Source organism: Rhipicephalus microplus, chromosome 9, assembly GCF_043290135.1.
Source record: "Rhipicephalus microplus isolate Deutch F79 chromosome 9, USDA_Rmic, whole genome shotgun sequence".
NCBI classification, from domain to species: domain Eukaryota; kingdom Metazoa; phylum Arthropoda; class Arachnida; order Ixodida; family Ixodidae; genus Rhipicephalus; species Rhipicephalus microplus.
In genome coordinates this window covers 48,221,428-48,345,964 of record NC_134708.1, presented here as the reverse complement: position 1 = coordinate 48,345,964, position 124,537 = coordinate 48,221,428, and the positions used below count along the sequence as shown (strand labels likewise).

The 124,537-nt window shown below is 46.3% G+C and overlaps 4 protein-coding genes across 10 annotated transcripts; 3 read left to right on the top strand and 1 right to left on the bottom strand.

The window, feature by feature from the left end:
- Positions 1 to 37,022: 37,022 nt before the first annotated feature.
- LOC119163770 (uncharacterized) lies at positions 37,023 to 80,394 on the bottom strand. Of its 4 annotated transcripts, XM_075873596.1 has the most exons (10): positions 80,182 to 80,394; positions 79,166 to 79,278; positions 71,680 to 71,963; positions 68,300 to 68,459; positions 66,919 to 67,052; positions 60,460 to 60,786; positions 50,080 to 50,346; positions 43,966 to 44,093; positions 40,223 to 40,290; positions 37,137 to 37,306 (listed from the first exon to the last, which is right to left on the bottom strand). In XM_075873596.1, the coding sequence occupies exons 1-9, from the start codon at positions 80,241 to 80,243 to the stop codon at positions 40,257 to 40,259; spliced, it is 1,509 nt and encodes a 502-aa protein (XP_075729711.1). In that variant the 5' UTR covers positions 80,244 to 80,394; the 3' UTR covers positions 37,137 to 37,306; positions 40,223 to 40,256. The 4 variants fall into 4 exon arrangements, 3 of the variants coding, with proteins under 3 accessions (XP_075729711.1, XP_075729712.1, XP_075729713.1); XR_012886116.1 differs by lacking the exon at positions 43,966 to 44,093 and having other exon boundaries at positions 37,023 to 37,306; positions 80,182 to 80,393; XM_075873597.1 differs by lacking the exon at positions 79,166 to 79,278 and having other exon boundaries at positions 80,182 to 80,351.
- Positions 80,106 to 104,056, top strand: LOC142771741 (uncharacterized). 4 transcript variants are annotated; one of them, XM_075873601.1, is made up of 4 exons: positions 80,106 to 80,257; positions 83,682 to 83,835; positions 100,539 to 100,771; positions 103,493 to 104,056. In XM_075873601.1, the coding sequence occupies exons 3-4, from the start codon at positions 100,580 to 100,582 to the stop codon at positions 103,730 to 103,732; spliced, it is 432 nt and encodes a 143-aa protein (XP_075729716.1). In that variant the 5' UTR covers positions 80,106 to 80,257; positions 83,682 to 83,835; positions 100,539 to 100,579; the 3' UTR covers positions 103,733 to 104,056. The 4 variants fall into 4 exon arrangements, with proteins under 4 accessions (XP_075729716.1, XP_075729715.1, XP_075729714.1 ...); XM_075873600.1 differs by lacking the exon at positions 80,106 to 80,257 and adding an exon at positions 80,419 to 81,369; XM_075873599.1 differs by lacking the exons at positions 80,106 to 80,257; positions 83,682 to 83,835 and having other exon boundaries at positions 92,793 to 100,771.
- Positions 104,057 to 106,952: 2,896 nt separating this feature from the next.
- APP-BP1 (Nedd8-activating enzyme E1 regulatory subunit APP-BP1) lies at positions 106,953 to 108,892 on the top strand. The gene has a single exon (XM_037415838.2). It carries the CDS (start codon positions 107,165 to 107,167, stop codon positions 108,773 to 108,775), a length of 1,611 nt encoding a protein of 536 aa, XP_037271735.2. The 5' UTR covers positions 106,953 to 107,164; the 3' UTR covers positions 108,776 to 108,892.
- Positions 108,893 to 116,720: 7,828 nt separating this feature from the next.
- On the top strand, positions 116,721 to 118,173 carry LOC142771333 (uncharacterized). The gene is made up of 2 exons (XM_075872809.1): positions 116,721 to 116,817; positions 117,096 to 118,173. Exons 1-2 carry the CDS (start codon positions 116,775 to 116,777, stop codon positions 117,653 to 117,655), a joined length of 603 nt encoding a protein of 200 aa, XP_075728924.1. The 5' UTR covers positions 116,721 to 116,774; the 3' UTR covers positions 117,656 to 118,173.
- The last annotated feature ends 6,364 nt before the right edge of the window (positions 118,174 to 124,537 follow it).

Sequence of the window (124,537 nt, the reverse complement as noted above, 5' to 3'; positions counted from 1 at the left end):
TACCTTAGTCACTAGACCACCGCGGCGGGGCTTAACGAAATTGTTCACTACCTATCTTTGCGCCTACATAGCAGTGTGAGGAGTAAATCTGAAAGCTCAAAATATGTGAAGCGCTATGCTTGTGTTTCGCAGTGTTGTTTATAAAGGTATTTTATACGTTATGCCGTGCAGGAAAATTATTATGCTATTTTGACAGTTATTCTAGCTTATCATATCTGTAACTGAAGTAGGTGAAATAATTTAGGAGAATTGCACCTCTATGTTATGCTCGTGTGCGTAAGTCGTGCCGTATTCGTGCAGTTTGTTCGATTTCATTGATTTGTCGTACTTTGTTCTTACTGCTCGAAGGAACAAATCGGTATATTAACAACGTCAATTTTCCGTACAGGCTCACTTTGAAGAATGCTGCTTTGAGCAAAAGCGGGCAGATGGATGGAAGAAGCTGAAGCCAAATGCTGTACCAACGCTTTTCCCATTCAAAGGTAGGCACTTTCCACCGTGTGCAGTGTCTTATTCAGTATGAGGGCTCACCTTCGTTACCAAAGTAATGGCAGGCGCTATCTATCTATATATATATATATATATATATATATATATATATATATATATATATATATATATATATATATATATATATATATAAAGCTAACATTTCCATGGCATTGCTACTGAGACCAGAGCCGTACGAAATACTAATAGTTATGCCACCTCCATGATATTGTGATATATTTTACCATTGTCTTCTGTCCGTTCAAATCTCTGTTTTCCCTTTATTATTATTACTATGATTATTATTATTATTGTTGTTGTTGTTGTTATTTCCTTTTTATTTTTATCTAGAATTTTTTTAACAATCACTGTTTCTACGCGTCCTCCCACATACTTGCGTCACTTTTTCCGCAAATGGTCTTTTCCCAGAAAACTTCCAACACCCCACCTTTCATCCTTACGCACTTATATTTCTACGTACACGTGCGAGATGCACATGTGAACCACGTGCCACCTACAGACCAGCCACGGGCAAGGAACTTTCAGACTATTTACGGCGTTAAGCTTTCTCAGAAACGCACCTATAACGACCTACTCAGGCTGAAAAGCATGGCTGCTGTCATTTTCTCCCCCTGCATTTTTTACCATATTCTTCGCATTCTCTCTCTTCTTCATTTTGAATCCCTAAAACCTAGCGTTTTTACTGAACCTAGTGCTTGATGTCACAATTGGTTTGTACATTTTTCTGCATCCAGTTGCTCCGAGGAAGCGAAAGCCACCGAGGGAAAGAGCACTGCCTGTGCCTAGGTTAAACCACAAAGAGGTGAGCGACCCTGCCGATGTACCTCACGCCGCATCAGACGTAGTGGAAATGCTCGCTGAGTCATCTGAAGCGGTATCACAAGAAACGTCAACGGACAACATGGAAGTGAACAGCCCAGGTGTCGAAACTTTGAACATCAGAATGGCAAACTCGACTGATGAAACTCCCACAGTTAGTGAGACACAAAGAGACTATGCTCAGCTGAAAAGCAGTTGGCAGACATAGAAAGAAAATATGCCACGCTTCGAGAACATCACAACATCACTACAAACACAATTCAAAACCTCAGAAAGCAAGTCCATAAGCTTGAAAGTAAGGCTGAGAGTTTCGAAAGAAATATATGCTTCTTGAATGCAGATCAGGTTTGTGCTCTTTCTAAAAACAGTACCCAGGGTCACACTTGGTCTGTGGAAACAGTTAAACAAGGTTTGCAAATTAAATTCACTTGCAGAACTACCGGGTACGACCCCCTGAGGAAGTTGGGTTACCCCCTCCCAACTAGCAGAACGTTGGCGCGGAGGATCCAGGGATTAAAATTCCTTCCAGGAATTCTTCAAGAAGCTTTTGATGTTATGAAGTGAAAGGCCGAAACTATTGAAAACGTGGAGAAATACTGCGTGCTGTTTCTTTGCGAAGTGAAAATAGCTACAGCCTTTGAATTGGACCGAGCTCAAGACATGCTCCTTGGAGGTATCACACTTTCTTCAAAGCCAGAGGAACCCGCTAATCACACTTTGGTGTTCATGTTGGGCGGAATTAATCAGCGGTGGAAGCAGGTGATCGGATATGAATTTACTGGACGATACATGGATGGTGCCTGGCTCAAAGACTATGTGCTCGACATCGTCCAGCGTTGTAGCCAGATTTGTAGCCAGCAGTCACATGTGACATGGGCTCAGCAAATCGAGCAATGTGGCGAGATTTTGGGTTTTCAAGCCACAGAAATTCCACTAACGTCTGCTCAGTACAGCATCCATGTTTGGGAGGCAAAGATCTTTTTTTTTTACTGCTGACGCAGCCCATGTGTTAAAGAACCTGAGAGGGCAACTTTTAAGCTCCAAAGTCTTCACACTGAGTGATGTCACCGTGCGCGACAACAACCTCCCGTCACAATACGTGAAACTAGAGCACGTCCAGGTGGTAGTGGACTACGACGCAGAGAGAGAGCTTAAGGTCGCACCTGCCCTGTCCGAGGTTCATGAGAGCTGTGGTCACTTTACAAAAATGAAAGTTGGAGTAGCTCTCCAATTTTTCAGAGAAGCCGCACCAGCTGTTAGATTTTTGGTAAAGGAAGGGCTGCTTGACCCAGCTGCCGAAACGACAGCTGGGTCAAGCAGCCCTTTCATGGTTCATGGACTTGGTGTCGAAGTGTTACGCTTTCATGTTATCACGCCATCCCACTTTAGCTCTAAGCCAACGAAATATGGACAAGTATTCTGCTGCTCTGAACACCCTGTGCCTTGCAGCAGAGACAATCAAAGGAATGATGATGGGCGCCACAGCTCAGTGGAAACCATTCCAAGCCGGGCTTCTCATTTCCACGACAGTTGTTCTTCGCCTTCAAGAAGTCTTTCTGGGCAATGAAAGCTACGGGTTTTTCCTAACGAGCAGGTTACTTCAAGACTGCCTCGAAAATCTGTTTTCTGTTGTGCACCTAATGAAGCCAGTGCCAACAGCATATTGCCACCTGATATGCTTAGGTGAGATCCGGGTGTGGAAGAAGGCAAAGACGATCTGTCTGAGCTGCTGCATGGCTAGTCGATTCAACGAACCCCAATAAACCAAGTTTGTCTTAAGAAACGTGACAAGACTGGTGGAGTTGCTGGGTACAACGTCTCACGATCCACTCGATGCCCAAGACCCCGTCCAGCAGCCGGAACACAAGCCCTGCACCGGTGGACACTCCTGTTCACAGAGTAAGCCACCGCCAACGAGGCCTACCACCTGAGACACCAACCACTGACGCAGCGACTATGACTTCGACACAAGATCCCGCGCAAGCTCCGATACCTTCCACGCCGATGTACTGCACCGTCCAGAACCCGCTCATGCCTAGCCCCTTTCATGGAGAGCAGCATGAAGATGTTGACGACTGGCTGAGTGAGTTCGAACGTGTCGCAGCGATCAATTACTGGGATGATGCCGCGAAGCTCCGGAACGTGTACACTTGCCTGAAGGACGGTGCCAAGACGTGGTTTTTGAACAGGGATGATGTTCTGACATCTTGGCGCGAGTTCCAGCGTCGCCTTCTGGAGACCTACAGGAGTCCCGACCGCCGTGAACGAGCGGAGCGTGCACTACAATCACGCATCCAGATGCCAAACGAGACCGTCTCGATGTATGTTGAGGACATCACACGGCTTTTCAAGCGAGCGGATCCTGCTATGGCAGAAGAAAAAAAGTTGCGGCACCTCATGCGTGGTGTGAAGGAACAACTTTTTGCTGGTTTGGTGCGTAGTCCCCCTAAGAGTGTTGCTGAGTTCCTTACTGAAGCGGCAACAATGGAGCAAGTACTGCACCAACGGTCTGCCCTGTTTGACCGTCAAGTGAATGCTGCCTCAACCCCCGAAATTTTCGCCACCCCTGGGAGCAAGAGCCCCGATTGGATTCACGAGATCATCCGATCTGTCGTCCGGGAAGAAATGGAAAAGATGTACGGGACAAGACCAATCGATGTTGGTTCTATCACCAGTGTCATCCGTGACGAGGTCCAACAGGTGTTGCACGGCCATCGTTTTCCACTGATGTCAGTTGATCCGGAAACGGCTCCTGTGTCTACTGACAGTCGCCGTCGTACGTACGCGGAAGCCTTGCGATCTGCCACGCCTCGTTCTGGTCAAGGAGTCCCGACCCAGCCAGTGCCGCACGTCCCGATCCAGACAGTGCCGCACGTCCCGATCCAGACAGTGCCGCACGTTCCGCTTCAGAGAGTTCCATACATCCCGATTCAGACAATGATGCCGTCAGTCGCGATTCAGTCGGCGCATGCTGGTTTGGACATCGATGGTCGCCGTGCACCGACGCGCAAGTCTGATCTCTGGCGTACGCCGGACAGACGACCCCTCTGCTATCATTGCGGTGAGGCTGGTCACATTTACCGCGAATGCCCATACCGTCAACTTGGCCTGCGTGGATTTTCCGTCAATTCACCTCGTCCCCAAATTGGTCAAAGGCCGAGGGACATCGAAGAGTATCTCGCGCAACAGCGTGCACCCTTTACACGACGTCAATCACGGTCACCATCTCCAAGGAGACCCGCAGCCACTGGGTCACGTTTCCATGTGACGGCACGGGAATGCTCTCCAAGCCCCCGTCGGGAAAACTGAAGGCAGCGGCCTTCGGGGGCAAGGTCGCTGGGACTCAAAGTGCGGAAGACCTCCCATCGACGCTTACACGCAACACGGAAGACATTCAACCGGAGAATAATCGCAGTACCGAAGAAACGCCGAAATCCACATCTGAACCCAGTGACCGCGTGTCTCTTGACATACCTGTGCTGATTGACGGTTTTCAGGTCAATGCATTGATAGACACTGGTGCAGACTATTCGATTATCAGCGGGAGGCTAGCAAAAGATCTCAGGAAAGTGATTACGCCGTGGAATGAAACGCGAATTCGAACTGCTGGAGGACACGTTGTAACACCACTGGGTCGCTGTACGGCAAGAGTTAAAATTCGTGCGTCAACGTTTGTGCTCAGCTGCCTCGTTCTGCGCGACTGTTCACGTCAGCTGATTATCGGCATGGACTTCCTTCGGGAATACGGTGCTATCATAAATCTCCGTGAACGCATCGTGACCTTCTCGACTCAAGGCGCAACAGATCGAGACGCTGATAACTGCCCTAGACCTGCGCTGCGTGTTGCTGACGACAGTGTGACGCTGCCGCCCCCAGCGACTGTTCCCATCGAAGTCATTTGTGAAGACCTCCGGGACGGTGACGTGGTGGCTGAAAGCAACCAATCACTTCTGCTACTCCAAGGTGTATGTGCTGCCCGAAGTGTTGTGCGTGTCCGTAACGGACAGTCACAAATACTAGTTACGAACTTCAACTACGAGCACCGGCATCTTTTCCGCGGAATTACCGTAGCCTATGGAGACCCTGTTGCCGACGTCACGGAGTGCTTCGCGTCCGAGGAAACGCATGAGGATGAAGAATTCCTAGACCACATCGACATTAATTCGACGCTGTCAGACAAGAGAAAGGCTGCACTTCATGACCTTTTAAAGGAGTTTCGGTCTTGCTTCGCCTCTTCTTCCAAAGTCCATCAAACACACCTCGCCAAGCATCGAATTATTTACCGACGATGACGTCCGCCCCATCCGGCAGCAGCCTTATCGCGTTTCTTCCAAAGAACGTGCGGCTATTCAGACACAAGTGAAAGATATGCTCGATGACGGGATTATTCAACCATCCAGCAGCCCTTGGTCCTCGCCAGTCGTTCTAGTGAAGAAAAAAGACGGAACGCTACGATTTTGTATTGACTACAGGAAACCTAATAGCGTCACGAAAAAAGACGAAAAAAGTCGTCGACCCGCTTCCGCGGGTCGACGACTCTCTCGACAGATTACGACGCGCGAAGTATTTTCCGTCCATCGATCTAAAGAGTGGCTATTGGCAAATTGAAGTGGATGAACGAGACCGAGAAAAAACTGCGTTTGTGACTCCAGGCGGACTTTACGAATTCCGTGTTCTTCCCTTCGGCCTCTGTTCTGCCCCAGCCACTTTTCAGAGGATGATGGACACTGTTCTCGCTGGCTTGAAGTGGCAAAGCTGCCTTGTCTACCTCGACGATGTGGTCATCTTTTCCGAGAGCTTCGAAGAACATCTGAAGCGTCTGAGAAAGGTTCTGGACGCCATTCGCACAGCTAAACTCACGCTGAAACCCCAAAAATGCCATTTCGGCTACGAAGAGCTGAAATTTTGGGGGCATATCATTAGTGCGGATGGAGTGCGACCTGATCCAGACAAAACTGCTGCTGTCGCCGCCTTCCCTGTTCCATCAGATAAAAGAGCAGTACGCCGTTTCCTCGGCTTGTGCGCGTATTATCGCCGATTTATCGCCAACTTCTCGAAGATAGCTGAACCTCTTACGCGACTCACTCGAGATGACGTGCCTTTTACTTGGAGCGCAGAACAAGATGCAGCGTTCACAGAGCTACGGCGGAGAATGCAAACAGCCCCTGTTCTTGCCCATTTTGACGAGGACGCTGCTACAGAAATTCATACAGATGCCAGCAACGTCGGACTTGACGCTGTCCTTGTACAACGACATGGTGGCGTTGAACATGTAATAGCTTACGCCAGTCGTACTCTTTCTCGAGCCGAGACCAACTATTCTACATCGGAAAAAGAATGCCTCGCAGTCGTGTGGGCGACGACCAAGTTTCGGCCTTACCTCTACGGTCGTCCCTTCAAAGTGGTGACTGACCACCACTCGCTCTGCTGGCTGGCAAATCTCAGAGATCCATCCGGCCGTCTCGCTCGGTGGAGTTTTCGTCTGCAGGAGTTCGATATTACGATTGTGTACAGGTCAGGGCGCAAACATGAAGATGCCGACGCGCTTTCTCGAGCGCCTGTGGGGCACGCTGTCAGGGGCTCCGAGGATGAAGATGCCTTTCCCGGAGCAGTCAGCGATTCCGAATTTATGTCAAAACAGCGTGCAGACGACGAATTACGCCCAGCTATTGATTCCCTAGAAGGCCGGAACTCTCAGGTCCCTCGACACATTGCTCGCGAACTGTCCTCTTTTTGTCTAAGAAAAGGCATTCTTTACAAGAAAAACGCCCGTGGTAGCGACAAAGCCTTCCTACTCGTTGTTCCTACCGAAATGCGGGACGAGATCCTCCTTGCGTGCCACGACGAGCCCACGTCAGGACATTTGAGCTATTCGCGAACTCTCGCCAGAGTACGCCAACAGTATTACTGGCCGCGACTATCAACAAGTGTACATCGATACGTGAAAGGCTGCCCTGAGTGCCAGCGTCGCAAGACTGCGCCTGTGAGACCCGCGGGCCTGCTCCAGCCGATCGCACCACCACAGACACCGTTTGATCTCGTGGGAATGGACCTTCTTGGACCCTTCCCTTTGTCGTCCTCTGGGAACAAATGGATTATAGTTGCGACAGATTATCTCACTCGGTATGCTGAAACAAAAGCGTTACCCCGTGGCACATCCTCTGAAGTCGCGTAGTTCTTCGTGCACCAAATCGTCCTACGGCATGGTACCCCGTCATGCGTGATTACGGACAGAGGGACGTCATTTACAGCACGAATGATGGAGGACATTTTTAAATTGAGCTGCACAACTCATCGAAAAACGACGGCTTATCACCCGCAATCCAATGGACTGACAGAGAGGCTTAACAAGACCATAGCGGACATGCTGTCAATGTACGTTGACGTACAACACAAAACCTGGGATGAAATTCTTCCATACATCACATTTTCATACAATACGGCAACGCAAGAAACAACGCGATTTCCGCCTTTCCGACTCGTTTACGGACGCAACGTGTGAACCATGCTCGATGCTATGCTTCCGTGTGACCAAAGCAATGAAATCGCTCCAGACGCTGAGGAATACACTAAATACGCCGAAGAAGCTCGTCAGCTAGCTCGCATAAACACCAATCACCAACATGATGAAGACGCACGACGTTACAACCTCCGCCATCTAAACGTCACCTACCACCCTGGGGACCGAGTGTGGGTGTGGACCCCTGTCCGGCGACCAGGCTTATCCGAAAAACTCCTAAGCCGTTATTTTGGACCGTACAAGGTTCTTATACGTGTCACCGATCTTAACTACGAGGTATTTCCGGATGGAGCAGCGTCTTCTCGTCGACAGCTTCGGCCCGAAACCGTGCATGTCGTTAGGCTGAAGCCCTACTTCACACAGTAGCCCTTGTGGTTTACGTGTTACGACATGCCGTGACATTGTGCTGCTGCTGCTGCTGTTCGTGTTCTCCTGTGTTTTTATGCCTTTTGTTTTTGCGCTTAGCGCAAGCATTGGCGAAATTTCCTCATTTGCGCTGCGAGTACTGGCACTCTCCCTCTTTTGGTTCTCTGTATCTGCGTGTGTATGCCTTCATTTTTTTTTCGTTACGAGCATCTAGTCGATGCTTTCAAAGGGGGACTAATGCCACCTGATATGCTTGGGTGAGATCCGGGTGTGGAAGAAGACAAAGACGATCTGTCTGAGCTGCTGCCTGGCTAGTCGATTCAACGAACCCAATAAACCAAGTTTGTCTTAAGAAACGTGACAATATGATTTGAAATGTGCTCTCAGGCTTGTGAGCGTGAGCCAGTTTCTACATACACCGCGGACAACAAGCTATGAGCTTGATGATCGAGACTACCTCGTCGAACTTCTTTCTCAAGCGAAGAAGCAACCCTCAGAAAATTTTACTGAAGAATTAGACGACTCCGAGATTTGGTTCATTCAGGAGCTGACGGCAATGGAATGCTGCATTTTGTACTATCTTGGAGGCTACATTCTGAAAAGCGTTTTAAAGTCCGTATCCTGTTCCCAGTGCAAGGATGCCCTCCTTGGTGCAGCCAGCAATGAATGTGCTTCTTTCACACTTCTCAAGGAATATGCGAGTGATGGACGAAACTTGATTTATCCGAGCAGGGAAGTGATCCGCACTCAGAAGAACTATGAGGAACTCTTCATGGGCGTTATTGCGTGGTGTACAAACAATGTGCACACGATGAAGTCGCCGCTACGCTCTCTGACAGAATACCTTGCGAAGGTAGACCGGCCATGCCTGAGTACTCGCACAGAACATAAGGAAGAAATAGGCAAGATGCTGGTAGGCACCTACACAAGACTGAGGCTACGCATATATTTTCGTCAGAAACCATCCTCCCATGCCGGAGGTCACGGAAGCAAAACTTGTGCTGGTGTTAGTCTACCTTAACAGGAAGGCCTTTTTGTATGCTATATGCGCATACACACGAGAAAAAAAAACTCGATGGAATTAAGCACACAGTCCATAATCGTCTTGTCCATAATATATTTTGCGTAACGGTATTAAATGATTGTACTCCATCGCGTGTCTTTGTTTTGTTTACCTAGTGCATGACACAGTTTGCCACCATGTAATCGTGTAGGCGGCGCGTAATAGTGACAATGGTAGTAAGTATGCCGGGCATTCGTACTTATATACACAGCAGCTATCTACTTTAGCAAATTTCTGTTACTTTCCGCTATGTTTATATGTGAGCGCGACGACAGAAAGCTCGCGGCGACGGTGCAACTACGAAGACGAGCAGTTGCCCGCCGTTGTCAACTCTTATTATAAAAGAAAGAATACTAATCTCTATACCTTCGCTAATCCTCTCGAACTAGCGGACGCGTCACTGAATGTTTACTCTCGCTTATCATCTACTCCGGCAAAGGAATGAATATCGAAGCTAAAGTAAAATGCAAGCACCTACTGCAAGCAGGAGCCACCGCTAGCGAGGCGCTCCCCACGACCGGCGGATGCAAGAAAATGGCGGTTGCGCTAGCATACGACGCGGTTGTCCTCACCCTAGGAGGGCGCTCGCATCGAGGCACCCTACTCCATGTCATACTGCAGCGCCACCACACTGCGCCAATGCGAGCGCCGCTACACCTTGTTTAGCTTTCAGCCCTACCACTTTCCTTGACGCTGCGCCACGCTCCATGTTGGGCTGCAGAGATAAGAATCTTTCTACGATACGGACATGGATCGCCCGGGCTAAGAAACCATCGGCAGCGTCTTGTGAAATTACTAGGTAAAACCCTTATCGAAGTTTATTTGTGATGTTATGTCCACTTTCTTTTTTTAAGTATCGAAGCTCCTTATGGTCTAGGGCAATCCCACATCCATCAGGCGGTGTAGCCAGTCCAGCACAGACAGACAGACAGACAGACAGACAGACAGACAGACAGACAGACAGACAGACAGACAGACAGACAGACAGACAGACAGACAGACAGATGGACGGACGAATGGACGGCAGCTTCGGTCCACTCATCATCATTTACTCCGTGAATATGCCGCGATTTTCTCTTCCTTTTCTATATTCAAGATTGCCGATTGCTCAGACTGGTCTCACCTTGGGTGTCGCAATGATCGCCATGGCGGTGCACAGTCGTCGCTGCAACCCCGGAGAAAGGTTTGAAGCGAGCACCGTGCGGTACTCATTGAGCCCGACGTCGTTCAGGAGTCCAAACGTTACGACACGCGTCTTCGCGAACGGGATACCTTTGATCTGGCGTAAAAAAAAAAACAAAAAAATTTGCAAAGAAAGAAGCTTCACTCATAACAGGAAAACTGGTACTTCGAAACGTCCAAACATTGCGCACCGACAAGCCTTCCAGAAGTATAGGTCTACGTATACTGCTGAATTTTGAGTACTGTTCTCTCTTCCGACACTTCCTCCCTCTCTCGAGTTCTCCTAACTCCGCAACTGACGCCTCTGCTAGTAGAGAGCTGTTGCTCCACTGCCACGAATGTCACATGGCCATACTCTAGAACAAAAGAGTAGCTCTCCTTCCAGTGAGAAAACCTTACGGAACTGGGGCGTGACCGCCAATCCTGGCAATATTTAGTGGTACAAGCTCACATATGACGCTATTGTTTCTTTTCCAAGTACTTCGGGTTAAGTAAATTTGTTTGTTTTTTTAATATTCGAAAGAGTGCTCCAAAACAAACTGGAATGGCATCAAAGGTTCTCATAAACACTTTAAGTTATTCAGGGACATATAATATAATGGAGCAAAACCTTAGTTAAAGATCCATTAAATATAAGAATAATTCCACATCAAGAGTATTTATTTGATTGACTTCACAAGAATAGTACACCATTTTATCCTGAGCATACGGCAAAGATGACTGCGGCAGCTGGCGGAGCAGATCTCAACCACGTCCTTTCTCCTACGTTGCCTCCGGGATCAGCTTCGGCGTCACGACGAAATAAGATGTTAAGCTAAAGATACTTCAGGGCGCATGAGCTCCGACATGCGAGTGCCGCTACTCGTGTGCATGTGACAGTATGTGTAACACACAAACTCGTATCAACATTGTTTTTGTGTTTACAAATGTGAGGCGTTATAGCGAACCACGATACAGGTGGTATGATCTAATTTCGCGAGGGGAAGAGGAGATTGCAGCGACGCTGAGATAGAGACAACTTACAATGGCGAAATACATGAGGTGCTCTTCGACGGTCAGGTCGTCGATGAGAATGTTGTACTGGGCGCAGTATCCGAGGCTGTCGCGCGCGTCTCTGGTGCACGTCTTGATGTCGTAGCCGCCCACGAGCACGACCCCCGACGAGCAGTCCAGAAAACCTGCCCCACGGTAGAACAGGTCACGCGATGTGCGTTTTAAGAAAGATCCCATGCTATGTTTCCCATTCTCAAAATATTCAGTATTACTCGCGCACGCTTCTACTTCGTTTGAACATAAGTGACAAAGTGCCAAGCAACAAATTCAGTATCAACATAGCGTAGTACAACATGCTCTGCCAAGAATAATCAGGTAAAACTAATTGACGTTGACTATAATGCATGGATTTCGCATGTGCTCTCGCATAACATCTGCACCCACAACCTTTGCGAAAAAAAATTGTGAAGGATAACTCCAGCGTTTTTACTCGAAGCTCACTATCTTGCTTAAGTGTGAAACGCAGGCGTGATGCGACAACTAGAAACAAAATTTGCGTTCTTTGCTTTCTTCAGCTTCTAAATATCGCAATTTACTGAGCAGTTTATATGCGACAAAGTATTAACTGCTTACATTTGTACCACCCTTTAACAAGCATATACATTAGTATAGTAATATTGAAGCTCTCAGGAGGCTTTGAAAGCTCAGTCTTTAGGTGTATAAAAAAATGCCACGCCCATAGATGAAGTAAAAACTACCTATTCTCTGTTCAGAAAACAATTTACTGAGAATTTTCGGAACATCAAGCGTAATGAACACCACAGCACGCCACATACACGGGCAAGAATAGTGCACATAATTTAGCGCTGCTTATCACTTTTGTCGTAGCTGTACAATTTTACCAAAAGACTCATGATGACAGCAAACTTTGTGCTTTTACAAGATAACGTTGGTGCCTGTAAACGGCAACGTTACCAGCAAGGTAATATCCTTGACGTTAAGCTACACATGCCAAGGTATCTCTAGGTATCTGTAGGCAGGTTTTCCCTAGCACAAGCCAAGTGCCACAAAAATTTGACAAGCATCTACCACTGCCCCGCTAAAAATTGTCCGTGTGCATAAACTAACGTTTCACAGAAATTGAGCACATTTATACTTCTCAGCACTGGCTGACTAATGTGTGGCAAAACGAAAGATGTGGCGCAAAATAGTGTGACGAGGCGCAATAGACAAGCACGTGGACAATCACAGATAAATACACTTCATCGATCTAAGAAATGATGATGATGATGATAATGATGATGATGATGATGATGATGATGATGATGATCTAAATGAATGGCTCACACCCACTCTGGGGGATTGGCCAAGAAACGATTATTTAGATAGCGGATGGCATATTACTTTTATATCCAATAAATTTTAAAAATTTACAAGAATTCGAATTTTACTAATTTAGACGTTTGCAGTCAAAACCTCCTTGATTCGACTAAGAATCTTTGTTTTACGGCAGTACAGATATCCCGGTGACAATGAGCTAATGTGGAGGCTCCCAAGCAGAAAATATTAGAAATAATGAGATCCAATCTAATCCAATTAAAAGCAGCTTTAGGAATATTTCTCCTCGGTGACTGGAAGCGAGTACACGATAAAAATTATGTTCGATTGTTTCGTCCTTGTTACAGAATGAGCAAGAAAGGGGAAGGAGCCACACCAGCTCTACGCATATAGTAATGTAGTTTTGGCACTCTACAGTGTAATTTCGCAAAAATAACTTCTTCGCGTGTTGACCAGAACTTCCTACGTCAAGGGAACAAAAGGCGTCGATATTCGTTGTGAGTGATTAATGTTTTTACCAGAGTCTTCAATTATGGCACGCCTTCAAAATCTGTCCCGTACGTATTATGAGTGCCAATGTGGGAACCCAGATCAATTGGATTAAAGATATAAGAGTTGAGACCAGAAAATGAAACGTGCATGATACATACGAGTCACTATTGGAGGCGAGTGCCTAACACAAAGGTAACGAATCGGTAACTATGGCCACATTTGAGGCTGACGGGCTCGGTTTCTTAATTCCATATTCACCGCCATAAGTTCTTCCCAAATTACTAACAAGAAATAGGGTAGTCTTAGTGAAAAGGACCAGTTGAAGGTTTCAGAAAAAATGCCAATGTCAGACTTCTCTTCACATTGCGAGGCATCTGTACCTATGATATTTATTATATTTATGTCTTATAAATGCTGTTGCAGAAGGCCATTTATTAGATCTGTCGACAAATGTTTTGCATGATTTTGATATATCGTCAAAAATGATTTCGAGATTGTGCCTCGCATTGATAATAGAAGCGATTTCACACAGTTTAACATCTAATGGACCAACGAGTGACTGTACGTATCCCTCTGGTAGAATCTTGAACCGAGGCCAATAACATGAAAAAAATAATGACACTGGCTGGTGCATAAAAACAATATTTAGTTTTATAGGGCACTCCCAAAGCTTCAAAAATGTTTGTACCGTTAATATTCTAAATCGGCACAAAAGAGAGGCCAAACTTCCCTCTAAGCACAGGACATTATTGGCGACGAATTTTGGTAATCCAAGACATAACCTTAGAGCCTCTCTTTCCAGGATTACCAACCAGTACACGTAGTTTATAAGCTGGAGCACCCGAATATGAAACACAGCCAAATTTTAAAAAGGGGTGTAGGTACATTTTGTATATCGTAGTTAGTGAACCTCTCCGCATCCCCGATCTACTGTTGCATAGCCTTCGTAGGATTCCTAGCACCCGTACTCCTTTCTTGGCTATGTATCCAATGCTACGTCGTCTTCGTCCTTGTCCTCTGTCCTCGCCATCGGCACATACGCGCGAAGACACGCATGCTGCTCAATTCGAGAACATTAAAGGGAGCATTCGCGCGAAATTTAAAGGGAATTTCGGAACCCTTTTCTCGAGAATCCCTGCGCATTTCGTCAAAACTTGGTTGTCACCTCTGTGCCTTGGGCTACAGTTCTCCGCTTATCGTCTACCAGAGTGCATGCCATTGCCACGAGTTGTAAAGGACGTTGCTTTTCGATTGCGACTTTCACAAGTAATCACCTCTTGTTCGAAGGAGCCATGTAAGAGCTCTGTCACACGGAAGTACATTGTTCACCCGGGGTTGATAATACTATACGCTCTGCTCGAATACATGAAGTTAACAAAGAATTTGTATATTGCCACGCGAGCCCCTTTCTGTGTTTTACGTCACCAGCCTGTTTCAAGGGTAATAAATGCCTTACGCAAACCACGCCGGAATGTCTGAGAGCATTCCAGATAGCTTTAGCAGAACGTGTTATGCTTGAGCTCACAAACGCGAACAGACTAGTTCATTGTCAAACGAACGCGGCCACCAGTGATAATGCTCGAATGCATGCCGCATGTATAAATGCTGTGCATTGCCGCATGTCAGTTGATCGAAAGCCGACGGCGTTATCAGTGCTAGTGCGCACTGCTGTAATCCGACGTCACGTACACAGGCCACAAGTAAGGCCCAAATAAATAATTTCATCTGGGACATACAGACTGCCGCCATCGTCAACGTCACGACCACGTGACAATGTGGTCAATTTCCTCTTGAACACTATCCAGAGATCGATAAGAGATTGCCATCCCCAAATACAACAGCAGCTGATGCAGTGCGAAATTTCATGACAACCGCATGTACGCACGTTCAAGCAACTGGGACCGCTCGGTGTACCATGACTTGAAAATGCCTCACCTGTAATCATGCTGAGGAGCGTCGTTTTCCCGGCGCCGTTGTGGCCGAGAAGCACGGTGATCTGGTTCTCGAAAACGCGAAAGTTGACATCCTGGACGGCCACCACGCCGTCGTAGTCCTGCGGCCCCCACACAGAAGCAACGAGCAAAGGGCATATATCGTGAGGCTAACGAACTCAATGAGAAATGCAGACTTTTTCTATTCGAGTGTATAAGCTGTAGCCTAGGTGCGGCGACGACACGCCGATACAATACTTTGAGCATCGGTGTGTTTATCATACTGAAGAGTAATAGGTAGCTCACATAGGAGAGCGAGCAGAGGGAGAAGGTACGGCACTCGCTCTTCATCCCTTACCATCTAAAAACGAGGGGGCAATTCAGTTGACGCCCCCCGAATCGCGGTTTAATGGCTACTTAACACACCAGTACTCGCAGGGAGCAGGGAACCAATCGCAGGACATTGCGAACGGCAATACGACATTCTTTTTGTTTCATTCCTTGCGGTAGTGGCTTTATTTCGGACTCGACAACAATCAAAGAAGGGCGGGGAAGGTGCCGTAATAAAAGATGCTCACCGCCACAAAAACAAATGGAAAACACTGCTCACAATCTCTTGAGGAGTGTCAACTCCTCAGCACAATTTGTGAATAAAGTTCGATGGCTAACTGACTGACTGCCCACACTTACAATAGCTTGCCTTGCGATTTATTTTTCCACCATGCACAGAACAGCCCTGCAAGTCTGCGGGCTTTTTGACAGCGAAAATCCGCACTTCTAGTGATTTGTACCCGGGTGTAGTGCTGCTTGTTGCCGTTTTAAAGGGCCAGTAAACGACCACGCGACCCAAAATGAGCAATTAAGCGTAACTGCAAACTCGTACTATTGCGAATGTACTTCCCGAGGTTTTGCAACACTGCTTCTGAGATCGGTGCACATTTGAGCGAGCGACTGCTGTCGTCATGGCATGACGCCATGATGATGTCACAATTACTTCACAGATTTCAGCAACTTGTTACATAATAATTAGGTCAACCGGTGTCGTGGCATGATTTTTTGTGCATCTCGTCGTGCCGACGCTGATGCCACCTATAAGCGTGCGCAGGATTCCCCCTTCAGGAGGGCGAAGCTCTTTGCAGTACCACCCCTCTCTCCCAACTGAGTCAATGTATAGAGCAGACTTTGCGCCCCCCTGCCCCCCCCCCCCTTGCACAAGCCTATGATGCCACCAATGGTCAGTTGTCGTGTTTGATGAAGCGCCTAATGCTTTCGCCTTGAAGGGACAATAAAGCTAAGAATAATTTGGTTTAGATCGGTGAATCTTAATCTCAAAACTTATGTAGTTAGTTTCACGATCGTAGCTATAAAATAACAGGTTCAATTTAAGGTCGAAGTCTCAGTTGTAAATTTCGCGTCGGAATTCCCCGCGCGTGATTTCACAGATTTCATAGTGCAATTTTTTAGTATTTTGGCTAGATTTGCGCAACGAGCTGTCCTGAAACTGAGAAGTGAATGGATGCGAGCTTGTTAGTACGGTTCCTTATGGAGAAACAAAGGGCTAATTCAAACACGCAAAAAAAAAATCCCCACACACGGACGGCTCGGCCAGTGTCCGCCCTCACGGGACGTTTCTTATTCCATGTTTAAATTAGCGCCGATTTTTTTTTTTTTTTTTTTGCGGACGGCTTCCGAAACTTGGTATGTTGAGGTTACGGCCCGCTCAAATAACAGCGTACATCATTGTACCTCATATTAGAAACGGTGTAAGTTCTACTGACACTATCGAACTTGTGGCGTCACGGCGTTTGATGTGGGAACTTTAGTGACGTTACCAACAGCATTTCTCCTCGCACGTTTCCTCGCTAGGCAACCATCTTCTCACAGAGAGCCTGGAGATTTTGGTACTGTGAAAGAGTAATTTACGAACAAGAGAAAAAAATCCGTTTTTAGTGGTCCTTTTAATAGATTGATTGGTGGAGTTAGTTGACGAGGCGAAGTCGTGTACTGATGAAGAATGACCACGCGGCCAAGCACAGCAGAGCCCGCTCTCACTCAATCGCAACACCGGTCACTCTCCTCCTCTCCTTCCGCAGGCGAATACGCGTTGGTGCATCTGCACCCCTACAGTACACATTCTGCGGAGAAGAGTTCGTACCTTGCTCAGATTGAGAACCTCGATGGCCGGTGCGTGCTCCCTGGGCTCGTCCTCAAAGTTTTGCATTTCTCTGGCTGTCTTTGGTGGGGCCTCAACGAACGAGACGCTCGGAATCCAGTACTTCATCTGCATACAGTGAAAACACAACACACGACCGAGCATAAGTGACTAACTCGTTTTGTTTCATTGGCAAAGTGATACCGCTGTTTTTAGGTTTTGTTGTACTAGAAATTGTTTGGTCACAATAAATAGGTACTTTGGGTTGAAATCATTACAATAGAAAAAAATAGATTAGCCCTACACTAGAAACCTTTTTGCTATACTTGCCATTTCCCCGCCACGGTTGTCTAGTGGCTAAGGTACTCGGCTGCTGACCCGCAGGTCACGGGTTCGATTCCCGGCTGCGGCGACAGCATTTCCGATGGAGGCGGAAATGTTGTAGGCCCGTGTACTCAGATTTGGGTGCAGGTTAAAGAACCTCAGGTGGTCGAAATTTCTGCAGCCCTGTACTACGGCGTCTCTCATAATCATGTGGTGGTTTTGGGACGTTATACCCCACATATCAATCAATCAATTATACTTGCCATTCTTTCTTTTTATGTTATTCTACATTGATCCTACTTTTGTGTAGCAACTTTCTTTATGATGTCATCCTAAATTGTTCTTACGGAGTATAGATGCCCCTTGCCAAATGCTTTGCGATACCTGCAATGTATTTGTAAATAAATAAATTAACTCCGTGTGCACTGTCCTTGGGGATTGCGCCATCCCAACCGAATCGTGCCACTGAGGGCGCCAGCGGAAAAGTATGCAGCACTCAATGATATAAACACGACAGTTTTAGGTAATTATAAGTAGTACACGCAACTTACTTTTGTTTCGACCGCCTTCAGTTAGTATCTGTCATATCAGCGTGTTTTTTTTTTACTCGAATACTTACGTCATAACCGAGGTTAAATTTTGCAGCGAGATTCATAGCGACATAACCTGGTAAACTCGAGCAGTTGCATATTTCAGTAAAAAATATTCGCATGTCATACCGAGGTAACAGCTAAAAAAAATTTTTGCATGTGATAACAAAAGATCTGACGGCCTAGTTTAATCCGTGAGCACTATACATTATAGAGAAAAGAGCGGGGTTAGTGTCCCAAGTCCAAACAGCACCCCTATTGATGTATCCTCGTCAGTACATTCAAGCAAACTTAACAAAAATTCTTTGCTTACTTCGTTCACTTATATTAATATACCGGCTTCAGGACTCATCCATGGTACGTGGTTAGAATATCGGCATCTAATTTTGGCAACAAAGCTCCCGGAAATAAGGACCGACTCAAAAAGTTCTGCCAATCAGCTGCCTTCTGGTGTGATGAGAATATTTTTTCACAAGCCACCTAGCTCAGGAGCCCTTTCCTTTTTGAAACAAGGGGGGGGGGGGGGGCAGGCGAAGCGGTGCGAGTGTGTGCCTCACGTACTTTTTTCTTTTCTCTTCCTTTCCTTCCTTTTTTTCTTTTTTTTCACTTCTCTTTTTCTCCTTTTTTTCTTCTTCTTTTTTTCTTTATTTCACATCGCACTATCTTCAAACATTTTCCTTTCTTCATGCGAGGAATTGGACTTTCATTCAAGCACTTAGCCCCGCAACGCTTCATTTCTTACAGGCAGCAATGGCAGTAAAGTCTTCGTATCCAGACAACCATGACACGTGGCAACGCGAATTGACAAGTAACCCAGATAAAAAAATAAGACTGTCCTATATCAGAAACGGCCGATCACCGACGAGCCCACAGTGCCGAGAGCATCTGCTATTGAAAAAAGGTGCATGCAAACACGCACGTCACCATCGCACCTTGGACATCCTCATTTCTATCGCCCGCGCCGAGTTTTTCACGTACAGCGCCGCCTCTGAAATCTACAGCCAGCTTTCCTTCTAGTAAGGCGCGATATACGTGGATTTTCATGGATGTGTGAACTCGTTCACGGCATAATTTTTTATTAACAGGGCCTCATTAAGTGTGAGACCACACGGGACGGCTCTATGCCCTCCCAAAACAGAGTAACTAGTACTCAAATCGTTACCCACTTTTTCTAAACACACAATCATTGCACTGCGGTATCTGTCAAATGGGGCTACCGGTAAGGCTATTAGAGGACCTAGTACTCTAAATTGTTACTCACTTCTTCTAAACACACTTGCGGGACATTGTGGTGTCGCTATAACGTGTCAGGCCCATCGGACGGCTTTCAGCTTCCCCATATACAGTAGAGTACCACGTACTCTAAGTCGGTAACCATTTATTTTTCTAAACAAGTCCCTCACTTTGAATGGGAACAAGTACGGCTTGGTGATCCCCGGGCCGACAGGCAACACGTTGTCCAGGTACCACACCAGGAATACTATGGTGAAGTCGCAGAGGAAGCCCACGAAGAGGATCTCGGCCAACGTTATGTTGTCGGGAGTGGCAGCGCGGTCGTAGAAGTTGCGCCAGTTCGCACCGTCGGGAACTGCGCCGTGAGAGAAGGCCGCGAACGCGTAAGAAGTGTGTTTGCTTTCAAAGCAGGTGAAACGCCTATACAAAGCATCCCAACACCCCACCATGTGTTACAGCGATTAAACAGCGAGCACTGTTTTGCAGGAAGATTGCGAAATGTCCCTGCGGAAGGCCAATACAAGGAGCTGTAAACCATTGGTGGGGTGTTGACCTCCAAAACGAATGATACAACCTGCATCAACTGACATGACATATGTTTCATTGGGCACAAAGTACATCGTTGGTTTGACATATCAAATGCATATATATACATTATGCTCAGAATGATCTATACGTTTAGAACATATGCTTTCTCTATACATATACATTGGAAAAGTTGTACATAGATCCATTTAAATAAAGTTGTACAGGAATTGTTCATTTCAAGATAGTTGTATGCAGGTTGTTCATTAAAGAATACAAGTTGCTGGAATAAGACAGTTCTGGGTTAATACTGTTATCAACACCAAGAAAAGCAATAAAAACGCAGCTATGTATACCAGCATAGGGAAACACAAACGTCTATGGATCAATCATGATTAAATTAGAAAGAAGAAATGCTTGACGATGGCGTTTTCTAACCTTTTGTCTTGCAAACCATCCATGTATATAGAGACAATTTGGAGCAGCAGTTTTTCCTCTTTTTTATTGCCTTTAATATATTCATTCCAAAAAATTAAGAGTATATTTACTGCTGGTTGCTCCCAGAGAGTGCCAGAACCGCCTTACTCTTTTCAACGTTGCCACTAATCAAGCGCCGTGACATCAAGCTCGAAATGCTTGCAAGGATGTCGCACTGTTTGTTTCGGGCAATTGCGCCCTGCCTTGCATCTGCGCGCACAGCTTTCCTCCAGATGCCATGCAAGCATGTCACGCAATTGCAAGCCATGCAAGCCTAACGCGCCGACACGCTGCAAACGGGTACGTGTTATCAGGCCTTAAGTTCTAAATGCGAAAAGATGAACAGGCACATTGAACCTGCCATGCGTACGAGTGACACGTCTGAATTCAAAGATGCATGGCGCATGACCAATTGCAATCCATAGTCCTGTCCATCATCGTTGTGCTGTTCATCATCATCATCAGCCTGATTACACCCACTGCAGAACACAGGCCTGTACATGTTTCTACAGTTACCCATACTGTTTTCGCTGCGGCTGCGTCATTCCCGCAAACATCTTAGTAACACCTGTCCACCTAGTTTTCTGTCTCTCCCTCGCGCGTTTGCCTTCTCCTGGAATTCAGTTACCCTTATTGACCACTGGTTTTCTGGCCTCCCACGTACCCTACCTATGTCTATTTCTTCTTTATTTCTGATATGATGTTCTTAAGACCCGTTCGTTGCTGGATCCACCCTCATGCCGTTCATGCCAATTTTGACGCAAACATTTTGACAGATATCTCTCGGGCTGGGTCGAAGAATTCGAGAAAATAAAACGGTCCCAGCCAATCTTCACGTCAATGAACAACAAAGCATGCTTCCTCAAGTGAACGCTGAGGAAGTGTGCGTTAGGCGTGCGTTCCAAATGTAACTGTACTCGAACAGCTCGTACCGAACTTCTCGAACCGTTCCAGGACTCTGAAACTCCAGTGGAGGCTCATGCCGGGAAAGATGCAAGTCCACAGCTTGTGATCACGCTGTATGTAGTAGTAGCCCTCGCCGTCGGCTTGCTCCAGCGTCAGGAAGGGCATCACGCAGCTGAAGGTCCAATAGATCATGGCACCCGCCACGGCGTACTGGGCTGCAACGCACGGATCGAGCATTGTGGGAGATCGAAAACAAATAAAAACGTGGTTGATGGCTTTTTCTAGGAATTGGTAGAACACGAAAGTAAAGCGCATTTTCACAGAGATAGTTGAGCGTTTATTGTGCTTTGCTTCCCCACAATGGCGAAGAAATGAATGCTAGAGCAACAAATTACGAAGTCATGCTAACAATTACAAAAAGCTCGAAACTTGCAGCGTGCATCTCAAACAAAAAACACGAAACGAGCATACACAGGCCATGCGAGGGCTAACAACTCTCACAGCTCGACACTTAAAGCGCGCTATTTAAACAGACAGAAAGACGCGCGAACCGAACGCAAAACAATGAACAGGACAAGTACGAAAAACTTTTACAATTTTTACTTCGTGTGCTCGCAGCGTGCTCCTTTCCCAAACGCGGCCGTGGCAGCGAGCGAAGTGAACTTCATGCTCTCCCGAATCACGAGACTGATAAGCACGCGCCGGAGAGACTATACGCTCCGTGGAGGCAGCGCTCATTGAAACTCAAGAGGCTAGAAGCGACGACCGCCCAACGCAAGACCTTCTAGCGCCATCTCGTTACTGATGACAAAAACACGCTGAAGAGACGCAGCTCTGAGAATCGCCAAGCAGCAAATGATGTATATAAATGGCACGTCGTTAGGATGTTCAACAACGTATGCTTCGTGGCCTAGTTATTTGAGCCACGCGCTGCGGAATGAGAGGTCGCTGATTCGACGTCCCGCGGCATTGCCTCATCTACTCTTTTTCTTTGCAATCTATTAGTATATTTTACAACATCATACCTGCATCGGAAGTACGTCAATGGAGGCGTGGTGGATACTTGAATAAAACACGTTCGTGTTGAAAACACAGTCTGTGCCGACTACGATGCGCAACGTAAATAAGAGACACACAAAACGGCTAATAGGACAACGCGGCTTCATATCGTAATGCGCAATGCTACCTCCTAACAGCTTCCATCCTACATGCCGGGAATAGATGGTTTTGAGATTAAAAGCGTTCTGTCCTAACAAAACTGCCGGTCACCTCATTTACCAGCTCCCAAAGTCAAAACTGAAAGGACGTTTTTACATTTCTTCAAGAGTAAGTAAAGTCTCCTATTAGTTTTTCAGATAAAAAGAACGTGCGTAATGTTTAGGGGAATCTTTTACAACTTTTATGACGCTCAAAAGATCAGATATTTGAATATGGTTCGCCAAATAAGGGAATGAAAGTGTAGAAAATGAGTGGGCTATTTTCTAACGCTCTTTTTACCCACCGATGCTAATGAGGCATAGCGGTGTAAAAAAGCGGATGCCATCAAGGGCCTGTGTTTGCAAACAGTGAAAGGGTCCATCGTACCCTCAAGCAGCGAGTTACACTTGAGTGATACAGGAAACAGTGTTTGCCAAGTGTTCATATATAGGCAACAATGAAGTATGGTTGCGTCAAAAGATAATTAACCTTGATAACCTCAACGAAAGATCATATTGCAGTATCAGAAATGACTTATCAACGACAAGCCTTCGTTATCTTTCTCAAACCCATGAATTATTATTGGAAAATGGCACACACACGCACGAAACCGGCAATCCTTCGGGGGCAAATCTCATTTATAGAAACTAGTCGCCTAGCTCACCTGCGGCCATGCCCGCACCGTCTGCCAACTCACCAGAACGCCCGATTAGATCCTGCCGAAGATCATCCTACTAAATTTGGTCCTGCCGTTAATATCCTGCTGCGATTAGATCCTGCCGAGAAAAGGTAGTTTCGTTTCCAGTCGAAGGCAAGTAGCACGGCTGTGCCCGATAATAAAGAGCAGGCGGTCCGCGTTTCTTCGGGCAGAACTTACCTCTTTCTTAGGTCGTAATTATAACCGTGCGCAGGCTTACCCATCATAGGGGGGGGGGGGCATATTTATCGCAGCGCCTCTTTCCCTCCATAAAGTCAATGTATGCCGCAGACTTTGACCCCCTTTTAAGTGACTAGAGCAGCGGCCGCTAGCCTATAGCCGCAACTGACAATGACCACGCGAAGATTATGGAGCGCCACATCTAGACGACACAGCGGAGTCCCACTCCCGGGAACTCACCGCTGCCAAAGAACATGGAGAGGAATATGGCGTGCATCTGGCAGTTGCTGCAGAAGCCCAGCAGGATGGTGAACAGCAGCATCGGATCGCTGAACTGGATGAAGGCGCGGCCCTCGTTGTTCCGCTTGACGCTTACGAAGAGCATCATCAGGGTGACGGTGATGAGGTGCATGAAGAATCCGCTCAGGTAGTGGCTCAGCCAGTACACCCAGTCACTCAGCCCCATCAGGCGATGCATCTCCTTCATACCTGCGAGGAGTGGCGTTGGCGCGGACGAGCAAAGCTACAAAGCCTCGTAGTCAAGAGTCCGACGGAATCCCGTCTGGTCGGGTACAAACATAGTACAATAAAACAAAAACACCGAACAAGGTAAAATTCACAACAATTAAAAAAAGACGTTTCGGCTTTCTACATGAGAAGCATGTTCACAACAAGGCTTCCAAATCATTAAGAATGTTACACAAGTAAACATATTAGAGTAATAATTTTTGCGTAGACATCACTGCCGCCAAAAGAATAAACACTAGCACTTGTCAAATGGGTGAAGCAGTGCTACAGTTGACCTGCTGAGGGGTGGGGGCAGCGACTAGTTAAAAATGAAAGGGGCTCGGGCCCCTGTGCCACTCCCCTCCCCGACTTTAATCCCGGGCCCCTCACTCACGTACCACTCGCCTTCTCGTCGACGAGGAGGGCGACGAACAGGGAGAAGGGAACCAGCATGCCGATGCAGAAGCGGGTGAGCACCAGGGCATAGTTTTTGTTGTCATTGTACTCGTAGTACGCCGGGTAGGGAAACCGCTGCAGCTTCACATCGTCCAGCTGGTACTCGTAGCCGAAGCGCTCCGCCTGGAGCAGAAGGTGATGATGCTGCAACGCCCCCAGCACCGGCAGCAGTACGTTAATCTCGGGGAACCGCTCTTCGGCCACAGGTCCTTCCGGCTGGGACACGAGTCGCTGAGGGTACAGCACCTGCGTACCGCGAGACGGGGCGGACGCGATGGGTCGCACATTGCGGCATTACACTGAGAGATGGGGACCCACCATTTCACAGCGAAAGCCAAGGGCGTCGGCAGGGTGGCGCATTAGCGACACAGCTTCCCTCAAGCCTCGACAGCGCTTGCCCTCACCCAAACTACACAAGCGCTCTCCCCCTCCGCCTCACCTGTGTCTGTAAACACTATCGCCACAATAAGAAATAATATCCAGTATGAAGTGGTGTTTCAGAATAAATGCCTTTTGAAAGAGGAAAAGCAAGAAATAAGCGCAGTTCCGTTACTGCCTCTCTCTCAATGGAGGGCACTTCCACAGTTCTGCGCAGGGGAGGGGTGGTAAGGAAGGATTGAAAAGAATAGAAAGAAATTAAAGTTATAGAGATAGAGAGAGGAGCACCCAAGTCTTCTGCATGGTTGTCAAGTATTCCACCACAAAGTCACACCGGAGCTCAAAACCCTTTCACAAAACGACCTTATACAAGCGTCATATCAGGCAAGGAATAGCACTACCGCGTGTAATAGAAGCATACGCGAGTAATAGAGGAACAATCCTGATAGAGGAATAGAATAGCAACTTGGCGTCACACAAAACGAATTTTGTAACGAAATGGTGGTTTAAAGCGTGCCACCCATCACAAAGGGCTAAGCCACCTCATCATACCAACCAGCCCAAGCAGATACGCTGTTTCGGTACATCACATACGACTTTATTTCAGCAGTGACTGTCCTGTTTCAAAAGGAGAGTAATCTTGAGAGTCCATCTTTCACGTGCATGGTACCGGAAGCGACATTGTGATCACATATAAAAACTCGAAAGAAAGGTAAAAAAGAAAAACGCCAGGCCTGTGAGCAAAGCACAGAACAGTCACAGCAAAGATGCAAGTGCGCCATTTCCAAAGCCCATTGCAAACTCTCTTGGGTCTACTAAATTCTAATACGTTTGCAAGCTACCCACTACTCTAATAATTGATTTTGTGGCTGATTACGAAGAGGCATGGCTGAACCATTTCTAATAGTGTGTGACGTCTGCTTACATAGTAAACATTTTGTGACGCATGGGTGTAATTCTACTCTTCTACCGCACTTTGCTGCGTATGTTAACGCGGTTCCATCTCGACATAGCACTCGACTTTTCGTCCCGTTGTCCCTTTGTCATCGTTCTGAGCTTGCGCTATATCGCGAGCTTAGAACGATGACTCGATTGTCATGTCCTACCAACTAGCCCAAACCACCAACACTTCTAAATTACGTTTATTCCTGTTTTTTTTTTTTTTCATTTCGTGCGGTAGCAGGTATACGGACATTGGTGGTGGCAGACAACTGCGGCACTCTTGTGGCAATCTCATAGCACCTTTCGCTCTAAAATAAACATCCATAATGCGCGTTTGGGTGAGTTGTTTCACGATTTACGATTCGAATGATGATTAATGGGGTTTAACGTCCCAAAACAACTATATTTGCGAGTATGAGAGGCGCCGTAGTGGAGGGCTCCGAAAATTTTGACCACCTATTTTCTTTTTTATTTCTTTTTTTACGTGCACCTAAGTGCAAACACACGGCCCTCAAGCACTTTCTCCTACATCAGAAATGCACACAGGATTCAATCCCGTGACCTGCACACGGGTCAGCAGCCGAGTTCCTTAACCATTAAACTACCATGTCGGGTGATTTGCGAGTTGAAAACAGCTCTATGGGGCGAACCGGAAGTAAAGGCACGGACAGCGGCACCGCGTGGTATTTCTTCCTTAACTGTAAGCTTGATCACGTCTTATAGCTAGATAGAAGAAAAGTTTTCTGCCCATAAGCGCATATCTCGTTCTAGTGGCGCTACAATGAAAACCGCGTCGACAGGTCAGCAGTGACCATGCACACCTGCAAGTCATAAGGAAGCCGACCCGCGAACAGGGTCACGTGCAGGGTAACGGGAGGCTTCGCCGTGTCGTTGATGCCGACGTGGTTGACGTAAAGCAGCTTCAAGCTGGTAGCCGGCGGCGGTTTCTTGGCGTCGATGCGGACATGCTCGAGTAGCTGCTTCTCGGTGGGCACTGCGATGACGTTGTGCACGCCAAGCTCCGCAAAGGCGGAGCGAGTCAGTCTGGACAAGTAGGGGCTACTGGGCGTGAAGTACACCTGCGAAAGAACCAACAATGGCTGAACGCTTGGTTCCTGAGGAGAGGAAAAAGAAGCTAACTTATGTCTGCCTGATCTGGAGACCCGGCTAAGCTCCTTGTATGATATGGGACAAGGGGATAAAATGATAATGATTGATATGTTGAATTTAACGTCCCGAAACCACTATATGATTATGAGAGACGCCGTAGTGGAGGGCTCCGGATATTTCGACCGCCTGGGGTTATTTAACGTGCCCCAAATCAGCGGATAAAAAAAGAATAGTAGAAAGATAGCACAGAGAGAGCACTTGCCACACAGGAGCGACAGAAAGAGAAGATATAAGAAAGATAGGGGATATGGTCGAAGGAGTCCGAGGACGGTGGGGCACCGATCGGCAAGAGCTACACGGCGTCAGGAGACCGCGGACGATGAGCCGACCAGGAGTCGGGGCTCACGGACGACACGACCATTCATCACGGAATCCGTCAAGCGAGTTCCATCAAGAATGATCCGTGACAGGAACACCGTGAGAGGAAGTTATGTTTATCGTAATTAGCAACAACATTATACTCATAATCCTGACTACGTCCACAGCCGGGCAAAGGCCTTTGTTAATATTTCTCCAACGAACCCGGTCCTGTGCTTGCTATGGCCACGTAATTCCCGCAAGTCTCTTAAAGGGGTCCTGCAACGCTTTCCCAAGTAGTTGTCCTACATGGCTCCTCTGAAAGAGCTTAATTGACAGGAATTTGTGACATCCTTTAAGCACTTTCTTTCTCCGTACCAGAGGGCACGTTGAACACTGGAGATGGGAATGGCAAGGGGTGCAATAACATGCCACCTTTTTTTTGTCTGGGCACATCATAATCTTGCACACTTTCTTTTGGGTGCAGCGTAATCACGAGTGCGTGCGTGTGAAAGAGGCGCCATACTGCGGCGGCCACGGCAAATATGCAGCTCAAGATGCTCAAATTAGCGAATGACTTGCGGTATATGGCGCAGTGATTCGGGTATACGGCATCATTTGTCCACAGAGGAAGGAATCGATTTCAAGCTTAATTTGAGAATCGTAAATTCTGGAACACGTGCTGAGCGATATTGTGTGGCTCGCGTGTTCTCCGGGGCCTCAAATAACGATCGGCAGCGTTTTCTGATCATGCTGAAAAATGATGCAGGGCCCCTTTAATTTTCTATGACGACACAACTTTCTGCCTCCTTATCGCGTGTCTGTCTTCTCTCGCAATCCAGTGTGTTTACTTTTAATTACGAGATATCATGCCTCCTAGCTACGCGCCTAGTCCATGTACATTTCTTTTCCTTGACTTCTGCGAAAATGCCCTTCAAACACGTCTCCTCCCTGACCCGCTGTTCTATGATATCGGTTTTCTTTCATTGGGTTCATTTGATTTCACACCAGAAGGAAAGCTATGGCAAAGTGACCGACGGGGTCACGGAGGAATCGATGAATCCTGTAATAATTAGGCGCGCATGCGTAGTCATTACGTCATACTGCAAATTTTTTTAGCGCGTTAACATGGGAAAAAAGGACAGAGCAACAGAAAGAGTACTGACTAATGTTGAATTCCAATGGCAGATCCAGATCATTTTTTTATGCTCTAAGCGGAGCAATCGCCTTCCAATGGCAGATTAGGAGCGTGAATTGTGTGTTCCAATGGCAGATTGCGAGCAATAGTAGATCACGAATTGCTCCGTGGAGCAAAAATTCTTGCTCCACCGAAATCGGCGGATTTTACCGGAAGTTCAAGTTACGTATTCTTTGCGCCCACCTTTCATCCAATCACCGTTGGACGTCTGGAAAACGCTTTGCGCTCCCTCGCACCCCCTCGTCCTCCCTCGCTGGATTTTTTCTCACCAAGAGCTCCCATCGAGACGCGAGCGTTCATTGATTGATATGTGGGGTTTACCGTCCCAAAACCACCATATGATTATGAGAGACGCCGTGGTGGAGGGCTCCGGAAATTTCGACCACCTGGGGTTCTTTAACGTGCACCCAAATCTGAGCACACCGGCCTCCTTCATTTCCGCCTCCATCGGAAATGCAGCCGCCGCAGCCGGGATACGAACCCGCGACCTGCGGGTCAGTAGCCGAGTTTCTGAGCCACTAGACCACCGCGGCGGTGCACGCACGCGTTCCAATCGCAGATCTGGCGAGAGCAATCCCGCTCGGATCTGCAAGCTCCATTCGCAATCTGGCCCAGCGCTCGCGATCTGCCATTGGAATTTAACATAACAATCTTTCGCAGAGTGGCAAAATATGTGTGTCGAAAAGGGCGATGAAAAACAGGAAGATAAAAGGCGCCTAATCAATGTATTAGTGTCAAAGCACGTGTGACGGGTCCTCGATGGCCATATATATTCTGCCATTCTGCGAATTAATGTAACTCGGAAATCAGCGCTCTTTCTGTCTACTCTGTCCTATTTTCTTATGTTCACGCGCCGAGAAAAAACTAACTTGCCCGTAAGACGACACACCAACTACGCAAGCTTGTACTCTTGTATCCTCATTACGTATTTCGGCGTGTTTATAAGTCCGCAGCAATTAAGTTGATGTGAGACGTAGTATTTTGAAGCTAGGACGAACTTTAGGTGACTAATAATTCCCGTGGTCGCAAGAAGAAGCATCCAATGGGATCTGCTATCACTCTTAATCCTGTCCTGGTTAAGCACGGGTGCTATCAAGAAAACAAGTAAATAATGTCCGGTTTCCTGGCTGTATCCAGCTCTTTAGGCGGTACCTTATTAAGAGTAGACGTGGGGAAAGCTATCCGCCACTTGAGAATATGTTTTTTACTATAAAAAAATTGCTATTTCCGCCCTTGCTCACGTTGCGTAAGAATCACGTATACCAGAGACCAACAACCTGCGGCCCGCATGCGGCCATCAGGGCTGTTTTATGCAGCCCCCGAAACAATACGGCACCCCCCCCCCCTCCCGCCCTCCTTATTCTGGCACTCTCTGAAGGCCCGCATGCCAGAATTGGCCTAAATGGGGTTTTCGCTGGCAACCGACGTTTGAAAATTGCAAACATTCTGGCAACTGTGCACGAAAAAAGACATCTTTATTGTAGTTTTGTACATTATTGCCAATCGGCCATATTTTTTTGTCATTGTCTGCAAAGCTTTTTTTCCCCTTACCCCATTTGTCGTGCGGCGTCCGCTGTGTCGCCCTCATGAAAATATGGTTCTCAGGCTCAGAAGTTCACTTATCCATAGTGTATACCAACGCCCATACATTGGACTTGGTTACGAATCACGCATAGTGCGTGCATTCAGTTTTATTCAGTTTTGTAACAATATAGAGATGTCAATATTAATACGAAATATTTAACGCTCCAAGCCAGGATGGGATGCTTATTGCATATTGCAATTTTTCTTCCTTGCTGTCGATGCTAAAGTCGAATTTTTCTTCGTGGTTCACCTTGCATGTATATACTTACTATTATTTTTATCTTCATGGTTTTTACGTACTCCTGTATTTATTTTGCTCTTCGACTATGTTTCCGGACCTCCCCTCTACAACATACAAATGTGCTTGAGGGTTTCAACAAATAAATAAATATAATGTCGAGCCCTTCGCCTTTAGAAAAAATACGAGCAAATGAGCTAAGTAGCCGTGAGCGTGCCTAACGTCATGCTTTTCTAGCTTTTCTCTTTCTGTTGCATTAGGTAATGGTAAGCGGTCAGTCTTATTATGCACTTTCGAAATAGGGTCCCCAATAGTTTGGCGCGCCAAAGCCCTTTGCGTGCGCTCGCTTTGGGTCTAGCAGGCGCTAAAAGTTTTCCAATGGGGTCTGCGGCGCTCTATCTTTGCAAGATCGCTCAGTCGGTCTTGGGCCAGAGCCGTCACTTTAGTGGCTGCAGCCTTCATTCACGTTTGTCTAGCTTTCTGGGGCACATATATAGGCTTTGAGGCTCCCGCTGCATTTGAGGAATAGCGTCTCCAACGTGAAAATCCAAACCTTGTTTGGGTCTGGCGCGAAAGCAATGGCCTCGACGCAATTTGGGGGGGGGGGGGGGGGGCAAAACGAGTGCGGCCCCTATACTCGAAAACTCCCTATTATGGGTAGTGGCCAGAACGCTATTTGCATACTGTATCGGCATGCCGTCTTTCGCGCACTTTTCAGCTTTCGACAGCCTGTACGACACCTGGCCCGTAGAACGAAAAAATCATCGCGCTATGAAGGAAACGTAGGTTCGGAATTGACTTTTCTTGAAAACTTAACTCTCCGCGAATGTCGAATCGCTCATATCGGCCATATATATGCGTTGTCTATAAGACCGCTTTTAGTCCACCAACGCAACTATTTCAGTGAAGTGCCTATAACAAGTCTATTGGTACCGAACTCTTTTTATTGTCGCCAGTAGAACGCATTCGTAACCAACAATTCGTTCCCCATTGGGCAAGCAGGGGTACGTGGCCATTTAGCCTAATGGTCAAGGCAAGTGCTTTCGGTCAGAGGGTAAGCCGGGTTCATACACCAGATTGGAAAGATGATTGAATTGAATATATTTATTATTTCATGGATGCGCGGCAGTTGTGCAGTAGTGAGTGAGTGTTTTTGGGAGAGCACATCTTCCTCTTCCCGCGACGGCGGGTATAGAACACTGCAATCACCAGCTTCACTGGTCAGTCAACACAAGCTTCGCTTAAAAAAACACCCAATTGCCAGCTGAGCGATGCGTTCGTCCGTACTGTCCCGCCATGATCCCAATCTCCTTACCGTGTCGATGTGAGCCAAGTCGGGCTGCGTGTTCCAGAAGGCCGTGTACCCGATGGGGCCGAACAATGTGTCCCCCCGGCGAATCAGAGGCTCCCGGACCACCGCGTCCTCCTGGATGCCGAGAAGCATGGCCACCATGAAGGCCACCTCGAACACGGTGAGCAGGTAGTGGCGGCAGATGCGCTTCAGGTACACGTTCTTCCACAGGATCACGAACAGCTGCCGGCACCACAGCAGCGGCACCGCACGCATGGACTGCGCTGCCGCGCGAGACATGGTGGCCCACGTGCCTGCATTAGCGGCACATAATTCCCAGGTGCAACTTGGAACAACCAATCCAAATGCTTTATGGCGGAATTCCCGTAGGGGACCAGTCGGGACCAGTTGCAACAGGGTCCCTTGGGAACACTGAATCAGAGGCGCATCCTGAATATGGGGAGAAGAGAGGCACAGGGGGCGATCGCCCCCCCCCCCCCTCGAAGTCTGTCAGCGACCCATTCCCCTCCATTCAGTAACAGTCGACTACTTCTATCACCGATTACGACGAATAGGTCGGAAAAGTTGACCGTATTTATGCTGTGGTGGGTCGGTGTATATTGCGCGGTAGGTAACAGGTACACCGATCACGAACCACCAACTGGCCCAATCGCCCACTTTGATTAGCTGTGATGGAGTTCTTGCGATGATCATAACTACTAAAGAATGAAAATTTTGACCCCCCCCCCCCCACCTCCTTCTCCGGTTTTACTTGCAGCCGCCTACCTCAAGGTGAGTAACTGGATCAGCCTCTGCAGTGAATGCCTTCTGGTACCAGTCGCCAGCGACTCCCCCGATGAGCCAGCTGCCATCAGGTCAAAGTCTCATCGCAGCGCGTCCCTCCCCCTTTCCTGGTTATTGTTGGAGTCGGAATATCACTAGTCCAAAAGCTGCTTAGCCCTAACTATTGCCCCCCCCCCCCTTTTCACGCACACGCGTACGAGTGCGAGCACTAACTCCATCATGGCCGACCCGACAGGGTCTCCTCAAGCCGATTCCTTTTACACTTACATTGTATTAATTACTCTGGAGAAATCGCAAGCTTCTGTCGTCTAGAGCTGCGGTCTCCCAGTGGCGCACGCCGTACGCTCCAGCGATCATGATTGCATGCCGTTAGCGGCCGAGTAGTGAGATGAGTGCGCCATTTTAGCGGGCAGTTGCGAGTGCTGCGACGAAGGCCACTCACCGAAGGGCATCCTGGGCTGAGCTGAGTTTCTTGCCAAGTAAAGTGCTGAACCGAGGTCGCTTTCCTCGATGCTCGGCGCTGCTTTCGAAGGATCCGGAGGAAGCCGATGATCGCGTGCTCAGCACCCGGCTTGTTCTCGCGCGCACGGTACAAGCGTCGCTCCACGAGGTAGATTATGATGACGATGATGATCTTAAGTAAGAAGAAGAAGAAATGGCAGAGAAGGATAGGTGAACAAGAACAAAGGCAGAAAGGAATTTCAAGTTTTGGTGAAGAAAAAAATAATTATTCAGTCTTGTTGGGAATATAAAATTGGTCAGTCAGAGGGCTACCTACCAATAAAGTAGGTAAAGAAGTGCTTATCGGCCGCGCCGATTGTCTTGCTCCTTGCCCTCACTTCTCTTTCACGCCCTCTTGCATTCATTTAATATGTGTCGCTGCGCTAAGGAAGGAGCCATAGGCATCGGCAAGATTTTGCCTTGGTGGGTGCAAACTCGTTGGCAACGCGGCTTGAGGAGGAATGGGTGCTGGCGAGCTTGTGAAGGGGGCAATTAAGTGCCCCTTTCGCACCCCCTGACGAAGCCCATGCTAGGAGCTGCTGCTTAGAACGTAACCGCTATCCGTGGCGCATATGTGCCGCTGTTACCTAACTCGGCACCAATCTACCTCAAGCCTAAATGGACAAAAAATAGAACAATGAATCAGTTTAAAAAGATAAAGAATATTATGAAAACTCCCATGTCGTTACTTTCACCATCATAGGTTTATTATCAATGCAGAAGAAAATGATGGTCGAAGTTCAAATTTCAAATTTCACGCCTAAAATTCCACGCGTCAAGTCCGGAATTTCGGAGTGTAGGTTTCGTATTTTAGCGACATTGGCTCTTAGAAATTTCCTGTGACTTGGTGAGTTAAGTCTGTGTACCCCCAGAGAACAATGTACTTTATTTTTCCTGAACTACTTAGGAACTAGTAAACGCCGTCAAACTCTGTGACGTCACGACGTTTGGTGCGGCAATTTTCATAGATGATGATGATGATGATGATGAACCTTCAGCTTTGCTGGCACTCGCCCACAAAGGGGGATCGGCCAAGAACCGGGCGGCAGGATCATCAAGTGTGCTAAGTCAGGCATTCAGGTGGTCTCGTAGCCGTAGATAATAACAATAGGCTAACAGGGTAATCTCTTTGTTGCCCTTATGTACTCGCACACAGCAGAGAAAACCTCCCTGTGGCTATAACCTAATGTAATCCCTCCGAAGGATAAAATTAGTTCCACGTTTATTTTTAAACCTAGCTTCTCAATTGGTTCGACCAGGTCTCTTCTCCTTTGATAAGCATATCGTTGACAGGATAAAAAGAAATGATCTATTGATTCCGATTCCTTGCAAAAGAGACACAACGGAGATGCTGTTAGTCCAGCTTTAAGTAGGTAGTAATTCAGATGCGGAATTCTGCATCGTAATCTGGTGATTGTAATTTCTAACTGACGAGATACACACCACTGTTTGTTCCAGCAATATCTTAGGTGTACGAAGTTTCTGACTTTATCCAATGATAATTTTTATACTTCTTTGTGCAAACAAGCATTTCTATATCTGAGAGCTGTTACGTAGGCGAAATCAGGTAAATAGGTAAGAGTGGTCCGCTTAAAGATGCTTTTGCTAACGAGTCTGCCATCTCATTCGGATAAATCCCGCAGTGGCCAGGTATCCATAGCAAGTGAAATTTTTTCAGGTTTGCTGGTAATAAACTGCTAATTATACTCAATAATGTCAATTCTTTTGCTGTAGATAGTGCAGTGCATGCTGAGAGAGAATCGGTAAGTATAGGGCATCGTTAGCGTGTTTGATTTTTGCACGGTTTCTTTCTCGCCATGCGTGTACTCTAGGGGCAAGCGCAGTAATTGTGAAAGAGTAATTTGCTTCTAGGAGAATTTTTTTCTCGCAAGTGTCCTTTTAGAGGGGCATTAAAGACCGAAATAATTTCCCTCGTATTGATAAACGACTCCCTCACGATACCAAAAACACTACACTTGCGGCGAGAAGAAGCTAGAAATGCGAAACAAAAATTGTGACGCCACGTTGAAGTTTCCGCGCCTTTAGCCACGACGTCACATATTTTGACTGCTCCTGCTGCGCCTACTAGGGCCTACGCACTTCCTAATCGGCAAAAATGAAGCACGTTGTTTTTTGACGCGGCCATACGCCAAATTCTGCAGAGCGAATGGGACTGAAATGCGCCAAGTACACTTTGAAAACCGTGACGTCACGCGTGGATATGAGGCGTCATTAGAGCTATCAGAGTACAATTCGTGAATCGAAATTAATTCATTACTTATTTTAGTGTCCCTTCAAAGAGCTACTGGTTTCAGTGTAGTGATCAAGAAATCGAGACATGGCGCAATCACTCGCCTAGAGTACAGGCCAGATGAACCAGAAGATTCTTGCCGTGTCCCAAGCTCCCTCTGCGTTTCGAACGGTTGAGCAACGTCAAAGTACACTCATTTTCTTTACCGGACCGATTTCGAAAATACGATGTCATGCTTTAACGTCAGTGCATCGGTAAACTTCAGGCTACATCGAACAAAGATCGTTGGGACGCTTGATATGTCGACCATCCGCGGCTGTGAAGTTAGCTTTCCTCGGAAGTTGTCTTTTCCTAACGGACGTGGACTAGATTAGATGTCTGCGGAGATCGCGTGCAACAGTTCTCACTTCTCCATTATTTCTCGCCTGTATGACGTAACATTCTATCTTCAATAATTTTGTTCATTTGGTGTGTACGAACCGATGAGGGGGCACACATTCATGTTACGTAATACTGAAGCGCGTTTTTTTTTTCGTTGTTGTTGTTGCAATGTCCTCGCCTCCGCGGCATATGTCGAGAATATGTGACATGCATAAAAGTATGCGTCGAAGTTGCAATTTATACAATTTAACTGGGGAATTATTTAAAGGTTGCCATCTAAAGCTGGAGAAATGTAAAAATTTTTATTCTGTTCAAAAGTTTCCTCATTCAAGCAGTAAAGGGTTACAGGTGTCATGACTTGGGGACAAGTTGAGGCAAATGCTCTGCCTTGGCGGGGCACACGTCCTGATTCTGGCATCGGCGGCGTCGACCTTCGGCTCAGGCAGCGTGCCCGTTTATAGGGGTGGTGCCAACAATTTTCGAGGCTCCAGCCTCCATATTAGGTCAATATGTGGGGCTCACTTTGCGCCCCTTCCCCCTCTTGGGTGAATAGGGGGGCGTCAAAATGCCACGCGTTCAACACAAGGCCAACCAACATTAGTACAGAGACTGGCTAGAGAATTGCGGTTCCCGGCGAGTACACTCAGCTGCATATGTATGTTGAGGAACTGTTTATGTTGACACCGTATTTTTTCGGGCAAAACACATCCGTGCATATTACTCGCAGCGCCAACTATAGTGCATGGGAAAAAATTAAAAAAATGAAGTGAAAAATTGCTGCACATTGTAGTGAAACCGATTTGAGTGATTCCCATCAAGAATGGGGCAAATTATTCGAAATATATTATTATGAAATTGTACAATATGTCAGATTCCTGTATTGTGAAAAGTTTGGTATATATGCAGGTTCGATTCCATATCAAACCAAAACACAACCCAACTGGGTTAGACACAACTGGAAGACTTCCTGTCAATCGAAGCATGGCAAGGCACGGGGTAGTCTGTGAAGGATGACAACCAGTCTCTCGAGAGCGACACCGAGAAACCTCATGTAACTAACCTACAGAAGAGGGAACTAGCGGCAAACACTTCTCTGAACATGGTCTCCCATGCACATCATTTTTCTGGAAGAAGTGTATTCAAGAAATGCTGTAACTGCTCAGCGGACTGTGAACAAGCCTGGTGAATATTGAAGGGAATTTATTCAACTTAGTGTTCTTCAATATCCTCCAATGTACGATTGTATATATAATTGTCTCCTGGTCAACTTGGAGCTCTTTGTCTTTGCAACGACAAATGGTACTGCTGGTGCAAAGGATGACCTTATCTTAAATTTCGCGTTCTTTTATAAGGTGTTTTGTCGTACCAGTACAACAATTCTATGCGATGCCTTCAAAAAAGTGTTAGAAAATTTTACTACTACATCTGCAGTCTGTTGCGATTCCCGCATGGATAGGGCAAGTTACAGAAAGGACACAGGACACAAGGGTTTACAAAAACGTGCCAAAAAATTTCATGCAAAAAAAAAATTCATTTGGCATTTTTTATTGATGATTCATGGAGCACAATACTGTACACAATGAAGTATAGAGGGAAAGAAGTAATAAAAAGAGGAAAGGGCAGCTATGAACCACGCTGTAGTGACACGGAGTAACAAAACAAAACAAGACAAGACAAGTCTAGGCCTGAGCAAAATGATCTTTGTGGTCGTCGTCGCTGCGGCGATTTCATCAGACGTGAATGGATATGGCAGGTGTGCAGCAGCGTCCACACACACACGGAAGGCTTTTGTCTTCCTTTCGGACCCGGACTCCTGGAATAAAAGAAGAAACACCAAGTGGTCAACAAGGTCAACAGGCGACCTCGCGCCTAGTAAAAACGAAAGTGCTGCGGACGAAACTGGGGTTGCTCTCTGCCCCATCGTGCAGACGGAGCCTCCATGGTTATGATAGCACTATGCTGACAAGGCATGAATGATAAACACAAGAAAAACTGCAAGGGACGGGTAGAAAGCATTCAGGCCTCCTTGACGTTTTCCGTGAGGTTTGCAGTGGTAGGAATGCCTTCCAGCATTTTGGAGCAGCCAATAGAGCAGACAAAACTTGCTTTTGGAGCGGCTACCTCTGTGTTTGGAGCATGCACGAGCTTTTTATGATACACATAGAGGAAGAAAATTTAGCTATAATTTAGTTGAACGTTCCCCCAGATTACATATTCATTTATGCAGAAGCTGCAAGCCCACAAAATAAGCACAAAAGTAAACAATGGCAGGATCATACACAGAAGCGGTGACGTAAAACAACGAAGAATATTGCACCGAAAATGAAGCTACATGAAGTTCTAGCAGTGCACGCGCACACACTCACTTAGGTATGCGCACGGGGAGGCCGGTGGGGGAGGGGGGGGCACAGTTAGCTCAGCCCAATACATCAACATGATAGGGAGGGGTTGCTGCGGTGTACCTTTGCCGTACCCCACCCGAAACACCCATATGCATCCCCCCCTCATACACATTCAAAGCTTTTTGCAATAAAATCTCGTTAATACGCACATGCATGCAGAGAATGTGGCTAACTGCACATAAATGTACCATGCATTAACCACTAAGTATCCATTTGCTAGTCATTACTCATTACATGCGCCATCCCCACTAAAGCAGGATTAAATAGTGCTACGGCAAATATTGCCTAAGGGGCCACCAGTGGCCACCACAATGACATTTCTTTCTGTTTGCCAAATTCCAGAAATTACTAGCACTCCCGCACAACTGTCGCAATGCAACATTAAGGAGCATTTCAAAACTAATGCGGAGTTCGGGATACGCAGCTGACGCAGAGACTGCCATAGCCACGAAGCGAACATAAGCAGCTGTCCTCAATAAATGTGCACCACGTTCTGCTACTTAGTGAAAACAGACACGGATTTTCCGAGACACTGTACAGTCGCAGGAAGCCGATCGTCTACTGGCTAGTTGCGCGCAGCGCTTTGCCTACTTGACATACACACCATGTGAAGCCGCTTGCACCCACTCCGCTTCAGACCGCACACAGATGCTGCGAGAAAACCATTACGTTAAGGCGATGATGTGAGCTTTCTGCAAGCGGTGCTTTAGTGGTCTTGGCAGCAGACTGAAGCTCGTTTGGGTTGTAGAGTCATTAAAGCGTGCAGTATGATTATAAAAGCGCTACGCTTGCCGTCTCAGTGTCCACAGTCCACAACGCTCGACTCTGCTACAGTGAACTACATGTTTCTGCAAAGTGGTGGACGCTGAACAAGGTCAGGCACAATGATCAGGAGGGCGGCGGTGAGCGCCCCTGCGTGCTCAGGTAGTCACCAGCCATCAAAAGCAAGCAGTAGGCTTAAATCTGTGCTACGCCGCACACATAGTGTTTTTGTTTTTTTTGTGCTCACTGATGCACTTTTCGGTGGTCTCCACATCGCCTTCGTACTTTGCCAGTGGTTACCACAAAAGGCACCGCTGTAATCGCGCTGAAGTGAGAATAATTGAAGGCCAAACCTCATAAGCGCGAAAATGCACGCGACAGCGACGCGACGTAGATTGGCTTCGCGCGATCAGTCGCTAGCGCAGGCAAATCTCATTCACGCGACGGCTTCGGGAAGCGAATTCCACTGTTGCTGGCATGAGGCCGTCTACTAGCACCAAGAAAACCGCGTAGCGAGCGGTATGCAATTTAAAAATAAGATATATTGTTGTGTGATGAAACGGAAAGTGTTTATTATTGCCTTGCAGCGCTTTTTTATATGCACATGCGTAATAAACATTGCGTTATTTCTTGTTGCGCATACGTGACTCGGGCAGGGTCACGTGCACCTATGTAGTCCTTGTCTTTTCCGGTATTTCGCTATTGGCTGCTTGAGCCCAGCACTTCCGGGTGATAAGCGACGGTTTCCAAATCTGAAGAACCGAGCGATCGCGCGAAAACGAGCACGCGACACATCGCGCGAACGCCCTGTTTCGACGCTCATAGCGTCGCTCGTCGCTGTCGCGTGCATTTTCGCGCTTATGAGATTTGGGCCTGATTGGCTGATTCCGTGCTCTTGCAGCAGTGCAAGTGTACAATATGGAGATTATCCCGTAATATCCACTCATATGCGTGCTGTCAACATTACTTTCGGTTCCAGAACCACCTTGTGGCGCAGAAATGGCGCAAATCAGACAAAAAAAGACACCTTTAGAACAGTATGACGCAGTAACTTCCAGGTGGCGCAGGTTGGCGCAATCGGCACAGCTTCCCCACCCTTGGGTTTGTATTCACGACTGCAGCCGTGCAGACTGCACCGTTTCATTTAAGTTAGCTGCCAGCCCCAGTTTTCTGCAGCACATTTGCAGTGTTGCGCCCCTGATGCAATTGAGAATTGTCTTAGGTGTGGCCATGTACTTAAGAGTTAGACTTAGATACCATTGTTTTCGGAAACACAATTTCAAAGCCGTTGCATGCAAGCAACATTCAGCCAAGGTTTCCTTGCTTTGAACATCTGTACAAGTAGCATAAAATGAAATAATCTGCACGTGCTACAAGAAACGGAAAAGTTCATGCAAGAAAGACAACTGCTCAGTGGAAAAAGAATTCCTTGATGAGTGTTTTAACCAGGCTACGCTACACTTTAAACAGGTGCACTTTAGGACAACCATCGTATTTCCCAGCAATTTATCATCCAGAATTTAGCGATTTCAGTCATCAATTTGATCAAAATTGCCACAACTCACGCTCAGCATGCAAAGTTTGGTCACACGGCCCCAGTCACCTCGACGTCCAGCAGCCATTACCTCGCCGCCTGCAAACAAGAAATGAAAGACAATCTAATGCAATCTCTCATGTAAACATGCCCGTTATGTATTAAAAAAAAAAAAACACTCCGAAGTTTAACGAAGCAACAGGCAGCCCAACAAGAACAACCACCTCAATACACCTAGACTGTTCGATTTCACACATCTGCACCTGAATTTCTTAGATATTTATACAATTCTACGAAGTGGGGGCTGTGTTTGGTAATTCGCAATCACCAGACAGCATCGCCACAAGAGCCGAGTTGCAATATCTACAAGGCACCTTACCTGCCCCATAGAATATCATGTACAATGGCAGTGTAGTGAGCATGGGAGACACTGCCATCAAGCACGAATGCCCAATGAAAGATGGGAAAGTGCCCTGTTCGCCCGGGCATGGCTAAACACGAGAAACGCTAAGCTGCCACAAGCAATTGTAGCAAGGACAGGAAGCACTGTCATAGTGCATGAATTTTAGATGTCAAGCAGCTCTGACTAGCCTGTGTAATGCTGTCCCTCCATACAACACCACTGCGCATGCTTACGTCTCGTGCCAGCCCAGGAAGACACCCACAAAACTGTCGCTCCCCTCCCTCGCCTCAACAAGGATGACGCAAGCTGCGTCTGCTAGAAAAAAAAAAGATGACTGCTCGCACTACACAACCGTTCACTGGCCACTTTGTAAATGCAAGATCGCGCTTCCCGAATTCAGTCAAGGGTGTCTTTACTTGGCTTTCGCTTGATGACCGCTAGTGTCAACGCCGCCGTTAGTGTAAGCGTTAGCGCCTCCTGCTTCGCATCTACACATGGTTCCTTTGAACGAGAGATGGTGCTAGTCTTTTTGTTGTGCAGGAAAGTTGTCTTGCAGACTTAGCAACTTTTCTAGGAGCAAAATGAGCTTCACACAAACACTTAAGGTGCTGAAAACTGGCCAGAACTTGACACGATAAACGGTAGAACAGCCAAAATAGAATTTGGCGCAATTTTTTGAGCAGCAAAACGTTACTTCTGGAGCACTAAAATCCAATTTCGATGCAGTTTACGGGTAAAAAAAAATTATTTTCCACGCAAGACCAAATATGATTGGAGCAGTATAAAAAAGAAGGCTTACATTTAGAAAAAAAATATATATTTATATATATACATATATATATAAATATATGTACAAAACATTCATACCATCTAAAATCGTGGAAAGTAAACATGAGCACTGCTATTTCAACAAAAGTAGCATTTTGAACCACCCCACTGAGCAAGCAATGAAATAGTCTACATCAGCATTTGCCTCACCTGTCAAATTCTTTGACAGACTGCAAATTCAAATGTGGCTCTGCCAAGCTGGCGACCCTGAGACTTGGGAGATAACTTAAAACTGAAGAGTAGGGGTGGCAAAAAATACTGCCACACAATTTTTGGGGGGGAGGGGCAGCAGAAATGTCACTCGCTGCTCCAAATGACTGCCAGTAACTCTTTGAGACGTTAGCGATCATACCAGTACTCACAATTACACAGCGCATACACGCATGAAAGCTTTAGTTCCTAATATGCCATAACCGTGTTTGCCGACTAGGAGGTCTGTATTTCACGCGAAGGGATAGCTATGGCAACGCATTTTCGTCTTGAAATTCCGTCGTCCCACCAAGAGGTATCTGCTTTGGTCAGCGCACCGATGGGCATACAGCATTATTACTTTATCTGGTGATCGTGTCTAGCAAGTGTCCTCACCTAGTGAGTGTATAACTTAGACCATGGTTTAAGGCTTGCGCTGCTTGGTTTGGTTAATGATGCAAAGTGCAGACGACCAATGTGGCCTCGATTTCTCGCTGAAATTAGCAGACCCGAAATAATTTTGAGACTACTCGGGCATTTTGCCACAGCTTGGTGCAGCTCATGCACCCCGTCCCGATACGCTGGTAAAAGTGAAAAGACTGAGTTATGGTGAATAAATCATACATTAACTATGCAATGTGAATACAATTAAATAGTATTTTCAGATTGTACTTGAAAGTAAAAAAGAAAATGAGCACATGTTGCTTGGTGATAGGTCTGGGCACTGCGTGAATGAGTCGTCTGAAATGCTGCGTGTAGCTCTGCTACGCAGGCCCGCTTTCCTAAGCCAGAGCCACAGCCAATGTACGTCCATTCTAGATCATGTGATCCCAACATTTATAAAAGCAACAAAAGCCTCCTTAGAGGTGCTGAAGCCTGTCAGTTCTGCTTGTGCAGTCACGGGCGCCACGGCTGCCTGGACAGCCCCTCTGGCAAACCGTAAATATGCGCACGAAGTGAGCATGGGCGAATACGTCGCCAGTGACGCACCGTAACGAAATCTTTCGCCTGTCCCGTCAATTTCGCTGTAGCCAGGTTCGGCTGTGCCATAAGGATATCTTGTCACATGTTTCAAAGGGCCAGTAAACTGGCTCCAACTTAAATTTTGTACATTTGCCACACAAGCTCACCATTCGTGCATTTTATGAATGTTACAGCACCTGCACACTGTGTAGCTCAATTCTGAAGAACCCCCACGTACGTCTCTTTCCAGCGCCTGTCCAGGCCACTTCATATGCCAAGCAACATGAAACTACTTCCGGGACAACATTATATAGCACTGACATCGTCGATTGGTTGTGCACTTCGAAACAGTGTCTTGGCCCTGCATTTACTGCACTTCATACCACTACTAGGGCAACCCTAGCCCTCTCACCCTCTCAACAGTGACGCATGGAGAAAGCCTTGCTTTATAACCAGCTGCGCAGCGATGACTTCATCACCGTCGTTTTACGTTGCCGAAGTGGGCGTATTAACAGCAATGGGCTACATGTCCACCTTTTTTGCTTCAAAAAGAGGGAGGGGGGTAGGCTGAGCAGGAAACTGAAACATGTCGAAGTGGGTTTTTCTATACCTGTAAATTCCTTACTACAGCACTCATTTGTAAAATTTTGTAGCAACATGTTCACATCGTGCAAGTGTGCAGTTATCACCTCACCATGTATTAAGGACTGCAGTCTGTTTACTGGCCCTTTTAAGGATAAGCAGATTTGATCAGCTGTCGCATGCTACATTTTGAGATCAGTTCTGCCACCATCTTCAATCACATGATTACAGTTCCTAAAACTGGCGTCCCGATGTGGTGCGAGATTTTCACCGCTTGCACAACATGTCGTGATGCTTATCCGCTTTGTTCTGTAATTTCATTGGATATACGCAAGTGGTCACCTTGTGTACTTTTGTTACTCAAGTTCATCACAACCAACCGTACTGGGGTTTCAAGCCACCAGAATTGATACTGCAGCCTGGTGTCGTGCTACTGCTGATGACAGTACAAGCGTTGCATGAAAGTTACACTTAGCGTCAAAATTAGATACTCTATTACAATTCGGCAAGCTCCAAACTTGCTCAGAGCTGTATCCATGTCGAGGAGATTGACATAGTGCAGTAAAGTCAGCTTTGAAAATTGTTGTCAGTACTACTTTTACTTGTGGCGCAAAAAAGGGGGGAAAGGGGGAGAGTAAAGAGAAAGCGCTCGTTTTATGCCACAGCTCTATGCTTGCTGAATCTAAAGAATTTCTCACGGCAGGTGATTAGCGAGAGAACATAACCTTATCATAACATTCTCCTACAATTACAGAAGTGTCAAAGCACCCCTTTTGTCTGTACAATACAAGCCGAAAGGGATCCCTTACATGGGCTCGTTCCTGTCGAGCCAGGAGTAGGAAGACGGGTGGCCGGACCAGACGGATGGCACCGTGGTCGAGATAGCCATGGCGGAAGCGGCAGGGCCCGCTTCCACGTGCGCCGTGCTCGGCTCTGACTGTAAGAACGGCGCTAGCTTAGAACCGAACAGTCGGCAGGCGCACTGTGTTGCCACAAGCACCAAACGACACCACATGTGCTGTGTGTACTTTTTGCACAATACAGGAGAAATTTCAAAAAAAATTTCATTTTATTTGGGGCCACTTTGCTTCTAAGTCAACAATTATTCTTTTGGCACCAGTTTTTTTTTTCCAGAAAGCAGTCTCAAAAAAAAAAAAAAACACTTGAACAAAGAATATACACACGTAACTGCATGTTTATTGTTCCACAACTGACTGAAGTGGTCAGATCAATTTCTTTTTATAACAGTGCAGCAGTGCAACTGTTCAGCAATTCTTTCTGTGTTTTGTTTATTCCATACCAAGAAAATATCATTGTAGTACGGAACTATCGTTTTCAATCCACGTGCACTGGCCCTGCACTTGGCTTCAGAACTGCACAGATGTTATTGACGATTGTGTCTACTGCACTTTCGTTCGCAGCGATTGCAGTATGCAGCATTATTTTGGCTCGGATAACATTGGTTAAAGATTTTCGTCGTTCCAATACAAAATCGCATCGATAGCAACCGTGTGTACATCCACAGAGGTTGTGACAAATGACGAGTCTGGATTGACTCTGAGTGTTGGCATTGTGCATACTTCAAGTGTACCCTGCTGTCAGCTATTGCTGAGCATATTAAATACCCAAGTTCATTACACTCGCAGCAACACAAGAAGTGTTTGGAACATATGAATTTTCGCCCACTGGACACCACGAGACTCTGTTGGGGAAATTTACGGACTCATAACAGGCTGTGATACATATCAGCCAGGTTCTTATCACAGATTCTACTGTAGCAGCTGCTTTAGACCAAACGTCACGGGAACGTATGAAAGCACAGCACAACCCCATCTTCCTGACTAGCCCTGGTCAGACCTCTGGTGGCACAACGGGAATTCGGTGCACCAGAGAAAAGCGTCCGATACTGGAGGAGCCAAAAGCAGCACATCATATCTTGCAGCAACCATAGAAAAACTTTTGTGGATGGACTGCAGTGCACCCCAAACTAGAAACACTATTCGCCAAGTTTGCACGAAGCTGAGTGCAAGGTCGCTACCCGTGACAGTGAAGTGAACCTGCGTGAAAGCTATCGAAATACCACGCAATTCTGGGCTCAAGAGGGCGCGATTTAAGGGCTCACCTTCGTGGGTGCGCCGGTTTATGAAGCGGAAGGGCCTTGCGCTGAGGCGGCAGACTTCCTTATGGTAAAAACTGCCTGAAGATTTTGATAACAAGCTGGTCGAGTATCGGCGCTCCATCATCGGGCTTCTTGGACACCATTGCTACATGATGGGACACATGGGCAACGCTGACCAAATTCTGATTTGGTCCAATATGCCTTCAAACCGGACTGTGACTGGCAGGGAAGGGAAAGGGTAAGCGTGGCACCAGCGCGTGAGTGATTCTCCCCCCCCCCCCTCAAGGCGCAGAGCTGCCCTCCCGCAAGGGCTGCAGAAGATAGTGCTTTTTTTCCTTTTCTTCAACCACACATTCATTCAACTCAGCGACAGCTTTTTTTTTTTGACAGCTTTCTTTTTCTTTCTCTTTTTTTTTTTCCTCGCCCCGCCGCGGTGGTCTAGTGGCTAAGGTACTCGGCTGCTGATCCGCAGGTCGCGGGTTCAAATCCCGGCTGCGGCGGCTGCATTTTCGGCGGAAATGTCGTAGGCCCGTGTGCTCAGATTTGGGTGCACGTTAAAGAACCCCAGGTGGTCGAAATTTCCGGTGCCCTCCACTACGGCGTCTCTCATAATCATATGGTGGTTTTGGGACGCTAAACCCCACAAATCAAATCAATTTTTCTGTTCCTCTCTTTCTTCGTGCGTGGCATTGGAAGAAGGGTCTTTACATGGCAGGGACGAAAGAGGGAGAAGCGTGACACAGGCACGTCGCAGATCGGCATTTGAGAGAGTTAGAAAACATTCCACGGCAGCCTTTTCTTTCCTTCGCGTTCAGCGTTGAGGTGTCGGAGGTGCGGCCTCAGGGTTGGGCGAGGTGCTGAGAGCATTTTCCGAGCGCGGTATGTTCGAATTAACCGTCGCACGTGCTTGCGCGTTCGAATTACCGGGCGTTTTCACCCATTAGAATACACATAGCTCTGACGGGACCTCATCGTGAGTTCGAATTAATGAGATTCGACTGTAGTAGTGAGAAACAGATGTCGCCGAACTCACGTTCGGACAAGTCTGAGTGACAGCACTTTGTGCCCTTCTGGCGGTTAATTACATAAGATTATTGTCGAAATAAAAAGAATTGTCCACACAGTTCAGCTGGGCTCGACTTATATTCCGGTCCGACCTACATTCCTGTTTTTAGGGTAACTGCATTAAAAAACTGCTCAAATGCATTCGTGGTACACTTCAACTGTGCAAAACTATCACCTCAGTGCACTTGACCAGCTGCCACCACCACCACTGTCCAGAAAAAAAAAAAAAAGAAAACTGGTGACAATGATGATTGTTTTCCTATTGGTATGGGTGAAACAAAAATGCATGCGTTAGCAGTACCAGCAACATTTTTACAAACAAACCAAGAAAATCTGAGTACTAGACCTTGCAGTAGGCAGGTTTTAGTATTTTAATGGTATTATGTGGAAGCGCCATGCTTTTTGGAGCAGATTTAGGAGCAGACAAAGTACTGCGATGAAGCAACTTCATGGGGAGACGAGGGTCTAAGAACGACCAAAAATAGCTGAAAAATCAAAAAAAAAATTTTTTTTCTTGCAGAACTTATTATCAGCACGTTTGTACCTTTGAGCACCAGCACCTATTCTAAAATTACTAACGCTGCATTCAGCAGGGAAATGCAATAAAATGGGCCTTCTAAGCACCCCGTCAGCAGTAAAATGCCCCAAAAACGAAACCTATTCGAACTTCACACCGCAGAGAGCCAAGCGCCGCCGCCTTGAGCTAGATTTGAAGCTATTTCTTTTGTGCATCGTTTGCGGCATCTTAAAATGCCGCTGCCCGAACAGAATGGCGGCTGTCACGGGTTTTCTAAAGGTCGCTCCCGGGTCGCTGATCGGCTCTCACACGGCGCGCATTTTGAGTGCGTCATACCGAGGCTCCCATTGGCTGACGTGGCCAGCGCGCTTTTCAAGAGCACCGTTCCACGTTTTCTATTGACTGGCCTGAAAAGCATTTTTGTGTGTGTGTGTGTATGTGTGCGTTCACCATCGTGGCTATCCGATCATGTACGTCTGCTCTTGCGCTCGTGCATGTTCTTCAAAGCACTGTGTTCGTGCTTCGCGCTAGTAGTTTATCCACACAATCGAAATGTTCAGAGACTCTTGTCTGAAACTGTCGTCACAACGAGCTTCTGGAAGCGGTAAAAAACGAGCTTAGAACAAGAAGGCGCCGGCTAGAAGTGCACTGTCGGGACGAAAGTTTGGTGGATTCGGTGCCCATCAGGCACCTTTATGTTTACGATCCGCTCCGTGTGCAGAATGATCCCGGAAGCAGCGGAAAAGAGAGGGCATGTCGCGCTCCACTTAATAAGGTGATTGAGCCAAGCGTGAAGGTGCGTCCGCTTGGTTTTGCCACGATTTTGCAAATGCGCTTGTCAGAAACGCGAAATCTATGCAGTTCCCTGCGCACCCTGCACTGTCTTGGGACGCTACATCTGCACATGGCTGAGCGTAAGCGATGCTCAGCTCACAGGGACCTATAACACAGGGCAGCATGCTGCCTAACATCCAGGTGCTTAATCAATAATTAATGTACAGGCAGTTAATTAATGCAAATCGATTTGATAATTTACGTGGAAGCAGTGACTTTAATCTCATACCCCATGGTCCTCTCAGGACCCTCCCCCTTCAACCACTTGCTATGGTGGGGCTCAGATCTTCCTCACCGCAATGGATATTTTTTTAATAATGATTCCTTGGATGAAATAAGACATTTTTTGTTTTGTTTAGCAGGGAAACAGATTAGAACATCTAAATAGAATTTATCGTTGGATTCCTTTTAGTAATTTCTGCAGTGAGTGCCAAAATTTCAAGAGCGATTTTCTCAGCTTCACATTTTTTGCCAATCTGACTAGCCTTACTGAACTCTTCGTTATATTTTTGTAAGCCAAGTTCAATAAATGTTATACTGTTGAATCCTTAAGGAATGAAACGGTGGAGCTATGCTTTTTTTTCATGGCTAAGTTGATCATACAAGGTTTTGTAAAAAATAATGTGAGCGAATCACACTTCATGTACAAAGAATTAGTACAATTGAAAAATTTTCATATGATGATGGATATCAACATCAATATAAATAGCATAGCCCCACATGCCAATCTTATGCTGCAGCTGCACCTTAAATTGAACCAAAAATAGGGAAAGTGCCTTAATCACCCGTAAGAAATGACCTAATAAGACTTCACTTATTTTCTGATAATCTGAGAACTAAATGAGGTACAATAACTAATTACACTTCTTGAAAACAGGAGAAACACATGCACACATAAAATCATTAAAATATCTCTAATAATGAAATTTCATTTTTCAGACTAGTTTCTCCCTCCTTTGTTTTTGAAGCAGGAAAAATGCTGCTTTGGAGCTGCTATTGAAGTTTTTGCAGCAGACTGCAATATATCAACTCCTTGATATATATCAATATAACAACTCCTTGACTATTTTACTGACATCAATGCAAGTTGCGAGAAATGAAGAATTGAATGAACAATCAGAAAAAACGGCCGGCGATTGAATCCACGATGCTAAGAGCAACACATTTATAATAATAATAATATTATTTGTGGTTTTACTTCCCAAAACCATGATACCATTGAGACAGGCTGTCGTGGAGGGCTCCAGAAATTTCGACAGTTTGGTGTTCTTTAAAGAAACACTAAAGGCAACTATTGAGCCGACGTTGACTGTTGAAATGGCGACCCAGAAACCTCGTAGTGCTACTTTTGTACAAAGGCAGTGCTTACATTTGAAATAAAATTACGTTTTAGTGGTCCGCATCGGGCTAGAGCACTTCAAGTTATTCATTTAAGTGGAACGTCTCACGTCACTGTTGCCATGCACAATGTTCCCCGGCTTTACTGCGTGCCCGTTGACACTAGTAGCAGCAGAACAAAAGAAGCGGGAGCCACAGCAGCAACAACGGCCATTCAACAATTTCCTGCCATTCGTTCAGAGATGGCAGACGTCATTGGTTCAACTGGGCCCCATTACATGGCCCGACCTGTCCAGTTTAATCAGGCGAAAATTCAAGTATTGAACCACTCGTGCCATTCCCCATAGTAACGTACGGCAGTTCTTTTTTCTATGAATTCAAATAGAAACAAACAAGCAGCGTTTTATTAAGTCTGTTTATGCATGGAAGGTTCTTCAGTGCAGCTAGATCGATTACTAGCGATTAATTATGAGCGGTTTGTCTGACGTCATCAGGATCATTTTGAGAATGTCCTACTGTTGCGCATGTATTCTTGTGCATTTACCTCAATTTTTTAGTAGATAAGGCACTGCTGTTGTTAATATTGTCGTTAGACTTTAGTGTTCCTTTAATACGCACTGACATCGCACACTACACGAGTTTTCACCATTTTGACTGCAGTGAAATGCGACTGCCATGGCGGGAATCGAACTCCCGACTATGTGTTGCTTAAAATACTATCCTGGTCAGTTACGCATTTCATCGACATAGCCTGCGAGTAAAACTAAAGAAGTGTAAATAAGCTAAATGCTTCATGCTGTTCTTGACGTCACAAGACACAAACGTCACAAACCCAAAGGAAGCATGTATTCAAATTTAAAACTTGCTTCATGAAATACTAAACAATACACAGTTGCATCGTCTGACATGCGGCACCCGAGTACCCAAACAACATTTTTTGAAAATTTTACTCAGATCAAAGGGCATTGAGATTGCCGGGGTGCCCTATAGCACACGTCAGCCGTACAGCACAATCGAGCAGCGGTAAGAATGCGACATGGTGTGCTATACCTTGATTGTCTGGGTGGGACGGAAGCCCGACAACACGCTGCTGTCCCCAGCGGCCGTGGACACCAGCTGCTCTCCCTTCTGGGAAGGCGCAGCATCCGCCCAGAACATGGGTGGGCTGTCGCCACTGCCGCGCTGAGTCGAACGGGGAGCCGTAGCCATGGTGGCAGCCACTTGCCCTTTGTAAACATGCACGCTGTGCGGAGCTAAAGAGCCTTCGTCTTCGGCCGATGATGTGTCCGGGCTGGAAACGCCAGCCTCCATGGGAACCTACGGAGGAACGGGAAGAAAAGTTGGGTTATACCCCTGTCACAAGGGCACCCGTGAAGACCGTTTAACTCCCTCGTCTTTACGACAACGAAGATGTGGTTGGTGTCACACGGCCACCCTAACGCAAACGAAGGTGAACGAAGCATTTCGCAAAGGACGTTCAACGATCTCCCTTCACAGCGGAACGAGGTACTCTCATCCTCAGCAGTCTAGAGGTCAGAGAAAAATTTCGAGCACTAAGTGGCCGCAGTGAAAGAATAATACATTTTAGCAATATTAAACGTTCTTTCATTGTAGTACTCATTCACAACGCGTGTTTGTTTACAATATTTACGCCCGCCAAAGTTCACTTACTCTCAACACCGATGCCCTACACACCGCGCCTCGCGAGTCGGGCCGGCCGGTGCCAGCCGATCAACGTAATTACCAGCGCAATATCGCACCACTTCCTCACGTCGTCCGCTGTGTCACTCATGGCTGAAGAACACAAAATGGGCGCTCACGAGGCAAGGAAGCATAAGAACTTTCGTACCGGGCATGTACACGGGCAACAAAACAACTAAAAGCACAATGTGGCCAGCGTCACTAGGAGCATTGCTACAATTAGCAAATGCGTTTTTATTTGAAATTATTTTTAATGGTGTGTTAGTCGCATACCTTCTTTATAGTGCTTTTTTTGTAAAAACTGCATAACGAGGATTCACAAAAAAATCAATAGGGATCAAATCAGAATACTTTTCCGAAAATCAAACAGCGCCAGCTGAGCCCCCTCGCGGCAACTGTTACAACCTTGTCATTGCCGTGTGACACTGCCACAACTCCTTCTCCGTCGAACCTCCTAGGGGAGATTTACGATGACGGTGTTCAACGGAGTTTGATGGTGGCCGTGCGACAGGAGTATTATTACAAAGAAGAAAGTGAAGAATGTCCAAAAGAAGCAAGGGCTATGGAGAAGGCGTGGTGGAGGGCTACAGATAAGTTCGGCCACGTCGGCTTTCTCAACGAGCACAGACATTGTTTCAAGTGATATTGCAGAAAAGTTGGAGAGGGTTTAAGAATATTGTGAGCGCTGACTATGTACTTCACCTGTATGACCAAACCATCGTAGTGACCATCATCGTATGTCACGCGGGCTGGCTCTCTGGCTCCTGCGTCTGGATTAAAAAGATAACCTGGTTGCTGCCGTACCGGACGTGGTCTCATAAATGGTGGAGCGTGCTTTGGTTGCCACATCCTCCTGCTCTACCCGTCACCCCTGGAGCTCCGGTCTGGTCGACGGTTGTGCCCTCAAGCAACAGCGATGGCAGAACCCAACGTGTCCGCTGCTGCAACCGCTCCTTCTCAGCCACTTAGGCTTCACTACACCGTGAGTACCTCTCATCGAGACCCTCCGGTATTTTCCGGGCTTCGCAACGAAGACGTCGAAGAATGGCTGGACAGTTATGATCGAACCAGCGTTTGCAATTATTTGGACGAGGCGCACAAACTGCGCTACGTTTCTTTTTACCTCGATGGCGTCGCCAAAACCTGGTATTACAACCACGAGAGCCAAACTGCCTGAGGATGTTCTGTAGTAGCGAAACAGAAGCTCGCAACCCGCATCCAGGGGGACGACGAATCGTATACGTCCTACATTGAAGATATTCTGGCTCTCTGTCGCCGAGCACAAAATGACATGACGGAGGCCGATCGCATCCGACATCTACTGAAAGGTATGAACTCTGTGGCCTTCAATGCTCTCGTGATCCAGAATCCTACTACCGTCCAGGACGTCATCACTACATGCCAACGCCTGGACGCGCTTCATTCCATGCGCCTTCCACACGCCTCCTGCGACGCTCGCTTTACCTAAGAGCATGAATTGCGGGCCCTTATCCGCACAATTGTCAGAGAAGAGCTTCACGGCCTTATTCCAGGCAACCCTACCATTGCGTCTGTCCACACACCTCCTCCCAACCTGCGAGAGATAATCAAGGACGAACTGGCATCAATGACAAGCGCTGCACATGCCCCGTCTCCTGTGCGCTTCCCAGTGCCTTCGTACGCAGAAGTTGCATCGCGGGCCCCTGCACCAGTTCCAACCGTGCCTGCGGACGTCGGATGCGACCATGTGGCTGCGATGACAAAGCAAGCACCAAGGCCATGCCACTATTCTACATGGCGTCCTCCGCGCCCCATCTGCTTCTACTGTGGCATAAGGGGTCATATATCCCGTTTCTGCCGCCGCCGTCAGCAGGATGAACGACGTGGTTACTCAGCTTACGAGAGAGACTTTGCCCCGAGACCCGATGAATACGATCCCGCACCGTATCCATCCACCCCTGTCAGTCGCCCTCCCCTCCAAGGTCTCATGCTGGGCCTCATCCTTCTCGTTCATCTCGCCGCCGTTCTCCGTCACCGTTTTGGCGTACGTCATCACCCCTGCGTCCCGCTCCGATCTCTCTGGACTCGGAAAACTGGAAGGTGCAGTTTTTGGAGGGGAAATTGCTTGTTGTCGAAACGTCGCAACTACTCCGTCTCGTCCAGCTAATTTACTGCCTGTTTGTGTGGAAGGTGTTTTTATTGACGCCCTTATAGACACTGGAGCCGCAATTTCGGTAATTGATCGTGAATTGTGTTTTCGCCTGCGTAAAGTGCAAACTCCTTATGCCGGTCCCATGTTATATGGCGCTAATGACAGTCCAATTCGCCCGACCGGGTTGTGCACTGTTCGTGTTCTCATCGATGGAATCCGTCATCACATACAATTGGCTGTGCTGTCTTCGTGCGCTCATCAGATAATCTTAGGCTGGGACTTCTTGTCAGCGGCGTCTGCCGTAATTTCGTGTGGTCAGCCCCTCATTCGTATTACGGACACTGAGCTTTTTTGTGCTGCCGACCTTTCGTCGCCCAACCTAGTGACAGCTGCGGATTTCCTCCTGCCTCCCGGACAAGAACGTGTCCTTACGATCAAGTCACGAGACATTCTAGATGGTGACGCTGTGGTTGTTCCTTGCCAGCGCTGCATTTTTCGAGAAATCACCATCGCATCTTCTTTAGTGCGGTTCTCCCGTGGTTATGCAAGCATCACGGCCTGCAACACGACGCCAGAACCACTTCTTTTGCCAGAGGGGACCACTGTTACCAGCATTACCGAAGAAGCACCGTTTTGTGTCGTCACTGGTTCATCTGCTTCGTTATTCTCAAAGTGTATGCCAGCGGAAGATGCATTTCCTGCTCTCAAGGCCACTTTGTGTGAACATCTCAACCCAATGCAAACTTATGCCTTGCTAGCGTTATTAATGAAGCACAAAACTTGCTTTGACGTTTGTTCCGAAGGTCTGGGTCAAACAACAGTGGCCGCCCATCGTATCGACACCGACGGATCCCGTGGGATTCGCCGCCGCCCTTACCGTGTGTCGGCTTCTGAACGCAAGCTTATAGAAGAACAAGTCAACGACATGCTGGCGCGCAACGTCATCAGGCCTTCGACAAGCGCATGGTCTTCTACTGTCGTACTAGTGAAAAAAAAGGATGGCTCGGTACAGTTTTGCATTGATTACAGATCACTCAACAAAATCACTTGTAAGGACGTCTACCCAATGCCTCGCATTGACGACGCTCTTGATACTTTACAAGGTGCCGAGTACTTTTCAAGCCTCGACTTGCGCTCCGGTTATTGGCAGATTCCAATGCCCGAGTCTGATAAAAAGAAGACTGCGTTTGCTACGCCAGATGGGCTCTTTGAATTCAATGTGATGCCTTGCGGCCTGTGCAATGCCCCAGCCACATTCGAACGGATGATAGACACGGTACTGCGGGGATTAAAATGGAATACCTGCCTTTGCTACCTGGACGACATTGTCATCTTTTCGTCCAGCTTCTCACAGCACCTGGAACGGCTAGACGAAGTCCTCACGTGTTTAGCTAAGGCCGGTCTCCAGCTCAACACTAAGAAGTGTCGGTTTGCCAGCCACAGCATCAAGGTATTAGGTCACGTCGTCAGTAAACATGGCGTTGAGCCCGATCCCGACAAAGTTGCCGCGGTACTGCACTTTCCTACACCAACTACACAGAAAGACCTCCGCAGCTTCCTTGCCTTAGCGTCGTATTTCCGCCGCTTTGTACGTAATTTCGCTACTATTGCGGCTCCTCTGCACAAACTTCTGACCACGAGCGCCCCCTTTGTCTGGTCGGATGACTGCGAAGCCGCTTTTCACACCCTCAAGCGATGCCTCACATCACGGCCAGTGCTTCGCCATTTCGACCCTGCAGCACCTACTATGCTACACACTGACGCAAGTGGACTTGGCATCGGTGCTGCCCTTCTTCAGCGGAACCACGCTTCCGAAGAACAAGTCGTGGCCTACGCGAGCCGTACTCTGTCACCTGCTGAGCGAAACTACAGCATCACTGAGCAAGAATGTCTCGACATCGTGTGGTCCACACAAAAGTTTCGTCCTTACTTATACGGCCGGCATTTCACAATAGTGACTGACCATCATGCTTTGTGTTGGTTATCGTCTCTCAAAAATTTGTTGGGACACCTTGGCCGTTGGGTACTACGATTGCAAGAGTATGACTACAGCGTCACATATAGGTCTGGCCGAGAGCACCAAGATGCCGACGCTTTGTCCCGTTGCCCGCTCTCGCAAAGCGCCGAAGTGTCACCTTCCATCTGTTCGTCACCGCCCGCCAAAGTGACCAAACAGATGGCTGCTGCTTCGAAACAGTTAGTTGCGTCGGCGGACCTTCTTTCGTCCACAGATCTCGCCTCGCTCCAACATGCCGATACCTACTGCCGCACAATCATCGATCGGCTCACTGGCTTATCGCGTGCTCCAGACAGCCGCCTAAGACGACAACTTGCCCGTTTCAAGCTTCAAGAGGGAAGATTATGTCGGCAAATTTACCATCCTCTCGGTAACCAATGGGTTCCCGTCATTCCTCGCTCACTTCGTCTGGAAGTTCTACAAGCGTTTCATGACGATGCGACAGCTGGCCACTTAGGGTTCCACAAGACCTACGACCGCCTCAAGACTCGCTGCTTTTGGCCTGGCCTCTCCACTTCTGTCGCCAAGTACGTCGCTTCCTGCGCATCATGCCAGCACCGAAAACGTACCACGTCTCTTCTCGCGGGGCCATTGCAACCACTGCCGTGCCCGTCCACTCCCTTTGAATTTGTGGGCATAGACTTATACGGACCTCTTCCGCTTACGCCAGCCGTTCACCGTTGGATTGTTACTGCCGTAGACCACCTTACTCGCTACGCGGAGACGGCAGCTCTTTCATCTGGTGCTACCTCTGAAGTAGCCGATTTTTTCCTTCGCGCCATTATTTTATGACATGGCGCACCGCGTGTGCTCCTTAGTGACCGTGGCAAGACACTTCTTTCACATGTCCTTGCTGAAGTCTTACAGGCCTCTAACACCATCCACAAGACCACATCAGCGTATCACCCAGAAACTAATGGTCTGACTGAGCGTTTTCACCTAACTTGTCCGACATGATCTCTATGTACATGCAACCGGATCACAAAAACTGCGACACAATACTTCCTTTCGTCACGTTCGCATATAACACTGCCATACAGCGTACGACGAACTTCAGCCCTTTTTTTTCTCGTGTATGGCCGTGTACCGACTTTTGTTCTGGACACCACCTTTTTGTCCACATCTTCCAATCCATCTTCATCGCTCCCAGAAGAGTTCGCCGTTCGCGTCGCCCGCTGCCGTGAAATCGCCCGCGCCAACACTGCTACCATTCAGGGCAAGAGAAAAATCGACACTGATGCGAAGCGTCAAGTTGTTGTGTTCCACCCAGGCGACAAAGTCCTTTTGTGGACACCTGTTCGTGTACCTGGGCTCTGCGAAAAATTCCTTCACCGATATCTCGGTCCATACACCGTCCTGGAACGAACATCTGAAGTCAACTATCGCGTTGCTCCTGTCAACACGGCTCCTGATCACCGTCGCCGCCACACAGAGATCGCCCACGTCTCTCGACTGAAACGCTATATTCGGCGTCCCAACCCTTTCTAACTTGCTGCCCTCTTTCGCGAAGGGGGGGAAATAGTGTGAGGGCTGACTATGTACTTCAACTTCATCTGTATGACCAAACCATTGCAGTGATCGTCATCGTATGTCACGCGGGCTGGCTCTCTGGCTCGTGCGTCTGGATTAAAAAGATAACCTAGTTGCCGCCGTACCGGACGTGGTCTCATAATATTTTTATGATATATACCATTTCAACTCGCGCAATCCTCAAACTCTTTTCTTAACCGGAAAACTGATGCTAAGTTCGGCGGTGTGAAAATTACAAGGGGGAAACTTTTCCGCGAAAAAGTACAGAGAGAGAAAAAAATTGAAGCGACCGCTAATAAGATTCCCACGCCAGCAACTAATAACAAGCTTTGAGAAGTACTACCGTATTTTTGCGCGAATAACCCGCCCCTGCATATAATCCGCACCCACTCTTTCAGCTCACCGAGAAAGAAAAAAAAAATCCTCGCGTATTGCCCGCACAATTGATATACAGGAAAGGCTGAACAAAAGCTACTGCTAAAGCAACATAGCACATATGTAGACAGAAAAAGCTTTATTTAGCAAGCAGAATACGCTGTCTGCAAGGCCAGTCACAATTCACTCACTGTCACTGCTCTCGCTAGAGCTATCACTTGAGCCGCAGTCCTCACTACTATGCACAAGGTCATCTTCGGTTCCATCCATGTTGTTTGTGATGCAGCATTTCTTGAAACTTTATCGCACCATCTCACCTAGAAAGGCCTTCCATGCCTCGACAATCCACTTGCAGAATAGGGCAATATCAGGCCTTCGGACTCGTCCTGTCGGCGTCAAGTCGTAGAGGCCTTTGTTCATCCACTCGGTGTAATAGCGCTTGATACCTGTGTCACACGGGCGCGCAAAAAGTCTTTTAAGTAAGCGGTATTTTACGAAGTTGAAAGACTTTTAACAAAGAGGTGTTTGCGGTGCGGACACACGGCAGCAACGATCTCCTTTTAGCGTTTTCGTTCAAAGACGCTAGCGAAAGCATGGCGCTAGCAGTTAAAATAGAAGCAATGAAAATTAAACGATGTATCACGATGTACAAATTAAAGACTTGTTGCACTGCTCGTTTCTTCGAATAAATTTAGGAATAAGAGATGAAGAAACACCAATGTGAAAGTTTGTTGCACTAGTTAAGGAAGCATTCCCATAACTAGCGACGTGCACAAGTCCGTCTGGCACCACTGGGCTTTTATTTACCGTATTTGTTTTTCGCTGCTCTTGACTGCTCTCGACACGTTATGGGCGACTGTACGAGAGAAAAAGCGAGGATCGCAAGCCTCACGGCCTGCCTTCTCGCTCTGGAAAGCGAGGCAGACGCTGCAAAAGCCGCCAAGGAGAGGTTAACGTGTCTGCTTTCGACCATTGCAGACGCTGCCTTTTCCGTGCGGCGCCGGCTGCTTGATCTGCGGAGTTGGCCATAGACGCTTGGACTCGGACCACATGAATGACGGGCAAACACACGACTGCCACGCTTTCCTCGCTTGTGCAAAATGGCGCGGCGAGACCGAGCGTCACTACGTGATATTGCCGACGCGTTGTAGCTGCTTACGAGAGTAGAAAAAAAAAACCATTAAAAGAGTTCATTACACCTTCTGCAGGATATGAAATTTGTTTTTACAAAGAGTTTTGGTGACAGAAAAATAAGCGTTCGCTCTTTTTTTCCCACCACTCGAAAATTGCTGGCGCCCACTGGTTTCGAGGCTACTCATTCGGAGCCGTAAAAGAAATCGACGAACTCCGCTTACGAAAAAGACCGCTTCTGAAAAGGAGTTCGCTCTGTGCCGTGTGTCTGCTGTCAGGAACTCCTTTTCGGAAAAAGACCGCTTACTTAAAAGACATTAAAGTGCCCGTGTGACAGGGGTATGACATGCGCTTTGAAGGGCTTGTTAAGCGACACATCTAGAGGCTGCAACATTGACGTCATTCCACCGGGTATAACAACTAAGTCGGTGCTGTTGCGCGAAAGGCGGTCCTTCACTTCCTCAGTTATGTGGTCGCGGAACGAGTCAAGAACGAGCATAGACCTCTTTGCGAGCATCGCACCGGGCTTCTTCTCCCATACCGTCTTGATCCAGTCTACGAACAAGTCACTGTTCATCCACGCGTTCTCGTGTGCGCGCACCACCACACCGGCAGGCAAATGAACCTTTGGTAAAGTTTTCCTTCTCAAGATGACGTACAGTCGCAGTTGCATGCCGTCGGCGAGGGCACAAAGCAAGACTATGATGCGCAGTTTCGTGTTCCCGCCGGTCAGCACGCTCACCGAACTGCTGCCCGTCTTCTCAATCGTTGTGTCCAACGGCATTTCAAAATGAACAGGAGTTTCATCCGCATTGCCGATTTGCGAGAAAATGTAATTGGGCTGCTTTCGCAGGCCAATTACATATCTCTGGTACTTGAGCAGCTTCTCCTCATAAGAAGCCGGCAAGCGTTGACATATTGTAGTCCGCCGTCTGATTGAGAGTCCTTGCCGCTTCATAAAGCGGTGCAGCCGTCCGCGGCTCGCACGGAACTCGTGAGGTAGACCTAGCTCCCTCGAAAGTCGCCGCCCTTGCACTTGGGCCATCTCGGTCGATACGTCGTGACCCCTGCTTCTCACATCTTCGATGAACTTTACTAGCTCCACCTCCAGCTCAGGGTAGGCACCAGTCTTGGGGCCACGAAATGACCTACGGTCGCAGTGCGCGGCTTGTAGGCTCTCTCTCTTCTTTCTCCACAGTCGCACGCAGGACTCGTCTACATCGTGCAGTCTTCCCACTTCGCGACTTCCAAATTCCTCGACGACGGCAATGGCGATGATCTTAAGCTTTTGCTGTGCCGTGAAGGCCTGCCGCCGAACGCTACTCACAATGACAGAACAGATCGGCTTAGGCTTGGCGAACGGGTCGGGATGTGGAGAACTAGCGGTATCAGCGAGGTAAAGAGCGCTCACACTCGGCGACAACTTGACAGCACTACCCCTTCTAGTACAACAGCACCCTGGAAACAACAGAACCGAAATGCATGCCTGCTACCGCGTCAAAAAGTAGTACATTAATTTCTGATAATATCTCTATAGGCACTATAATATCTCATTTGCCTAGCTGAAATAAATACTGCTTCATTTATTATGGAACTTACTTCATTTATTATGGAACTTTCTTAGACAGCACCACCTTTTCGGCAAGCCCTTTCCAAATGTAAACATGGCGTCCATGACGTAGGGACATGTGGAGGGTCACTGAGCGGCCGCGAACGTTCAAAAAATATACTTGTGGTGTGACAGTGAGGTTTTAAACTGAACAATTGAATTGTCTCTCCTCAAATGTTTTTCTAAACGCTTCAACGATGCAAGCAAGCGAAACCAAAATTGGCCGCAAGCTGCCGTGCTACTTGCGGAGCAACACGAATTTGCAGAAACCGCCTCCGTAGCCTTCGCTACACTGTTAAGAGGCTTCACAGCACAAAACGCATTGCTGTGAAGCAGCACTATAGGAAAAACCCCGCGTATTATCCGCACCTCCACTTTGCCACTGAAATTTTTGGGTTCTTGGTGCGGGTTATACGCGCGAAAATACGGTAATCAAGACTTACCTCGACAATAAAACCGCAGGTTCGATCCGATAAAGCGAGATTTATTCGCAGACACAGGATTCGACTAAGAACACAAAGGAAGGCAGCTTTTGCCTTGAAGTCGTCTTAGGCAAATGAAGAAGGGGCCTAGTCATCATGTTATAAAAAGGGTCAAGCAAAAACGAACACAAGACAGAAGTCAGGACACCACAAACGGCATTTTCAATGGGACAAACTCTATTCTGGAGAACCACGACAAAGTCTTAGCACCAAATGTACAAATAGAAACGAAAGAAGAAAGAGAAGGAGGTGTCCGTGGTATCTCGACATCTCTCCCTTGTTCGTGTCTGCAGGCCCCATGCTCCAATGTGAACACATCACCAATTAGCTCTGTTGTTCCATAATTCTAAGAAGTCTGTTTGCTTTTTGCTGGGTTATAACTGGGTATATGTCAAGTTTCTGCACTGAATTAGCATCAATACGCCCCAAAACTGTACAGCAACGAAGCACCCACCACTTGGTCCTGCTGGCGGGTTCCTGAGGCTGGTACGGTTCCCTGTGCCGTGGGGGCAAGTGGGCTGGCGGCGGCTGTCTGCTGAAGGCAACGACCCGCGTTCCTCAGGGACATCAGGGTGCACACAGCCTCCATGTCGGCGGAACTCCAGCCCATGCTTGAGGTGGTGGCCCCGTCCGACTCCTCCGTTTCGGACGCCCGGGGCGGCGAGGAGGGCTCGGAGGGCGCCTCTGTCAGGGAGCGCATGGTGGACCAGATGTCCGACGCGGCAGGGGTGGGTGGAGGAGCCGACCTCGTGTTCAGAGTGCCGTTGCTGCTGGCGTAAGACTGCGAATGAACAATACAGTAGTCTCTCAGTAATTGGAACCTTAAGGGACCGGGAAAGAATGTTCCATTTAACAGGAGCTTCGGTTACTGAGAGGTGAACATGAGTGCAGAATACAAGCCCGAAACCAAGCATTGCCGAGGCAATAGTTCCATTTAGACAGTAGTTCCATTTAACAGATTTCCTTTTTTCGTCAATATTTTGTGCCTGTTTTTGTCTATTTCTTTCAGCCTCCTGCCCTCTTTTTACTCATTCTCTTGTATGTCAGAGCTATTGCATTCTACGTTAGACAAATCGGCACGCATGTTCTGGGAGGAGCAGATAAGAGGGCATGCACTGGCTCATGGTGGTGATGATGCTTTTCTCGAACCATCATAGAACAATGCATAAGAGCTCTAGTGTAAAAAACATACCCGTATCATTAAAAAGCTAGTTAACCAAAAAACGTCATACATTATATTAAGAGCTTCTTATCAATTGTGAGCAGCGCGGTCATGTTGCCAAACACACTGATCTTGGCCTTGGTCATGTTGCCAAACAGACTGACCAAACCACTACCGTAAACAAACATGCCTAGTCATTTCCGGCAACTTTTCGACCACCGGAAATTTTGCCAGCTTCTCAACACCAAAGGTACACTGAAATGCTATGCTGTGCCTTGAATCATTGGGCACGTCACAGCTCTAGGAACTAGAGAAGTGAGCGCAGGCCACAATGGACCTCTACCGGGGTACGTCACAGCATGATGTCACTGGTGCACGTGCGAGGCGCCGATTGGCAAAACACTCTCGCCGGTGGCTGAGTAGGGTGCAGTTCGTCCTTGCTTGGGGCATGTTTTTTTCTTTCTTTTTGAAAGCATAATCTTCATCTCACAGTGGCAACATTAGCTGTGGTATGTATCAGAGAACATTTAGGTATGTGGTAAAGTGCGTGATGAAATATTTTCCACGGTGGCTGGCTGTTTATCTCGGAGAAGTGAACACACGTGGCGGCCTGTGCGAGCAACAGCGGCATCGTCTTCGAAAATGTGCTGTGCTGACTGTGACCTGTAGTGCGCGTTGATAGCAATCGACAATATTGGTTCACATTTACGGACGGTGAAACTGGGAATATTGTGCGTGGTGTGTCAGTGTGAATAACGCAGTGCGTCCTGCTTGCGAAAACACTGGTATTCGTTGTGTGCCAGTTGGAGTAACTGGCTGTCGATGGAACTTTACGATCTCACATTTTAGTGAAAGTAAAAATGCATTTGACACGATCATCTGCGAGTGGATACATCTGAGGGTATGCGCGGTGTACAGAAAAATAGAAGCGCATAATCTCCGGTTGAAATATACGACTACGCATGACCTATAAGCATGTTGTAGTATTGTTGAATTCGCATATATGCTTCACCTCGACTATAACCCATATTATCGGATACCTTATATGAGTTAATGGAAACAGTGAAGACTGGTTTCTTGTCAACTTCGTACTTTTATGGCTGGATCCTTATGAAGTAAGCACTAGAAGTTTGTCTATCAGGCCTGAAGGAGCAATATAGGTACAAGAACATGTTATGGGTGTCAAATGCAGCAAGGTAACTGTGCCAGATAATAATATATATTATTAAGTTGTCGGGTTTTACATCACATGAATTTTCACTGGGCTGTTGAAAAACACCGAGGCCAAATTTCACTTTAATTGTCACGAGGATATGTTAATCACAGCATATCCCAAAACAAGAAGTGTTTTTTTTTTCTATTCATCTCTGATCAGACTTTTGCGCAATGAAAATCTTATCCGTGACGTCGCGCACAGCAGCTCAAAACCATGCTATCCGCCAATGCTGTACCTCGTTTAAAACTGCATTACACGTGCCACGATGTAAACTGAGGAAGTTTACATCATCATCATCATCAGCAGCAGCAGCAGCAGCAGCAGCCCCACTACGTCCACTGCAGGACAAAGGCCTCTCCCATGTTCCGCCAGTTAACCCGGTCCTGTGCTTGCTGCTGCCAATTTATACCCGCAAACTTCTTAATCTCATCTGCCCACCTAACCTTCTGTCTCCCCCTAACACGCTTCCCTTCTCTGGGAATCCAGTCAGTTACCCTTAATGACCAGCGGTTATCCTGTCTACGCGCTACATGCCCTGCCCATGTCCATTTCTTCTTCTTGATTTCAGCTATGATATCCTTAACCCCCGTTTGTTCCCTAATCCACTCTGCTCTCTTCTTGTCTCTTAAGGTTACACCTGCCATTTATTTTTCTTTCCATTGCTCGCTGCGTCGTCCTCAATTTAAGCTGAACCCTCTTTGTAAGTCTCCAGGTTTCTGCTCCGTAGCTAAGTACCGGCAAGATACAGTTGTTATATACCTTCCTCTTGAGGGATAGTGGCAATCTACCAGTCATAATTTGAGAGTGCTTGCCGGATGTACTCCACCCCATTCTTATTCTTCTAGTTACTTCAATCTCGTGGTTAGGCTCTGCGGTTATTACCTGCCCTAAGTAGACATAGTCTTTTACAACTTCAAGTGCACTATTACCTATCTCGAAGCGCTGCTCCTTTCCGAGGTTGTTGTACATTACTTTCGTTTTCTGCAGATTAATTTTAAGACCCACCTTTCTGCTCTCCTTGTCTAACTCCGTAATCATGAGTTTCAATTCGTCCCCCGAGTTACTCAGCAATGCAATGTCATCGGCGAAGCGCAGGTTACTAAGGTATTCTCCATTGACACTAATCCCAAACTGTTCCCATTCTAGTCTTCTGAAAACCTCCTGTAAGCACGCGGTAAATAGCATTGGGGAAATTGTGTCCCCCTGCCTTACACCCTTCTTGATTGGTATTCTGTTGCTTTCTTTATATAGCACTATGGTAGCAGTTGATCCCCTGTAGATTTCTTCCAGAATGTTTATATATACTTCATCTACGCCCTGATTCTGCAGTGTTTGCATGACGGCTGATATTTCTACTGAATCAAACGCCTTCTCGTAATCTATGAAGGCTATGTATAGGGGTTGGTTATACTCTGAGCATTTCTCTATTACCTGATTGATAGTATGAATGTGGTCAATTGTTGAGTAGCCTGTTCGAAATCCAGCTTGTTCCTTTGGTTGATTGAATTCTAATGTTTTCTTTACTCTGTTAGCAATTACCTTTGTAAATAGCTTGTATACTACAGAGAGCAAGCTGATCGGCCTGTAATTCTTCAAGTCCTTGTCATCTCCTTTCTTATGTATTAGGATGATGTTAGCGTTCTTCCAAGACTCTGGTACTCTTCCCGTCAGGAGACACCTCGTAAACAGGGTGGCTAGTTTTTCTAACACAATATGTCCTCCATCTTTCAGCAGATCTGATGTTACTTGATCCTCACCAGCAGCTTTGCCCCTTTGCATGCTCTCCAAAGCTTTTCTGACTTCTATCATTACTGGTGGGGTGTAATCTGGGTTACTGCTAGTTCTTATAGTATTAAGGTCGTCGTTGTCTCGGCTACTGTACAGATCTCTGTAAAACTCCTCCGCTATTTCAACTATCCTATCCATATTGGTAGTTATTTTGCCTTCTTTGTCCCTTAGTGCATACATCCGACTTTTGCCTATCCCAAGTTTCCTCTTCAATGCTGTGACACTTCCTCCGTTTTTCAGAGCGTGTTCAATTCTCTCCATGTTATACCTTCTTACATCGCATACTTTACGCCTATTAATCAACTTCGAAAGCTCTGCCAGTTATATTTTGTCTGTTGTACTTGAGACTTTCATGATTTGACGCTTCTTAATTAGGTTCTTCGTTTCCTGGGAAAACTTGCCAGTGTCCTGTCTAACTACCCGGCCTCCAACTTCCACTGCACACTCGGTAATGATACTCGTCAGATTATCATTCATTGTATCTACGCTAAGGTTGGTTTCCTCACTAAGAGCCAAGTACCTGTTCTGCAGCGACACTCTGAATTCCTTTACTTTCCCTCTCAGTGCTAGCTCATTGATTGGCTTCTTGCCTATCAGTTTCTGTCGTTCCTTCTTCAAGTCTAGGCGAATTCGAGACCGTACCATTCTATGGTCACTGCATCGTACCTTGCCAATCACTTCCACATCCTGCACGATTCCAGGGTGTGCACACATTATAAAGTCTATTTCGTTCTTATTTTCGCCATTAGGGCTCCTCCATGTCCACTTGCGGTTTTCTCGTTTTCGATAGAAGGTATTCAAAATCCGTAAATTATTGCGTTCTGCGAATTCTACTAGTAGCTCTCCTCTGGCGTTTCTAGTACCGATGCCATAATCTCCTACTGCCTGGTCTCCAGCCTGCTTCTTCCCTACCTTTGCATTAAAGTCGCCCATCACTATAGTATACTGTGTTTTTACCTTACTCATTGCCGATTCCACGTCTTCATAGAAGCTTTCAACTGAAGCGTTATCATAGCTGGATGTAGGCGCGTAAGCCTGTACCACCTTCATCTTGTATCTCTTATTCAGTTTAATTACGATACCTACCAGCCTTTCATTAATGCTATGGTATTCCTAACCTCACTGAGCCCTATTATATCCCATTTAGCTAGAGGGTGTTAAATGGGATATAATAGGGCTCAGTGAGGTTAGGAGGGCAGATGAGGCCTATACGGTGCAACAGAATGGGCACGTCCTTTGCTACAGGGGCTTGGCAGACAGAAGAGAACTGGGAGTGGGGCTCCTAATTCACAGAAACATAGCTGGCAACATAGAGAAATACTATAGCATTAATGAAAGGGTGGTAGGTATCGTAATTAAACTGAATAAAAGATACAAGATGAAGGTAGTACAGGCTTACGCACCTACATCCAGCCATGATGACGCTTCAGTTGAAGTTTACATCAATGCCATGCAAATATTTTTCAAAGTGTCGGTCACCGAGTACATTCAAAACGTTTACTTTCGGAAAAGATCAGACTTTTTAATCGTCGCCATCTACGTGGGTGAAGCCCACTGCGTGCTAGTCGCGTCTGTCAGTACTCTAAATAAAGTTTTTCCATCCATCCAACTACGAAGAGCAAATTTCCACACTATGAGCAATGACCCTTCCGCAACCCTCCTTCCTTCAAAAGCTGTGACTTTAGAACATAGCAATGTAGATACTTCTGTCAAAGGAATGCAGGCACGCAGCTCTGATATGCAGAAATATGCCGCCGGCGGAACGTTTTTTGCCAACCAGCACCTGCTTCGAGAGAGGGTATGGTGGGCGAAGTGCCCGCAGTGACATCATACTGTTTACAAACGGAGAATTCTATTGGCCTAAATGGCGTGTCTATATGGTGCACCACGGCAGGCACTGGGAACCTACCAGGAAAGCCGAGGAAAAGAAAAATGTGTACGCCACACATACCAGCCAGCATTTTTCCTGCCACAAAGACTAGCACTGCCAGAGAACATCAGCCCAAGTGCCCGCGATTTCAAGCAAGACGAATTACACATCTTTGTGTGCCAAAGCACTGCGTCTGCTTTGGCGGCCCAAGCAGTGAACACAGAAATCAAAGTCTCGCTTAATTCTTTCCGACCATGGCTCGTACCCAATGCAAGGGTTGGCCCAGTAGCAGATGCATTTTGCCCGCTAAGTTACAATGAGCAACAGGGGAGTGCGAAAGGGGCACTTGCGCCCCTCAAGCCACGCCAGCACTCGCCCCCTGCCCCAGACACAATGCAATGCGGGTTTGCAACGACAAGACAAAATGCTGCGGACACTCTTCAATAGATGCCACAGTTCATTAATATTGTTACAGTGTGTCACGGACATGAGCAAGCATGGGGCTTTCCAAAGATGACCAAGACAACTGTGCGTGATGCGCTTGCGCGTGGAGCTGCTAAGACATCTTGTTTGGCTACAGACTCACTGTTGCGGATCATTAAACTTTCATCTAGCCTCCGTCACAATATACTTGTCTGACTTGCCAACGGAATGTTTAAAGCTGTATTTGATGGTGAAGACAATATCGCCGTGACAGTGTCGCAGAGAGGTGGCCTCAAACAAAATCATAACTAGTTCTGTTGATTCCGCACCATCTTTCCAAGAGGTAGCACCAGTTTTTTTTTTTTTTTTTTGGAATTATCAAATGGCCGCGAGATACAACAAAGCGACCAATCCAAGTTTCAATTCTGGTCACCAAAAGAGCACTCAAGCTTACCTCCTCATCGTCCTCGTAGAGGTCATCCATGCCCTCCTCTGCGTCGTAAGCCACACTGGCAGGCGACTGCACGCGCTTCTCCTTGCGCTTCTTTTTCTCTTTTGATTGGTCTTTGCTGTCCTGCTTGAGGTAGGCTGTGAACATTAAGAGCGGAAAAAAATTCTTAGACAATACGCACTCTGTCATTTTAAGGAACTCTACAACTTTGCTCAAGTAACAATACTCAAACCACGATATAAAGCATCTGAATAGTATAAGAAATTTACATTGCAATTACTTCTAATAACATCGCCTATACTTCCCCTGCATTACTATCCGTAATATTGTGTGTAACAAAGGAGAATGAGCCCGTAAATTTGCACTTTCCATCAGTTATAAGAAAGAGAGTGAAGAATGCCTATTTCCTAGAAAAAGTGCTACAAAGATATGTCTATAACGATTTTTCAGGTATAACTAAGTATTTTCGCGGCAGGTGTGACTGTTATATTGAGGTTTGAGTGTAGAACTGCATCATTAAAGAAGTTTATTGCCTAACAAATCAAGTGCTACCAAAATTGTGAGTCTGTCACATACGAGCACATTTACAGTAATTCGTGGCACACTTTAACCATTTCTCCCTTCTTTTGGGCCAGCGATAGCACTAAAAACTACGCACGGCAAGGAGTTACGTTCATTCATTCGCGCACGACATGACCTCAGGCACTTTTTTTTTTCCTACGCAGGACTTCCTTCAAGTTTGAGTGTAAGCATGCACATGGGTCTGTGGCTGCATTATGCGATAGCATGGGTAACTATGTTGCTTGCAATGCTCAAATCAGTCAATGGCCACATTTGTTGCGGCCATGGGCTGATTTGGGTTTATGGCATCGCTTGTGGTGACAAGAGGGAGTAATTTTTGACTGAATGCGAGCGAGATTTAGCCGTAAATTTCAGGCCGTGTGCTGCGCTATAATGTTTGGCATGCGAGTTAACGGGGGGCCTTTGCTACCAATCAGCTGCATTTTCTGACCATGCTGAAATAGTGTTGCAGGGCTCTTTTCAGTTAGAATGACAAATATTTCTGTGATCATGCGTGGGCTCGCATTACATTTGAGCTTAGTTTTCATGCCCACCATATCATAAACTTTGAAGTTATTTATTCGTGAAAACATCATCCGATTACATTTTCAGTTAATTGAATATTTAAAACCTGCTCAATGAAGTGCCAATGGGTTCTGCAGATGTATCAAAGACAGCAACAAACACTCTGTGAACGTCAGGAAATCTTTATATTTCACCAACAACCCATCATTGTTTTCCCTTTGAGACAGCACCCAAATTTGGCTGATTAGCGATACAACGAATCTTCTAGATAAAGGCATGAGAAAAAAAAAGAGCTTACTATCAATATCTTTGATACGGTAGATGCGGTGAGGGGCGGCGCCCTCGTTTATACGGCGGACATTTGGCAGCTTGCGGAAGGCGGCCCGCACGCGCTGCTTTGCCTTGGACAGTCGGTTGGGATCCTGGTCATCCCATTTGCGCTTCATGACGGACCAGTCCTGCGAGAGAATTGCGGAGTGAGTGGCAAGTACAGTCTCGAGGCTGCACAACACAACCGCCGAAAAAGAGGTCACTCTACAATATTGTCTAATGCGAATTCCGAGTGCCGCTGTTAAAAGCCAGTAAACAACAACTCGAGGCCAGAAAATATAACGAGAAATATGTGTCCTTTTGCTTTCTGAACATGCCGCCGCAAGAATTTTGCGAACACGCGCAATATTAGGGAGTTAGAGGGACTATAACATCTGTTTTAGCTGGTTTCAAACTATCACGCCACCTCGCCACCCTTCTCCCTGACAAGGGAGGGGAAGGCGTAGCCCCGTCGTCGTGACTGGTTTAGACTTATCGACAAGCTGCTGCTACGTCAAGTGCATGTCAAAGCATAATTGGTCAGGCGTAGGAAAGGAGCGCAAGAATTGTTTTTCGAAATGCGGCGCGCAACGCTGTAATATTCAGAAAACGTCGTCACCACAGTCTTCTCTGCGAAATGCAGAGCTGCTTTGGGAGGTGGAAAAAAAAAAAAAAAAGTCGGAGTTTGTTGAATAACTCTCACAGGTTTTCTGATTCTGCGACAAGCTGAAGCACGACTAACCGGGAGACGTGCACCACTGTGGCAAAGCCGGCGGGTACCGCGGAACCTGCTGTCCCCCAACTGTCATTTCCTTCTCCTCGCACACTGTTGGCTAACACCATCTTTCATCCGCTGATGCACTCCATGTTGCTCTGCCAGTTACGACATCGATGCCACTCAACGAAAGTACAGGTAGCAGAGAGCTGCGCTGTAGAACTCATTTATCATGGGCAAACATGTGCCCAGAAATCTAAACAGAAAATCTAACAGTATGCTACAATGTTCCCCAAGCCATGCCCCGTGGACGAACGCACATTTTCTCCCAAGTCTCACAGGTCAACCCATGTATCTCGCACTCATGCGTGACAGGCGCGCATTGCACAGTCACAACAAACACGAGCAAGCACAAGCCGTTGCAGACGCACACAGCGGCTCATTGCAGTCCACATTTACTCACTCCTGTCTACGTTCACTTTATCAATAACGCCGGTGTCGCTTAACACAAGAACAGGGCACCTAACGCCACGCTCTGAAGAAAAAGCAATTCATTGACAGACCGATTACATAAGCTTCAACTTGTTGCCACTAACACAAACTCTAGAGATGACGGGAATGTTTGCCTGGAGGAGATCAAGTTTTTAAGTTGACCCACACGAGCCAAACATCAATACTGCTTTGCTGTGGGCAAATAGACAACAAAGTCCCGACATCCAAGCCAACAATGGCACAAGGGAGTTTCATGGCAACGTCACCACGTCTTCACGTGACCGACAAAATGTTCGGCTGTACGACATTAAATGAGATTTCAAAGAAAATAAAGGCGAGTAAGCCACTCAGGTTATTGTTTAAGTGAGCGAGTGAGAAAAACGAAAGGAGCACTAGAGCACGTCAACAAGACAACGCCACCGAATGTGCAAGGCTGAGCTGCAGTTTCACAGAAGACATTCACAAGTTTCTGTACTTCCAACATACACAAACTCTCCCGCATGATTGTACGAGTGCACATTGGACAAGCAGAGCAGCATGGTTTGGTAAACAACATATTTGGCACTCATATGCATAACTGTTTTTTTTTTCTTTTCTCTCTAATTGAGCACATGTGACAGTGTCATCCATATGCGGCAGAAACGTTCCAAGAATAGAGGCAAACAAGTTCTACTATTGTGATGAAAGCTTGCTACGTTGTGTCTACAAACTCTGTCTGAGCAGCGGGATCTCGAATGCCTCAAGTTGCTACATATTGCCGTTAATACCTCATGCTTTACATTAACTAACGAATATTTGTCTCCCAATAAACTGAAACCCACGAGAAATAGCCACAGACTCAACCTGACACCATTCCATCCATGTACTAACCTATTTAAATTTAGCTTCTTTCTGCCCACTAGAAAAATGGACTATTTTGCCTGGGTCAACCAGATCATTGCCTTATAAATTCTTTAATGAATATATTGAATCACGCTTTGTTTATTAAGGATGTTATTTCGGTTTTTGTCCTTGTTTTTTGTTTTTCTTTTTATTTCAGTATTGCACCGCCTTTCAGTTTGTGTGCTGATGTGGAAAAATTCCACTCTTGTGATAGCCCAAATTAAGCTGCAGTATGTGAAAATAAATAGATTCACTACACACTCTGCATTATGTCCAAGAAAGGACCTGCGCTGGCGATGAATGCTCAAAAAAGTTTAGACACTACAATATGACGTTTCCACTGCCAAACAATGCTGCACTGAAAGAATTAAAACTAAATACTCACTTTGCCCGAGAAAGTTATTTAGCATTTGGGGACAACAAGAAAGGCACTCGAAGTGAAGCGAGTTCATGCTGCTAGGGCATTGCCCTAAAGGAACTGTCCCGCCTTTCCTGCCACTGAACTGATTGTGCTGGAAGTGACCAGTTGCTCCCACAATGACTCGCGCAGACACAGTCTCAATGAAGTATTTGCCTGCGATGCCTGCTTGAAGGACTTCAGTGATCTGCCGTTTCCTTGTTGGGTCACTTGGCAATCATGAACACAAGAAAATTGACACTCGCATGTTTGAGGGTTCGCACAACGAAATGAGCGAACTTTCTAATCTGAATGCTTCGAGGTTTACTATAAACGATTGAGGGACGACAGAACACAACACTGACATTCAGTTTACTTCCTTTACCTCTTTGTCCAATCATATGAATTGATACAGATGTCACACAGTGCACCATTTTCACAATTAAGGCTGATCAAGATCGACTGTCTGCGGATTGCTTAGAGGATCCAATCACGAAGGAATTCGATCCAGATCAGACAAGGTAAGGATTCCATGGGACTGTAATAATAATTTGTAGGATTTTAAGTCTCACAACCCCAATATAATTATGAGAGATGCCAGAGTGCCGGGGCTCTGGGAATTTCAACCATCTGGTGTTCTTTAACGTGCCCCGGCATCACACAGTAATGAGCCTCTGCACACTGGACCACGTAACACTAGTACAAGATGTTTATGAATGCAACACTTGAGCAGCCTGCACATGTTGCACTCCTAGAATAAATGGGCAACGCTCTAAAAATAAATTTAGAACACCTTGTGAAGTGCAATTTAGCAAGCAATACTGCAGAAACTGCAGTGACACAGAACTACACCTGCATACAAAGAAGGGAAATCGATGCTTACCCGGAAGACGTTGCGGCCTTCCCTGTTGAAGCTTTTACTACCCTGGTGGGTCCAGCGAATGAGGAAGATGCCCCGGGCACGGTTCAACCACCGCAGGTCCTCCCCGTAGAATCCGTTGTCCAGGCAGGGCACGAGGAAGTCCCGCACCAACAGAGTGTTGCGGGGACTCCACTGGCCATTTCCATTGCGGCGCTTGCCACCGCTCTTGCTTTTGGGGGCAGCGGCCACAACGGCACCGGCGTCCGGGCCGACAGCCTCGTTGCCCTCGCATTTAGCCATGACCTCTGTAACAATATAATCATTATCAGCCACAACTCAGCCCACGACAAAGGCCTCTCGCATGTTTTGCCAATCTGCCGGGCAGTGTGCTTGCTGTGGCCATAAAATCGCCACCTGGCCCCCGCAGCTGGAGAGGGGTCTAGGGAACCCCTACCCTCAAAATTTCAGTAGAGAGGGTGTTTGACCAGGGAAAGGAATTTTTAAAAGCAGTTTCTTAGAGCTCGTAAACAAATTCCCCCCCCCCCCCCAATTTAATGGCTACGGCCTGATCCCCACAAAATTAATCTCGCCTGCCAACCCAACTTTCTGCCCCCATGTCACACGCTTCTTTCTTTTCTGGCCTGCTGCTCTTAAAAATCGCCAGCGGTTACCTTGCCTTCTTGCTACATAACCATTTCTTCTTGATATGTAAGATGATCCTAACACCCTACGTGTCCCTGGACCCATTTTGCTTTTTTCTGTAATGACAGCCAGTCATTAAAAGTAAGACAAACTGCTAAGATATTCCACGTTAGCTAGCGGCAAGCAGTGAACATCACCGAGGCAATCTTGGCAAAACCTCACAACTGGCAATAGTATTTTTGTCGTTAGTAGTTATTTAAGAATTAATAAGCAGATGATGCAAGCACCCAAGGCTTGCAGATGTTGGGACATGGCTTTGAGAGTAACGGTTAGAGCTGAGGAAACAGATTCCAGCAACCCACAAGGAATAATGGTACAGCATTGTTGGGGAAAAAACGGAGTGAAAGCAGTGACTTCCATAAGAAAAAAGTAAATGCCCACAAAACTAGACCAGCGTACACTCTCCCCGCTAGAAAAACGCCAGGAACCCAGGAAGAGTGGGAGTCTAAGCCAGTACTGCTGGATCGATCAACCAGATTTGGCCATTCATAGATGTGGTTAAACAAAGAACCATTGCTAAAGCACATATGAATGCCCATCTTGAATGCACCTCTCTTACTCCATCTCTTAAACACGACTAGTGTTGCCAAGTGAAAACTGACAATCCTGCAAGAGGAGCCCTAAAAACCCAACAAATTCAACATTTCTGCCAAACTATCAGAACATTTTATTTAAAAAAACAGTAAATGAAAAAAAAACTCTCGACTAAGCTTCTGCCCTATTATAGCATTTATTTATTTCAACCAAGAGAATGAAACAGTGCAAAAACAAGACAAAGACAAGAGGATACAGTGTACAACTACACTCGCCGACAACTTTTCTCGGCGATGAAAAGAAGGCTACGGAGCAAAAGTGGGCATTTGCCCCCACTGAGAAATAGTCCCACGATTGCGTACGTATTTTCCCTGTGAAGATCATAAAGAACATCACTTTAATTTCGAGAGGATTTTGTTTATGAAGAGATGTGGCACACACCAATGACATATTCACAATTATTTTACGTCATGCATGTACTTGAGAAAACCTCTCTCCTTTTACGTACACCGCAGGGTCAAAACAGCGCCATCTTTAGGTGAGCGTTTGTTGCCGTTTAGCTATTCACATGACTCGCTGAAGAATCTTGTGACGAATTTCAATCTCAAATGGCTGTCTAAGCAGACGTAGTAAATTGAATACAGTGTTATTGTTCGAGCATGGCCGTCATTCGAAACGCAAGCTAAACCAAACTACTCTGCACAAGAGTACATGTGCAGTAGCTCTGTTCCCGTAGCCTTCTTTCATTACCAAGAAACGTCCGCGAGTATAGCAAAACCATGCACTTCTTGGCCAGCCAATCCCACCTGCCGTAACACAACCGTTTCACCCACTAAGCATAATTAAATCCCGCTACATTCAGCTGGAAAGCCACTAACCTGGCAACACTGACGGCAGCGTTGTGGCGTGTTCCCCAGATGAAACTGAAGTCACTAGAACATTTCCCTAGATATTTCTCGCGACGATCATCGCAACAAATGTCCCAGAAATTCGCGGAAGGGAGGAGGTCAGGCGCGTCGTGTTCGCGTTTTTTTTTTTTCCTTTGCTAAAGGCCTGAGCACACGCAGCTGCTGCAGCTCGTGGCTTTTTGACGCATGCCGCGCCATCTCGCTATGGATCAAGAGGGCGCGCAACTGATCGTGGCTACGCGCCCTCTCTATCATACTGGGAGAAGGCGCGGCGACGCGTCAAAAGGCCACGGGCTACAACGGGTGCGCGTGGTCAGGCCTTGACAGGACCCCCATGACACCAAGTTTGGTAACTCAAGATGTGTTGTTTGAGATTCCTCCACGCGGGGGCACTGCTGACAGATAACGAGCGTTGTCTATTCACCTTCTCATAAACGCCTCCCTGGGCGCCGCCATAGCCCTCCTTGGGCTGTGCAAATTCGCGCGTCCCCTCGAAAATGCACTGGCAACGCTGCGCCCTTAGCCTTTGTACTCCCGCGCACAGCCCATCATGGCGGTGTTTTTTTTCCTTCCCGTGAAAACAATCTAAATTGGCTTTAAAGTAAGGGTGCTTGCTGGTCCGAGTAATCAGGTAATATCTACATTATCTGCGATTTGGCGCAGATAGGGGGTTCCCTCCGGACTTTGCAAAGGTCAAGCAAGTATTGTTGGCTTCAGAGAACAGTCGTGGGCCGCGCACAATACCCCGACTGGCACACGGCGAGGACTATTGTTCGTCACTCCTCACACTAGGTTGTCATGTGGTCTCGAGGTAGTTTTGGCTGCTTTTAAGTCAGGAATGCCTTCCCTTTTTTTTTTTTTTTTGAGGGTGAAGCGCCCAAAGCATCTGCAATCTACATCGTTTCATTCTTCTACACCCCTATTTGAAAATAGCGCATTTAGCGTCACCGAAGCTCGATCGCAGGCAGTCTCAGGCACCCCTAGTTTCTTCGAGGTATTTTAGGCGGGCGTTTCAAACTGACGCGAAATCACTCGGAATTAGCGGCGCTACCATAAATTATGCGATGAGTTTAGTATATTACGATTCAATTTCGGCATTGTCATACGCAAAGCTACAAATCCATGTAAAAAAAAAAAGTCGCAAACAAAACTTCCGCTGTCAGGGGGGTCCTTAAGAGCTGTGTAGCTTTGCAAGTTCTAGGCTCAGAAGATCGGGTATTTAAACTGGGTAGCGGAACTCGGTTCTTTCCTCAGCTCAAACAACTATAACTTACCGTCCAAAACAAAGTTTGCTTAGCGACGGCCGGACTCACGTGGCCGGACTGAAAGAGCGGCACGAACGCTCTCCCTTGCGGCCTCAGCTTCGCGGTGTGGCAGCTTGGGCTAGTTGGTATGGCATGACGATAGTTATAGCGCGAGAACAAAACGACGACACAGAGACAAGAAGGACACGAAAGACACGAGCGCTAACTTGCAACTTCCAGCTTCGCGTCTAGTACCCACCTTTTACCACCACTAGTTCATGTCGCGGCGGCCCAATCCTCGCTGACACACTCCTCCACACGCTGGTTTCGTCCCCAAATTAAAATCCGAACACGTGCGGCTGATCAGAGGTATCAGACGCGAGGCGTCTGCTGAGAAAAAAGAGGAGGAAGAAGGTATTGAGTTGGCTCGAAGCCCCCGAACCTGCAACCGGCTACGAAGAATCTGCCCTATTGTTCGCAAGCCGTAGGAGAGAGCGCGCACTGCACCGTGCGTGAAATTAGGTGCCTTGTCTCATCTTCTAACCACTACCACCACCACCATGCCGCTCCTCTAATCCGGTGGTGGCCTAGCATTGGCATGACCATAGTTATAGCACGAGAACAAAACGACGACACAGAGACAAGAAGGACACGAAAGACACGAGCGCTAGCTTCCAACTGAGTTTATTGCGCAGAGCGCGAAAATATATGAAGGAGACAGTAACCATGTGACAAACCATATGGCACGAAGAGCATAACATGAGTAAGAGGAAAAAAAAAAAAACAGGAGCACAGCGTGCGTGTCTCTGTGTCGTCGTTCTGTTCTCGCGCTATAACTATCGTCATGCCATACCAACTAGCCCAAGCTGCCACACTTCTAGCATTGGCACCTTCATGGTGCGTGTTTCGCGTTTTGAGCAAACGCTGCTAAAATTAAAAAAAAAAAAAAACTCTTTACCCCCACTGGCAGCCGTTGACAGCCCTACAGTGAAGGACGAGGGAGGGGGACAGTAAGCAAGCATGGACATAGCCGAAGCTGGCTGCACAACAGGCATACCACACAAAAAAAGTAATTGCGGCACCCAGTCCCTTGCAGGTTCTTCCGATGAAAACGTCGCTTCGCCGAAAACGCCGCTTCGCCTCAGCGAGTCAGAACACCACGCGGAGGAGGCGCGGCGATGTACTTATGGGAGAAGCATTGCCACGCGACATACGCGCGAAATGCCCACCTCTTCTGCCGTGCAACCAGCTGACGGAGGCATGCGGTCTGGACAGGTTCATGCACTCGCTAATTCGAAAAGCACGCTTGGGACAGTGTGAATGAGCCCTCACAGGTGTACGACCTTACCAGAGCACGTGCAGAGCTCGCTCTATGGTGCGACATTCCTGCGGCATTTCTGGAATCACATGCCCTCGGCTTTGGGGTGGGGGGATGCGGTCCATGATACCAGGGCCACCAAGTTTGAAAACTATTGTTGAAGCAGCAGCGCGAAGAAGGGTACAAAAACAGGCACACACAAAGGACGCAAACACAAGATCTGCTGCTTTTATGCGTGCTTAGTATTGTGCATCATTCGGTGCACTGCTTCTAGGAAAATCATGGCTCCTCATCAGTAGATATCGGGAAAAAAGCGCGGCTGCCACCTTTCACACAGTCCTAACACGTGCACAAACGGAGGAGAGAGAGGTGGTGAGCATAAACTCACAGCCAAACTTTCACAGAACCAAGAACGCCATTCCGCGAACGATTCCCGGAAACTTCGCGGGAAGACCAACTTGCAAGACAGAACCATCACCCAGACCTCACAGCGGTTTTTTTCTTTTTTTTTTACGCGAGCAAGCCGCGTAAAAAAAAAAACGACACTAAAATGGAGTTTGCCTAGCTGGACAAAAAATGGCGACGCGATTGAGTTGGTTTACGCGCGCACTGAGAACGAGCAGCGCGAAGCACTGTCAGCAACAAAACGCACATCAAGTCGGGTCGAGGCCTGGAAGATAATATAAAGTCCGCATCTTTCAGATGCACACATTATCTTATATAGAGTTAGGGTTACAAACTGCAACGCCAGTAAACACACCAAACTAAAACAAACGCTGTGTGATGGAAAGCGCGCGCGCTGTTAACACTGACGCCATTTTTGTTTTTTCAAAAGCACATTTCCCTAGCGGTTTCTTCACATCATTTGCGTGAGCAATATTTACGAATAGTGTTAACCTAGCCAGTGCTCGACACAAGTAGAAATAATGGCGATCAGTATGCATCTCGTCTTACGTTAACCAGATAAGATTAACGTAAGTTACTATAAAAAAACTTCAACGCCAGTAATTACCTTACTGAAACTTGAAATCCATGACTCAATGAGATAAGACGGTGCGATGACTGGTGAGACATAGATAAGACAAAGAAAACTCCGGCCAGCCTGCTAGCACTAACGCGGGGTTTTTTTCTCGTTTTTCTTTTTAGATTAAAAAAAAGCTATCTCCCAAAGTAACACAATGCATCCACAATTACCTCGCTGCCGACAGCACACAAAATACCCATCCAGTCCAAAAGCGCCCGCCGTTTAACGTTGATATATGGGGTTTAACGTCCCAAAACCACCATATGATTACGAGAGACGCCGTAGTGGAGGGCTCCGAAAAAATTGGACCACCTGGGGTTTTTAACGTGCGCCCAAATCTGAGCACACGAGCCTACATTTCCGCTTCCATTGGAAATGCAGCCGCCGCAGCCAAGATCCGATCCCGCGACCTGCGGATCAGCAGCCGAGTACCTTAGCCACTAGACCACCGCGGCGGGGCGCCGTTTGACATTAAACCATAGTAGTTTAGCGCCAAGAATTTTCGCATGACTGCAAAAGCAACTGGTACACTATCAAACGAGATTACAGAGTTTGTTTCAGGCGCGCGCGGGTAATGTGTAAACAGAACGCGATTGCGAAGTTTAGAGTTTTAAAGCAGCAGCGGCGCGAGTCCACAAACAACAACAAAAAAAAGACCTGCTTACCATCGGGTCAGTTTGCTCGGATGTGTCCACAACGAAGTTTCCTTCACAGCTAAACTAGAAACGTCAAACGTGGTTGCTTTCACCAGCACGGTGGAGAGGCTTTTCAAGCGCGTCGATGAGAAGGGAGAGGGGGCATAGTTAACAATGCTACACAATTTGTCACACCCTCGTCCCCTTCTTCTAACAACGCCTCGCGGAATCCAGTTCGCGTTGACTTCACCTTTTGTTAACTACAAGCACTGGTCAAACGTAGCGAACCTTGAAATCAGGCGCGCGCGCGCTTCCCAGAGGCGAAAATGCCGAGAGTAGTCGGGAACCAATAAACAAAAAACTCAGTCCTCAAAAAAAATTTTTTTTCGTTCCCTAAACCAGCGCAGTGCATCTCTATCAACGAAGTTATCGGCGCCAAACAGCGTATCAGCAGCTCTGTAAAGAAGCGATACGGCGCCCGAGGCGCCTTGCAAGGAAGCAAGACAAAAGACCAACACAGTGACGGGCGGCCGGTCGAGCCAGCGAACACTACTTTCACATTCCTGCCATCTTTCGATTTTCTTCTGTCCTCCGACGTTCAAAAACCGAACGCGGAGTGGCGAAAAAAAAAAAAAAAGCACCCGCAACGCGACGACAGTCCCCGCGAAATAAAGACGCGAGCCGGGCAATCCGAGCACTTCGGCGAGTTCGCGCTAAACCGAAGCGTCATTGTTGGCGGCTGCGTAGTTGAAAGGGAGCGCTTGTTTCGCTTGTGGATCGTTACCGCGCTGCTTTCGAGTACCGGCGACTTCCAAGTTCGCTCGACGCGGCGTCGTAGTGAGCGCGATCCCGCGTACCGACACGATTCCGCCCGGCTAGCTAGCAGTCAAACTACGAGCGCACATCGCATACACCCGAAAGCTAAACCGCTCGTCGCTATGGAGCTGGCTTCCATCGGCGGCGACCAGTTTCAAAAGTTTAGGCGTGGGGAAAAGCGGCGCCCACGTGTTTTCCCGCCACCGCTAGTTGTAAACGGGAAAATACGTTCGAACCGTGCCGCTCTGGTGCGAAGAGCGAGCCGTCGAAATTAGCGTTTCGCGAACAAGGGAGAAAAAGGCTGTCAAAACGCACGGCCGACGTACCTTGCTCGCAGAGCGACAACAACGTGGTCCTCCTTTGTGCTGTTGGTGGCAGCGGCGGCCGGTCGGCTTCGCACAAACTCCGAGATGTCTTCGGCCGTTCAACGCCGATGGCTCTGCATGTTTCGGCAGGCCGCTGAGAAGAGCTGGAACGTCTTTGACGACAGCTATTTTGGCGACTGCCTCAGATCGAACGGAAACCAAACGCAACTACGCGCACGGATGGCTGTTTGCGCGCGATGCACAAAACGCCAGCCGAGAGGCTGACTGATATCGATGCCGATGACTAAGTAGCGGCGGGCGCTGCAAGCGAAAGTGAGTCCCCTGAAATCCGAAACCAAACCGGCTGACAGTGACGCGCTAATAGATCGTCGCTCAGCGGACCCGAAGTTCGTTTTAGTGGTTTTTTTTTTATTCGTGCAAAAATTCAACACCTTAATAGAAAATGAGCAGGCTTCTAGACCAATTGATCCGCCACCGCTAATAGTTTACAAATGCATTTCAGCTCAAAATTTGGACCGTGACGACAAAAGATGGAAAATTCAATTTCTTTATTGCTTAGCTTTGCGATTATTTTAGCATGACTGCATGAGTATAGCGTTAGCAATGAAGATAATAATGAAAGGGCGGTTTCAGTAGCCATAATTATTACTAACCACCACATCAGTCGATGTCGATTGAAGCGCATCGCTGCACAGAACTAGCACATTCAGTGTCAAAATACAACTTTCCAAACAATTCTGTGAATCTCTCGCAGCCACGAAAAACTAAGAACGCAAAACAAATGCAAGACAGTTCATATTCGTAAACGTTATCACTGAATAAAACGTTTTTGAATGCCAGCTAGTTCAACTACTAGCATGCGCGGTCCTCTCAATTTTGGCGCAAATGGCACTGAAACCTCGCTACTCGCTGACACCGCTTTGAATCGATCTCGCTTCTTTTGCCAGCGGTTGTTTTAACGATCGAGGTGATCATGTCAGTAATCAAAACGAAGATGCATGGAGAGTTTCGCTTACTTTCGAAGTGATCTAATGCATGTCACAGTTGTCGCTGCATCGACGGCTGCTTCATTTCTCATGTCCTGAGAGCAAGGTCAGTTCTTTTCGCGAGAAGCGGCATCCATGCAAACTTCCGCTGTCATTACAATACTTGCCCGTTCGTCGGCTTCGCAGTTTTCAAAGCGGAGGCAAACGTCAACTCGAAATAACGCCGCCGCCTCTTTGTTTTGACAGTTTGCCCGTCGAAATAGGTGATCGCGCTCGCCGTTTGTTTCTTTTGCCGCCGAGTTCAGGCGCTTGTTGTGATTCAGAGAAATGCGCGAATTTGGGTAGTTGTGGCGTCTTCCGCTTCGAGGATGAGTAATCTAATATGCCTGGCTTTCAAGCAGATGTGCCTGGCGGTGCCAGCTTACATGCCGTCCTCGCCATGTGTATCCTTCACAGAAAAATTGCTACGGGATCGGAGTATCAAAAGAATTCGCGAACATTTTGGCCCTAAAATCAAGTTTCACGTGGGGTTGATATAATTGTTTCAAGCTTGCAGAAACAACGCACATAATTACGAAATGCATGACCCTGTCGTAGAGCATTATAAATAATTCACGCAGCGAGGTGACCGATCACGCGCTGTGTAGGTGTGCGTCTAGTATTATTGGGGCCGTTTTAACGGTGATCGTTGTGTTGTATTACCGAAATTCCCGACACCACACATTGACTGAAACATGTTTGGTGCAAGGCCCTATGTACTGTGCTATGATGTCTTGGGCTTAATTCATTCGCACTGTCTGAAACGTGATTTGTGTTGCAGCTGAATAGGGCTCACTGTAGAAGCCTGTTAGATCACGCGCTTTGTACATGGCGAATTTCCTTGATAGTATGAAAAACCAAGAAATGCCGTGTGCTATAATCCTGCGTTTCCACATGACCACAACATGGAAATGCTTATATTGCAGGTCCTGACATTCTTAGAGGTCCTCGCCAGAAAACATTCAGCTTGTAGCATGAATTTCACTAATCTGTGACATCGCGTTATCAGACCCGAGTCGCTTCAGACTGGATTCAAGGATCAGAAGGACAAAAAGTTGGCTTGGCTGATGGCTAGTTTGTAGAAAAAGTTAGGGTTCCATCATTACTTGAAACATGTGGCGCGACGTTAAAATCGAGCGGAATGTAGGAAAGACAGAAAGAACGCCAACCAATTGAGTTGTGAGTTGACATTCATTCTGTATCTTATGGGTTCTTCTCAATTTGACCTTGCAACTTTGTCTTTCAAGTAACAATGCACCAACTGGTGCAACATAGCGTATTGATTTCCCTTGAATGTGTGCTTGCACGACCAGCTTTTGTTATGAACATTCATTTCATAACTATTTTATGTAGTAAGAGCAAAAGATGGAAGCTGACTGGATTTCTTTCATTTTTATTACTGTCCGACTTTTATATTTTGAAGGCTAAGCTCATAGCAGTTCTTGTGTTTGTGCATGTAGTATGTATATTATGCCTTTGTGCCACTGTTGCTCTTTTGCCACATGTTTCTGCTTTGATCATAGTCGCTTGGTTTTGAATTAGTATGTGCTGTTGCAATTTATCATTGTACTGAAGTTGTTTGTTTTTGCTTGTTGTAGCAGGGTAGGGGGGGAAATAAGTGAGTTTGCGTACGATTCTGAGAACGAAGTCATCGCAAGAAACAAAACAGGAGGTAGACCTATTGAATGACGGCTTACTACTCGAGTTCGCTTTTGCGGCGTGAAAAATTGTACGCGGCAGGAACTCTGATAAATAACTATGAGAAATTGACGGCAAACGAGAAGGAGCCGAGGATGTCTTCTGTGAGTAATGACATCCAAGTGGTGAGTGTCGTAACTTTTGAAAAAAACAGCACAGATGGGGCGAAGCTAGAACAAGCTATATGGGGTGATACAGCTCTATCAAGGAGCCATAAGACAGTCACTCAACAATTTGGTTTTCAGTGAAAACTATCACCAGAGGGTCTATTACGCCTATACAGATAGTGGGCCTTAAAGGAACATTTCAGTTTAAAAATACAAGCGCGAAAAGTCGCCAGGTGTAAAATACCCAGCCCACCGCCAATCAGAGCCATACCATGTGTGACGTCATGTACAGCAAGAGGGGCAGCTGTCGTCTTCCCAAATCGTTCAATTTCAGAATGCAGACGCTCGCACAGCTTGCGACTGTGCCAGTGTTGCACAACTTCCAGACTGCGTGTGTGTTTATAAAAATGTTCAATTATAAATTATGTGCTCAACCAAATGCGTTAAAATTTTGCCAGCTTATTTGTGAATGCACTAGGATTGACCACGTAACACATATTATGATATGAAATTGGTTGTCATGGCTCTTTTATCCTCTTAGCCCCGTTTTATATCACAATTAGTGCCTGTGTACATGCCCAATGCAATCATTTACACATGAAGGAAGGGAAACGTTTTCAAGTGGCTTTTTGTCTTGTTAGACTCAATCGAGTAAATTGGACTGACAACTAAGCTAAGGAAAGCACAGGGCGTTGTTATTCCTTGTAGCATTGTAGTTACGACCTACATAGAAACGAATGAAAGTTGGTGAAATGTGTACATTTTCATGTCGGCGGAATTCAAACCCACAACTTTCTAATTACTGAAGTACTTAGCGAAGTGAATGGAAAAACGCCTTCTCTTGTATGCAAAATTCGTAGATTGTTGGTCGGGGTCCCACCGGCGGGAAGGGTGATTTGTCACTCAACCTTTAATTCATTTTTATTTACGTCATCAACAATATATTACAGTTAATGACAATGACTAATGTCCCCTGTACTTTGCCTGGGTTATTCGTTAGTTGGATTCATTTGGTGATAGTCATTTACAGAAAAATTCTAAAGTGACTGTGGCTTTTTGTGCACATGCTGTTCATTTGTTAGTGACATCATCACATGAGCTCGGCCGTCTTCTACTGGAGTCTCTTACCATGTTACTGACACAAGCTAACACAGCTGCTACACAGTGTTCTCACTTTGAGAGTCCTGCTGTACTGGCCATTAGTGTGGGCTGCAAACTGCATGTTCTCACTGTCTTTGCCATGCCATGATGCTTACACCGGTCAAGAAATGCAATGGTTGTATGGACCTTTCTGGTGTGCAATTAATATATTCATAAAAGCATAGATGCACATTAAGTTTTTATTTGTATATTATTAGCTTTTATTGCAATGCAGAGTTGCCCGTGTATGATACACTTGGTATGTACAACATGGCTTATAATGCAGAAGGAGTGTCTACTCTTTTACATCCTGTGACAGCATTGTAACGGTGGCTGTCCAGTATTTGAAGACTACTGAATTTTGTTCAATACTGGCACTATTAAATTTGTGTTTGATGCAGTCTAGAAAAATTGTCATTCCCATATCTCTGTTAAGCAGAAGCTACAACATCATCTGTGTAGTTGTTTCAACAAAATTGTTTTCATTGTAGCCGTTGTTACGGTTGTATTAGATATCCAGTCGAAGGCTATTTCTGTGGCTTGCAGGTGGCGGTCACTATTCCAACCATAGCCACATGAACACAGCAGCAGCATCAGCCTCGTAGGAAGCCTTTGGAAAATCCAAGATTTCCATGCAGGTTCTGCCGCCAGCTGTTCACGTTCTGCTGCTACCTACTGAGACACGAGGGGTTGCACACTGGTGAGTGATCGGTCAGCATTTTGTGATCTTTCAGCATAATTCTGTGGGGCCAAAGTTTGGTCTACTTGGTTACTCACGATCACGTAATAGTGCATCAAAATGGAAGACACAACATAAGGAGAGACATGCTCACGGCTAAATTCCAGCTCTGTAGCAGCAATGGTTATGTCTTTGGCAGCCTCGGTGCCATGACGTTCAATGGTGCACAAGTAAATAAACGGCAACACAAAAAAAATTAGACAAAAGCAGATGACTAGCGCTAACTTACAACTGCCCGGCAGTCTTGTCTCATCCTCATTCTTTGTGCATTCCATGTTTGTCACCATGGCCATAAGGGACACTGACTTTACACTTTTAGGCAGTACTTAGTCTCACATCATGCAAGCTACCCCCACCCCCCTGCAAAGACGCTGAGTTATAACACGAGCATGTCTTGTAGCAACATCAAGTCCTTTATTAGGGTCTGCCACTCAACTATATACCTGTGGCCAGGTGGTGCTTGCATGCCATCAGCGCCACCCTTTAGCTGTAAATTAAAGCACATGATTAAGGGAACTTTGACGCTAGTGTCTATGGGAGCTGCAATGCATGGCGCTTCAGCTAACATGGGAATGATAGGCAGTACATAGATTTGCCTAGTCTTCATACTTTATGTTCCCTCTGGCTTCGCATGGCTTGAAGCTGCTTTGTCACGAAACAATTGTCGGCAATAGTTTAGCAGTTACGTCGCTTCACCACCTTAATCTTTTAGGCTCACCAATTTGAATCGGAGTAACGAAGTTCTAAACAATTTGTTCTTTTGTTCGAAACAAAACTGATAAAACACTGCAATAAACGAAGCCACAACTGCGTTCGAAGCCCGCAAGAACAAAGACTAGGCAAATCCATCTACTACCCATCATTCCCGTGGTCACTAAACGATCGCAGCACCAGAGTCCCCTCTAGTTAAATTAGGAAACTAGGGTTAGAGGTTCAACCTGCTCGGTGGTTCTAGTATTACAACACTTACGCTTAGCTTCACCACATTTAGGCACATTTGCTTGCACGGGTATATCCCGCCCTTCAAAACAAGAAAGGCATCACCACAGGCTGCACCAGTGATAAGCTCAATTAATTCAGTGATGATGCTCTTGACGTTGATGACGTGGCTGGTGCACCTGTTAGACTTGATAGCAAAGTTCCTAGGATTGGTGGCGAGAGCGCTGCTGTGAGACGTTCTAGTTACCTACAAATAGCACGAGATGGTAATGCTTTCTCTGCATAGCATTGCTGGGATTGTTAACCATATAAGGCATTGGTTGCTGAGTTTGGATGTGACACTACTGCTGCAATCTAAATCCTTTATCCACACATTGGCCCCCTATATTCAGAGGAATCAGAGGAGTTGCACTGTGACAGTGATTGTAGTCTTTGACTTCACTGCAGTATTCTGTGCTTAAAATTCCCCATGGTTCGGTAAAGCCAAAAAAAGGTCTTTCAGGCTCAACCAGAATAAGAGTTTGTAGTCTGCTCCACTTGATTAGCTGAGTTGCAGAGACATCCAAAACTTCACGTGCATCTCTGTATGCGAGTAGAGCGAGGTACGAATATGAGCTTCCGAGAAAATCCAAGAAAATCTTTCACAGTATGTATTATGTGCTCTGCTTCTCTATTACTCTGAGGTTATCAAAAGCTACTGGTTTCATGGCGGAATTCATATGTTCACGCAAAATCGCCAGGCTCCTTAGAGCCCTGCCGCGGTGATCTAGTGTATAAGGTACCTGGCTGCTGACCCTCAGCTCACAGGATCGAATCCCGGCTGCGGCGGTTGCATTTCCGATGGAGGCGGAAATGCTGTAGGTTCATTTGCTGAGATTTGGGTGCACGTTAAAGAACCCCATGTGGTAGAAATGACCGGAGCCCTTCACTACGGCGTCTCTCATAATCATATCGTGGTTTTGAGACGTTAAACTCCACATACAAATCAATCATACTCCTTGGACAAGAACTGAGGTCTATTGTCCGTCCGCACAGCGTCTGCTATCCCACAACAAGCAAAACAACTCTTCACCGCAGCAACAATCACTTCTGCTGACGAAGTTTTTGGTGTGACTACTTATGTAAATCTAGAGTAGCCTGACATTCTTTCATGTGGAATAAGTCGATTCCCAGGCCCTGCTTTCCAGTGTTAATGTTAGTATTGGCTCATAACGCACAACTCGAGTCTTGGCACAATTAGAACATTTGAGTCAAAAGGTCTTCAATATGCTGGTTGCAATGGGACCATTAAGCATAGCATCGGGCACGTTCTTGACAGTGGTAGACTCCTTGATGCCCTTTGTGCAGCAGTGTGTGAATGTCCCTGCTGTGACGTGTGCAATTCCACACACTCAGCCTTTCCCATTCCTTCCAGTGTGGTGATAAATGGGTCAAAACTCTCTTCTTGGATGGCCAGCCTCTCTCACAGTAGGTCATAATCGCAGAACACTGACAATATTGAGCTTCAAAATTATGGATCTCATCTTACCAGCCATGGATGTAGACCCATAAGAACTGCTCCAATATAGGTTTTGAAGCTGCTGACTGCTTTGAAAGTTGGCAGGATGCTCTTGATATAGTGTGTTGGCTGTAGATGCCAGTTTTCCAAGAAGGTATTTGAGAGCGAACTGTTAAGGCACCAGTTTGATCTGCATTGGTTACGCGTCCAGACTGCTACTTGAAAGGAGGACTACAACCCAGGAAGATCAGATTGAACCTCAAATCTTAGTCTATGTAGGTAATGGTCAAACCTGGTAACAGCCAGAAACCCTTCTTTTGTTTGACAGTAATGTTCCTCTGTAGTAGCGAGACGTCTGAAAGCATTAGTGACGGCACGTCTAACTTCCTAAGGTGTAACCTAGAGTAAGACAGCTCCGAGGTTGTAAGGCTTGCGTCAGCCGATACTATAATTTGGTAATGGGAATCGTTCATAGCCATACATATATCGAAGCTGAGGAAGGACTTGATGTTCTTGAGTGCTTGCCCTTGATTTTAACATGTTGTCCACGTGTTGTTCTTGTCAAGAGCACAAATAGGTGCAGAGATGTCGGACAGGTTCGAAAGGAATCGAGCCACATGTGTAGCTTACCATTGCAAATAACCGATGAAAACTACTGACCTGGACTGGTGGTTGGTGATCTATGATAGCCTTGAATCGGCCTAGATCTGAAGAAATTCTCAGCTGGCTGGCAACAAATCCTAAGGGCTCGACAGAAGACACATGGAACTAACACCTCAGCACGAAAATGTTTTATACCAGGGTCCACCAAAACTTCGCTAATGCATTTCTGTCATGGATATGACATTGTAAAATTTACTATAACAGATGACAAAGAAAACCATGTAGAAGGAAAGGTTCCGTCACTCGCAATCCTACCCATTGCCCTTCACACTGCAGCATGCGGCTCTAAAATACTCGGTCTCACAGTGTACATTCTAAATGTGTATTAACGGCGAGCAGTCTATATACAACATTTACCACTGGTGGTACGCAGATCTCGAAGACAGGCGTTTTCCCGTAAGCATCGTGATGGCGGGAGTGTGCGAAGGGCGCTTCGTGCTTTGAATGTCTTGGCCCCGCCCGTTGCAATCTGTGTGCACCTGAACTTTGTCTTACAGTGCGTAGTCACCCATACAGGCACTTATCTTGTAAGGAGGCACAAGTTTGTGTGAAGTTACAGAGCACACGAAGTTATTATTTTGTTAAAGGGAGAAACTGCACATGTTGATATTTCATGATCAGAAGTAAAAGATGCAGTGAATACGACGGGTGAGAAGAGAGATGCACACAAGGGGAAGCTTTGTGTGTGTGTGAGTTCGTGCTCATCCTGTGCGTGTTCTTTTCGTGTATCCTTTGTGCTTGAGCGGAGTGCTGCAAGTTTCAAGCTGCTTGTTGTTTTTTGCATAACATTCCAATTTGTTGCTATCGCATTCATTGATTTGCCCTTGGGGTTAAACTGTGATTTTTCTATGTGCTTGTCGGTGTTGTCTTTGCACAGGGTTCACGATATGCTATGTCCAAGTATATGCTAACAACCCCACCTGCCGCAACGGTTCAGTGATTGGCGTTTGTGGTCGATATGGAGATGTACCACTATAGGCATCAACCTGGGTGCATCCACGTGGAATGGTGCTTTAGCTGCCGAACACCCGTAGACAATCTACAAGCTCTCATACGACAGCACACAATAAACGCTCGACTACCTCTGTGAATACATGTTTGGCTTTAGGGTTTTAGAGGTATCAATCATGTCCTTTTGTTAAGAGGGACACCGACTTGAGTTAATCGCGCCAACACATTAGCTAGAGCCTGGTCATGCTGTTGACGGTTCCAACCAAACACGAGTATGTCGTCTATCTTGTTATAGCTCCAGTGATTCCTTTGAGCATTTTGGACATAAATCACTGGAAATACTCGGGCGCTTTCGCAATGCCATGTAGCTTGTAGCTTGAAAGATGCTTGTAGCAGTAGCAGCCGAAAGACGGGATGAGTGTCGTCACTTCTTTGCTCTCATGACTTGGTTTGGTTTGGTGAAAGCTGGATCTTGCATCAAGCCCGGTGAAAAAAAAATGTGCCCCACTAAGCTGGCCTAAGATGTCTTCAACTGCTGGCAGCAAATGGTGTTCAACTGGATAACCTTGTTAGGCTTTATGAAATCAGCGCTTAGCCTGTACCTGATCAACGACGAGGCCTGCACACCATGCGGTTGGCGTGTGAACCCTGGGCTTCCTCTTCATCCACTTCCTTCTTCACCTGTTCGAGCACTCAATGAAAACGGACAAGAATTTGGGACACGCAAATGTGGTATTCTTCTTTCACTTCCCTTAGTCCACGAAAATGTATTGCTGGTGTCACGGAATTCCCTCCGAAGAGTCTTCTCAGGTCTTCAATTGCAGGTAATACCATAATGGGTATCATCTGGTTCGAATAATTTACAGTCTCTGCACAGACTCTTTGTTGCGCCACAGCAAAGTAGCATTGGAGGTTCCCGGAACGTACGATCTCTGATTTCCAGTACACACGCCTTGGCATTCACTTGATCCAAACTTGTACATAATCCCACGAAAGATGGCAAAACTACTCTTACTTCTGCTTCAGAGTCTGTCTTGAAGTGTGCAAAGTGACTATTGGCGTGTATGTTGTATCTTGCCTGACACGCACTGGTTCACCAGGGCCTAGCAGCTTTTTGTTTTCAAAGAGCGATAAAGTGACCTTGCTTCTTGCAGAAATTGCATGGATCATTCTGAGTTGTGCATTCCTTTCAAAAGTTTGGACCACGAGCACAGTTACTGCAAGTGGACTGAATTGGCTGCACAGACTTGCTGCAATGCTGTGGCGTATTCTTTGTGTGTTGCGCTGCGTACATGTATATTTAAGCTGTACAAGACCACCTTCTCACTGAGACTTTTGAAGATTGATGCTACTTTTTGGCTTCTTTGCAAATATATGCTTGGCACAACACCTCCTCTGCTTGAAAGTACTTAAAAACATGCAAAAAGGTTGACACTAAAATACAACATAAAAAATGAATGTGCTGCTGATGTCAAAGTGATGAACGACTCAAACACTGCGATACTGTGGATGTTTTGTTGTACAGAAAGTGTCAATCAAAGAAAGGTTCCGGAAAAAATGATTACATTGATTATGTAGTAGCATTGCACTCGGGCGCATACACTTATTTAAGAGAACAGTTTGTAGCCGCCTTGCATGTACAGTATTTGGCACTTCTGTTGTCCATGCAGGTGAGAGGCGATTCGAATGCAGCCTCTGTGGCATGATGTTCATAATGAAGCATCACCTGTGTTTCCACGTGGCCAGGCACAAGACCCCAGTGGATTCGTGAGATGGCCACACCAATGTTCTCTCTTCAGCTGCAGTTCGGTGCAAGAACAACCAATTTTTCACTGTGGTTTCTGACCACTTTTGCGAAACAATGGTTTTAACTCGGTGACTGCCTCTCCCAGTGTAATCTCAGTGGCTTATCCAGGCTGTTGGTTTGTGGTATTTGACAGCCCTGTCTCCAAAATATCTTTGTTTTATATGTGTATATTATGTCCTTGAGTGTCAAGAAAGGGATAATCTGTCATCTACTTTCTTGTAGCAGTAAGCTACAAAGAAGTTATACCCTATGTGTTTCACAAAAGAAAAGCTTCCTAACTCACCAAAACTTTGTCCTGCTCTGCTTTTCAAATCCAGGGTCGGTGCTTGTCTGGGGCTGTACAGGAGGCTAGCTGATAGCATTGCAAGCACAGAGTGACACATTAAAGCGCAGGCAAAGATTCTGACATTCTTTTTGTCAACTAGGAAGCTTTCTTTCTGAGAAAAGTGTTTGAAGGCTTCTTTGCACCTTTGTGCTGCTAGCAGGGTGGATAACAGTTGTCTCTCTTAGGGCTTTTCTAATTCCAATCGGTCTGCCATCTCGTTTACTAATGGAACTGGTGGGATGGCTTTGTGATAACTATCACTGGGGATCATCAGTAGGTTCGTCTTCTATGCAATAACTATGTGTCTTTCAAGGGAAAAAAAAGAAAGAAAAAAAAGTCAAGTTCTGGTGGCAGTTGTATATATTACTGTAGTTGTCTATGTACAGTAAAAGCTTGTTAATTTGATCTCTGTTAATATGGAAAATCGAATGATTCGGACGCGTTTTGCGGTCCCAGCTAAAAAATATATTGCCTAATGATGCCAGGCTGCATTAATTTGATCACATTTTCTAGCCGTTCGGTTGATTCGAACAATCTTGGGAGTGCGCCAAGTGCAAAGCACTGCAGCCGAGCGAGAACGACATTCGTGGCCACCGGAAACAAGGTGACGCAGTCCACATTGCTATCTTTATCATTGGGAACCGTACAGTAACGACATGAAAGCTACAAAGCTTCACGCTTATTTTGCGTTTGCCATAGCATGCATACACCTCGTTGGCTGCGGGCATTCAAAAAGATTTCGTCGCCATCCACAATCACGTTCTTGTTGATGAAGGCTTCAGCAGCTGTGGAAAATGTATCTTATTTTTCAGTGAAACAAAGTATTATCACGTGCATATTGTGGTGCTATTTGAAATGTGGAGGTCTTGCACCACGGTAGTGGTCTGAAAGAATTCATGGGACGATCAAAATTGGAACTTTTACGCTTTTCTTGTACTGAACAAGTACAGCATTTACGTATTCATCAAGAAAATGAAAGTGTGTTAATGTTATAGATATTTCTTTCTAGTTTTCTTGATACTTTTGATAATTCGGGACTTGATTAATACAGCCATTTTTTTTCTGGTTTCGTGAAATACGAATCCATGAGCTTTTACTGTACATTGGTACTTTCTGTCATAAATTTGTTGGTGTGTGTGTGTATGGCTTAGTGAGTGAGTGGGTGGGTCAGTACGCGGTTTCGGATATAGACCAGACAAATTGTGCTGTGTGCTGCTTTTTATTAGTTGCTTTTGTTTTCATATGCCTGCATGTGGGAATTTACATGTACTTGTGAATACACTGTAAGTTTTGTGCAGCAAGTTCTAGCTTCCCCTTGATACTCAGCACGAAGGCACTTAAGATGAATCATTAATAATTAAGGTCAGACTTTGCCTTAGGCGGTATTTTCATACTTTTTGTCAATAACCACTGTCACTGCATTGTCGCATGCAAAGCGTGCTGGTTGTATCACAATATCTAGTTGTATTGCAAGACAACTGCCGCCCACCTGTGTAAGACAGTCATGTAAGCTCCCATTCGAATCTTTTAAGTACATTACATCCGGTAGTGCGAATACTAGGCACATTGGGCATTAGAAGGTTATTCATTGCTACCTAAAATGTTACATTCAACTGAGCAGTGGTGTCACAATTCCTGATAAAATTTCGCAGGATGTTGAAGTTTCGTACCTAACACCAGCTATGTTAGTTTACGCCTGCATGGTAAAATTGACTGTTATAGGCACGCGGAAATGCTTGATGTCACGAAAGGAAGCAAATGCGACTTGATGGAGCATCTGGGTGAATTCTCTCTTGGTGGAACAGGGAAGGTTTCAGGCAGAGCTTTTTTTTTTATGATTGATATGTGGAGTTTAACGTCCCAAAACCACCATATGATTATGAGAGACGCCAGCTTTTTTTTTTTTAATTATTATTATTGTAAGCAACTACAGATCATGCGTTGACGCCCAAGCATCTTCAAGTTTCGTGATGACTTTATTAGTAATTGTTCAGCGAACTAAGAGCGCGGGAAGAACACAGACACGAAGCAAAGAGGAGGCACACAGCACGAGCTGTGCTGTGTGCCTCCTCTTTGCTTCGTGTCTGTGTTCCTCCCGCGCTCCCAGTTCGCTGAACAATCATGAATTACCAACTAGCCCACCTTTCCATCTAATTGCACTGCACTTTATTAGTGTCTGAAGTTGTAATACCTGTATCGGTTATGCACTTTCTCTTTTTTCATCCATTGAGAGGTGGGATTTTGTGCGTCTCTGAATACATTGCATGTGTGTACAGCAATAATGTCAACGTTTGCAGGAAACTAGGCATCAGAAAAATGTTCTGACACTGTGATGTTGGATGATTAGCTGACCGTTAAGTGTGTCTGTCTTCTCACTTGGCTACTGGCAAGGCTTTCATTGTCTTCTCAAGCTGAGTCAAGTCTATCTCAATTGCACTCGCTGGTAATACCTACCTGGTAACACCTACTTGGCCTGTATAAGCATTCTTGTTGCTGCTTTGAAATTTGTTAAATGGAGTGTGTTTGTTAAAGCATTGATGAGTAGTGCAAAGAACAGTGAACGCACCAGAATTTTAGACAGGTGAACGCAGGACTCCATCAATCTTGTGTTCTTGTACATTCGCAGTCCCCGTTCTTTGTTCTACTTTTCAATGTTCTGTTGAATAAAACAGGTCACTGACCAATGTCAAACAAAACAATGACGTTTCGGGACCCGTACGGATCCCTTGTTCACAATCTTGTTCACAAGGGATCCGTACGGGTCCCGAAACGTCATTGTTTTGTTTGACATTGGTCAGTGACCTGTTTTATTCAACAATGCCTTTACCTGACCAGACGGCATTCCGTCGAACTCTCGACTACGTTTCAATGTTCTCAACTATGAACGAGCTGGCCCAAACCAATGGTCCGTTGTGTTTGGTAGTTGAGTCTGTGCAGGAGGGTGCAACGCTCAACGGTTGAAACGTGACACTCGGAGCACATGGCTGCCATCAATTTTTGCGCCACTGTCAATCACTGGGTGCGCTAATCTGCTACAATGTAGTATGCAGCAAAAATGAGGCTTCGTAGTTTGGGTGGGACAGAACTTTGTCGCCTAGCAACTGTCTCGCACTCTCCAATAGAGCAAGAAGTGTCAGTCACCATTCGGTCCAAGATTCGGGCTTCAGTTGCCGAGCACCTAATACGAGTGTTCATACTGGGAAAATTTTGCATCTGGACGATTCATACTGTTTTCTGTTCAACGTGTGTTTACTCGACAACAAGGTCAGTGGTGTATGGGTTCTCGCGGGTGTGCTCATTCAAACTGTCATGCAACACAATCCTCATGTCACGAATGCTTTGTACTGACTTGCCGAAATGTCAGTCTTGCCACACTAGTTTGCCCAAATTTGTAACATTTGTGCGTGCCGCTAAACTAGAAATATCACAAATGCTGAAGTGCAGCTGTAGTCTTTCTGGTGACTTGAACATATTTTGCACGTATTTATAGGGTATGGCACTTACTGCTTTATATGTTGACATGACAGTGCCGTGATTCAAGTGTTTTTTCACAGTGCTTCTCAAGTGCAGTGGTCGATTCATTGATACATATTTATTAAATGTTACATTACATGTGGTTTGTGTTTTTGTGTTTAGAAACACCACAGGCAGGGTGTCATCATTTGAGTCTTTGTACAATGTATAACATATAAATAAACATGAGAAGCCCAGCCAAAATTGGTGCTCATTGCAGCAGTTCAGGGGCTGATGCAATTCGCAACTCAGCATGATGTGGATTTGATGCCCAGCTATGGTAACCGCATTCTGAATACAAAAATACTTGTATAGTTCTCACTTAGGTCTCACCTTTAGGCCTCTTGTTGCCTTTTGGTTGGTTTAATAGATCAAACCCTAATCTATGTGGTCTTTCTTTAAAAAATGAGATGTGTAAAGTCATGACTAAAAATGTTATTTGTTTCTTTCTCATTTTGTTCCATAAACTGTGATGACACGGACTTTGCCAAATTTCACACCATCAGTTCTGCACTGTTTAACGTCACAGGACTGCAAAAGGGGTTTCGTTCAGGGTTGCCTCTGGTGGCTACTTTCCGCTGAATTGGCGAATTTGAGAAGCCTGTGGCGACCTAAAATAGTGAATGGCAACATGGTGAATTTCTAGCGATTTTCAAGTTAGGTCTCAACTGAGTTATGAATTTTATGCTCAGTGCTTTCAAAACGAGTGGAAAACAACATTTTTTTCTATTTTTTCATAGTTTTGAACTCACCAGTAGAAGGCACACTTTACGTGCAATTCAGTACGTCTCTTCTGTGTCTCATGTGTATTTTCTTAATTCACCTAGATCCTGGAGGCACTGGTGGATCCGCCAGACATCTCCCAAATAAATTTAGATCAGCCGAATGCTTTGTGGATTGCGAAGTGGTGCTATATAAGTTTTTTAGGTGATTTAGGAGCAATAAAGTGACACTAAAGTCAACTAGTAAGTCGATGTTGATTGTTGAAATGGCAGTCCAGAAACCTCGTAGTGTTACCTTTGTGCAGAGGAGGAGCGTATTATGAAATAAAATCATGTTTCAGTGGTCCGCATCGGGTCAGAGCACTTCAAATTACCCGCCTCAAGAAGCGGACCGACCGGTCTGTCTCACGTCACTATTGCCGTGTGTTGCCGTGTGTGCTAGTAGCAGCAGACCGAAAGCAGTGGGAGCCACAGCAGCAAAAGCGGCCGTTGACCAATTTCTCTTCATTGGCTCCGAGAATGCAGATGCTTTTGTTTCAATTGCACCCCGCTAGATGGCACTACCTGTCCCATGTAACCATGCGAAAATTGAATTTTTGAACGACTGGCGTGACTCACCATAATGTCCAACGGTTCCTTTTTTCATGAATCAAACAGAAACAAACAAGCAGCATTTTATTGTGTCTCTTGATGCACGGAAAGTTCTTTGTTTAGTGCAGTTAGATTGATTACTAGTGATTAATTGTTGGCGGTCCGTCTGATGTCATCGGGATCATTTATAAATGCCCTACTGCGGCGCTTGTGGTCTTGTGTATTTACTTTAATTTCTCGGTAAGTAGGGCACTGTTGTTGATAATATTGTCGTTTTAGATGTTGTCAAACATTGAGCTTTCTCTCTAACATAAATTGTTATTTGACTTTAGTGTCTCTTTAAGCTTCTTTAAAGTTTCGCTTCTTAAGTGGCTAAGGGATGGTTAGGCCGCGTGTTTTGACCACAGCTCCAGCTGTCCTAAATAGCTAGTTGACTTCTTCGCTGCTGCAGTACTCCTTAATCCGATGTGTAGAATTTAACTTTGTTACTACCATACCTTTTGGGCCGGCCAAGAAATCTGTTTCTTTGGCTAGCCCTCAAAAACTGCATTGAGGCGAATGTAGAGCGTAAGCGTGACTGCACAGAAAGCATGGTACGGGCATTGCCATAGTTCAGGAGTTCTTTCAAATTAATTTTTGTTGCTTGGTACTGAAGTTCTGTTATCGAACACATCATTACCACTGCGACGAGATTCTCTAAGTTTCTGGTAAGGCTACGCACGCCGTCCTTCTCTTGTAACGACTTCTTGACTTGTATTGGCTACAACTAAAATCATGACGGACTTTTCCGCTTGCATTCAGGCACGCTGCTAATGTATGCAGAGCTCCCATGGTGAAGCGGTTGATGCAACTGGCAATAAACAGCACCAATATAATTTGCGGGTTAGGGATGGTATGGTACTGCAGGAGGCTGTACATCATTAGCGATTTTCATTACTAGTCACGTCACACATATTTAGAGGGGCAACTTTTTTGGCAACATCTGAAGAAAAATGCCGACTTTTGGCAACTGCTTGCTCGTCGTTGGGCGAATTTCACTGGAAAGTCAGTGGCAACCCTGGTTTTGTTAACTGGCATTGAGTGAAACTTAGGTTAAAACATGATTATGACAACAATCGATTTGAGCAAACCTCTCATAATTGAACCACATTTACCTGTACAACATCTTTACAGCATGTTTACTCTCTTGTATTTCATTACGAGGCTGTGCAAAGAGAAAAGTGGGCGACAAACTAGCAGAGTGAGCTGAGGCTTCCAGCTTAAGCTGCAAATCAGCACTCTTTTGTTTTCGAAGATTGCACCTCTAAGCGGAAGTTCTCAAAAGGATCTGAAGTTTGTTTCTATGTAATACGGAAAAGGAGATGCTCTTAATGTGCAATTCTAATCTAGAATAAACCAACTCGTCGTCTTGGCTGCGCACGGCACTGGTTTAACACTTTCTGAATCATGCAAGAACTTAAATACGCTGGAAATGTGACCAGTGATGTAGCTTTGGTATAGGGTGTAGTCTTAAGGTTGTAGTTGCGTTCCTGTGAAAAGTTCATTTTTCATCCACTTCAACTCCTTTCTACTTATACCATATTTACTACACTATAGTTAAACCTATGTCTGCTATGCATGTCTTCTAAACCTTCCTTAGCTTCGTTTGTTTGTCTCATTAAGTTGCATCTAACAAGACAAAAAAAAAAGAACAAGCCCTTGATTACCACCCCCCCCCCCCCTCTCTCATTCAGAATGAACCATTATGACAGATAGAATCCATCCATCCTAGTTGAAACTGACTTAGTGGTACTGGCTTAATGGCTGGTTGGTGCTAGTTTAATGAATCCATAATACTAGTAATTGCACACTAGTACAGATTACACAGAATAATGCAGGACAACTGGTAGAAGTTTGGTGTTCTGTGTAGTGTGTAGTATATATTGGCTAGTGTTGTCACGGAACGGTTCTAGCCAAGGACGTCTTTGAGGTGTCTGGCATGTTAGAGTATGATGACAACTTGAATATGTATTACACAAACCTGCATTTTCATGTGCATTGCTTTTAGTGCCACTTCTCTGTCTCGGTAGTCATGAAGAACTGTGGGAGGACCATACATGAAAAGCAGATGCAAGCTAAGATGTTCAAGTATAAAATAACTGGCAGAAATACTGTACCATGTAACCTCATTTAATGTAACATGAACGGTTGAAGAAAATGTGCTCCATATTGGCAGAAGTTTTGTTTACTAACAAAGGTATGTGAGGCTGCAGCAGTCAAGCACGAAAGAAGCCAAATAAGTGCAGTTCTGTTTAAGCAGCGATATCACTTAGTTACCATTTAGTCTGATTGCTACGAAGTTCTTGTCTTCTTCTTTTTACAGACAACCATAATTTGTGAACCATTGCTTGCTCACACATCCAAAACAAATAAGCCTTGGTTACGATAGTTAAAAGGCAGAGTAACGTGCGAATCTCTGTGGTGCCAAGTGGTGGCGCTGATTTACACTCCAACACTTGAGGCTTATAAGAATCAGTATGAATTTCTGAATCACTTTCCAACTCCCGAATTTGCGTCAGTTAAAGGGACGCTATAAAGAAGCGTGATATGAGCTATGTTGCTGAATCAGCCATCGGAAGACGTTTAGTGAATCATGAAAGGCATCCTTTCCTTTTCACACTTACTTGTTGTGATGTCGTGGATTTTGAAGACATTTGCTTGTTCGAGCCTAGTTAAATTTTTACTGGCAGAGATGCTCTATGGTAGTGAGGTCTTACCAAAGCTGAGGACTCGACTTGATATTCAAGTTTTCAACAATCTTGCCACGATGATCTAAGGTCAGGAAATCATTGAAATTCATACTATCATACTTGTCTATCAGCGCTGTTATTTAGGCATCAAAATTCAGCAAATATAACCTTTATTTTTCTTGCTAAAGATATGATTGCCACTGCGAAAAATAACAAAAGTGAACTTTCAAAATAGCACCTTGGTATTTTTTCTAAGTGCCCCTTATTTAAAAAAAAAAACATTCTGCGTGCATAGTTGACAGCTGCTAAGCCTGTACATGGCTTTTGTCTATTTTCAATTCATACAGTGGTATTTACATTCAACAACAAGGCTTTTGGCTACTGTGTGAGAGTATGAGAAGAAAAAGGAAACTGTATTTTGTTACCAAAAACAAGTGTTTGCACTAAATCTTTTGACTTTCTTATTTCAGGTTACCAAGGTCTGTAGCTGATGCCCCAGGCTGTGCTGTTAAAGACCTATAGGAGGCAGTGCTGATATCACGAAACTAGCACAAGGAAAAGGGTTTTTCGCGAAACTACTCGGCATAGTGGTGAATAGTGTACAAGAGTGTTGTCTCATTGACATTGTAGACATTGATGGCCCGTTCGTTTCCTTTTCCACACTTTTGGTTATTTTCGTATGCTTTTCCTGTCGTCATTGTTTATGTTGATTAATTAGTTGATGGCTTGATTTAGCCTTTAGCATTTTTGCCAGTTGATTTCTTATTTATGACTGTTTGGGTCTTTGCTCGCGTTCATGTCGACATTCGGTGACTGGCGTGCGTTTGCGGTGGTTGTCCCAATTTGTGCTATTGCTTCTCGCTACGACACTGATATCTCCTTCAGCAGCAGCGTGTATGAGTGAAAGGTTCTGAGTTGCCACCCAGCGCAGGGGCTGTTAACTGCCTCTGAGCTGATCCTACAAAAAATTGCTCATATGGGGATTTAAAGCTACCTAGCTAAAAAAAAAAAATGGCCCCTTCATCCTGTGAAGATGGTCATAAGGAAAGCTGTCCAAGTACGATGATCCCCCTTGCAACAGTGCTTGCAGTATTCCCTGCTGTTCATTGTAGTGGTGGCAAATCTTTGTCGTGCTGGGCTCGGCGTCGCGAGTTTGTATTTCGGAGCTTTGTACTGTCTCGTGGCAAGCTTCTTTGGGTTCATGATCTCACGTTTCAAAGTCGTTGGTGAATTGCCTCAGCTTCACAGGCTCACAGTTCGCAGTCAGCGTTCCCCTGGCACTCACGCTGTGCTTTGCGTGCTCACCATGCTGCATGTTCTGCACGACAAAGTATATACATGTGAGGCTATACAATTAGTTGGTGAGGTCACGTTTAGTTAGAATATTGCCCGAGCCTATATGATTGGCTGTTTAAATCAAATGATGTCATGAATCGATCGCTAGATCTGAATGCGCGCATTCGCATCTGGTTGGTCAGCATGAGATCACATGGTCTGTTGGCTCAGCGAATGACACATATGCGCTTGTAGTTTTTGTCGATACCAGCTGCTACTGTGGCGCAGGGTAGATTAAGACTGCTTCATTGTAAGAATTTTCCCAGTACTTTATTCTGTTGCATAAGTTTACTGCCGGGTCACTTGCGGGCGAACCGAACATGAGACTTTGCTGTGCTGTTGTGTCCGCAAGTAGTGAGCTGACAAAGCAGAGTAAACTGGCATAGAGAGTTTTGGAAGTTGTCTGTAATTCTTCTAATATAGTGATTTGATCAGCACCAGCCGGTGCACTTTTATCCCATAGATAAATAAATGGCTTTCCTGACAACAATGCCAATCTTTTCAAGTTTCAAAGCCATTTGTGCTGGCTACATAACATTATTAGAAAAGCTTATTTTATCCAGAGGTGCATTTGTTATGAAAACGCTTGAGTGCTGTCTTACACTAAATATGCATAATGCCTGTTATACAGTGCAATTTGCTTATAAATAATACTAAACAGCTTGAAAAAATGTAGGACTATAAAAAATGCAAACAAATGTAACAGGCACGTGATAGATCGGCACATGACAGTGTACAAACTCGGTAAGGTTAGCTGAAAACATTGAAAGTTCTGTACAGAGGTTGCATCTTGCTGTGAAATGTATTTTATACTCGGGATGACATATTTGCACGTTCCTCTCGTTTCAATAAGAAGTGTACGTTGTCTGTGTCAATACCACTGTTACTTTTCGTTATGTTAGGCTGGTATTCTAGATAGCTTCTACAGCAGCTGTTTCATCTTCGCACGACAGATTCAGGCACCTTTACTTTTATTGAAACAAAATGTGGCACTTTCTGATTGCATCAGACAAGAGTTAACTGCGAAATTCACGCCTGGGTTTGCTTGAGATGAGAAACTGACAAGAAAAATGTGATGTGAAAGAGTAAGCAGTGCCACCTGCTTTCGTCCTATTCTCATGACGCGGTTTTCTCATGTGCATTCTAACGGTTTTGGGATGCTAAACCCCAGTAGTTATTATTGAGTACATCCTACCATTTGTTTCATGTTGTGTTATTGCACTGTGCTTTGTCTGTTTTCTTTTGTATATTTGCACCAACCAAGACGCAACATCTCTTTGCAAATGTCATTATGAAGTCTGTGCTTCGCGAAAATGGTCACATGTTACTGTGATGTCCACACATCTCTGCATCAAGCAACCTCAACTGCTTTTTGACACATTGACTGAGTAGTCTGGCATCAGAATATTGCGAAGCAGTGCCGTAGGTCATGGGTTATGATTTCCTCACCTAAGTCGGAATTTCACGCTATAATAATGATGTTGGGGAAATGTTATGTTGGGCAACAGAGAGTTAAGATCTGCTCGCAATGTGGTGCAGCACAACCTGTGCTAAATTGACGTGCATTGTTTTATCTCGGCTTCACTAGCAGATGTGGCCAAGACATCTGTTGACCTGCAGCCTTGGAGGGAGATGGGCACTGCCCCTTCCCCCCGTATCGAGACCCCCTTCAGTAGTGACAGCAGCTCGGTTGATGGAACTCCTGCTACAGTGAACAGAAATAGCGCCATTGTTCTTGTCCCGGGCGGTACCAGTGTATCGCCGGTAATCATCAAGCAGGAACCTCTGGAGGAGCATGAATCTGAACAGTTCGATGTGCCAGAGGTGAGGCTACGTTCCTGTTGGCAGCATTCTAATCTCAAACACCAAGCCAGTACTTGTATTTTTATTTAAGAATAATCGTACACTTAAGCCTCATCATAGCAAAGTCACACCTGCCATGAATAAACTTCGTTATATCAAAATATTTGTTATAAACCTGTATTGGCAGCAGTGTATTTAAGGTAGAGCTATTATTCATTTACTTCATTATATCCAGATTCGTTACATCGAGATTTGAGTGCGCAAGCAAAGGGTGCTTAGGTTCAGAAATGGGGTCAGACCAGCTTCACTAGGCACAATTGCAATCAACTGCTGTGCTGTCAATGCAGCAAGGTATTGAATGAGAAGGATAGGTAGGCAGGCTAGCTGGCATTGATTTATTGTACTTATTTTGGAGTCTTTCTGCCTCACAACAGTAATCATCATCTATCTCGCACAGTTTTATTGTGTTATCGCTGCGTGCCCACCACCTCTCGGTCATGAGGCATGTAGTTGTCAGTGCGACATACAACTGTTTTCAGAAAAAGTAGCATGCTCACAGTTATGAAGAAAGGAAGCGCATGCAAGCCAGATGACAATTATTGGGCAACGCACTCTCATTTTTCCTCAGAGAGTATGTTGCACGGCGCAACGTACAGGCCAGTGCTTACATCATGGGCCAAACTGTTTGGCGAGATTTTTCAGAACATGGGAACACGTCGAGCTAAGCAACTTGGTATGCTTGCACGGCAAAACCAGTGCACAATGATGAGGCAAAACTGTGCTAAAAAAAAGTGAAGTTACACTAGTTGAAGGGGTCAACATGATTTGTGAGGCATTTGATGATGTCATGAAATATGTTTGTCGAACTGAAATGCACTGTGCACTGAATTTTGTTAAACTGAAGTGTTACCTAGTATTGGGTGCAGTGGCACTTGTGTGGGTGATTTAAAAATGGTATTACAACCTAAAAAAAGTTTTTTTAACTGGTATTTTGCTGTACAAGTTTTCCCTTCAGTTTTTGTTTCCTTAGAGATGCCAATATTATGACAAGGATGTGCGAAAGTAAATAAATACAGGCTTGCATGCAGTGCCGGAGACACAAACCATGAATGGACAGTTTACCAGTATCTTCGTAAGGACAGTACTACATTTACTTAATTGCAGAAAGACCACAATTTCAGCACAGGGGCCAAATTTCAGTTTGAAGTGTGCAGTGCACATGCGGGAGCTAGTACAATGTCAACGAAGCTGCGATTGATGTGGCACCATGACGTGTGCTGGTCTCCGGTTTATCAAAAAGACCGCAATCACATCAAAAGATCAAAATAATTTCATTCTTCTAAAAATTTAAAATATATATTGAAGTGGCCAACATAACAACCTGCAGGTCACATTCACAAAGCTGTGATGTAAGTCTGGATGGTGCTTCGCTATGCATCGACTGCAACAGCTTTCGTTACATGTACCGTCATTCCACTTTGCATGAGGACACTATTGTGCATACTTCTCCTAGGGTATGGTATGGTACAGCATGGAAAACTTCGTTCACATTTTTCAAGGGGCACTGGTTTCCTAGCCCGAAGCGGGCCACTTCCAAGTAATTCTTGTAGTCATTTATAAAAACCGAGATTTTTTGTTTTTTTTCTATATTTCAGCCCAACGCATTTAAACAGTACAGAAATCTTTGAAGTAGCATGCGCTAGGGTTGGAGGGGTGAAGTGGTAAGCAGTGCAATTGTAGTGCCCTTCAGTTCATAGTCCATCGACTATGTGCTAGCTATGCTGTGATGATGCCCTCTTGAAAAGACGCAAGAACATTACCCCGTATTCACAAACACTGCTTGACTGAAACTGAATGCATTTCGAACGCGCTGTCTTTAGGCGGTACCAAGAAAGCAAAAATGCACAGACACGTTTCAAACGCGCTGCATTGAAGTCGGTTTCAGGTCGAGGTCCAGTAAAAGAACGTTTCTGAACACGGGATAAGTGGAGTAACAAGTCCTCGTAACGCCTATTTTTAGAACTCACTGTGATGGTGTAGCGGCTGTGGTGCTTGACTGCTGACCCAAAGGTCGCAGAATCGAACCCAGCTATAGGGGCTCCAATTTGATGGAGCCTAAACACTAGAGGCCCACGTGCTTAGATTCAGATGCACATTAAAGTGTCCCAGGTTGTCAAAATTTCTGGAGCCTGCCACTACAGCGTCTTTCATGAACCAGCCCGCCAACCAATGCTTCTCGAAATACCCCACCAATCTTCACCTATTTACAGAATGGATGAAGTATTTATACAACCCAACCTCAATGTAACAAACCAGAATATAAGGAAATATTTATTATAACGAAGTAAATTAAGAAAGAAATTGGCAGATTCCACGTACCTTGGGAATCGATGTTATACGAAGCATGCGGATGGAAGATTGACTGTGTTGAATTTTTTATTGAGCAAAACTTTACGAAGCGAAACTAAGGGTATGTACAAAGGCACGCACAGACATACGTTAAGCAGCCACATATGTTTTATGTAACCAGTTGTTTATAGTTATGTAGCGATGCCAACAGAAACATCGATCTTAGCAACACCAGAACTGGTAAGTAGAAATGGTGTTTGCGAAGATGGTAGATACAGTGTAAGAAATATACCTTAATAATAAACTTTTGGATATAACAAATATTACTTTGTGTAACGTGCAACTTCAATATAATGAGGTGTGAGATATCTTAACACTGTGCTTTGGTCCTAGCAGGAAGAGCTCCCGTGCGGTACCAGGTCCATGCAAGCCGAGGGTGTTGGTGCAGGGTTGGATGACGACTTAATCATGTGTCCTGTCTGTGGCGAACCTTTCGGAGCAAATCACCTGCTGAGGCGCGCTGCTTATCACGCGGATCATCGACTGTGTTTTGCGTGCCACCTGTGTTCCTCAAGGTTTGGCAGGCAGCACCTGCTTGTGCGGCACTTGAAACAACACCGTGCCAGCCACTAGCATTCTCAGCTGCTTGTCTAAAAGCAGGAATCCCTGAAACTTCATTAATCTGAAGGGCTACAGGAGTTCCACGAGCGTCGTGAAATGGTGCGAATGCAGTACCTGCTGTGAATGTGTTGATGGTTGCCCTCTGCTTTCTGTTCCCGTTGGTTGATCTGATAATTGATTGAATAAACAATGTTTGATATTGATGGATGATGCTTTAGTGGCAGACTGTTGTCAAGGACTGCTGCTCTGAAGGAAGCTGGGATGGTGTGAAGCAATTTGAAATGTACATGCGAGCACTCCCTCGTTCCGATTAAAGTGAATGATTTTCATCCTTAACTGAACGTGTGCCTCTGTTGATTTCACTGCGTGTCTATATGAAAAGATGGTCTCCTTTGCTTCTTAGCAAAAGAAGTGCTTTCTGTTTTATTGTAGTCGGCAGTACCAAACTCGCACATAATTACAGATGGTCGATCACCGGACATTATAGTAGTGGATGCTGCTTCACCTTGGGCTCCCTGTGATAGGCCTGTCTGTAAATACATTCAGGTGTCTGTTGTCAATGGAGCTTCAGTCTTGCAGTCTAGCATGGGCCATGGAAAAATTCATTATAGGGCTGCATCAAATGTGGTTGGCTGTGCATGTGAAATGCGGCATTTGCTTTGAGGACAGTATTGCCATCTTGGCATGTATGAAAAGCTTTGAAATGGTATCTAGTGTGTTATAGTAACACCTTGCAAACAATAATTTGAGTTGAATAAGCGTTGGTAATAGTGCTTGCTGCATGATCGTTTTCACTCTGTGTTTCGAAAATTGCGCAGCTAAGCCAACCTTGTTTTTGTGAGCGGTATTTGCTATGTACCGACACCAACAGAAATCAGCATAGCTTTATGCTGGGCGGATTACAGTAACAAATTCTTTGGCTTTGGTTTTAGAGACCCATATACAATACCTCCAGGTGATGCATCGAGTGAAAGGGTCTCTGCTGTATTTTATCAGTGGGGTGGTCCCACATTCTTTAATAATTTCTCACCGAAATTCATCATTTTTGAGTATCTGGGGTAAGTTTAATGCCTCACCATTGACATATTCACTGAACTTTTCAACAATTTCTCATTGCAATCAATGTGGTTGCTGCAAGGAGCTCGAAAAGGTGAAACCAGTCATCCATTAGTCGATCATCATCTAGGACTGCACCCTTGGTAATGTTCAGGGATGTTTGTGACTTGTTTATGATGCTAGTCACTGTACAATAAAAACCGTATCATCTGTTCTTGGGGTCATCTGTGGTCATGCAGCGCCCTGTCAATTATGCAACACTGGAGTTGCTGTCAGGTAATCATACATGTAAACCTGTAGACTAGTACTCCATAGAAGGCAATGCTCATACATGCTTGCGTGACATCGTATACATAAAGTAACCTTAACGAAAACTAGCAGATAATGGTGACTAAAACATAGTGGGAACATCTATTGTAATGTTTTAGGTGTATTGATGTATAATTGGGATATATATCTGAAGAAGGTCAAGTAAACAAAAAGACAACTTAATTGCTTCACAGAAGGGCCAAACACGCAACCTTCTGATTCGAAAGTTGCTGGTTCGGTTCATGCCGGTGGCAATTTCCTTCATGCACTTTACATTTTTCACGTACATTTACGTAACACTGACTACAATACACCTAAAACAGCATAATTAACGTCCCCTATACGTTTTTTGGCTTCATCATCTGGTATGGTACGGAAAGACTTATTTAGGTTCGTCCGAGCATCAACTAGCACGCAGCGGCCGCTCCCATGTCGGGACACATAGGCCTAATCTCTCGGCTACGTTGTGAAAAAAGAAATAACCTCTCAAAATTCCTTTCCTTCATTCATATGAGAAATAGTTGCACTTATCCTCGCATAGCATTTCAGTATATTTGCAGAACTGGTCTACTTGTGTATGGTTCTACTGACATCTGGCAGTGTGAACACATTGTGGCAAGCTTAAATAAATGCACACATCCAGTCAAAGTAACAACTTATGTTAATAAATATCTGGCCAATAACAATTAAGCTGAATGCTACTAAAATGCAGGGGGTATACAGATGTTCTGACGGGAAAGTATCTGACGTGCTCATGGTTGACATATGGCTGTCTCTATTTCAGCCTGGCAAAAGTTGCTTTCATTTGTGAATGTTGGATATTCGAGGCAACTCAATGGCGGCTGCCTGCACTGTTGTCCTCCGTAAATGTTCGGCCCATATTGTGGCCGTTTTTACATAGGAGCTGCGGTCACGATGAGCAAATCTGTATTGAAATTGAGAAAGTGAGTGGGTTTGCCACAAGTTTTCATACTTTTGTTTCATAGGCCAGAAGCTTAATTCAATTCGGTCAGCGCACTCCGTTAATAAAGGTCAATACCCTCATTCTTCAGAAGAAGTGCATGCGTGTTGCTTTCGCTAGGTCTGCGAAAAAACAGCGGCGTACGTACGCCACGCACGCTTCGAGGATTTGTACCCTTCCCCCACACGCTCAAAAAGTTATTCCAAACGAATCCACAACCCCTTCTGCCTTACTGATAGGCACTGATGCCCCCCCCCCCCCCCCTTTGCCATCAAAATTTTGAATAAACTCCTGGTATGCTTTGCCGAGTCCCAACGTCGTTTTCATTCTTGTGCGTTTTGGTAGTGGCGGAACTACAATACACATTGGAGTAGGGACACATGCTTGCTTGTTCCTCGATATATGGCTCCTACGCACCCGGTGTTTTTTTTTTTTTTTTTAAGAAAAATTTGCATTTTGAAAAGGGATGAGGAAGAAACTGATGGCCGCAGGCTGGCGGTCGATGTGCGCGGCCTCTTTCGCCTCAACATCTCCAGTGAAGAAAACGTGCTAGGTGTTTTCTGACGCGCACGCAAGATAACGTGGAATTTGCAATGACCACGAGTACGCAATACACCAGGAACGCCGATGCACTGCTAATCAGTGCGTTGCACGTCTTTGACAAGCTTCCAGAACTTTCAACCGATTGTTTTGTTTCTCGAGGCGACAAAATAATGCAGCAGCTCAAGCTCCATATTGTCTGGCAACGACGACAAAATGCTTCGTAAAAAACAAACAAAAACAACGCAACTCTCGCATAAAATTTACCGAAAAATGAAATTTATAATTTTAATTTGCAGGTTTGTGCGTAACCTGTTGTTAAAAAATTGCACTAATTTTATGTTACATTTGTTTACTTTTACAACACATGTTCGTTTATATTAACTCCGCACAGACCGCAGTATGACGCGTAAATTGTAAATCGTATCTTAAATTTGGTGTTCACATACGAGACATGTACGGAGCGTTTTCAGACTAACCTTCGTCGAATCGTCGTGTTTACGTTCGATCGCTGCAGCCAGGTGTTTTGTGTGCAGCCTGTGGCGTGTTGTTCGTTCTCCGTCGCGTGCAGCCGCATCATGAGGCCGAGGTCCGCCGACTCCGAAAAGAGCAAGAAGTACGACCGGCAGCTCAGGCTGTGGGGCGACCACGGACAAGTGGCCCTCGAGTCGTCTCACGTATGCCTCATCAATGCCACGGCGACCGGCACCGAAGCCCTGAAGAGCATCGTACTCCCGGGCGTCGGCGCCTTCACCATCGTCGACGGCCACTCAGTGACGGCCGAAGACGTTGGTAATAACTTCTTCCTCGACAGCGACAGTATCGGGAAGCCGCGAGCGGAGGCGGCCGCGCGACTTCTCGTCGAACTGAACCCTGACGTCCAGGGCGACTTCGTCGAGGAGACGGCCGAGAATTTGCTGGAGCACAACCCCGCCTACTTCTCCAACTTTTCGGCCGTCATCGCGACCGGCTTGCAAGAGAAGACCCTGCTGGCGCTGGCCGCGAGGCTCTGGGATGCCAACGTGCCCCTCCTGGTGTGTCGTTCTTATGGCTTCATCGGCTACATGCGACTTCAGATGAACGAACACCCGGTCGTGGAGACGCACCCCGACAACGACTTCGACGACCTCCGGCTTGACAGGCCGTTCCCCGCGCTGCGCGCTTTCGTCGACTCGATCAACATGGCAGAACTGAAAGATAAGGAGCACAGCCACACACCCTATGTGGTCATCCTTCTGAAAGCCTTGGACGAGTGGCAACGGCAGAACAGCATGCAGGCGCTCCCTAAAAGCAGCCAAGAAAAACAAGCCTTCAAGGCTTTGATCAAGGGGTGGATAAGGCCCAAGGGAGACCAAGGCAGCGAGGACGAGGAAAACTTCGAAGAGGCCATCAAGGCTGTCAACAAGTCCCTCAACCCTACTGAGGTACCCCATCAGGTTAAAAGACTATTCGAAGAGGAAGCTTGCCTTAACATCACCACCGAAAGCAAGCCATTCTGGATATTAATACGTGCCCTGAAGGACTTCGTTGAGGCTGAAGGTAAAGGCGCCTTGCCAGTCAGAGGAACGCTCCCTGACATGACATCCGACACAGACAGATACGTCAAGCTTCTCAACATATACCACGCCGAAGCGGACAAGGACTTCAGGGCTGTTCACCACAGGGTCCAGCAGCTTCTGGCTACAATAGGAAAGCCCGAAGGCTTCATCAGCGAAGCAGAGGTGAAAGTCTTCTGCAAGAACGCCCACGCACTGCGTCTGGTGCGTGGTCGCCCCCTAGCTGCGGAGTACGATGCTAAGGATGCATCCGTCGATACCATTCTGACGAGCTTAGACTCCCCGGACAGCGAGATAATCTTCTACTTGATGCTCAGAGCTGCCGACCGTTTCTACAGCCAGTACAACCGCTACCCGGGCTTCTTCGAAGACCAGCTCGAGACTGACATCAGCAAGCTGAAGGCGTCGCTGTGCCAGGTGCTCGAACAGTTGGGCTCTGGGCCGGTCGCCAAGGATGATTATGTTCACGAAATGTGTCGTTACGGAGCAGCAGAGATCCACACGGTGGCGGCGTTTGTTGGCGGCTGTGCAGCTCAGGAGATCATCAAATTGGTCACAGGCCAGTACGTGCCGTTGAACAACACGTTTATTTTCAATGGCATGACAACCACCTCTGAAACGTTCGTGCTGTAACAAAAACAGGCTGCTGTGATTGTAATGCTAGGCATAATATCTGTTGGGCCATGTGTTACTTGCAAGTCCGGTTGTCTTTGTAAAAGTTGTGTTGAGATAAACTACATGTGAAGCCAAGTGCTTTGACTTGTCTTGTCTTACTAGACTGTTACGTGAATCGTGTCAAAATCGGTGGTAAATCACCTGTCAGGTCATCAAATTCTTGCTGTGCATGTCTATTGGCAAAATTAAGGATAGCTGGGGTTATAGGGTATTTGACATCTTATTTGTTGTTGTAGGTGCCATAAGTGTAGTGTGCAGCATCTACTCTGAAGGTTGGCTCTTGTGTACTCTGCCCACTAAGTGGTCTGCATCGTGTCAGATTTGTTAAGGAAATAAGTCGGGTACATAACTGAGCATTGTCCCCTATTTTGCGTGCACTTAGTCATCTTCGGAATGTGTGGCATTTTGTTAAATTTATAAATCTTGGCCAGCAATTGGTGATGAAATGCAACGACAGCTATTGGCCTATAATGACTCTGAACATTCATCACAGGCCAGTAATGTTGCAGCTCCACATAGTGATTTCAGTGTTTCAATTGCCAACTCAAAGGTGTTGATGTGAAAGGACAATAGAGTGAGTTACAGGGCAAGATTTTTGCCAAGTACCGCATACCTATGGGACGCTGTTAAGCATGAGAAAGCCAATTTGAAAGGTATCGGAATGTTAACGTTCAGAAGTGATGTGGTTGGTAAGAACAGTATTATCACCTCTTTATTGGCTTTTCCCCGTGTGGCACGAGAGAAAAAGCGGCAGTTGCCTTGCATGCCGCTGGAGACAACGAAACGATGAGGGTTACATAAACATCTCTACTGCAACAAAGGTACTTGATTACATTATTCATTCAATAATGCAAAACTCTTTCTGGCAGCACTTGACTATTCATCAAGATTGGCGATTCTAAATATATAGGCCTTTAGAACATGGCATCCTCATTTGAAGGTGCTATTTACTTTTGCCATTTCTGCACACTATTGGCAAAAAAGGCAATGCAAAGACAGAGTTGATAATAACATTTCATTTGGCTACTAAAGGTTTCTTATATGTGTTCTTAATGAAGTATTTTTTTTATGTACTGTGAATTTCGTGAAGGCAGAACAGTGTTTTTAGCACGATGTTAACTATCGAGCATTTTGGCAGAAACTTAAAAATATCTTTTAGCCTTCTTGGGATGCTGGCTTCCAGTAGATAACTATCACATACATTTTGAGTGCATCTGTGAATTCGGCCTCCAAAGAAATATAGGTGACTGACTACAATAAATAGATATTTACATACATTATAGGTACAGCTAGTTGCTATAAAATATACTGCAATACATTCTAGCCTTTTCTACTCGCTTTAGGTTTCACTTCGAGCCTTGGCATCATAATAGATAAATTTTATGCATTTTAGACAGTCCAGAATAATGCATTTCACAAAGAGATATATTTTACAAATTTATTAGGAAGAGTTTGGGGGCTGCAGCCAGCATTTCAGCAATAGAATGGTTCTTCATGAACAATGGTCAAACAGGGAGTAGGTCAGTGTCGGGTGAACTGGTAATCTTGTGCGAACAGAACTTGTTTTCATAAGAAAATTCTTTTTGTTCCCTACAAGACGGCTTATTCACTTGAACACTGTTAATCACTCGTACTACATTGTCACTTGTCCAAGGTCATAAAACGATTTCAGTATGGGGATAACTCTCACTCCCGTCCACAGTATCATAATGCACGTTGGAGACTGGTGTTCTGGTTGGAGCTGACATAAACGCTCTTTATTTGAACACACGAAATGCAGAAGTTTACTTGTAAACGGTCATCGGTGGAGATATGATGGTGTCATCTCGTCACGTATATCTTGTATGACTTCACAAAAATGAACACGGAACAATTGACGATGAAAAAAAAAAAACTTGGCTTCAAAAACTCTGAGCATTGTCATTCAACAAACCATGCAATCTACACAAAATACAACTCCACTTGGACCCCCATGCACAGCGTGCTTGTAATAAAAATATCTTTTACTGCTCCAATTACCTAGCTTGGCTGTTCTAATCAAGTGAATTGCAGTATGACATTCCCGAACATATTCCTTTATATATATATATATAAATATCCTGCTCACGGCAAGTTATCTTTTCACCCACATTTCTTTCTTCTCATTTACATTACAATTGGCCTGATAACTTCCCCTTTACTTTCCTTGGCATTATTGTCTCTTAGATCTCATCAATATTGTGTAAACACGAAAAATGAGCCCTTAAGTATACACTTGTTTCTTTACATATATATATATATATATATATATATATATAGAGTTGTATACTTAAGGGGTCCTGTTTCCATATTTGACACAATATTAATGAGAGCTGACAGACATTAATGCCAAGGAAAGTACAGGGGAAGTTATTAGACCGAATCGTAATGTAAATGTGAAAAAAGAAAAGTGGGTGAAAAGATAACTTGCGGTGGGCAGGAATCGAACCTGCGACCTTCGAATAATGTGTACGATGCTCCACCACTGAGCTACCACAGCAGCTATCCTTCCAGCCACTTCATTGGGCATATATGTGAATTCAAACGTGGGAGTGTCAGTCAGCGCCACCAGTAGCCATGGCGGCGAGTGTGGCACACTCTTCATGAGCCTGTTTGGCGTCACGTAGCATGTAAACTTCTTACGAGCTGGCAGCTAACAAATAGTCTATCGTATACAACCTGAAGGCACTAAGTCTGCCAGTACGAGACCCTCGTTAATTAATAGGGAAAGAAGTGTATACTTAAGGGCTCATGTTTTTGTGTTTGACACAATAATAATGAGAACTAACAGACAATAATGCCAAGGAAAGTATAGGGGAAGGTATTATACCGAATTGTAATGTAAATATGAAGAAAGAAAAGTGGGTGCAATCTTAATTCAAGACTTCAGTTCAGCACTATGTTACCTGCTGCAATGATAATGTCTTTTCTGTTAATGCTTGCTTGTTTTTACACTAGTAGGGATGTTCATTTGGTTAACCTGTCATGGCCTTTGATGAGTCAGGTTGAGGCAGTGTCTAGAGCCAGCTTGAAAGAGCATCATTTTCGTTTGTTTCCAAATGGTAGCGGGGCTACCACATGGTGATACTCAAAATGCCTTTTAGTTTCCTCAGCTGCGAAAAACTTCACACTTACATCTACTTAAATAGCAGTTCAGTTGAGAAGTGGATTCCTTTTACGAGTCTTGTTATGCAAACGGTGTTGATGTTTATTAGCATATTCATCAAAACACACTGGCAACTAGCAGTCACCTACACCTTGTTTGTTAAAATCAGGTACTTATCTATTATAATGCAGCAATTTGGCTACCTTTTTTAGTAAAGCACGAGCACTGTGTGACACTTCAATTTCTCTTCCTAGTATATCGGGTCCACCACTTCCTTCCTACTTTCCCAGTATTCATTGGTTTTTTTTTAATATAAAAGCGATGGTTATGATTCAAGTGAGCACTAATTGATTGAGTTCATTGAAAGATTGTCTGCACCTGGGATCGTTCTGGCACCTGACAGGGCAGATTTCAACCACACTTTTCTTTTCATGTGGGCTCCGAGTAGTCGAATAAGTCCAGGAAACTTTCAAGTGGGGGCACACATCCTCCCATGGTGGCTATCTTGGCTTTTCCAAACATGGGCTTTATTTTTATACATATTAAAAATTAAAATTTATGTTTGGAAACAAAATGCAAGAATCGAGCATGGGCCTCAGCACGAGTTCAACTGCCTAACCTAAATGTAGCAAGCAGCCAATACTCTTGGTGGAATTAGTGCTAAGTTTAACTCATAGGTGAGCTTTAGTGTTCTTCCCACTAATGCAATATGGGTTTAACCATCACATAATAATGCAATCACTTTTTGTTATGACATGCACAAGTGGATGTCATCAGGACTTAGTCTTGGGCGATGCAAATCTATGTTGCATTGTGGCTGGAAAAAGGGCAGAGTTCTGGTGTAGCTTGAGTGGGGCAAATGCTGGTGGAGATTGAAGGGGGCAGTGTCCCTTCTGTACCGCCCTGTCGACACCCATGCAGATGCAGATTTAGTTTGCCTCGAGCTCTTTTCTGAGCCTGTCAGAAATGGCCTCCCATGATTACTTGTTCGTCAAGCATGTTCATATCTCAAGGGAATATTCCTAATTAAAAATGATAGCCCAGCAGTCAGACTCGCACTTCATCGTCAACGACCCCTACCGAACCGCTAACATAAATGAATCAAGCCAAATAATTGGGAATTACTTATATATTTCACACTTTATGGAGAAGCATAATAAACATCTAAAGTAACCCGTAACATTTCAAAATCTTGCACCTTTTAAAACTGTTAATGGCTTCGACATTTGCAGTTCATTTCTGCCTTTTAGAAGGGCTTAATTCAGATTACTGAGTTGGTTTCACTGTTTACGAAGAGTGCATTATATTGAACTGCCAAGCAGTTCAAATACAAAGCTCGAATGAAAAATCTCAAATGGGTACACTTGCAAAGGGTTATTCCCCCCCCCCCCCCCCTGAGTAAAAGGGGTGTCAGGATCGTCCCGAACCCCTCTATGATTAAAAACGCCGCTGCCACTGAGATCTACTTTGGCAGCATGCAAAACACAAAGTGAACATACCTATAATTAACTGCAGCAGCCGCATTTTCGATGGCGGGAAAACGCTTGATGCCCGTGTCCTTAGATTATAGGTGCACGTCAAAGAACTCCAGGCAGTCAAAATTTCCGGAGCCCTCCATTACGACGTATCTCATAATCACGTTTTTTTTCTTTAACCACCAACAATTATAATAAATACCATCACCATAAACCCAGGTCAAGGATTAGGATCACTTTCAGAATTTCTTCTCTCACTTCATATGAGCTGCTATGTGCATATGTGTGTGTGTATAATGCATTCCACTCTCTCAATATCTCTCCCTTTTAGGGGCGAAGCTCCTTATGAAGCAAGAACGAATGGACGGACGGATGCTTCGCCCCTCTATCTATCATTCACCCCGTGGATATGCTGCCATGATTTTTTTACTTTACAGATGGGTTGGAGTGCCACCATATTGGGTGGTTAATGTTGCGTTACTCACATACGCATCAAATGCTGTTGGTGCATGCGATGTTTCATAGCCTTATTAAAACTTGCTGCCATACACAAAAAGAATAAAACGTCGACTTGACAGCCTACGATGGCGGCCCACCTAGATGTACGGAAAATAGTCGTTTCACACCAAATTTGCGTGGGCACGTCTGAGCTGTGACTGATTATGAACAATGAACATTGTCTTTAATATAGTTTACTTTGGTTTTAGATTGCGCGTGCGCGATCATATTAGACATTTCAGCATTTCACGAAATTGCCACCCGCATGACGTAGACTGATTGATTGATATGTTGGGTTTAACGTCCCCAAAACCACCATATGATTATGAGAGACGCCGTAGTGGAGGGCTCCGGAAATTTCGACCACCTGGGGTTCTATAACGTGCACCCAAATCTGAGTACACGGGCCTACAACATTTCCGCCTCCATCGGAAATGCGGCCGCCGCAGCCGGGATTCGATCCCGTGACCTGCGGGTCAGCAGCTGAGTACCTTAGCCACTGGACTACCGCGGCGGGGCCACCAAATCTGAGCACACGGGCCTACACAGCATTTCCGCCTCTATCAGAAATGTGGCCGCCACAGCCTGTGGGTCAGCAACCGAGTGCTACCTTAGGCACTAGACCGCCACGGCGTTGCTGTGACGTAGACTGAGACTGCTTAACTGTGACGACCTTGATTGTGACGTACCGTAACATTCGCGTGTGCGCGCACAAAATCACGGCTGGCACCTAACGATCGGGGCACATTGTTCCTCGCCCCTCCCGTTTTGTTGTCGGGCTGCTCTCAAGGTGGTTTCGGCTGCTCATACCCAAGGAATGTTTTCGTTTTCCCGGGGGGCATGCTCAAGGCACTCACGTCGTTTCATTCTTGACCGCGTGCGAATCCCGATGTGAAGTCTGCGCGTTCAGCGTCATCGCGTGTGGTCACAGAACACCTACCAGTTGTCGGTGTTGGTGAGGTCGGAGAACACTGATGTGAGCTTGTCCACCCCGGGGCGCTAGTTTCTCACAATTTTCAAAGTGCCTAAAAGTTATAGGTGGGTGTTTTACAGCTAAGCAAAAAAAAAAAATGGTTACAAACAATTGACGCTATAGCCCCTAATTCAGGTGGGGGGGGGGGGGGGTACGTTGGTATTTTCCGATAATGAATAGTAATGAAAATATGCGTTTTTCATCCGGCCCCGGACAGAAAGATACTGGCTACGGGCCTGATTAGACCACACTGTAGCATTTACGATTCAATTTTGGCATTAGCAGACTGCCCCCCCCCCCCTCAAGGCTACAAGTAACAGTAAACAAGCCACAAACAAAATTTTGCTGTTCGTGGTCTTTTGCGCCCGGTCAGCGCCGCCTCTATTTTTCAAATAAAGGAGGCGCTGGTCCAGCGAAGGGAAAAAAAATCTACACTGTAACTATGAACAAACGTTTTCAGATTATGTGCTAAGGACTTTTCAGGGAAGCCTCGCAATCGTCCGTGACAAGGAAAGTTTACAAGCAATAAGCTAGTCCCCCCCCCCCCCCCCACTTTTTTTCTTTAGGGGCAAAGCTTCTTAGGCTAGAGTCCTTGGAAATTGTTTCCAGTGACTATCTTAGGCCGTGGGTCAGCGCCTCCTCTAAATATAGGAGGTGCTGGTCGTTTCCTCCTTTGTAGTAGTAGTAGTAGTAGTAGTAGTAGTAGTAGTAGTAGTAGTAGTAGTAGCAGTAGTAGTAGTAGTATGTAGCCAAGAGATGCTGAATAGATGGCGCTGTGTGTATAAGTTCTTGGGATTAATATATAACTAGATGGCGTTAGGGGTTTTCACAACATATCCACGTAGTGAATGATGATGAGTGGGGCGAAGCATCCGTCCGTCCGTGCGTCTGTCCATCCGTCCATCCGTTCGTACTTCTGTCCGCCCGTCCATTCGTCCGTGAGTACGTTCGTGCATCCATTCGTACAGATGTTTGTCCATACGTGCTTCCATACGTCCATGCGTACTTCCGTCCATGTGTACTTCCGTCCATGCTTCCGTCCGTCCGTTCATACTTCAGTCCATCCATCCGTATCTGTTTGTCTGTCCGGAAGGACGGATGAATGCACGGATGGACGGACACTTTGCCCCACTCATCATCTTCACTTCGGTGGATAAGCTGTGATTTTTATTTTTTTGATACAAAGCCCTGGGTTTACTCTCTTGGAAGTTACTGGTGCTTGCTTTTTAGTGTCAAATAGATTGGTACGCTGTTGGCCAATAGCATAGACATGTGCACGAGGGGGGCTATGGGGGTAGCCCCTTCAGCCTCCCCCCTCCCTATAACTTGAAATGGAAGCAGCATTCACATTTACTCAGTTGTAACTTACTGGACAATTCTGATTCCATAGGTTTACGCGTATAGGCATATCTGACAGTAGGGCTCTTAAACTTCCCGTTATTCTGGGTACAGGACCACCCCAGAAGTACTATCCTCGATCCTCATGAACCAGCACATGCTCTCCTTGTACTCTTTTCGTCTTCTGCTTCGCTCCCAGAACACGTGCGCCGATTCATGCGGCGTGGGATGCGTTACGTAGAGATTGCAATCAGTACATGGAGAGAAACATAAATAAACAAAGAAAACAATTGAGACTGAGAGAACAGAGCATGATATTTAGTACAATGCTGTGAAGCGAACTTTTTCACGAATTAATACTATTCAGAGTGTATACTTGGGGCACCTCCTCAGACCTTTTGTCCCCCCACAGGGACATTGGTTCACAGGCGACGAAAACTACAACGGCTGTTGCAGCGGAGAGAACCAATGTCCCTTTAGGAGGACAAGGTCTGTGGCGCCATCTACCTTGAGCTCGGCGAAATTTCTCTTTCCCGCTCGGAAAAAAACATGGCGGCAATCAGCGCCAGCTCGTTTTATGCGAGACGGCCAGGTAAGTCGCTTTATCGTTCGTCTTAACGCTTTTCATTTTAAAAAAATTGCAACGGCGTGCAAAGGTTTAATGCCTGGAGAACACGTTGACATCGTTTAGAGAAAACCATTGACTTTATTGGGACCTTCGCAGCTTACTAAGTTTAGTGTCCTCGCAAAGGAACATTGGGTTCATGTGCGTGTTTATATTGAAGTCAGATGGCCGACTAGCACATTCTTTTTTATGAAAGTTTACCAGTGGGAATTCAAGTCTAGCTTCCCGTTGCTTTGTAATTTCAGGCTTATCCACCAAGAAGGCAGACGAAGTATTGCAATCAATTTGCGACCGGGAAACTTCCGATATTTCGGACTCCGAGAATGAAGACGACGTTGACGACGTGAATGCCGCGTATGATTCCGACACTGAGGAGTATGCTGGTTCATCTTCTGATAGTGACGACGACGGCTCCAGCGGCGTAGGAATTTCGCAAAGGCGTCCTCTGTGGAAGGCAGCCAATTCTTCACCAGCAAACAATGTGCCTGTTCTCGAGACGGTGTGTGTTTTTTCGGAAGCTAGATTGGAGTTCTCGCCTGCCGACTACTACAAGCAGTACGTAGATGACAACATGCTCGAAAAAATGGCCGAGAAAACAAACCAGAGAATTCTGAGAAAGCGTGGAATCATATCTAAAATCACAGGTCAGGAAGTTACACAGTTTCTGGGTTGTTCCATGCTGATGGGAGTGATTGGCTATCCAAGAATACGATTTTTTTGGAAGAAGGGCCTGGCTGTTAGCTCAGTAGCCGACACCATGCCACGAGATCGTTTCTTCTTACTGCGATCTAACCTGTGCTGCTAACTTGACGACGACATCAGTGATGACGACAAGAAGAGCGAGAGACTTTGGAAGGTTGCGCCTTTCGTTGAGATGGTGCGAAAGGGCTGCTTGGGCTTGGAAAGACCCAACTACTACTGTGTGGATGAACAAGTCATCCCATTTTCCGGGCGCTGTCCTATGAAGCAGTATATCCCTAACAAACCAAATCCTGTGGGCCTGAAAAACTTTGTTCTCGCAGGAAAGGACGGGTCGATTTATGATTTTGCAATTTACAAAGGCAAAGAGACGTTTCCAGACTTTGGCCTTGGCATATCGGGCAACTCAGTCTTGAAGCTGGTTGAGACAGTGCCTGCATGCTCCACGCTTTACTGTGACCGTTGGTTTTCTTCGGTCGGTTTGATGGATGAGCTCATGAAGAAGGGCATTTTTTGCCACCGGCAGCTTGACTCACTGGTGTGTGGGGTTAAGAACGTCCCAAAAGTGATTTTGTTGTGCTCTAAATGTGTCACCAGAACTAATAAAAATCAATTTAATCTTTCTTTCTCTAAAGTTCATCCTCGAAACAGTTATTTGCGGCCCTTTCCGAATAGACAAAAATGCATACGTATTCCAAGCAATGCCTAAGGATAGACCCAGTGTCCCTGCAGGGGGACAAACAATTACTTGTTGTTAGGCTATGCGCACATTCAAAATAATCTTTTAGGGGGTTCTATGTAACACAAAAGTATAAGAACTTCGTCAAAGTTATTTCTCCGTGCCATTACTCTCAGGTCTGAGGAGGATATATATATATATATATATATATATATTGTGAGGAGGTTTATGAGTCGTTAAAGACAGCGACGAGACAGCGTGAACAACCGTCCAGTGATCGGCACAGCAACGAACCGAAGCACGAGCCGAGAGAGCCGGGCGTTGGCGATGCTGCTCGCTGCAGGCACATCTTCTTCTTCACAATCGCCCCCGCTGAAAAAGGAGCCATCCTGGCGACTTAAGAAGTTTCAGGCAGAGGCTCATGGTACGGTTTCAGTCGGGAAACATGGACGATGTCACGTGTCACGTAAATGCCGGCGCATGTCGTCCGATCGGGAAACTGGTTCAATTAGAAAATTTACCGGAGATGTTTTCTCCAAAACGGTGTAAGGCCCCTCGTACCGGGGGACAAGTTTCGAGGAGAGCCCCGGTGTTTGGTGTGGGATGGCAAGCCACACAAGAGACCCTGGGGCATAGCTGGGATCCGGAAGAGAGGTGCTACGGGTTTCTTTCTGGCGTTGTTGCTCTTCCGAGGTGAACGCACGGGCGAGCTGGCGGCACTCTTCGGCTTGTCTAGCAGCATCGGAGATAGGTGGACACTCGGAAGCATCAGGACGGTAAGGAAGTAGGGTATCAATTGTATGGGAAGGCTCGCGTCCGTAAAGAAGAAAGAAGGGTGAGAATCCCGTGGTGGTTTGTATTGCGGTGTTATACGCGAACGTGACGTATGGGAGAACACGGTCCCAGTTGCTATGATCAGATGCCACGTACATTGAGAGCATATCACCTAGCGTGCGGTTGAACCGTTCCGTTAGTCCGTTAGTCTGCGGGTGGTATGCTGTTGTTTTCCGATGAATGACGTGGCATTCCGAAAGCAGAGTTTCGACGACCTCGGAAAGGAAAGCGCGGCCTCTGTCACTAAGGAGCTCTCGAGGTGCACCATGTCGAAGGATAAAGCGTTGCAAAATGAAAGAGGCGACATCCTGAGCTGTAGCGCTCGGCAAAGCGGCTGTTTCGGCGTAGCGTGTCAGGTGGTCAACCGCCACTATAATCCACCGATTACCATCTGGTGTCAATGGTAGGGGACAGTAGAGGTGATCAAATGCCGACGCGATCGCCGACGCGATCAAATGGCTTGGCAGGGCATGGAAGTGGCTGCAATGCGCCAGTCGCACGTGGCAGTGTTGATTTACGTCGCTGGCAGTCAGGACAGCACTGCACGAATTTACGTACAAAATTGTACATGCCGCGCCAGTAGTAGCGATGGCGAAGGCGTTCATATGTTTTGAACACTCCGGCGTGGCCACATTGCGGATCGTCGTGAAGGGAGGCACATACTTGCGATCGTAAAGTGCGTGGAATGACCAGCAACCACCGGCGGCCATCGGGAGCGTAGTTGCGTCGATGAAGAAGTTGATCGCGGATGGCGAAATGGAAAGCTTGACGTCGGAGGGATCGAGATACTGGAAGGTTGGGCGTGCCAGATAAATATTCGTACTCCTGGATGCGGACTGCCCATCGCGCAAGGCGGCCAGAAGGGTCTTTCAACGTGGAGAGCCAGCAAAGCGCGTGGTGATCAGTTACTAGATCGAACGGGCGGCCGTATAAGTACGGCCGGAACTTTCCAAGCGCCCACACCAGAGCCAAACACTCTTTTTCTGTCACGCTGTAATTAGTTTCGGCTTTCGTCAGAGTGCGGCTAGCGTAGGCTACAACGTTTTCTGAATAGCCGGGCTTTCGTTGAGCGAGGACCGCGCCTAGCCCGACGCCGCTGGCGTCGGTGTGCACTTCGGTAGGAGCCGTCGGGTCGAAGTGGCGAAGAATAGGTGGGGAAGTGAGCAGACGGCGCAGAGTAGTGAAGGCAACGTCACATGCAGGGGACCAGGAGGTGAGGTTCACGTCACCGCGAAGAAGCTGGGTTAACGGTGACATGACAGATGCAAAATTGCGAACAAAGCGCCGGAAATAAGAGCATAGGCCTACAAAACTGCGAAGTTCTTTCATGGTCGTCGGCTTGGGAAATTCTGCGACTGCTCGAAGTTTTGCTAGGTCTGGTAATACGCCGTGCTTGGACACGATGTGGCCTAGGATGACGAGCTCGCGTGCAGCGAAGCGGCATTTTTTCAGGTTAAGCTGCAGACCAGCGTTGGTCAGGCAACTCAAAACGTGCCTGAGGCGAAGGAGGTGCGTAGGAAAGTCATGGGAGAAAACCACGACATCGTCGAGGTAACAGAGGCACATATTCCATTTGAGGCCACGTAGCGTATTATCCATAAGACGTTCAAACGTGGCAGGCGCGTTACAAAGCCCAAAGGGCATGACGTTAAATTCATATAGTCCGTCTGGTGTAATAAATGCCGTTTTTTGGCGATCGGCTTCTGCCATTGGGACCTGCCAGTAGCCAGACCGCAAATCTAGCGACGAGAAAAATTCCGTTCCGTGAAGGGTGTCAATGGCGTCATCAATGCGCGGCAAAGGATAGACGTCCTTGCGGGTTATCTTATTCAAACGACGATAGTCCACGCAAAATCGAATAGATCCGTCTTTCTTACGCACCAGGACGACGGGAGACGCCCAGGGACTGTGAGATGGTCGAATGACGTCTCTACGAAGCATATCTTCGACTTGATCGTTGATGACGCGGCGCTCTTCAGCGGAGACACGGTATGGTCTTTGACGCAGTGGCTGGTGTAGGCCGGTGTCAACATGATGTTTGACTTGTGATGTGCGGCCCAGTTGAGGTTGCGACACATCGAACGAACTCCTGAACTCATGCAGAAGATCCAGCAGGTCGGCATGTTCGGTGGGAGTGAGAGTGTCGGCGATGGCGCTGGAAAACGTATCATTGGATGACTCCCCGAGTGCCGACAGTGCTTTTGGGTGGTCGCAGTAGTCGTCCGGGACATCAAACAAAAACGAAGGGTCGAGATCCTGCACGCGGCCGAGACATTCCCCCGCAAGCAATGTGACAAGTGTGGAAAGCGGATTGCTTACGAACATGTTGCTTCTTCCGGCGGCAAGGTCAATTGTTGCAAAAGGCAGCTGCAAAGCTCGACGACATTTGAAGATATCGGAAGGCATAAAAAGAACTGTAGCGTCAGTGTAGGCGTTGCATGAAACGGGAACAAGTGCGCAATTTTCAGGCGGAATATCGGTATCTTCATGAACGAGCAACTTCGGCGGCTGATGAGGAGCGTCCAGTAGTGGGACATCACACAAGGGTGAAAACTCAACTTCGGCGCGTGCGCAGTCTATGACGGCATTGTGGCGGGATAGGAAGTCCCACCCGAGGATGACGTCATGCGAACAGACAGGAAGAACAATAAACTCCACGATGTAAAGAATGCCTTCGATGGAGATTCTTGCAGTACAGGCTGCGAGAGGCGTTACCTGCTGTGCGCTTGCGGTGTGAAGCGACAGTCCGGAAAGCGGCGTCGTTACTTTGCGTAATAAACGGCAGAGATTAGCGGCAATAACAGAAACAGCGGCGCCAGTGTCCACAAGGGCGAAAGTACAATAACCTTCAACAGTTACTGCGACCACGTTAGCAGGAGAGGAGCGAGGGCTTAGACAGTTTGAAAACGGCGCAGTTCTTGCCTCTTGAACTGCGTTGCTTAGTTTTCCTGGTCGGAGGGTCCGGGCCGGCGACGCATGGGGGAGGGCGATCGCCGACGAGGAGAGGGTGCGCGTTGCGGCTGGAAGTCAAGGTGGTCAGTAGGCGCATAGCAAGGTGGCGAGACGGGCCCGTATTGGACAAAGGGTTGGCTGCCGGGATGCGACGACCGGGCATAGTTGCCGAACGTCTGAAGTCGACGGCGGCAGTAGCGAGCAATATGCCCGGGAGTGAAGCAAGCGTAGCAAATCGGTCGGTTATCGGGCGTCCTCCAGGGATTGGCGACTGGTGCTGCCGCCCAAGGTGCAGTATAAGCAGCCGGGTGTGCGGGCTGTGAGCGCGTGGTGTAGGGTGGTTGCGGGAGCCTACGTACAGCGTCTGCATATGTGAGTGGCGCGGCTACGGGCTGCATCTCTTGCGAAAAGGCGACAGGAGGGGCCACAGGCTGCGCTGCATACGTTAGGGGCGCGGCCACAGGCTGAACGGCTGGTGGATAGGCGACAGGAGCGCCTACCGGCTGTGCGCCACCCGGGCAGGGACCACGGCTAGGTAGAGGTGGCTCGTAGTGCGCAAGAGGAACAGCTTGTGCAACCTCTTCCGATATAGCAGTGCGAAGCGGGGCAGGTAGACGGGTGGTGGTCTCGTGAGTAAAGGGCACTAGGGAAAGTTGGCGGGCGACTTCCTCACGGACGAAGGCTCGGACTTGCTGAAGCAATGGTGAATTGTCCGGCATGGAGTCGAAACTGGACAGCGACTCACCACCAGGCTTAGGCTGCCTAGTCAGAGTGCGTTGCTTTTTCAACTCGTCGTAGCTCTGACACAAGCTGACGACTTCAGAAACTGTGCTTGGATTCCTTGCCAAGAGCATTTGAAATGCGCCGTCGTCGATGCCCTTCATGATGTTTTTCACCTTGTCAGATTCGGGCATGGTGTCATTCACACGTCGACAAAGGTCGACGAAGTCCTCAATATAGCTGGTAAATGTCTCGCCAGTCTGCTGAGAACGGACGCGCAGGCGCTGTTCTGCCCTCTGCTTGCGGACAGCCGGCCGACCGAACACTTCAGCACATGACGTCTTGAAGACGCTCCATGTGGGGATGTTGTGTTTGTGGTTATTAAACCACAATTCGGCGACGCCAGTGAGATAAAATATCACGTGGCCCAGCTTGTCGGCTTCATCCCATTTATTGTTGGCGCTCACCAGTTCGTAGTGCTCGAGCCAGTCTTCGACGTCGGTCCCATCTGCACCGCTGAAGACCTTCGGCTCCCGTAGCGTAGGATGGCCAGGGCAGTTGAACTGGAGCGGAGGCGTCGATGTAGTGGCGTTGGCAGTCATGACAGGTGGTAGCGTGCGGCTTCGCAGCTCCAGGGTGTAGCGACGGGGATTAACAGCACCTCCACCAAATGTGAGGAGGTTTATGAGTCGTTAAAGACAGCGACGAGACAGCGTGAACAACCGTCCAGTGATCGGCACAGCAACGAAGCGAAGCACGAGCCGAGAGAGCCGGGCGTTGGCGATGCTGCTCGCTGCAGGCACATCTTCTTCTTCACAATATATATATATATATATATATATATATATATATATATATATATATATATATATATATATATATATATATATATATATATATATATATATATATATATATATATATTGTGGTAAAGCCTTTGAACAGTGGGTCGTCCTCTTCAGCGCCTTCTAGTGGGTCGCCCTTTTCTCAAGAAGAAGAGCAGCTCGCGCAGAGAGTCGATCCCCGCATTGACTGTCGCTGTCGTTAATCATCGCTGAGTGTCCGGCAATAAACCGCTTAACAATTTGGTGGAGAGTGCTGAGAGTGCTCTGCCCTTCAAACACCTTCGGTCCGCATTCGATGCCCTTGGAGCTTCGATCCCGTACCGTGCCTCCAACCATGCACCAAGACGCCGCCCAGCAAACACTTCCTCCTACGCCGACGCCATGTCCCGGTGTCCCCCGCATCCGCGACCCTCCTGTCTTCACCGGAGCGGATGGCACCGACGTCGAGGACTGGCTGGCCATGTACGAACGCGTGAGCGTCCCCAACCATTGGGACGAGGCAGGTAAACTCGGCAACCTGTTTTTCTATCTCGCGGGTGTGGCCGGCATGTGGTACAACAACCACGCATCTGATTTCCCGACATGGTCCCCTTTAAAACCGCTGTCGTCGACGTGTTCGGCCACCCGGCCGTTCGTAAACTGCAAGCTGAACAGCGTTTACGTGAACGAGCCCAGCAGACCGGCGAGTCCTTCACGAGTTATATCGAGGACATCCTTGACTTGTGCAAGAAAGTCGACCTGAACATGTCAGAGGCTGACAAAATCACGCATGTTCTAAAAGGCATCGCCGACGATGCCTTCACCATGCTCCTGGCAAAGAACCCCCGCACTGTGGCAGAAGTCATCATGTTATGCCAAAGTTACGACGAGCTGCGGCGGCAGCGCTTGATGACCCGTCGACCGCCACCACGTGATGCTGATCTCTCGGCCTTGTCAGCAATTCCTGACCACGCAACTT

Coding starts and splice junctions, on each gene's coding strand:
- LOC119163770 (XM_075873596.1), bottom strand. CDS start 80,243: ATGAGAAATGAAGCAGCCGTCGATGCAGCGACAACTGTGACATGCATT. Junction 71,964..79,165: donor GTTGTCGCTCTGCGAGCAAG/GTACGTCGGCCG, acceptor ATATTGTTACAG/AGGTCATGGCTAAATGCGAG. Junction 50,347..60,459: donor CCCGCCAGCAGGACCAAGTG/GTGGGTGCTTCG, acceptor GTTCCTCCGTAG/GTTCCCATGGAGGCTGGCGT.
- LOC142771741 (XM_075873601.1), top strand. CDS start 100,580: ATGGGCACTGCCCCTTCCCCCCGTATCGAGACCCCCTTCAGTAGTGAC. Junction 100,772..103,492: donor AACAGTTCGATGTGCCAGAG/GTGAGGCTACGT, acceptor CTTTGGTCCTAG/CAGGAAGAGCTCCCGTGCGG.
- APP-BP1 (XM_037415838.2), top strand. CDS start 107,165: ATGAGGCCGAGGTCCGCCGACTCCGAAAAGAGCAAGAAGTACGACCGG.
- LOC142771333 (XM_075872809.1), top strand. CDS start 116,775: ATGGCGGCAATCAGCGCCAGCTCGTTTTATGCGAGACGGCCAG. Junction 116,818..117,095: donor GTTTTATGCGAGACGGCCAG/GTAAGTCGCTTT, acceptor TTGTAATTTCAG/GCTTATCCACCAAGAAGGCA.